The sequence below is a fragment of the Erpetoichthys calabaricus genome, chromosome 10, assembly GCF_900747795.2.
Source record: "Erpetoichthys calabaricus chromosome 10, fErpCal1.3, whole genome shotgun sequence".
NCBI classification, from domain to species: domain Eukaryota; kingdom Metazoa; phylum Chordata; class Cladistia; order Polypteriformes; family Polypteridae; genus Erpetoichthys; species Erpetoichthys calabaricus.
Window position 1 is genome coordinate 161,113,947 of NC_041403.2, and position 121,896 is coordinate 161,235,842.

A 121,896-nucleotide genomic window follows, 5' to 3' on the forward strand; every position below is an offset into this window, starting at 1 on the left:
CGCAGCTCAGAGAAAGCGCCCAGCGCTGGCACTTCCCAACTGTACACCATAAACACACCGGGCTGCCATGAAGGAGTCGTCATTCTCTCGAGTGAACCCTAACGCTTCTTTAAAAGGCCTAGAGATTCTTTTGTGATTTGGACATGTGGCTAATATTCTTTTTCACCTTAAAGGCACATTTTTTAGTTGGACTTCTTACAATTAAAAACGGCAAATTAAGTCCACTGTGTTTCAACTTTGCATAATAATAAAACATAAAAACTTCCAACAGGGTGAATACTTTTTCTAGGCACAATACATCTGACATTTGGAAATGCGTGTAAACTTGGTGTCATCACAGATATGGAATCCACCTTGATAAAAGGATAAGTGTCTATGTATTTGTGTGTGTCTAGCTGCTATGTCTCTATCATTCCGATAGTGGGCACATCACAAACATTCATTGTTTAAAAAATGTAGAAACAAAAAGCATTAAATTTGTTATTTCAACACATGGTGCATCACAAACATTAACACTGCTTTTCCTGAACCCATACCAAATGGCATATAACAGAGTAACAAAATACTATGTATTTGTAATACCAACCGATGGCACTTCACAAACATTAACACTGCTTTTACAAATCCCACAAAATGGCATATAACAGACATATGCATTGAATTTGTCATTCCAACAGATAGCACATCACAAACATCTGTAGGAATGCATTTTATTACTAGAAATGTTTGTGATGCACCATCTGTTGGAATGACAAATGCAATGCACTTTATTACTACATGCATTACAAAATAGATTCCAATAGATGGTGTACTGCAAACGTTAACACCAAGTTCCACATTTATTACTTGGCACTAGTTGAAGATGTTTTACAGAACTAAATGATCTGAACTTACCCAGCTGTGCCCACTTACGGTCTCCTCCCTCCAGTAGGACAGAAAATCTGCAGCTTTAGGCTGATCACTGCTCTTCAGCCTGGCCTCATGTTTTACACCAACTAGCACAGCTAGTTGCTCATTCCCTTGTTCCAAATTCTGCAGTTGAACCATTAGCCTAACAGATATACCTTATAAGCATGTAAAACAATTAATCTTATCAATTTGATCCAAAAAGTAAAGGAATCAAATGTTAATACTGCTTCAGCATGCAGAAATAAACTTACAAAAGGTAAAGATAAAAGAAACAAACCGCTCTTAGCAGTTGTGATGCAATGACCTATTTTTAAAAGTGACATTCTGATACTTCCAACTATTTTTATAAGCCGACAAAAATCTGGTTAACACTCTTACAATTTACACCTAAGCACGAACTATTTAAATATAATTACGCTATTAATCTGAGAAGCTTTGCATTTCTTATATAAAAAAAAATATATCAGGTGGGGAAAAAATTATATACAAAATTTAAAGACTGAACAAAAAAAAAAAAAGAAACAAAACATAAATCGATTTTAGAAAGAAATAACTACCTGAAAAAACAAAAATAATAATTATTGGGATCCGGTTAATGTTGCAAAGACACTGTGGTAAGACCCAGCTCAGTTATGGTCTGTGTGGACTTTGCACATTGTCCTCATGTCCAGTTGGGTGTCAGCCCCAAAACCTATTGGTTCTTATTAGGGTAACTGGCGTGTCTCGTAATTGGTCTAACGGAAGAGAGTGTGAGTGTGCCCTGCACCAGATCCAAGTTTAGTTCCTACTTTGTGTGTCTTAAAATGCCAGTACAGGCTCTGGTGTGTCACAACCATTTTGGACCAATCAAGTAAGAAAATGTACACAAGATGCGTTCGGAGACTTGGTTATCAAGTTTGTAGAATTTAAAAATGTTTTAGTGACCGTTCTGTGTATTACATATTTTTCTAACAGTCATATTTAAAAGCGACATTGACAATAGAATGTAATTACATGAATTTGTAGTGAACATAAAATGTGTATCTGAAATTGCATTCATAGACAGCTGACTCCAACTCAACTGATGAAAAGACTCTTGTGCTATAGTTAAGTTGTTGGAAGTGTGGGGGGGGGAGGTCTGAGGCTAATTGCTATTCAAATCATTCAAGCATAATATTTTTCAAAGTACTCAATGGAGATTAGAAATTTACGCTGAAGTCTCAAGCTAAAATTGGCAGATCACTGTATGGCTTTACCAATAAATCACAGCGTCAAAGAAATACTGAATGACTGTCATCTTTAGATAATGGAGCTCTGAGGTTGTTTTTAGTGTAACAGAAATAGACGCTTAATGCATTAGCTAGCCATCCATCACGCATTTTTTTTTTTATATAGGCATAATTATCGTGTCGTGTCACTCGCCCGCTGAAATTTCAAGGATCAAAAGAAGTGAGCTGCTGTGACTGAGGTTTGCAGAAGATGCTACAGAGATGCAGAGACGAGCGTGGGACTGGACAGAGACAGAGGCCAGACTTGTTAGGATATAATGAGACCTACCACCACATTCTGGTACAGTAAGACAATACCATTGAATAGAATAAATGAATATGATTATTAGCAAGATGAATAATCCAGCAGTAGATGTACTTGCTTCCACCCACACAACTGCTGGTGTTTCAGTTTTGTTGTCAGGATAGACAGTTGAATGAGTAAAAGAAAAAAAAAATAATGTACAATCTGAAGCAACTGCTCTCAAGGTACAATTGACACAGTAAATTAATCTGTAATTGATGAATACACATAATTTTTGTTTTAACTGTGCATACTTGCTGATGCTTTTTAAATGGGAGATTTTCAGATTTCAAAAATGTGTACGGTGTGCTGTGTTTGTGATAGCTCAACAAAAATTTAGCAGTCCATACCGACTTCCTCGAAGAGCAAGTACATCAAATTTCAACAAAATGTGTCCATTGGTAGCGGAGTTACTTCCTACAGACAGACATAGCTATCACAAGTACATGCTTTTCGCATTATATACAAACATACCTAAAAATGATCAAACTTAAGTTTACTTTTCGGGTGTCTGTCAGTTTGACTGTGGCACATCCTTTAAAGACTTCTTTGGATTGTGCAGTCTGCTGTTTAGAGTAATCTTTACAAAAAAAAAAAAAAAAGGTATAAGTTTACTGCAAGGGCAATCATATGAAATAAATACTGTGCTCATACTGGGTAACTTCTCACAAATGATGGAAGAGGAGAAATTCTAAATTGTGTTTCTGCATTTTGAATGTGTGAAGTTGTGTAATCTCTGTTCCACTCCAAGCTCATATCACAGAAATACAGAAGTTCCCAGGCTTAAATCAGATGATAAATTCTCCAGGCTAAAGACCCAATAAGCCAATGTCCTCATGTCTCAAGACTTAACTCAGAATCTCAAGATCGAAATGTGATATCCCAACTCAGTCTTTGTATGTTTTCACGCTTGGGGTTTGTATATGTGTTATTATATTTCTGAGCTAACTAACATTATCACCGTTTTTTGCTTTGTGAAACAGTAACTTGCTACCTTTAATTATTATTAATTCCCACTGTGGGTTATACAGTAATCCCTCCTCCATCGCGGGGGTTGCGTTCCAGAGCCACCCGCGAAATAAGAAAATCCGCGAAGTAGAAACCATATGTTTATATGGTTATTTTTATATTGTCATGCTTGGGTCACAGATTTGCGCAGAAACACAGGAGGTTGTAGAGAGACAGGAACGTTATTCAAACACTGCAAACAAACATTTGTCTCTTTTTCAAAAGTTTAAACTGTGCTCCATGACAAGACAGAGATGACAGTTCTGTCTCACAATTAAAAGAATGCAAACATATCTTCCTCTTCAAAGGAGTCAGGAGCAGAGACTGTCATAAAGGCAGAGGAAAATCAATAGGGCTGTTTGGCTTTTAAGTATGCGAAGCACCGCGGCACAAAGCTGTTGAAGGCGGCAGCTCACACCCCCTCCGTCAAGAGCACAGAAAGAGAGAGAGACAGAGAAAAACAAGCAAGCAAAAATCAATACGTGCCCTTCGAGCTTTTAAGTATGCGAAGCACGGTGCAGCATGTCGTTTCAGGAAGCAGCTGCACAAAAGATAGCAACGTGAAGATAATCTTTCAGCATTTTTAGATGAGCGTCCGTATTGTCTAGGTGTGCGAACAGCCCCCCTGCTCAATCCCCCTACGTCAGGATCAGAGAAAGTCAGCGCAAGAGAAAGAGAAATGTAAGCTGGGTAGTTTCTCAGCCATCTGCCAATAGCGTCCCTTGTATGAAATCAACTGGGCAAACCAACTGAGGAAGCATGTACCAGAAATTAAAAGACCCATTGTCCGCAGAAACCCGCGAAGAAGCGAAAAATCCGCGATACATATTTAAATATGCTTACATATAAAATCCGCGATGGAGTGAAGCCGCGAAAGGCAAAGCGCGATATAGCGAGGGATTACTGTATATTATATATGAATGGATGGTTATTTCTTAGTGGCAATTCTTAAAAGACACCTATCTAAAATATATACTTTATTAATATTTCTGTTCTTTAAAAAGCACACAGGCTCTTTTTTTCTGACCTTTGATACAAGCAAGTAAAAACTAACATGTTCTCTGTATTAACTGAATCACTTAATTGTTAAAGGGAAAAAAAGCACAGCAACAAAAACAAACATACAGTAATTGTGTGCCAACAACAAGTATATATTGCTACGTTGTCCTTGTGGTGTAAGTAAGGATGGACAATTACTAGAATATTGATGATGAGAGAAGAAAAAATGTTAAATTCAGAGGCACAGAAAGTATTAAATGTCTAAAAAAATTAAAGTTGAGGGGAAAAAAAAAAGTGAAATCTTACTTACCTCAACAGGCTTGTCAATTCTTCCCAAAACGTATCTTGTGCTATTACCGTTTCAGTTAAGCATTTGGCTTCAATTTATGCTTTTAAGTGATATCAAACAAATGGTAAATATGAGATTCTGAGTTAGATATTTTTATCTAATGTCTTTTGAACTCTGAGCCATGAGTCGGGCAATTTAGAGAAAACAAAACTACCCAAATTCTCAAAGTTGTGACGTAACTCAGACCTTTTACCTTCGTATCAAATATAACCTGGTCAGCCAGAAATGCTATTTTTGTGGTCAAACTACTTTTGAAACTGATGCACAATAAATAGGTTTAGTTTACTCTCTATTTTCATGATAAATACAGGGTTTACCTTTAATTGCTTTTTTCTTTTTTTTTTTAAAAATAGACCAAGTAACAATCAACAGCGACCTCCTATTTCCCCAAATAGTCCAACCAGACATTCCTAAGATGCAGTGAAGTTGGAGCTCAATATCCTGAATGACATGCAAACGCAGCATTAGCCTGGATTTTTTTTGCATATACACAAACCCCATTATTTAAGCCCACCATCATAATACTCATAACTCGCACGGATTTCATTGAAGTTACTTTATTAGATGGAAGTAGAATCTGTTTACAAAAATGAGTCTTAGACATCACACAATTTCAAGAGAACAACACACTGAGTAGGTTCTTCATTTCATTCAACTGGAATACAAAAAAGATGTGATAATGTGTGTCTGGGGTGGTAACTTCCTCAAGTCATGATCAAAATGATTAATTCCTAATGCAATCACATCAAATCAGAAGAGGCCAGACAGAGACAAAAGAAAACAACGTAGTCCTCTAGGTTAAACCCCTGCGTGCCATCACTTTGCTGCAAGTGAATATGTTTGAGACAAACTAACGATGTACAGCAGGCAAAATCTGTTAAGAGCCGACTCATACAGTCCAATTTAGCAGAGGCAAAAACAAATAAAAGCAACTCTTTAGATGGGAAATACAATTCAACTATTAATTTAATTGCAATTTTCACAATAAAAAAACACAGTAAAAAGAGAAGAGCCTGTAAGCTCACAGACTTAAGCTTCAAATGATGACATATTCTACAAGGCAATGATAACCATAAGTCTTGTACTATTCATACACAGAATAGCTCTAAGCCCAAATCATTGGGGAACTATAATCCTGTGCCATTTTCTAATAACTCCTTATAATATCCATTCAAAAAATGTCTAAAATAAAGTTTGTTGTGGCTCAGTTTTAAATAGCAAAAAAACGATAAAAATAAAAACACCTGTTCATAAAAAAATTGTCGCAATCCTGCATCCAAAAGCAATGTATGTTGGTCTCTAACCCACTGAGGGATGAATATTGATGTGCATATAAAATCACACAGGCTGTGCCAGAAGGTGGAAGCAAACTGAACAGAATTCAAGCACAGCCAGCGAATGAAAGCTTAAGTGTTGGCCAACTTCTGTCTGTCAGTTTCCATGGAGCAAGCCAGTTATGTCCAATGCTTGGGCTACAAGCCCAAATTCAAAAATGGGGGGAAAAACAAAAAACTGCAAAAACAACTAATTTCCTAAATGAGGAGAAAACTAAATTAAATTGTGACTTAAATGAGTGCAACTTGACAGCCACAAAAAAAAAAAAAAAAAAAAAAAAAAGGAAGGAAGGAAGGAAAGCATCCCATTTACAAACTGTAGAATTTAAGGCTACGATCCATTCCAGATGAAGTAAGAAATTGAGCATGCTGTCCAAATGCCACACCAGTGGTGATTCCGCTGTGTTCTGTGGGGGGAAAGAAAAGAACAAACATACACACATCAGTGTAGGAGAAATCACTTCTGAAATCATGAGTGTTTCCCACCCAAACATATAAAGAAACCAACTTCCAGTGCATAAAAACTGTTTTGCTTGTTCACTAAATGGATTATTGTAGATTTTATACCACACACCACATCAGATAAACTTTTACCTGCACTTTCTATATTCTTTTGTTTTTAATTTGCTGTAATATTGCAGACATTTTCCCTATATCTTCAAGCTGATGAACATTAAAGTAGGTCACAACTGAGAAAAAATGTTTTTACACAAAGACTGGAATTGATAGAGCAAACAGCAAAGCATATTTTAAAATACTTATTTCTATAAACTTAAGTAAAAAGCTCAGTGTCCTCCCAAAAAGTAAACACAGCACTGTATCCAAAAGCTGTGTCAACACTGAGCAAAAAATAGAACATTAATGTCATTTAAAAGGTGTTGAGGGATGCATCAAACTTGCAAATACACACTTTTTTTCCAACGAATGAAAGGTGGATGTATTAACACATGCTACAAGTATTTTTATTTTTGCGGTGAACTCACAATCTCTCATTTTTTCTTTCACCCTTCCAAATGTGAAACATCCAAACAAATAAATTCACCTTTTAAACTCGGCTCCATTGTAAAATAAAAAAACTGCATAAAATCATTCATTTCCTTGTTGCTATAATTAATGTAGAGTGCATTGCTGTTAAAATGACGGGTCGCATACCCTTATACCTCATTGCCATATTTTTCCTTCTTCCCTCAAAGATGGTGAATTACTGTGTTACAGCAACACCTGCCCCCAACCACTTAGGCTTTCTTAGACGTCATGATTGCGCTGTGCACGATTTGATGGAAAGACCATCATCTACGAAATGAGAAGAGTGTTTCAACTTTCATATGACACCACATTCCACTTTCTATATATCAGAATACATTTGTTTTTTTTTTTTTTTGGTAAATGTTTTTAAATCTTGCAAATACTGAAATTGCAATTTGGATATCTACTCTATATATACAAAATCCTAAGCTTAAAAGTGCAACAATTTTATGTGACTTTTTATGTCACGGTTTAAATCGGGCTTATTTTAAAACCTACATATACATGTTTGGTATCATGCTTTTCAGAATTTATCGAACTTTAATGTGATGTTGTTAGATTTTCAGATTCTTATTCCATTTTTAAATTATAAACTAAAAAATATCAAGAACTCACGTCCCGCAAGACGAGAATTTGTGACAACAGATTAATCCACGCCTGAGGCTGGAAATAAAAGACAAAAAGTAGGACAGTTGCTGTACAGGCTTTTAATTGTTCGAAGCGCCGCATGAGATGCAGATCACACAGCACGGCAGCAGCAGCAACTGATCGAGCAAAGTGGAGGTTAAAAAAAAAACAAAAAAAACAAAACAAAACTATTTCCCATTGTATCACCATTTAAGATGGGGTTTCAGAGGAGCGACCACTTCTCCTTGGGGTGCATTCAGCCCCCCTCTTCACAACGCGAGTGGCAGAGACGTGAAGTGGCAGGTGCACAACACAGGCAAGGGGAGTTGGCGAGCGAAGACGAGCGGGGGTAAGCCCCCTAGTACAGTATAACTTCCTTACCAGCTTTTATGTGTTTTCTAACAGTGCAAGATCTGCCCTTTCAAACGGTATCATGGGTATTCAATAATGGATCTTTATGTTATGGATACTTATTTGATAACAGTAAAAGCAAAGTATCCTGTTTTTTTTTGTACTGCTTCTAAACAGTAAAACTAGAAATATTACTTGTAGATATTTCATAACCTTTTTTTTCTGGGTGTTCCTGACACATTCACTGATGCTTTTATTATGTTTGGAACCTTATTTTCCAACACCTACATAAATAGGATTAACATTCAAAGTGTGTTTGGACCCTTAACCCAACATCTATGGAAATAAGATTAACATTCAAAGTGCATGTTTTGGTAAAAACATTACTAAATTTTGCAGCTTATTTTGCTGCAATATATGTTTACAACATAGAAATTCTCCAGGTGTGAAAGTTCTGAAAGAGAAATGTCTGACATTTATTTTGAGGGGTAGAACATACATACAGAGTAAAGGATGATGAAGTTATAGCCAGTGAAATCAAAGCAGCAGAAAACAGACATAAATGAGGCAAAGGTTAAAGAAACCTGCACTTGCTTAACAACACAAACAAGGACAAAAGTCTAAATGCAAAACATTCACAAACACAGATCAGCATTCACTTTCATGTTTTTCTTAGATCCCAAATACCATTTCTACATACTATTGAAAATCTGTAAAACTACCATTTAAGCAAACAAAATGAAATCATATTGCCAAGTAAAGGCCTTATCACACCAGTCATAGACTTGATTTATGTAATCTTCTTGCGTCGGAGGCAGTGAGCTCCCGTGGCTGCCAGTTGTATCGTGTGCCATACCCAGACACTCAGTCCAACTAGTCTATGAATCTCCCTGACAAAATCAAAAGGGGTGAGCTCTGTGTGCAAGAAAGTTCACAACTAATGAGTGTTCGCCCTGAAGTAGAATACAGCAACAAAGGAGAAGGAATGTGGGTGTTTTGGACCTCACAAGTTGAAGAGACACTTGTCTTTCTGTTGTCTTGTTTTACGCATCATGACAGGATGGAAAAAAAAATAAGGGCAGAGATTGAGGCTGACTGTGCCATACCTGTAAAACCCTTTGCAAGGTCATCATCATAGTTTCACATGTCCAGAGTATCGAGAGTTTAGCCCCCCCCCCCCCTTTTCTTATAGACAATAGCATACGATGGAGGGAGTATGCTATTGTCTATTAGAAAAGGGGGGGGGGGGGGGCAAACTCTCGATACTCTGGACATGTGAAACTGTGCTGGAAAATTATTACACCATCATTTGAAATCACAATGAGTTCTAATCATGTAAGCACATCAGTAATCCAATGGTCAAGTCTGACATCCCCTTTTACTAGACGTTGTGTAATGTGACATCATCTTAAAAGAATCAACCAGTCTTTACCTTAAATTGCCTTTTATTTTTGTGATACCTCTTTTGCTAATCACAGAAACATCTATGGTTTCTTAAACTGACTGTGACTTTATAGATACAGTGGGGCAAAAAAGTATTTAGTCAGCCACCAATTGTGCAAGTTCTCCCACTTAAAAAGATGAGAGAGGCCTGTAATTTTCATCATAGGTACAGTGGTGTGAAAAACTATTTGCTCCCTTCCTGATTTCTTATTCTTTTGCATGTTTGTCACACAAAATGTTTCTGATCATCAAACACATTTAACCATTAGTCAAATATAACACAAGTAAACACAAAATGCAGTTTGTAAATGGTGTTTTTTATTATTTAGGGAGAAAAAAAATCCAAACCTACATGGCCCTGTGTGAAAAAGTAATTGCCCCCTGAATCTAATAACTGGTTGGGCCACCCTTAGCAGCAATAACTGCAATCAAGCGTTTGCGATAACTTGCAATGAGTCTTTTACAGCGCTCTGGAGGAATTTTGGCCCACTCATCTTTGCAAAATTGTTGTAATTCAGCTTTATTTGAGGGTTTTCTAGCATGAACCACCTTTTTAAGGTCATGCCATAGCATCTCAATTGGATTCAGGTCAGGACTTTGACTAGGTCACTCCAAAGTCTTCATTTTGTTTTTCTTCAGCCATTCAGAGGTGGATTTGCTGGTGTGTTTTGGGTCATTGTCCTGTTGCAGCACCCAAGATCGCTTCAGCTTGAGTTGACGAACAGATGGCCGGACATTCTCGTTCAGGATTTTTTGGTAGACAGTAGAATTCATGGTTCCATCTATCACAGCAAGCCTTCCAGGTCCTGAAGCAGCAAAACAACCCCACACCATCACACTACCACCACCATATTTTACTGTTGGTATGATGTTCTTTTTCTGAAATGCTGTGTTCCTTTTACGCCAGATGTGACTGGACATTTGCCTTTCAAAAAGTTCAACTTTTGACTCATCAGTCCACAAGGTATTTTCCCAAAAGTCTTGGCAATCATTGAGATGTTTCTTAGCAAAATTGAGACAAGCCCTAATGTTCTTTTTGCTTAACAGTGGTTTGCGTCTTGGAAATCTGCCATGCAGGCCGTTTTTGCCCAGTCTCTTTCTTATGGTGGAGTCGTGAACACTGACCTTAATTGAGGCAAGTGAGGCCTGCAGTTCTTTAGACGTTGTCTTGGGGTCTTTTGTGACCTCTCGGATGAGTCGTCTCTGCGCTCTTGGGGTAATTTTGGTCGGCCGGCCACTCCTGGGGAGGTTCACCACTGTTCCATGTTTTTGCCATTTGTGGATAATGGCTCTCACTGTGGTTCGCTGGAGTCCCAAAGCTTTAGAAATGGCTTTATAACCTTTACCAGACTGATAGATCTCAATTACTTCTGTTCTCATTTGTTCCTGAATTTCTTTGGATCTTGGCATGATGTCTAGCTTTTGAGGTGCTTTTGGTCTACTTCTCTGTGTCAGGCAGCTCCTATTTAAGTGATTTCTTGATTGAAACAGGTGTGGCAGTAATCAGGCCTGGGGGTGGCTACGGAAATTGAACTCAGGTGTGATACACCACAGTTAGGTTATTTTTTAACAAGGGGGCAATTATTTTTTCACACAGGGCCATGTAGGTTTGGATTTTTTTTCTCCCTAAATAATAAACACCATCATTTAAAAACTGCATTTTGTGTTTACTTGTGTTATATTTGACTAATGGTTAAATGTGTTTGATGATCAGAAACATTTTGTGTGACAAACATGCAAAAGAATAAGAAATCAGGAAGGGGGCAAATAGTTTTTCACACCACTGTATACCTCAACTATGAGAGAAAATGAGAAAAAAAAAATCCAGAAAATCACATTGTCTGATTTTTAAAGAATTTATTTGCAAATTATGGTGGAAAATAAGTATTTGGTCACCTACAAACAAGCAAGATTTCTGGCTCTCACAGACCTATAACTTCTTCTGTAAGAGGCTCCTCTGTCCTCCACTCGTTACCTGTATTAATGGCACCTGTTTGAACTCGTTATCAATATAAAAGACACCTGTCCACAACCTCAAACAGTCACACTCCAAACTCCACTATGGCCAAGACCAAAGAGCTGTCAAAGGACACCAGAAACAAAATTGTAGACCTGCACCGGGCTGGGAAGCCTGAATCTGCAATAGGTAAGCAGCTTGGTGTGAAGAAATCAATGGTGGGAGCAATTATTAGAAAATGGAAGACATACAAGACCACTGATAATCTCCCTCGATCTGGGGCTCCACGCAAGATCTCACCCCGTGGGGTCAAAATGATCACAAGAACGGTGAGCAAAAATCCCAGAACCACACGGGGGGACTTAGTGAATGACCTGCAGAGAGCTGGGACCAAAGTAACAAAGGCTACCATCAGTAACACACTACGCCGCCAGGGACTCAAATCCTGCAGTGCCAGACGTGTCCCCCTGCTTAAGCCAGTACATGTTAAGGTCCCGTTTGAAGTTTGCTAGAGAGCATTTGGATGATCCAGAAGAGGACTGGGAGAATGTCATATGGTCAGATGAAACCAAAATAGAACTTTTTGGTAAAAACTCTACTCGTCGTGTTTGGAGGAGAAAGAATACTGAGTTGCATCCAAAGAACACCATACCTACTGTAAAGCATGGGGGTGGAAACATCATGCTTTGGGGCTGTTTTTCTGCAAAGGGACCAGGACGACTGATCCGTGTAAAGGAAAGAATGAATGGGGCCGTGTATCGTCAGATTTTGAGTGAAAACCTCCTTCCATCAGCAAGGGCATTGAAGATGAAACGTGGCTGGGTCTTTCAGCATGACAATGATCCCAAACACACCGCCCGGGTAATGAAGGAGTGGCTTCGTAAGAAGCATTTCAAGGTCCTGGAGTGGCCTAGCCAGTCTCCAGATCTCAACCCCATAGAAAATCTTTGGAGGGAGTTGAAAGTCCGTGTTGCCCAGCGACAGCCCCAAAACATCACTGCTCTAGAGGAGATCTGCATGGAGGAATGGGCCAAAATACCAGCAACAGTGTGTGAAAACCTTGTGAAGACTTATAGAAAACGTTTGACCTCTGTCATTGCCAACAAAGGGTTTATAACAAAGTATTGAGATGAACTTTTGTTATTGACCAAATACTTTTTTTCCACCATAATTTGCAAATAAATTCTTCAAAAATCAGACAATGTGATTTTCTGGATTTTTTTTTTCTCATTTTGTCTCTCATAATTGAGGTGTACCTATGATGAAAATTACAGGCCTCTCTCATCTTTTTAAGTGGGAGAACTTGCACAATTGGTGGCTGACTAAATACTTTTTTGCCCCACTGTATGTAAACAGTGTTGCGCTGAATACTTTCTGTTCATATCGAGCATCATACCCTGTACATACTGCATTGTCTGTTGTGAAGGTTTACAGCTTAACCTGAAACTTACATGTAAAGCAAATTTGTCAGTATTTACAGGAGAAAAAAAAACTTAACATTTTCGTAAACATAAGTAACTTAACAGAAAACATTGTACAACTCATCTGTATTTATTGCATATATACTCAAATTATACCATTTGGGGGAAACAGAAGATATTGGTATTCTAAATGTATTATGAGAATGTATTTTTGTATGTATTACAGCTTGCTTTTATAAGTCTCCTTGATTAAAGAGTCGGCTAAATAATCAATATTAATAACAATGAGAAGCATTTGCACCAGCTGTTAATGGTCTTGAGATTTGGTCATGCTATGTGATGACATTCCGACCGATAACGCCGAGAATCAAGTGGAATTAAGTTTTTAAAATTGATAATGCAAGAATTTTGTTGTAAATTCACTTCATAAATGAGGTCCTGTTTTTGTAACCCAGACACCGCAGTATTTCAATATAAACCTCAAATTTAGACTTTCAACAGGAACCTATTTTTAGTATTACAGAATAGGGCTTGGCTATTTTTAAAACTCAACAGTCCCCCAAAGACCACTAGACATATTGGTATTGTTCCTGAGATTAGCCAAAATGATTCTAAGAACTGAACTCAAGAGGTTTAATTAATCTACTGTGTGGCACTCAAAGGAGAACCATTTCCTGCTTTATAAGGATTATAGGGCCGATATTAAAATAACAAAACACAAAAGCACTGGACTATGAAGTTTAAATAGGAACAATAAGGGAAAGAAATCTTTGTGTTTAATACTGTGCACCCACTTCCAACTAGAATAATACACTCTTTATACCAACTTGTTTAACATTAATTTAGAATAGACTTCATTATGTTAAGCCTAAAAAAAGAAATCATGACTAATAATCAGACAGAAATCTTTTTTACATCATGCACATGAGTATTTGCTATGATGGCACTGGCACCATTTCACACCGCCCCTTCTATCACAACTTCTGATACTTAAGAACAACATCTTCACGCTTTTATTTTATTTTAAAAAAACATCAGCTACTTAAATTTTATGTTTAGTGAGCAAACTCTTTTTTCAACACCCATACGTTGAGATGCTGATGTGAATTAAAGTGATTTGAACTAATTAGTGGTAGCCAATATAATGTATTTCTAATTTTGTTACTTAATGTAGTTGTGCCAACGATGTCCTATAATTATAGTGCAATTTTCACATTATTGTCAGTTACTTCCTTAACCCCTAAAACCAACTGACAACAGCAACCAGAGTTAGACCAGAACTTACCTGTGAAGTTCAGTACTTCCGACCATTGCTTGCAGACATAAATTCTAATATCTGAGCCTGCAACTGCCAGGTATGTGCCACTTTGATCAAAGACAAGAGATTTCACCTAAAAGACAAGACCAGCACAAGTGTTAAGTACTGCCTTTTAATAAAGCGGGTGCTTACAGCTTTAAATAAAAAAGGCTAACAACCCTACCTCATAATTGTCATCCAGCTGGATAGTTTTAAAGTTCTTGAGTTTGCGCAGATCCCACAGTTTGACAGAAGAGTCATCTGCAGATGTGGCCAGGTAATAACCATTCTCGGAGAAAGCAATACTTGTGATTGGTCCAGAATGCCCAGGGAAGTTGGCTACATTTGTTCTTTCCTAGAAATGCGTAGAAAAGCAGAGTTATTTTGAGAATGGACAAGAAAACATTGATAGCTGTGTATTCGGGTGGCATTTAAGTAAAGTGAGAGTTTGAGTAGTTCTATTCAACACATCTGCCTGTATTAAAGATAAAATCTGTGCTATAGATAAGACCCCCACCTTCCCTCCTATTCCAAAAGCAGGCCGAGAATGAGTGCTCACCTTTAGATCCCAAATCTTTATCTGAGAATCCACTGTTCCAGTCCCAAAAATCAGCCCATCAGGATGGAACTGGGCACAGGTTAGAGCTGCCAGGAAGACAAAGTGAGGAAAAAATTAACTGCACAGTTTTGTTTTTCAATTTTTACATTTTATTGTTGTTTTGGCAACTGCATTTAGTGGAGGAGATCGAGAATGTCTGGATTTTGTTCATAAGTAATAGAAGGGGGACTTGGGTAGGAGACTGACCACATATACACACATACATATACACTAATACATATACATATATATATACACATATATACACACACATATACGTACATATATATTATATACGTACATATATATTATATACATATACACACACACACACACATATATACACATATACACACACACACACACATATATACAGTGGTGTGAAAAACTATTTGCCCCCTTCCTGATTTCTTATTCTTTTGCATGTTTGTCACACAAAATGTTTCTGATCATCAAACACATTTAACCATTAGTCAAATATAACACAAGTAAACACAAAATGCAGTTTGTAAATGGTGGTTTTTATTATTTAGGGAGAAAAAAAAAATCCAAACCTACATGGCCCTGTGTGAAAAAGTAATTGCCCCCTGAACCTAATAACTGGTTGGGCCACCCTTAGCAGCAATAACTGCAATCAAGCGTTTGCGATAACTTGCAATGAGTCTTTTACAGCACTCTGGAGGAATTTTGGCCCACTCATCTTTGCAAAATTGTTGTAATTCAGCTTTTTTTGAGGGTTTTCTAGCATGAACCGCCTTTTTAAGGTCATGCCATAGCATCTCAATTGGATTCAGGTCAGGACTTTGACTAGGCCACTCCAAAGTCTTCATTTTGTTTTTCTTCAGCCATTCAGAGGTGGATTTGCTGGTGTGTTTTGGGTCATTGTCCTGTTGCAGCACCCAAGATCGCTTCAGCTTGAGTTGACGAACAGATGGCCGGACATTCTCCTTCAGGATTTTTTGGTAGACAGTAGAATTCATGGTTCCATCTATCACAGCAAGCCTTCCAGGTCCTGAAGCAGCAAAACAACCCCACACCATCACACTACCACCACCATATTTTACTGTTGGTATGATGTTCTTTTTCTGAAATGCTGTGTTCCTTTTACGCCAGATGTGACTGGACATTTGCCTTTCAAAAAGTTCAACTTTTGACTCATCAGTCCACAAGGTATTTTCCCAAAAGTCTTGGCAATCATTGAGATGTTTCTTAGCAAAATTGAGACGAGCCCTAATGTTCTTTTTGCTTAACAGTGGTTTGCGTCTTGGAAATCTGCCATGCAGGCCGTTTTTGCCCAGTCTCTTTCTTATGGTGGAGTCGTGAACACTGACCTTAATTGAGGCAAGTGAGGCCTGCAGTTCCCCAGGACAACGTCTAAAGTCTTTTGTGACCTCTCGGATGAGTCGTCTCTGCGCTCTTGGGGTAATTTTGGTCGGCCGGCCACTCCTGGGAAGGTTCACCACTGTTCCATGTTTTTGCCATTTGTGGATAATGGCTATCACTGTGGTTCGCTGGAGTCCCAAAGCTTTAGAAATGGCTTTATAACCTTTACCAGACTGATAGATCTCAATTACTTCTGTTCTCATTTGTTCCTGAATTTCTTTGGATCTTGGCATGATGTCTAGCTTTTGAGGTGCTTTTGGTCTACTTCTCTGTGTCAGGCAGCTCCTATTTACGTGATATCTTGATTGAAACAGGTGTGGCAGTAATCAGGCCTGGGGGTGGCTACGGAAATTGAACTCAGGTGTGATACACCACAGTTAGGTTATTTTTTAACAAGGGGGCAATTACTTTTTCACACAGGGCCATGTAGGTTTGGATTTTTTTTCTCCCTAAATAATAAAAACCATCATTTAAAAACTGCATTTTGTGTTTACTTGTGTTATATTTGACTAATGGTTAAATGTGTTTGATGATCAGAAACATTTTGTGTGACAAACATACAAAAGAATAAGAAATCAGGAAGGAGCAAATAGTTTTTCACACCACTGTATATATATATATATATATTACAGTGGGGCAAAAAAGTATTTAGTCAGCCACCAATTGTGCAAGTTCTCCCACTTAAAAAGATGAGAGAGGCCTGTAATTTTCATCATAAGTATATCTCAACTATGAGAGACAAAATGAGAAAAAAAAATCCAGAAAATCACATTGTCTGATTTTTTAAGAATTTATTTACAAATTATGGTGAAAAAAAAGTATTTGGTCAATAACAAAAGTTCATCTCAATACTTTGTTATATAACTTTTGTTGGCAATGACAGGTCAAACGTTTTCTGTAAGTCTTCACAAGGTTTTCACACACTGTTGCTGGTATTTTGGCCCATTCCTCCATGCAGATCTCTTCTAGACCAGTGATGTTTTGGGGCTGTCGCTGGGCAACACGGACTTTCAACTCCCTCCAAAGATTTTCAATGGGGTTGAGATCTGGAGACTGGCTAGGCCACTCCAGGACCTTGAAATGCTTCTTACGAAGCCACTCCTTCGTTACCCGGGATCATTATCATGCTGAAAGACCCAGCCACGTTTCATCTTCAATGCCCTTGCTGATGGAAGGAGGTTTTCACTCAAAATCTGACGATACATGGCCCCATTCATTCTTTCCTTTACACGGATCAGTCGTCCTGGTCCCTTTGCAGAAAAACAGCCCCAAAGCATGATGTTTCCACCCCCATGCTTTACAGTAGGTATGGTGTTCTTTGGATGCAACTCGGCATTCTTTCTCCTCCAAACACGATGAGTAGAGTTTTTTCATCTGACCATATGACATTCTCCGAATCCTCTTCTGGATCATCCAAATGTTCTCTAGCAAACTTCAGACGGGCCTGCACATGTACTGGCTTAAGCAGGGGGACACATCTGGCACTGCAGGATTTGAGTCCCTGGCGGCGTAGTGTGTTACTGATGGTAGCCTTTGTTACTTTGGTCCCAGCTCTCTGCAGGTCATTCACAAGGTCCCCCCGTGTGGTTCTGGGATTTATGTTCACCGTTCTTGTGATCATTTTGAACCCACGGGGTGAGAGCTTGCGTGGAGCACCAGATCGACGGAGATTATAAGTGGTCTTGTATGTCTTCCATTTTCTAATAATTGCTCCCACCATTGATTTCTTCACACCAAGCTGCTTACCTGTTGCAGATTCAGTCTTCCCAGCCTATTGCAGGTCTACAATTTTGTTTCTGGTGTCCTTTGACAGCTCTTTGGTCTTGGCCATATTGGTGTTTGGAGTGTGACTGTTTGAGGTTGTGGACAGGTGTCTTTTATATTGATAACAAGTTCAAACAGGTGCCATTAATACAGGTAACGAGTGGAGGACAGAGGAGCCTCTTACAGAAGAAGTTACAGGTCTGTGAGAGCCAGAAATCTTGCTTGTTTGTAGGTGACCAAATACTTATTTTCCACCATAATTTGCAAATAAATTCTTTAAAAATCAGACACTGATTTTCTGGATTTTTTTTCTCATTTTGTCTCTCATAGTTGAGGTATACAGTAATCCCTCGCTATATCGCGCTTCGCCTTTCGCGGCTTCACTCCATCCCGGATTTTATATGTAAGCATATTTAAATATATATCGCAGATTTTTTGCTGGTTCGCGGATTTCTGCGGACAATGGATCTTTTAATTTCTGGTACATGCTTCCTCAGTTGGTTTGCCCAGTTGATTTCATACAAGGGACGCAGATGGCTGAGAAGCTACCCAACTTACTTTTCTCCGTCTCTCTCTTGCGCCGACTTTCTCTGATCCTGACGTAGGGGGATTGAGCAGGGGGCTGTTCGCAAACCTAGACGATACGGACGCTCGTCTAAAAATGCTGAAAGATTATCTTTACGTTGCTACCGTCTGTGCAAGCTGCTTCCTGAAGCGACATGCTGCACGGTGCTTCGCATACTTAAAAGCTCGAAGGGCACGTATTGATTTGTGCTTGTTTGTTTTTCTCTGTCTCTCTATCTCTCTGCTCCTGACGGAGGGGGTGTGAGCTGCCGCCTTCAACAGCTTTGTGCCGCGGTGCTTCGCATACTTAAAAGCCAAAAAGCCCTATTGATTTGTTTGCTTTTCTCTATCTCTCCGACATCTCCTCCTGACGAGCACTCCTTTGAAGAGGAAGATATGTTTGCATTCTTTTACTTGTGAGACGGAACTGTCATCTCTGTCTTGTCATGAAGCACAGTTTAAACTTTTGAAAAAGAGACAAATGTTTGTTTGCAGTGTTTGAATAACGTCCCTGTCTCTCTACAACCTCCTGTGTTTCTGCGCAAATCTGTGACCCAAGCATGACAATATAAAAATAACCATATAAACATATGGTTTCTACTTCGCGGATTTTCTTATTTCGCGGGTGGCTCTGGAACGCAACCCCCGCGATAGAGGAGGGATTACTGTACCTATGATGAAAATTACAGGCCCCTCTCATCTTTTTAAGTGGGAGAACTTGCACAATTGGTGGCTGACTAAATACTTTTTTGCCCCACTGTGTGTGTGTGTATATATATATATATATATATATATATATATATATATATATATATATACACATACATACACATACATACACACACACACACACACACACACATTTGTGAAAGAGGCTAACTGATTTTCCTTTTTTCAAAGAGACAGTCCTGTGGCAATTAATATCTGAAGAAGGACCCTACAATAAGTTTGGGATTTTCAGTAACACACCCTAAATAAAGCAAATGGTATGTAACTGCAGTGCAACACAAGAAAAGCACAATCAGATTCACATAAACTTGCAAAAATGTTATCAATGCTTCTACTAATAAATATTATGTGACTTTTTCTTTAACACTTAACCTTTGTCCCCAATGCCCATCCACACCAGTCTTAATGCATGTGATAAAACTTACCACAAGCAGAACTTTCATCTGCCACCTTGGTCAAAATACGGCCAGTCTGAATATCTGAGAATGCCCAGTACTGAAAATGAATACAGAAAGGCAATAATTAGCCGGTAAGCAACATTAACATGCACACATTATCAGACACACTTAATTAAGATTGGGACCACAGTGCAGCTGGAGTCTCTTGACTATAGCAGAGGCAAGGCAGGAATTCATCCTGGAAGTGACACCAGTCCATCACGGGTCCCAGTTTCACTCACTCACTCACTCACTCACACCTACCTAACCTAAATTAAAACGAAGCCTAACTGGATTTGCCAGTTAACCAAAAAGGCAAGTCTAGAACAACGTAGAAGGAAAACACACAGATACAGTAATTTAAAAAATAAAACAGTGTGCTCGTCACCTGATCCTCTGAAGCACTCAACAGGTAGTCTCCAGTAGCATGCAGACTGAGCCCAGTAACTGGACCCTCATGGGCTCGAACCACTTGAATGCAAGAAGAGTTGGGTACAGACCAAATACGAATAGTTGAGTCTGGGGATGCCGAGAAGACAACAGTCTGAAACATAAAAAGGCAGCTAATTAGAAATAAGAAATGAAAACTAAATGAAAAAAATTACAAAATAATCAGGTGGACATAACCATTGCTTCCCAAAGTCCAATACGTATTTTCTTAATTTAGTAGTTCTCTGATAAAAGAATTCCAGCAATCCAGAGATACCAAAATTAATATTAAAAACAATAACATTACCAAAGACTGCTTTGAGATTTAAACTTCACTAGATTTATTTTTCATGATTAATACATATTAATTTTACAGCTGTTGAAAGCAAAACTGCACAGAATTTTTAGACCTAGAAATACCTTTATTGTACATACTCAAAAGACAGAATTCATCATCTTTAAATTATTTATCATATAAAAACTTTTCATTACCTGAGATGGATGGTACACCACACTGGTGACTTTCTTGGTGTGGCCCTTGAGTGTCGCAATAATGTGTTCAGCATTTTTGTCAAAGACAACAACATTTTTATCAGCACCACCTGGTGTCAAAACAAAGAAGTGTTACTTATGTACAGACTAAAATAAAACTAAACAGAGTAATAATGAAATAGAATTTCACGTTTTCTACTCTTGCATTTTGCAAGCCGTATAAAAGGGGTACCAAATACCTACCAGTGAGCACTTTGCTGGTGTCTGATGGGCAGAGGTCAAGAGCAAGAATTCCTGGGATACTGGCACTATGCAGACCCTAAAAATAAAGTCAAGTATAAAATTATGCTCTCCCGTGATACTTGAATCTTATTGAAGAAAACCAGCAACGTAAATGTCACAAAACTTACTGCATGAGAAGCAACTTGGCGATATTTACTGAGATCCTCTGCACGAACCAGTTCCTCAGGAACAGTCTTTCCTCTCTGTTGATAGAAAAAAAGTTATTGGGCATTTATTTTAGTTTTTAACAAACTATCATGGGTAAACTAATGTATTGTGGGGAGCTAGAGCCTGTGCACGGTTTCTCTCATGAAAGCTTTTTAAATGCATTTCTGTATTTAGTTTGCAAGACCTTTTTTTAATAAAAGTGCTCTTTATTCAATTTAACATAAATACATGCCTTTAAAACCTAGAGAATCCAAGGTACAGTAAAATTAAGAACCTTTCCAAAGCTAATACAATTTTTATGAATCAGACATTAAAGAAATGGGAGGAGGCACAACTATCCAATCCCTTGTCCCACATGTCTGATGCCATAGAGTGGTAAAAATAAATAAATAAATAAATAAAATGTCAACAGCTATTTTTGTGCTTCTGTCACTTCTGGAAAATTACATCCTTCAGCAGAACCTCTTCTTATGACTAGTTAAAAGATTTTAAAATGCCCAAATATCCTCAAGTCAAGACATATAGTACATTGGGTATTCATTTGACCAATACCAGTTTAATTCAGTTCATCGTCATATAGCACTCTTCACAGAGTTATCAGTTGACATAAGCTTCATAAGCTTTTCTAATTATAACCAACACTGTCCCTTTCCTGGCAACAGTAGTCCCTCTACCATAATGTGTTATTTTTTTTTTAATTCTCAGATGGCAGACTGAATGTTGATTCCATCAAGCAGATAAAGTACACCAAAAAAAAAATTCTTCACAACTATTACCATCAAGACCTTATTCCTACACTACTGGTCAAACCCTTCACACAAAAAAAGGCTAAGTGTGCAATGCTATACATGAAATATATTATGTTCTTATTACCTTCTTACGCTCAGTGGTGAGCACAGTAGCTTTGTCTTGAAGCTGCAAAACAAGCAAAAAAAAAAAACTTTAATACAAAAACGACTATCAAGTCACCATGAACTTGTAATTCATTAATGAAAAACACCACCTGGTTTAGTTTAGCTTTGAGATCACTTTAGAAAACATTGAAACTTATGTACATTTATACAGCATTTTATAAACTTTGTACTCAATGTAAATCTTAGTTAGTACCTCTGATTTATTTATTTAAATAAGGACTTGCCTTCTGAATGATGTCAGGAGTCATTCCGACCTGTTCACCCACTTCCATAGATTCTCCAGCACCCTGCCAACAAGAACAAAAATGACCTTTGACAAATAGTACACTCTGTTTAAAAGCTAACATTTGACCAGACATAAAACTTAATACAATTGATTCTCAAGAGTATAAAAAAAAAAGAGAACAGTTACTATTAATCTTTACACATGAATATGTTAGTACTGCTCTAGAATTTGGTGGGGGAAAAAACATAATCAAGGTTACTACTGTACTCCTTTATCACGATTCCAAACTTAGCATTACATTTTTTTTTAACCCCTTCACCGCCCTCTGCCGGATATATCCGGCACCGCTGTTTTAATGCTAACGCCATACTGCCGGAATTATCCGGCACATTTGCCTGTTGTTATATGAATGCCTGGCAAGTAGTATAACTGACAGTTTGGCGTGGGTATTATTACTACGTTGTATTTCGACAAGTCTGTGGTTGTTTTGGCCGGTCATGTGACGTGATTCGCATGTAACAGCTGTGAATATGGCGAAACGTAAACTGACTTCAAGTGAGGCTTTGCAGGCGATTTTGGACAGTTCTGATCATGATTGTAGCAGTTCTGAAGAAGATTTTAGTGACAGTGATGAGCAGCAACGTGCGCTGCATGATATTGTGAATGAAGACGCATCGGATGACGGTGCTGAGTGGGTGTATCCCCAGCATCTCAGCTGGGCTGCTGCCCGAGGTGAACTACCTTTTCTGCATTCGTTTGAGGGAACGTGTGGCTTTATTGTTGATGTAAACAATTACACCGCTGAGCAGTTTTATGAGCTGTTTGTGTCACCTGATTTGATTAGACATTTTGTTCATCAGACAAATCTGTATGCAGCACAGTTTATTGAGAAAAATCCCAATTTACCTCCACATTCCCGTGTTCGTGCTTGGTTTGACACTGATGAAAACGAAATGAAAAAATTCATTGGGATTTTGATGTTGATGGGAATAATCAGAAAACCAGATATTGAGATGTACTGGTCTACAGATCCTATGTATGCAACACATATTTTTGCAGCTGTCATGACACGTAACCGATTCTCTTTGCTGCTGAAATTCTTTCATTTGAATGACAACAGAAACGAGCCAGATAAGAAAGATCCAAACCGCGACCGCTTGTTCAAGCTACGTCCTTTGATTGATCATTTATTTGAAGCATTTCAGTTGCCCTACATGCCAGGACCGTCAGTTGCAGTTGATGAAAGTTTATTGTCGTGGAAGGGCCGCTTACAGTTTCGACAGTATCTACCATTGAAAAGGGCACGGTTTGGTATCAAGATGTTTTGCTTAGCTGAGAATTCAGGTTACATTTATAGATTTCGTGTATACACTGGCAACTTGCACAACATTTAGTGGTCAATACTGCATGAATAAATGTAAAAAATGTAAAAAAAATGTAAAAAAGTAAAAAAACAAAAATTGTTCAGATTTCGCCTGGCTTGGGGAATATTTAGGGAGTTGGCGGTTAAAGGGTTAAACATATGAGATGATCCAACCTGTTAAACTACAGAGAAAAACATCACTTAATTGCTCATTATATTTCAAATAATGTCGCCAGAGTTAACAGAACTGTAGCTAAACCTATTACAGAATCATTCTTGGGGTATATAGGAGTGTGTTACAATTAGCATGCTAATAAGCAGTGATGAAAATCATTACAAGATGGCTGTTCATTTTGGCCTAGTCCAGGCGCTACAACACAAGGCAACCCATCAGATGTTTGATGCCCCCACATGCTGCAAATATGCTGGATATAATGAACGCTTATGTAAGCTATTGTATCAAATTAATCTTTTCATGTTACATTCAAATAAATTCATGGGAAATAGTTAACAGTGTTATACAAAGACTGATCAAACAGTTTATAAAATTTAACTGAGAAGCCAATATAAATTAATAGCAAATACACAATACAATAATTTACCACTGTCATGGGCTGAGAAGCTGGCACTGCTTGAGGAACAGCCAGTCCAGCCTGGGGCTTCAGAGTGGCCAAGGCTGGAGAGAAAAAAAAAAAAAAGTAAACATTAGTAAGAAGGAAACAGCTTTTATATATAGCTTAGATATATGAGTGATTATCTGGCACAGCTTCAGCTGCACAGTCCATCAGTACTAAGTTATACCTTCTCTGGCAGCAGTTACTTCTTTGGTCAGCCTAGCAATGACTCTGCAGGCAGCATCATGCTGATACAGGGCGTGGGAGAGCTCCTGCCGGGTGGTTTGTAGCTGCTGTCTAAGAGTGAAGCTGTGCAACATAACAGCATCCTATAAAAAGAGATAATTGTCTTTAAAGTCAGATTTAAGAAAAATAATTATTGGGGAAATTAAACTAGAAAAATTACAAAAGAAAAAAAGAATGATCACCATACCAACAGCTGTAAGCACAGACACTGTGAGATCTCATTGTGCTCAACAGTAGAATTGTGCACCTTTTACAACTTAACACAAGTACTTGACCCTATAAAAGGCCTTGCTTTTCTGAGAAAGCTCAGGCATAAGCTCTCCAGGGGTAACAACAGGAGCTGTAAAGCAGAGCTCCAAATGACCCAAGGTATGCAACTTCATAACAAAAAGAATATCATTCTGCATACTAATTGAATCTATTGAAGGGAAAGGGTGAAGAGCAAACTATAAAGTGATCTAATTCTCTACTCACTTCCCTGCCCTGCCCTGCCCCTTGAGCATTCTGTTGTTCTTAAATTGCCAAGTTTCCAAGACATATTCCCAGTTGGCCATTACCTTGGAGAGTCAGAGAGACTGTGCCATTAGCAGATGGATGCCGAGTACCATCCACCTTCCAGACTACCCTCTACTCATTTTCCAAGACATATTCGGTCATCCCTTGGAGGGATAACATTGCACTGTGACTTGCCATTGTATGACCTTAGTAAAGCAGTACCAACCACCGAGACACTGGCCATGTGGTGCTGCCTATCTCTCATATGGTCTTGCATCCTTTGCCATCCCTAGCTTCTCTATGAAGCTTCACAAAATGGTCAATCTCTATCACCTGCTGGATTACTTTGCCTATTTGCACCTGCAGAACCTCTCCTTTTGCTATAGTAGATTTCACACTGTACATCTTGGATAATGTTCATTAGAGTCATGTTTTATTCAAAATATTTTCTGTTTACATAAATGTATATTCTCAAAATAGGATTAAAATAAAGTCTGTGCTTCATATACGCAAAGAAAAAAAAAACTACGCAGTAGCAGAAATACTTTTGAAGAGTTAAAAGAATGTACACCGCTGTAATGACTTAGCTGTTAAAGAAAGGGGAAAAAACACTAGAAAACTAAAACAAATGAGCATGTTCTTAACATTCTAACATATATACTGCCATCAATATCCCTATCATTGCCCCATAACAGATAATAGTTATTCTTTTAGCACGAAAGATTCAAGATAGTGTCTCAAGTCTAGTCCAAGGAAGTGCCCGATATTCCATATTTCAATTGTGACCCCATATATGATGTGTGATTTTTGTATTAGTACTTAGAAGCTTGAAATGTATCTAAAGAAACTTTTCTGATATGTACATACTTATTGCTCTAGGGATTTTTTTTTATTTAGTGAGTATAAACTAACAATCTGCACACTGTACTTACTTACCCAAAAGTGGGTAAAGTCAGTCCTACAGGACCACAACAGCTGGAGGTTTTTGTTCCAACCCAGTATCTTTATGAGAACTCATTTATTGCAGTTGAAGTCCTTACTGCTCAAGCAAAATTTTTATGCTCCACTTTAGCTGTTTTTAATGGCTCTTTAAGGAGCAGGAGTAGTTCTCAGTCTGACTTGTTTCCATTTAAATCAACGTTTATTTATTGCAAACTATCTGGTTTAATAAAATACTTGAAAGGAAACTGAACAAAAAAAGGATTGACAATTATTCATTTCAGGCCACAAATCATCTGGATGATATCCATTCAAAGAAAAAAATCAATGATTTAAGAATAACTTAAATGGCTTGACATGGCAGAATGAAAACGCTAACAAGCCATAAAATTAAATAAGATGTTATTGGTTTAGAACAAAACCTTCAGCTTCCACAGCCCTCCAGGTCCAATTTTGTTTACCCTTGCACTAATGAAATACTATTTTAGTATTATACTTATTGCTAAAACATGTAGAAAACTGGTAAAATAAATCCAGATTCAAAAAGAAAAATAGGAGGCTGAGGAAACTTGATTTGAATAACTGCAATGTGTGACACATCAGCCAACAATATAAATACCAAAGCAAATCTGACAGAACTAAGATTTGCAATGTTCCTAACATATTTCAACATGATACTAAGGGTGTGCTCTACTTACCCATTCATCTTGTAGGGCTTTAAGAATTGCAGGGATACTTGTGGATGAAGGTGGTTTTGGACGAATAGGATGTGATACTAGCAGAAGAGAAAAAAAACAAAAAATTAAACAATGTCTTGTCTGTCTCCACTATACTAACTGGGGGAAGTCAAAAATATTAAGAACAGATAAGTCTTTGCAAGGTTAAATTGCTTGATCATGAAAAAATATTTTCATTACAGCAAAGTACAACATGATAGGCAAATACTACTTAATTTCAAGTTGATTTACAAGCTTAACAGTCACTGTAATGTACTGGGCAATGACTAATGCAAAGGTCATATATTCTCAAACCCGTTTATGCCAGTTCAGTGTCACAATATCTAGAGCCTAACCAATCTGCACTGGGAGCAAGACAAGAAATAAAGGCAACAGCCCAACACATGGCACACTCTCACACACACACACACAACTTAGAATCACAAATTAACCTAGATGTACAATATTTGGGATGTGGGAGGAAAATCCTTGAAGGCATGTTGAGAACATAAGAAAATAAGAAATCTGACAAACAAGAGGTGACCACTCTGTCCATCAAGATTGTTTCTTTAGCTAATAGTTAAACTGTCCTAATTTCTCTTAAAGGTTGTCAAGGTTTCATCTTCAACTACATGCGTCAGTAGGTTGTTCCAGATTCCCACAACTCTTTGAGCAGAGGAGTGCTTCTTAGCTTCTTCAACTTCACATGGTTGTGAAGCTTGTCCAATTCTTTTTGAGTTGTTTTTGCTGCCTCTTCAGTATCTGCCATTCTTCAATTTTACTGTGATCTGTGAATTTCACACGTTTACTAACTATACCAAAATCAACATCATCAATATAAATCAGAAAAAGTAACAGTCCCAGGACAGATCCCTAAAAAAACTCTGCTGATGACCTCACTCCTTGTGGAGCATTCTCTTACCTGTACTCTTTTGTCTGCAGCCAGTTAACCAACTTGAGATCCAAGTTGAGAAATTTTAACGTCCACACGGATAGCAACCAATTAAAGACCTTGACCTGGAATACTACATCTATCAGGCAGCAGCACTAACCTAAATATTACTTCAAATGTAAAGATGTTTAATTAAAACAATAATAAACACCTGTTCTACTGATCCATCTATCTCCAAGTGCAATGTGTTCCATTCCTGATACCACCCTATGTCCAAACAATTCCTTATGTCTATTAAAATGGCATTTTTGTATTGATGTATTTTTTTCCCTTGGTGTAAAAATGTGATATGATGTGGTAAATGAATTTAAACTCTGTAAAGGTACCTATAAAATAAAGACTAAAATTATTAACATTGTTGCCCAGAACAACAACAGGTGTCAGGCAGCGAGTTAATTTCTCTGTATTAATTAGCACACCATTTGGTTTGCCCTCTCCCCCCCGAGGGCATTCCTGAATTTTTCCAAAGGACATTTAAGGTAATATAACTATATTTCATTTTTTTTTTTTATTCTTGTGCAGCTTTGTGTTTTGACAATATGTGGAAGACACAAAAAGTAATGTCTGCTGAAAAATCAAACATATTAGAAACATACCTTTAATATCAATTAGCTGCTCCTCGGAGAGCGGCTGTCCATTAACAGGGTCGGTCCCATTTTCTGCAATGTACTTCTCGATCAGCCTTCGCTCAAACACCTGATTAGACACAGGAGATACACAGGGGTGCTCAGGCACCTCATTAGAAACTATGAAAGGAGAGAAAAAGAATACAAAAATAAATACATACATACATACATAAATACAAAACCAATAAATTAATTAAAACACCAAGAAACCTGTCTTCAATACAAAGTTTTCCTTATCTTTTTTCCTCATTATTATTTGAGGTCTTTCATTAGTACTAGGGTGTTGTACCGTGTTAGCCATTATGAATGTAGAGAAAAGCCAAGCAAAATGACACCTTTTATTGGCTAACTAGAAAGATTACAATATGCAAGCTTTCGAGGCAACTCAGGCCCCTTCTTCAGGCAAGATTCAGGTCTTTCATTTAAATTCACAGGTATGTATACATTGAAAAAATTGTTTTGATCACTTCATGTGATTTTTATATATTTTTTGGCGCTGAATTCAAAAATGAAAACCATTTTTCTCCATCAAATATCATTTTTCTCACAAAACACATTTTTAGCTGCCACAGTTTTTAAAATTGTTTTCACACTATAATTAACGATAATTTTAACGGTAACTTGTTTGATTTTAACATTTTCTAATATTAAAATCTATGTTCAAAGTAAAACAGTTACTCTATGTCAGGGGTGTCGAACTCCAGTCCTGGAGGGCTGCAATGGCTGCAGGTTTTCATTCTAACCATCTCCTTAATTAGTGATCAGTTTTTTCTGCTAATTAACTTCTTTTGCCTTTGTTTTGATTGACGTGACTTACACCCCTTTGTTGTTTCTTTTTCCTTAATTAGCAGCCAAACAATAATGAGACACAAAACAAGCCGCCACATGACCAGCTAACCTGTCCCCATCACACCATAGCTGAAAATAAAGAAGGTTGAAGGTCTCAGTAAAACAGAAAATCAACAGTTTTGGAAATGTCTGCTGTGGCAGAAAGAAAGCAGCAACAAGCCATGGAATTAAATGATGGTCTAATTAACAGCAAGAATCAGCATCTCATTAAGAAACTGGTTGGAGTGAAATTGGCTGGAGTTTGAATCCCCAGTTTAATTGGTCATCTGTTAGCTCGTTTCACATCTCATTTCTGTTTGGCTGTCACTTAATGAAGACAAGAATCAATTCAGGGGACTGAATTCTTAAAAACAGAGCCAAAGAAAAGAAGTTAATTAGCAGTGAAAACTAGTCACTTATTACGAAAAGGGTTATAATGAAAACCTGCAGCAACTGCGGCCCTCCAGGCCTGGAGTTTGACACCCCTGATCTATGTGATAAGGTTCATATATAGGGACCTGAACACTCTGTGTATTTTACTGGGTCAGCACAGTCAAGGCATGCAAAACTCCCCCATTTTCTCAGCAAGAAAAGAATTGACATTGTGTTAAGATTTAATAGCCAGTTAGGAAAATAATAAATAAAATCTACAGCTCGGTGCCAAAACATCATCAGACCTCATTCGGTGGATCCAGATAAAGCACTGCTACCACCGCCTCACATTAAGCTTGGTTTAATGAAGCAGTTTGCCAAAGCTGTATCAAAAGATGTAGCCTGTTTTATGTACTTGTGCTGAATGCTTCCGGATTTGTCCGAGGCTATACTAAATGACCTAATATCAGTAAACAGATTTTGGGTGCAGAATTTGATGGTGCGATTAAAAACTTGGAATGAGAGACTTGGGTATCATTCCAAGAAATTACTTTTAAGTTTAAGGTAACAGTAAAGATACAAGCCAGAAAGAAATTGTGAAACTGGGTTGAAACATTACTTCATTTTTTGGATTCACATTTGGAATTTCCCCTGAAAAGTGGTTAGTGAAGACCAAGGTGAGAGATTCCATCAGAATATCAAGAATATGGAAATAAGATGCCCAGAATGTTGTATTGTCAGTATATTGGCAGACAACTGCAGGACAATGCATGGCGGTGCACCAAAAAAGTGGACAAACATCATGCAATGAAGTAAAAACAAAAAACCTAAGTAGTGATTAAAAATCAGAGAAATTATATGCAAATCAATTAATATGTATTGTTGTTTTCTTTAAATACATAAAGTGACTAAATATAATTGCATTTAGAATAATATTTTATACAATACATGAATAGTTTGTATATCTTCTTAAAGTTTAAGTGTCTTTACAGCTTTGTCCTTAAATGTGATGTAAAGGAAACATTCCAATTTAATTTTATATTGTGTTCATGAAAACAAACTTCACAAAACATTTTTATGAGCTTAAGTTTTCAGTTATATGTTATTAGTATGCAAACAATCGTGACATTCACTGGCTTGACTACAGCAGTTTTTTTTATAGTAAGTTTAATTTTAATTAATGAAACAAACAACACTTTATAGAAAAAAATAACACAAGCATCTGACAGCAGCAGACTATCAGTTGAAAGGTTAAAAAAGCGTTGTAAATGTAAACACAGTAATGCAAAATTTGAAGTCAAAAGAGGACAGCATGCAAATGATGGCATATTAAAAAGGGATACATGTTTATAATCAGATAGAATCTTTATTGATTCCGAAGGAAACTACAGACTTACAGCAGCAGAAAAAACGGGTACAAATATACGTGTAAATAATACGAAATTTACACCGGTTTGAAAAGTGAAAATCTCCTAAGCGTGGATAAACAGAAAATCAATTTTTCATTGGGCTTGTGTCGATCCGTGAAACGAGAAGCACACATTGATTCATCAAAAAGAAAACATTTTTCAAGGATCGGAGACATAAAATGCTGCATACTCGGTCTGTCCGGGGAAGCAGTTTTATAATATATTTCCCTATACATCCCAGATGTTCCTCTAGATCCTTCTGACTTGCTCTGCTTAGACTGCATCTTTACAATAAATAACCACGTAACAAAAAATGTATCTAGAATCCATTTCTGCAATACCCATCATCAACCCGGCAATCAACGACAATTCAGACTCGGCATGCTCTGAAATACAGGGGTCTCAGCATGACGAGATCTTTTGCTTTGAGGTGACAAGGGCCGCAAGCTTGCAATTTTTTCTGTTTGCTTGAATGGCTGTCTATTACAAGAAGACGATGCGCCTTTAGTAAGCATTCCGGTCGAAAAACAAGGGATGCAAATAAATCAGACACACGGGCATGGAGGTGCAGTAAGAGTCAGGTAAAAGTGAGCACGAGTTTCTGAGTTCAGTCCCGCCAGCCTGAACGAATTCCACCGATAAGCATTCCATTCATATATAAAACGCAAACTACGCATGAAAATATCAGCAAAATAGAAAACATAAAAAAAAACTTACTTGAGCAAATTAACGACATTTCGATGCGACCAGCCGTTTACTTTCTCCTAACTTTACAGGTACCGTATGTATTTCAACTTGTGTGTTGCCACTGGCGAGTTAATGCGCGGAAATACCGTCTATGATCCTCAGTGGACTCCACGCCGTGGCGTAAGGCCTGCTGGGACAACCAAACAGGCTGCAGTCCTCCTGCTCCACCCATTGGGCGTACGAGAAGCCACTCAACAGTGAAACGCCAATCCCCTAGAGCGTTCTGCTCCCGCCTACTGGCTCCGTGTACACCAATCACAAGGCGCAATGTCCATGCCGGTATGAATTTGGAAGCTTCCGGGCTTCAGAGTGCGTAAAAGGAACGTGTGAAAAGGCAGGTCTGATCAGTCTCTTAAGTAATAATGAACACGATTTTATTTCAGTCATGTCTTTGCACTCTTGTCTTTACTTCTGCCACACTGCAGGCGTTAAGTCGCTTGCATAAAACGAATAGAAACACAACGAGACATTAAACTTATAACGTTATACCATGTCATCATTTAACATGTATTTAGAAGTCGTCTATCAAATTTATGGAAATGTTAACATTTCTCAATTTATTCTATATGCATCATTTAATGCCCGAAAGAGACACAGCCTGATGCAAAGATTTCACAAGACGGTCATTACTCGTGCATGGATACAATGGCCTGTACAAGATTAAAAGTCACACATGCAAAATATACAACTTATAAAATGTTGACAGTAAATACCTTCGAGAAAAGTTGCGTAATTTTGGTCTGCGCATGCGTAGTATCAGTGAGTAGATCATTTCGATGGGTAGGATGTTTCGTTAGAACACCTGGTTTGTTATATTATGCAATGCATTATATTTTGAATAAATTCACAATTTGTGAACTTCCCCTTGGGATTAATAAAGTATCTATCTATCTATCTATCTATCTATCTATCTATCTATCTATCTATCTATCTATCTATCTATTATATAGTGCCTTTCACATCTATCTATCTATCTATCTATCTATCTATCTATCTATCTATCTATCTATCTATCTATCTATCTATCTATCTATTAAAACCAAGTGATGACTCCTTGAGGCCATGGTGATGTTCTCCTTTTAATGTGAGGCAGCCACTGCGCCACTTGTGTGGATTCGGTGTTTTGGACAGTTGCAGTAAATGGAGTGGCTGAGTTGGCACCCCAACTTTTCATTAGTACTCCTTTGCCTCATTTTGCACACTGAATAGGGTACACGCATATAATGGTATATTCACTCCTGTGAGATACCGTCATAAGGATTGTTGGCCATTTGAGTGAAAGGAACATTCCCTCAACTAGTGCACTTATAGGGGCTGTTGTGGTTATGTACGGTTTGCCAGTGCCATTTTAAGACAGTCTGTGTACAGTAGGTGCTCTCTGAATGTGGTCAGCTATTTTCTGTTATGTTTTGCTAAAACTAGAATCAATCAGTGATACATGTCTTGTGATCAAGAACTGTAAAATGGGGACTGAAAATTGGAAATGAATAAATGAAGCAGCAGAATGAGGTTTCTTCAAAGGGTTACTTGGTTTAAACCCCCACACAGAGTAAGGAAATTAACAATGCAGCAGGAACTCAGTGTACTGTTACTTCTTGACTAGATCGATAGCTGAGAAGATGAGGCTCTCTCCGTGAAGTACCTTCATATGAATGTTTGTCAGGTACACCTCACTTGGAAGATAGCCAGGGGAATACGAGGGCTTTTTATCTGGCAGTTGGCCTGGAAACACCTGGCAATCCCACAGGAACAACCTAATAAAAAGTTGTTCAGAGTGAAACTTTCATCCTTGCATTGCTCATTAATTCAGTTTGTCATAATGTGCCTAAAATATTATTATTCTGTACTTTAAAAATCCTTCTTGCTGTCACTTATGCTTTATACTAAAATCAGAATCTCCCGGTGTAAAGACATCCTTCCTGACATTTGTGTGAAATGTCCTCTTGACTTGCTGATGCCTGTGCATGTCAGTGGACTGATTTTAATTGAATTGCTGTCGTTCTCTTTACATGCATCCATTTTCCTAACCCCTGCGGTGGGCTGGCACCCTGCAGACCCCTGTGACCCTGTATTAGGATATAGCGGGTTGGACGATGACTGACTGCCTGACATTTTCATAACCCGCTTATCCAGGGCTGACTACTGGGATAGACTCCAGCTGCCCCCTTCCTTTACATATTTCCATCTTAATTTTAGACATACCTGTCAAGTTTTTTTCATTTTCTTAGATTGGGAAGAATGAACTTCTTCATTCTTATAGTACCTTAACACATGACTCTGGATTCTGGCTATTAACTCACTTCTGAATTTCCCCTAAATCTCTTGTGTTGAGACACTAAAGATAACACCTCTTGACTTGCACGCCACACAGAGCAGTCAAAATGCCCTTTAAAACTTTTTGCAGTCCATAACGAATTGGACAGAACTACAAGGTGGTGTTGTGGTTACAGCCGATGCCTCAGGTGTAGCATTTTGATTTTGAATCCTTTCCCAAGGTAATGTCTGTTGGGACCACATGAGCCCCAAACATGATCATTTATTCAACAAAATACCTTTGATAGATTCTGTAACTCCTAAATGACACAACACGGCAAATAATTGTTTATTCTTCTCTTGCACCTCCACTCCTCCCGGGTTACTTTTGCCCTACTCCACTCCCGACTCAGACTCTCCGTGTGAAGTTGAGGGCCTCTTTTTCAACCAGACCCAGAAGTGCGTCCAGTGTAAAAAAAAAACTCATCTTCAGAAAGCACTTCTTTGTTAGGCAGAAATTCACCCTCACCTTCTGCTTACTCTCTCAAAGAACCCAACAGGGCGGCTCTAGGAGGCCACAACTCCCAAGCTGCCCTGTGGGCGACCATACTAGGGCTCGCCATAAGAGATGCTGCCACCGAACATATGGAGGAGCAGCCAGCATATGGGAGGCAGTTCCATGTGTATGGCTTCCAGACCGGGAAAGGGACTAATATTTATACTAAATTCATTTTGTCCATCCTGTGAGTTGGCATCCCAACTGCATCTGCAACTCCTGCCAACTGTTTCTGGGATGTCTAACCTGGTGTGCCACTCTTCTGCATGTCTCGTGATGTTGGCTTTCTGACTAGATAAGGGACAGGAATCCATTCTAGCCGAGTTGCTGGTCTGACTATTGCAATGTGTGAAGGTTGTGTGTTTTCTACATATCTGCAATATGTACCTAAAATCACATTGGATTAAGCAGATTTAAGAATGTTATGTTCTGGATTAATTTCATATACCCTTATCTGTGCTTTGTGTTACTCTGTTGTCTTACAGAAAGTGGAAAAGTTGAACATTGCAGACTCAAACAATTATTTGGGCATAAAAATACTTTTATGTGGATACTTCAAACGTGTAGTTTATGCTGCTACACTATTGGCAAATGCAGTGACTATTGTAATACTAAAACGACCTTGCAATCACAGAAATGCTCTTTTTTTCCCGATATATCCATTCTGTGCTGCATTTTATGTACTGTCATGTTTCTGCAACACATTAATGGCTGAAATGGCATGAGGCCTCCAAGAGGGCTGCAAAGAGTTCTACAACATCCCAAAAATGCCCACTAGAGGAGGTAAAGACCTTCAAAAATCCTCATCTGGTAACAAGGGCAACAAAAAATCCTTATAAATAAAAATATTTAGTTTTATGCTCTGTTACAGAAACCTCCACTGAGCAAAAAAGGCAAATGGCTTCTCAAAAGGCAATCTAAAAGCAATCAAATTCCTTGTACAAAAAGGAATCTAGCAAAAAGCCAAAATCCAGTAAATCGGTAATAAGTAAAGCACCTCAGAACAAAAGAACTTACCACTCCTAAGCACATTCGAAATAAACCACCAGGAACTGGGGGAGACCCTTTGGGATTTATAGAGTGGTGGGCAGTTACGAGGAATGACTGGCCTCTTGAGGGACCACCGACAAAACACATGGAGCATAACACATGCATTGAAAAATGCTTATAAACAGAAATAAAATGAATACAAGCAAAAGAATCAAAAAAGAACAAAATGATTTGAACCCCATCCAGGGAAGGAAGCCAGGCTGAAACATCCATCCATCCATTTTCCAACTCACTGAGTCCAAACACAGGGTCACGGGGGTCTGCTGGAGCTAATCCCAGCCAACACAGGGCAGGAACCAATCCCGGGCAGGGTGCCAACCCACCGCAGGACACATACAAACACACCCACACACCAAGCACACACTAGGTCCAATTTAGAATAGCCAATCCACCTAACCTGCATGTCTTTGGACTGTGGGAGGAAACCGGAGCGCCCGGAGGAAACCCATGCAGACACGGGGAGAACATGCAAACTCCACGCAGGGAGGACCTGGGAAGCGAACCCGGGTCTCCTAACTGCGAGGCAGCAGCGCTACCACTGCATTTGTAATAATTAGGGCCTCACTATTATATTGTGTGCCTCAGGGATCTGTCCTTGATCCCCTTCTTATTTTTGCTTTACATTTTACCCTTAGCTCATATTATTAGGTCATTTAATGAAGTCTCCCATCACTTTTATGATGATGACATTTAGCTTTACTGCTCTTTCAAGCCTCAGCAGTTACACAAGCTAGCAGCCCTGGTTGATTGTCTGCTGGAAGTTAATAATTGGTTAGCTGACATTTACTTACAGTTAAATCCACAGAAGACTGAGGTCTTGATCTTTGCTCCTCTTGAATTGCATCCTGTCATTAGTTAAAGAATTGTGAGGATATTCACTTCCCACTCAAACATGTCTTCCTAACCTGGAAGCCATTTTGGATCAGTCTCTCACCTTTGATGCCGACATCAGGTCTCTCAGTCGTCGTTATTTCTTCCAGCTGAGAAAACTTTCTAGGCTTAGAACCATGGTCACTAAGACAGAGATAAAATGCTTGTCCATGGTTTTATCTCATTCTGCCTGGGTTATTGTAATTCATTGTTTACATGTTTGGGTAAATTTGCCTTGAACCGTCTGCACACTATACAAAATACTGCTGTCAAGCTTTTAATTAGATCCAATATGGGGTCTCATATTGCACCTATTTTATCACCCCTCCATTGAATGCTAGTAGAATTTAGAATTCAAATTTAAGATCCTTGTTGCCACTTATAGAAGCCTCCATGCCCAAGCCCCCAGTATATTACTGACCTTGTGCATCGTTATATTGTTGATCCAGAAAAACAGGGTTTGCTTTATGTTACCAGGCACCATACTGAAGCTACATTGTGATCGTGCTTTTCAAACAGTTGGCGCTGAGGTTAAGGAATAGTGCTACTACTTGTTTAAACCACACTTCATGTGACCTCTAATGACAAAATGCCTGTAAACACAGCATTCTTATTTAGCCTGCTAGTGGTCCCCCTCCCAAACCTCCAGGTCTGTTTTATTAGACTGTATTGTATTGTTGATGACGTTCATCTGGTCACTAAACCAAAACATTTTATGGATGAGCAAAGTTTTTTTTTTCAATTTGATGACAAGATCATTTCCACTCTGCTCCAGGTGAAAACAAACAACTTTAATTTGAATTAGTTAGTCAGTCAGTCATTTTCCAACCCGCTATATCCTAACACAGGGTCACAGGGGTCTGCTGGAGCCAATCCCAGCCAGCACAGCGTGCAAGGCAGGAACAAATCCCAGGCAGGGCGCTAGCCCATCACAGGGCACACACACCCACACACCAAACACACACTAGGGACAATTTAGTATCGCCAATGCACCTAACCTGCATGTCTTTGGACTGTGGGAGGAAACCAGCAGCACCCGGAGGAAACCCACGCAGACACGGGGAGAACATGCAAACTCCTTACAAATTACATTTTTTTTATTATATACTGGCAATGGATCAGATGTAGTCCCTTATCAAATCAAATCAAATTGTATTTGTCACATACAATTATACACATAGTGCAAATTGTAGTGGAATGCTTTGTCACAAAAAGCAGACACAAGAGTCATAAAAAGTTTGGGGCAGCCACCCATATAATATTTTCTGGCTGCAAATGTTTAAATTGCTAGCACTGATGTGCTCAGAACAGAGTTCAAAACAGAACTGACGATGTTAGTCCAATATGGCGACTTTAAAGGCTAGAAAAGGAAATGAAGTCATTGAGGGCAGAAGCGGAAGGGTCCTCTTCCATATGTTCAGACCCGGACATGGTGTCATCAAAAGGGCCGGAACAGGATGTCTCTTCAGTCATGGGTTCTTCGCCGGAAGTGACATCACTAGGGCCAGGTGGAATTTCCCATGAACAGTCTGCAGGAAAGTGAGAATAAAGGTCATTGCACTCCTCCACCCACTGGTCTGCCATGGAATTACTCTCATTTAGACCCTTTAGCTGCCTCCCATTCGCATGTGTGTGACAGCTTAGTTACAGACTTTCAAGAAACATGGGAGGGAAAATCTAAACGTGAAAGCAACTTACCCTTTAATACTGGTAATTGTGGACAGATAAACATAACAGTTCAATCACTTCTCTACATATTCTCACTACAGGTTGATACACTTCTTGTATCGTTTCACTAACTTTTCCATTCCTTGGGAGAAAAAGCTTTTTGGCAGCTCCTGAATCTATGTCTGCACTGCTTCATTAACCTCATCATCTATTAAGGGGTTCGCTCAGAGATACGCAGGTGGATGAGCCTGCGGCGTCTTGGATCATGTCCCATAGTTTGTGAGGCTCAAGGACTGTGTGAGCAACACTGGAGCACCACAAGGAACAGGCCTGTCTGCTTTTCTCTACACTCTGCACACCTCAGGCTATAAATATAACACCAGCTCATGTCACTTGCAGAAATTCTCAGATGACTTTGCCCTTATGTATGAAATTGTGAAACAGCGGAGAAGAGTCAGGTGGAGAACTTTGTTTTTGGTTCAACGAGAATTGTCTGCAACTTAACAACAGTAAAACCAAGGAACTGCTTATTGACTTTCACTGCACCAACAAGCCTCTGTGTCCAGCCATACCTCACTTCTTCTTAAACTTTTTTCCTTTATAGTCGTTCTGGTATGTGTTCAGAGCATGTATTTGTGTATATATACCTGTACGTATTTATTTATCAATCTATTATTGTATTTATTTATTTAATGAGCTTTTGTAAAAAGTCAAATATATCCCTTTGGGTAAATCTATCTGTTTTTCTATCATGGAATTTTTAGTTAATAAATAATAATCTTTTACAGCTTCCATCCATCCATCCATCCATTTTCCAACCCGCTGAATCCGAACACAGGGTCACGGGGGTCTGCTGGAGCCAATCCCAGCCAACACAGGGCACAAGGCAGGAACCAATCCTGGGCAGGGTGCCAACCTACCGCAGGACACACACAAACACCAAGCACGCACTAGGGCCAATTTAGAATCGCCAATCCACCTAACCTGCATGTCTTTGGACTGTGGGAGGAAACCGGAGCGTCCGGAGGAAACCCATGCAGATACGGGGAGAACATGCAAACTCCACGCAGGGAGGACCCGGGAAGCGAACCCAGGTCCCCAGATCACCCAACTGCGAGGCAGCAGCGCTACCCACTGCGCCACTGTGCCGCCCCTTTTACAGCTTATTACAAGTATTTTAATTTAATTATTACTGGTCAAAAGTTTAAGAACACCTTAGTTTTTCCAGTTTTCTTAAGATTTAATCAGTTGAAATGGAATGAATGACCAAAAATAGTGAAATGGTAAGCAGTAAACTTGTTTCAATTTAAAGTTTAGGTTTGCAAAAACTGAAAAAAGGAAATATCAGAATGTTACAAATGGGCCTTCTGCAGGGAACAACTAATAGGTTACAACCTACAGATGTTCTGTACCATTTAAAGTAAATTAAGCCTTGCAAGTTGAAGCAAACAATTTGCACAGGTGTCCGAACTTCTGTTGGTTACTTTAAAAAACCCCCTTGTGTGTCTTAAAGCAGAGTTGGAACAGACTGTATTACTATACCCTTTGAAGTACTGCTTAGACATAATTCCAGTGATAATGGCAAGAAAATGGCAATTAACAAATGAAATGAGAGAGTATTTTTACATTTAGAAGTTTATGCCTTTCATTTAGAGTAAATGCAAAAAAAAATCAAAGTGTCAGTGAGTACAGTGGTGTCCTACACAATCCAAAATCAAATGGAAACTGGAAGAAACTCTGATAGGACGAGATTTGGCAGAACCAAAGCCACAACCCAATCAAAAGTCACGTTTCTGAGGGTAATCAGCTTATGTGATGAGGTGCCTCACTGCTCCCCACTCTCCATGTAAAGTGCTTTGAGTAGTGAGAAAAGTGCTATATAAATGCAATGTCTAAATCTACCCTGTGCCGCAAAGGATGGACATGACATTCAAAGTGAGAGCCTAGTGGTGTAGCGAAAGGATAAAAATAAAGAAAGACAAGCAAAACATGATGTTCTACCAAAAGCTTAACCTAACAAGACAACCTAAATGATGACCTGAAGAAGCTGTAATACTGCAGTTGAGACTAATGAGCCTGACCTTAAAAGCTTCTAGTAGCTTTAGTGTGATGCTCAGTCCAATCACACCAACACAGATGTCAACAACAAGGTGGAAGATAACGACACCACGATAGCAGATAAAGTGTGCCAGACACAAATAAAGGAATCCCCATATACCATCTCTTTTTTTATTTTAGTGTAATGCACAAACCCAAAATGCACAGCTATATTTGACCTTTTTGGCACAAAGTGTCATAAGCCTGTGTTAACTGTTGTAAGTGCCGGGGAGGAAGAACAGGCTTCCAGCTGGGATGGAGGATGATTTCTTGCTCAGCTAGGAGATCATAGTGGAAGTACGGCCAGAGTCGAGACTTGACCTGGCCAGAATGCCTTACAGCCTTCATTTTGGCAGGGAGAGAATTATGATGGCTTGACTGGGCAAACATGCGTGCTGGGAGCAGTTCATTTCCCCACACTGCAGGTGGCAGTGTTCCTCGAGGCTGAACCCAGTTAAGTCACCTGCAAGGTCTCATGGGAATTGGAGTCCAGGATTGCAACTCTATCGGAGTCCAAAGGTGGGTTGCTGGGGGAGTACTGCCCAAGTTTCCACCTGACCCAGTTGACCAAGTCCTGGGTCCAATGTAAAGGGAAGCCAGCAGCCTCACCTCGATAAGTCAGTGCTGGGTGGAAGAGGACAAAGCTCACTGTGGAGGAGTGGGAAGAGACAGAGGGAAGGAAGAAGAATTTTGCTTGTAATTAAGAACATATGAAATTTGACAAACAAGAGGAGACCATTCAGTTCATCAAGCCTGTTTGCTTAGCTAATAGCCAAGCTTTCCAAATATCTCATCCAGATTCTTCTTAAAGGTTGTCAAGGTTTCTTCTTCAAAAAAAATGTGGTTGTGCAATCTTTGGAGAAGCCTGTGAGTATTTGTGAATAATAAAATCTGTATTTGAAAGTGGTGGTGAGGTTGTGTCTGGGGTTTGGAGTACTGCAACGCCCCTTACAGGTAACACTGTGCTATCAGAACGAAGTTGGTTTCCTTTTCTTGTTTCCTGTAGATGAGATGTTGCACTCATCGTTGGCTGAAAATCAACATTGAAAAAATGAAAGTACAGTAATGATGTCCAACAGGTCTCCTCCTTCAATCTACCTTAAAGGCATTCAGCTTGATCAAGTAGTGGATTTGAAATATCTTGGGTCAATCATACAGGAGAAGAAAATAGCCGCTACCTCTGAGGTTCTCAGCTGAATCGGCCAAGCCACTGCTGCCTTTGGGTCGCTAAACTGGTTTCCTTTGGCAAAAAAACAAAAGCCTATAGCAATCAAGATTAAGATGCAACTTTTCTGAGCACTCGTCATTCCAGTCCTCCTCTATGACTCAGAGACCTGGACACTTTTGCAGACAGACCTCAACAGGCTAGAAACACCCCTGATGCGATGCTTGCAGAAAATGCTCGGAATCTCACTCAAAGACCGCCTACGAAATGAAACGATAAGGATCAGATGCCTCTAACAACCCAGTATAGCTGAGGAAATTTGGAAAAGAAGACTACATGGTTTGGCTATGTGTACAGAATGGACAAAAATCGACTCTCTTACCGATTGCTGTGGTGAAACCACCCAGCAACTTTAAAGGTACAATGAAAAGAAAACTTGGGCACGTCAAGTTGATAATGACCTCAAACAACATTGACTCAACCTAATGGAGGCCAAGGCGACAGCACAAAATCGAACTGGCTGAAGCAAATCGTGTGGGATGTCCAAACTCCATCTGCATCTACATTAGCATACTGGCTCCAAGGGCATCCTGGTCCAGTTCCCTGGTAAAGGATTGACAACAAGTTACAGGTGTTGTAATACATTAATAAATGAAAAAGGAAGGTGAAGTTGACCATATATAAAGCTTTGGAGTTTACGTCAGTGGCCGATTTACATGATTTATTATTGACAAATGTAATATTCATAATATGTAAGTATATATGTATGCTTAATTGGGGGTAGTGAGGTGAAGGGAATGCCTTTAGAGTTTCAACATCCTGTGGTCTGTGGGGTCTTCATCTGGTCTTCAGATCCTTCTGATGTTTCTTGCTCTGTGAGAACTTTCAAGTTCACAGCTCATCCAGATGGTAATTGAGATGCTCTGACTGCTTGGGTCTGTGCCTGTGATGTCAGCAGCATACTGTATGTTCGATTTAAAAATTAATTTAAATTTGGTAGTGACAAGCCAGAGGTCATATCTTAATATTGATAAATAAATAAATACATTTATATAACCTTTTCCTTACTGAATGTTTGGTGTATGCAAAGTCGGTGAAAGTTGGTGACTTTACTCAGTGATTAACACCATTATGAGAACATTATTGATGATGAGTTTTTGGTTTTCCTTGATTCTACTTTAATATTTGAATATATTATTTGTATTGTTATATTTATTTCAAAATACTCTGTATAATCCATCCATTATCCAACCCTCTATATCCTAACTACAGGGTTAGGGGGGTCTGCTGGAGCCAATCCCAGCCAACACAGAGTGCAAGGCAGGAAATAAACCCAGGGCAGGGTGCCAGCCCACCGCAGGGCACACACACACATACAACCACACACTAGGGACAATTTAGAATCGTCAATGCACCTAACCTGCATGTTTTTGGACTGTGGGAAGAAACCGGAGTACCCCCACGCAGACACAGGGAGAATATGCAAACTCCACACAGGGAGAACCCAGGAAGCGAACCCAGGTCTCCTAACTGCGAGGCAGCAGCGCTACCCACTGCGCCACTGCTCACTCTGTATAATGTTGTATGTAATATGTAATATACAACATTATGTGGGTCCATCAGTTAAAGCCCAAATTGGTCTTGGACTTCTCGGCTCTTTCTCTGTCTTTTCCAAACCTCAAGTCTGCAATCTTGGTGTTACCTTTGATAGTAACCTCTCTTTTGAGAAACAAGTAAATTCTGTAGTCAAGAGTTGCTTTTTCCAACTTCGTCTTTTAGGTAAGATAAAGCCTTTTTTAACTTCTAGGTATCTTGAGATAGCTACTCATGCGTTTATTTTTTCTCGCCTCGATTTCTGCAACTCGCTGTATTCTGGGATTAACAAATCCCGAATACAAAGGTTACACTTGGTCCAAAATGCTTGCGCTCGCTTTCTGGTTGGGGCAAGAAAGTATGACTCTGTTTCTCCTATTTTAGCTTCTTTACACTGGCTGCCTGTCAGTTTTCGAATTGATTTTAAAATCCTGTGGCTAGTTTTTAAATCTTTACATGGGCTTGCTCCTGCCTATTTATCTGAACTGTGTGTTTTATATCAGCCATCTAGACTGCTTAGATCTTCTGGTCAGCTGTCTCTGGTTGTCCCTCGTACCAAGTGTAAAACTAAGGGGGACAGGGCTTTTGCAGCTGCTGCGCCTCACTTGTGGAATTCTTTACCTCATCAAATAAAGGAGTCATCTACAATTGAACTGTTTAAAACAAGACTAAAAACTCATTTCTACTCACTTGCATTCCGTGACCTTCAGTAATACTGATGGTTTCCTCTTTGTGATTATATAACATTACTTCTATTTTTTATGTATATAACATTACTTCTATTTATTATGTATTTTATTTTATGTTCATATATTTTAATTCTATTTCTGTTTTATGTTGTTTTGTTTTTCTTTTATTCTATTATTGTAAAGCACTTTGGCCACAGCATTACTATGTTGTTTTAAATGTGCTATATAAATAAATTGACATTGACATTTTGTTTTCTAATTTTAAAGTTTCCTAATGTAGAGAAAAGTCAAGCAAAATGACACTTTTTATTGGCTAACTAAAAAGATTACAATATGCAGGCTTTCAAGGCAACTCAAGGTCATTTTGCTTGACTTTTCTCTACATTCATAATGGCTAACATGGTACAACACCCTAGTACAGTACTAAAGTTTTCTAATAAATTCAAATAATTTATTTTTGCTTTGGAGTGAAGTAGGATTTGCTTTGCAATTCAATATTGAAAAAAAAAACTGTCAGCGATATATAAATAACTAGACTGGAAACTTCTGAAGTTATCCAGGGCTTCCTACATTATTGCCTGCGTCATGTTCATTCTTCAAAACTTCGGTGACTTCCCTACAGGAGCCATTTTGGCTTGGCAGGCACTGGAATGGGCGGGGCAATGAGGCAATATGGCGAATGTAGGCGTGGTTTCACGACAACTGTCCCAATCACGCTAAGTGGTCGGTCTAGTCGCGTGTGTCTGCTTGACCGCACGAAGAGTTGTTCTTATCTTTCGTAAGTTTCACATTTTATTTCTTCTCTTGAAGTTATCGTGGTTGGAATGCTCTTTTCTTTTTTGCGTTACTGATTATTCAAACTTTAACGACTCAGAATATCCCGGGGTGGGGCAGGGAGGGACGCCTGTGACGTACAAGTCGGTATTATGTCGGGACGCGCATGGCTTGTCCCGTTTGAAATTCTGGATGTTCCTTCATTTCGGATATCACTCTAGTGTTTTTGTAAGGATTTGGGCCATTGTTTGTTTCATCAAAGTAAAAGCGACATGCTACTTCTTAGCCATCCGCGTTACAGGACGGTGCGGGAGCCGAGCCGATCACCTGTGCGACAAAGTTGGGAGAAAAAACCGTTCGATTTATTTAACGCCACTGTCGGTAGAAAATCCTGTTTATCTTTTGAAAAATTTAACAAAAGACCGCTTTAGCCATATAGTAGCTTCGGGAGATGCGCCAAAATTAGACCGGCAGCTTAAACCTGTTATGGTCTTGGGAAAAACTTCCTGTTTCTTCAATTAGGGGGTGATCAACACTTCACCCGTGGCCTGGAATTTCCGGACAATTCTTTGAGTTAACAGCCGGGCCGAGCAGATGACTGGCACTAAACCTCAATGTTACGGGCCCTCGTTCTTAACTGTGTCAAGAATAAATCCAGCAGGTTAAAGCTTTCTGACAAGGTAGCAGTCCCAAATTTGCTTTCTAAACGTTGTTACAGCCAGACATCAGAAAGTCCTCACTATGTGGAAGTTTGCATGTTCTCCCTGTGTCTGCATGGGTTTCCTACTGCAGTATAAAAGCATGCCGGTTAGATGAATTGGTGTCACTGAATTAATCTGTGTGTATATGCTTACCATGCAATGGACTACAGTCCAGGGTTTGTTCCTGCCATGTGCCCTGTGCTAGCTCCAACCCCCCCTGCGACCCCGGTCTGGAATAAAAAAGGTTAATAAAATGACATGAAAATATTACAAAATAATATTTTTGTGGTGGGCGTTGAGTGTGGCTTAAAACTTCAAAATCCTTATTTTTGAATCCAGGTCTAGTTGTTGTTGGTGTAAAATTTGCACTTTTTATTTTCTCTCATATGTAGGTTTTTCTTCTGGTGCTCAGATTTCTGAAACCTATCCAAAATCATGAGAGTTAGGTTCTCTTCCAGTCAAATGTCTGAACACACCCAGAAAATGTCATGTTTTTGCTGCAATTTGATACCTTTTTGTTTATCGTGATACCAAAATACAGGCAACATCTTAAACAAACCTCTCCCTTTAATTTCACTGTGGTCTACTGATCTCTCTCCTCTGGCATATATTCAGGAAAGTCAGATTTTTTTCTTTTTATTGCTTCATGAATACCAATTATCAATTTATACAATCTAAAATACTGTACCCCTGCACCTCAGAAATGTTTTTTATTGGATCAACGTTGTCACCTCTGTTCACTTCTTTTGCAAACGCTCCGGCACTGGCTCCCCTGTCATTTCTGTTTGGACACAAGTCTGTCACTTTCTGTTTTCATTTCTTTTTGTGACTGTTAACCCCGATGCCACTTTTATTATCCCTCTCTACTCTCACTTCTCACCAGCGTGATTTGTTCTGTCTTGCCACTTTCAGTTGCCAATTTACTGCCTGCCTCTTGATGGAAAACCCCAGAGCTTTTCACTTTTAACAACTGACGTTCCTCATTTTTTAACTGAATCATCCTTGAACAGTTCTCTTGCTAATGCTTCAGTTAAGTCGATTTAGAACTGATCTGCCTTGACTAGGCCTGAGTAAAAAAAATGATTTTTCATTATTTTTCTTGGAAACGATTCAATATCGGTTCTTAAAGTGTCAAGATTGATCTCATGAATCTCTATCCTGCTCAATTACTATATGCAGATTTTTGCTTATTTAGTTTTTGGTGTCTGATCAAAGCACTTTACAACTTTCGCTTAAAATAGTGCATTCTCTTTAACTGAAATCAGCATCTTCGAAACTTAAATCGGATGTGTGGACTTACTACGGATTCAAGCAGTGGGTTTGTAAAGAACAACTGGATAAAAGCGAGGCCATATGCAAGTTGTGCAGCTTAGGAGTTAATTATTGTTGTAACACCACACATTTCAGAAATCTCTTATCTCGATGTTGCCCAGAAATGTCTTAGTCGACATTCACACAATTAGAACCTAAACAATCTGCACTGGAGTCTGCACTTAGTTCCAAGAGTTTAAGTTTCCTTGTGCCAAAAAATAACAGAATTTATAGCAGTTTTTATATCTTTATAGATAATACGCTACCCTGGCTATTTGTGTTATTTGTTATTGTGGCTATTTTTGTTTGTCTGTTCAGGATTTTAAATCACCTGTAGCTCGCAAACCGTTTGACCTATTGACCTGAAATTTGGTACACATATACCACGTGATGTCTACTATCTGCTTTCGTGGTGATGATTGACCTCCAACATTATTCCTCTTTTTATTTTTATTTTATTTTATTGTAGAAGCAACTCTCGGCAGCGGCCATGTGGCGCATGCGTATGGGCGCTGTTCTCATTCCCTACCACCTTCACCGTCACTTCCTCTACCTCTTCATATCTTAAATCATTCTTAAGGCAGATTGAAGACTTAAGTGCCAGCTTAAGTGAAAAATGAAAGAAAACATACTAAGAATTGCAACACAAACACTGACTTAATCAGTATAAAACGCGAAAAGAATTTTCAGAGCAGCCTACGATATAAAAGTGAGTGTGTGCTCACAGCAGCCGACTTGAAGTAGCTCCATAATAGCGGCATTATCAGTCACGCTGGTCGGTTCTTTTTCTTTTATGTTCGATTCATTCAATGCCGCTGTCAACAGGCATCAGCTCTACATCCTCATGGATCCTCTTATGCAGTTGTACACCTAGACCTTCCCCATCTTCTTTTTTTCTATCCTGGTTAGATGTAGTTTGTACTCTTCTCTCAAGGTAGTAATGGAATTTTTTCCCTGAAATCCTTAGTTTCTTGGTAATCTGTCACATGGAATAGGCTTCATTCTGCAATTAAAAAAAATGAAAAATTCAGACTTGAGCATCAGTAGGCTTTGAGGCCTAGGAACTAAGTTACCTGAACTATTTTATAACATTTCAGTAATTTTTACCACTCTGATGCTGATCTTTCTGATCATAAAATAGGTCATAATGATAGGAATTGATGAGAAGAATTCATAATTAATTGCAGAATTATAGTATTTGCCATAATTCTCGAGATATTATAAAAAAATAATTTGAGGGTTCCTCTAGAGTGCCTTTTTCTCTTGAATGATTTGGCTTGAAAACTAATCGGCACCTTGTCATCTCATAACAGACTTAAGTTTCAAGTTTGGTATTTTCCTGTCCAGCTGTTTTTTAGCTTTAGACCATCCACAAGAAACTGTGACACACAGACACACACCCATCATCGAGGTATGAGTGTTTTAAGTATCCGGGGACGCTAAAACGTCGAGATCCGTCGAAAACTGGAGATCGAAATTTTTGACAACTCTAAAGCTTTTGCTCTCCCACCCCAAAAAACCCCCAAGGTAGATGATAGGTTATCGTGGGGAAAGGTGCAAAGCAAAAAAATCTGACTTGCTTTTTGAGAAAGCTGTATCGTTTTGGCAATTTTTGAACCCAGAGCTAAAATTTATGAATGCCAGTACCTAGCAACCCAAGTGATCAAAATAACAGGTATCAGTGGTGCCAGTGTAGTTACAAAGGTTTCTCTAATAACCAGTTAGCATTTGTATATCTCTCCATTATAATAAAAAAAATCTTGGGTCGAGACGTGATTTTCTCGGAGACACTTTAATGTCCCTTGAGACAAAAGGACAGCTGCTGTACAGGCTTTTAAATGTTTGAAGCGCTGCAAGACATGCAGATCACGCAGCACGGCACAAGCAGCAGCAGCAGCAAGCCAGCTGATCGAGCATAGAGGAGGTAAAAAACAAATGTATTTGTTTCCCATGGTATCACTGTTTAAGGGGGGGTTTTGGAGGAGCGACCGCATCTCCTTAGCGTGCGTTCTGCCCTCCTCTTCACAACGCGAGAGACAGAGACGTGAAGTGGCTGGTGTGTAACGTGCCCCGGGGATGGGGGGTGGGAATCAAGCAGGGGGCAAAGCCCCCTAGTGACTAATTAAGGATAAGCTAAGGGAGTTTACCATGAGGACACTGAAGAAATGGTCGCTGAAAATGGAACATTGCTGTCATACGCGAATAATAAGTTAAAAATCAGTCATTTCCAGAAGTAATATTCATTAGCAACACTAGTAATTTAATGGTATCTTGATTAAAAATAAGGCATAAAGTTCTGTCAAAAACAGGAACATTTATGAGTGTGTCCAGGCTTTTGACATGTAGTGTATATTGTGGATGCTGAATTTCCTTAGTTTAAGTAATTGTGTGTGTGTGTGTGTGTGTGTGTATGAAAAAATGTCTCCTTTAATGACCTAGCATCTTATCCAGGGCTCCAAACTTTGGTAATCCTACTCTGGATAAGATGTATAGGTGGTTGGTTGGCTATAATGCAGATTGCTTGGAATGAGTGTATTTCCTGAATCTACTTTAGGGTTATGGAGAGTATCCTGGTCATATTAGACACAAACCTATTACAGGGCAAATCCATGTGTATACTCACACCAGGCTTCATTAGGATCACCCTTTAAACTATTCTGTACATCTTTTGAGACGTGGGAGTAAAATTGGAATAGGATGAGAAAAACTTGCAAAGACACGAGAAGAATGTGCAGGCTTCACAGACTCGGCGATCAAGCTAGGATATGACCTCAGTCTGATGGAAAGGGCAGGCAAGAAGCTCAGACCGCTGCTTTTAAAATATCTGGTTAGAATGGAGTCAGCTGTTCTCCTTTGGTCTTTGGGGAGGGGCGCAGGTTCTTACTCTGCACCTGTTAGCTTGTTGAAAGGTTCACTCAGAGGGAGAGTTGGTACTGGTGTGTTATAAACCCGCCACTCAACCCAGATAGCGCTTCTCCATTCACTCATGCGATGAGCCTTTCAATGTTATACTTAATGGCATTAGAAACTTTGTGACAGAAGTAATTAAAAATCGAATTTTACGTATTTTTGTTTTGTAAAAAACAATGAAGTTTTTCTCTTGCCTGTGCCTGTGGCAGGGTTATAACACAGCAGTACCGGATAGTTTCACTTCTTGCCAGATTTGATTGTTAATTTTCCTGTTTCTGCTCTCTGTTGACCTACAGTGTGAAACCAGGCAAAACTCTGTGTGTGACAGTTGTGTTCAGTCTAAGACTGGTTTACTTAATAGAGTAACAATTCAAATATCTGATGCTCAGTCTTCAAAAAAACTCTGTTAAGCAACGTATTGTGGGATGGGTAATTTCACAACTATTTTTAATTCCCTGGAATTACTGTTTTACATATCTTTGAATATAATATGCTACCGTGACTGTCCGTATGTCTGTCCAGGATTTTAAATCACCTGTACCTTGAGGTGCAGAGTGGAGGCAGAACCTCTGCGTTTTTCCCAGTTGATTCTGGGGTTTATCAGGGGTGTGTTCTGCTCTTACTCTGTTCAATGCTTGTATGGACTGGGTGTTGGGCAGGGTTGTGTGGTCCAGTGGCTGTGGGACATCTGTTGGTGAAGAAAGGTTCATGGATCTTGACGATGCTGTGATCTTCGCGGAGTCAATGGAGGCTCTGATTGGGGCGTTCAAGAGCTGAGCTAGGAGTCTGAGTGTCAGGGCTTGCGAGTGTCCTGGATAAAAACCAAAGATCCAGGAGTCCTGATGCTCCCAGTCTTGCTATATGGTTGCGCAACATGGACGCTATCCAGTGACCTGAGATGAAGACTGGACTCCTTTGGTACTGTGTCTCTCCGGAAAATAGTTGGGCACTGTTGGTTTGACTTTGTGTTGAATGAGCGGTTGCTCACGGAGTTCCAAATGAGGTACATTACCTGCATTGTGAGGGAGTGTCAGTTACGGCACTACGGCCATATGGTGCGTTTCCCCGAGGGTGATCCAGCTTGTAAGGTCCTCATTGTTGGGGACCCGAGTGGCTGGACCAGGCCAAGGGGTCGATCATGTAACACCTGGCTGCAGCAAATAGAGGGTCATTTCTGGAGGGTGGGACTGGACCGCGTGTTTGCCTGGGGGGGTTGCCAACCGGGATCCCGATTTGTTTCGTTGTGTAGTTGGTGCGGCAACGCACTGTACCAGTGCATGCTCCCCAACTTGACTTGTACCTCGCAAACTATTTCACCTATTGACCTGAAATTTGATACACATATTTTACATGGCATCTACTATCCGCTTTCGGGGTGATGATTGACCTCCAAGGTTATTCCTGTTTTTAATAGCAAAATCTGGAGACGAAAAGGAACAGCTCAAGATCCAAAGAAGACTACCTCATCTGTTAAACATGGCGGTGCTGGGGGTGTTATGGCTTGGACATGAATGGCTGCCACAGGTCCTGGCACACTTTTCTTCATTGATGATGGAACTGCTGATGGCACTGGCACAATGAATTCTGAGGTGCATAGATACTTATCATCTGCTCAAGTTCCAGAAGATGCCTCCAAACTCCTTGGATGGTGCTTCATCCCACAAACATACTGCTGAATCAACACTGGAGTTCTTAAAAGCTAAAAAATGGAAAATTTGGTCTAGATTGATCAGCCAATTTCAGTCCAATTGAGCAGGCCTTCCATACGCTGAAGAAAAAATTTAAGGGGACAAGGCCCCTCAAAACAAGCAAGAGCTGAAGATGGCTGCATTAGAGGCTTGGCAGAGCATCACCAGAGAAGATCCTCCGCACCTGCTGATGTCGATGAATCGCAGACTTCAAGCGGTCATTGCATTCAAGGGGTACAGACAAAGTCCTAAATATGACAGCTTTAATATGACCTGCCATTGCTGTGTCCCAAACATTATGGTGCCCTAAAATTGGGGACCGTTGTAGAAAATGTGGTGTGTGACCAAAATGTGTGCAAATCTCCTTATGTTAATGTCTGCAATGTGCATTTTAATCATGTCTGAATTGTTTGATTTGTAATTATAAACTGGTGGAGAGGGTAGTGACTTAAGCATCTCTGTATATCACTACCTGAATCAGAGATGCATATGTAAAAACGGCCCATTCACTATGGCAGCACTCTGGCTCTCTGCCAGGATTCTAAATGTTGTCTTTAGTTTACCATCTGTTGTAGGTTATGTTCATAGCCCATTTCACCAGTAGTGCTTCCTGTTCATGGAGCTGGAGTGTGGTGACTTGTTGCACATTACTCATACGTGTTAAGGGAGAATTTCATCGTACTCTACATGTAACAAATACGTGCTTGAACTTGAAAACATAATAGCCATTGTTTTAATGTACAGTATCACGTTAGTGCTTCACATGGCAATTAGATTTGCATATGCAGAGAATGGTGGGACATCTATTCACCCGCACAGTTCTACTAAAATATTTATGAGCTTCAGACCTTATTGGGATGTTAATTACTGTGTTTTTGTATTTCTTATTTGTTCATGTCTAAGGGGAGCGGTTTGGATGGTGTAGTTTAACTGAATGAGCACCGTCCCATTATGGAGACTCTTCAGACACAAGGGACTGGCCCTTTAAGTGAAAGAGTTTAGTTATGACTTGAGCTGGTAACCAGAGTGCAGTAAGTGGTATTGAAATGTGAATGTTGGTGTATACAGTACTGTATAATTTATAAATATTAAAGCGATGAAGATTGCAATGTTGAAACATTCAGATATTATGAATGTGCTTGTATGTACATAATGTAGTAAGGATCAATGTCCTAGAGGCGAAGGTCATGTTAGTGAAAGCAGATTTTCACAGCAGATGTATCCTGTTATACCAACTTTATTTCAGTAATATGTTTAGTTATGTTTGTGTCAGTAGTTTAACGGTTAAATGTAAGATGCTAATGAAAAGCTTTATTAGTGGGCTGACTGGTTAAACTTCTTTTGTTACTTTGTAATTCTTATATTGTTAGCGCATTAGATATATGGTAAGAGTTTATTAGTGGATTCTGTATCTTCCTTTACTTTTTGAATTTGAGATGAAAAAAAAAAAAAAGAAGACCTAGAATTTATTTAGCTCTTTGCAAGACCCTCAAACCGCTTAGCATGTGGGGTTTGAGTCACTTTAACCACCACCAATGTGTAGCACCCAACTGAATAATGTGACGGCAGCATAATACAAATATAGCATATATATATATATGTGTGTGTGTGTGTGTGTGTGTGTGTGTATACACACATATACATACATACATATATACATATATATATATATATATTTTTTTTTTCTCCCATACACACACAGGGGTGGGCAAAAGTAGGCTTACAGTTACTCCATGGAAAAAGACATGCAGGCTATGACTGCTACACTCAAGTACACTTTAATAATAACAACAGATGACTAAGCTCTGTTTTGCATACTTACAACTGTAAACCTAATTTTGCCCACCCTTGTGTGTGTGTGTGTGTGTGTGTATACTGTAAAAAAAAAAATATATATATATAATCTATATATCTTCTTACATAATACGCTACTGTGGCGGTTTGTTTGTCTGTCCAGGATTTCCAATCACCTGTAGCTCGCAAACTACTATTGACCTGAAATTTGGTACACATATACTATGTGGCGTCTACTGTCCGCTTTTGGGGTGATGATTGACCTCCAAGGTTATTCCTCTTTTTATTTTTATTTTATTGTAGAATCAACTCTCAACAGCGGCTAGTAGAACGGCCTTGCGGCACATGTGTACCAGCGCCATTCTCATTCCCTACCACCTTCGCCGTCACTTCCCCTACCTCTTCATATCTTAAATCATTCTTAAGTCTTCAATCTGCCTCAAGTGCCAGCTTAAGTGAAAAATTTAAGAAAACATACTAAGTAATTGCAACACAAACACTGACTTGGAACAGTTTTAACGCGGAAAGACGCTGACGAAAGAAGAGAAGAAGTGGGCCGCTAAGGTAAAGAAAAGAATGCTAAACGTACAGAGAAAGAGGATGAATACTATGAATGCTCAAGTCAAGTGTATTCACTGCACATTATCATGCAGTGTGCTGTTACTGGTGTATATACAGTGGTGTGAAAAACTATTTGCCCCCTTCCTGATTTCTTATTCTTTTGCATGTTTGTCACACAAAATGTTTCTGATCATCAAACACATTTAACCATTAGTCAAATATAACACAAGTAAACACAAAATGCAGTTTGTAAATGGTGGTTTTTATTATTTAGGGAGAAAAAAAAATCCAAACCTACATGGCCCTGTGTGAAAAAGTAATTGCCCTCTGAACCTAATAACTGGTTGGGCCACCCTTAGCAGCAATAACTGCAATCAAGCGTTTGTGATAACTTGCAATGAGTCTTTCACAGCGCTCTGGAGGAATTTTGGCCCACTCATCTTTGCAAAATTGTTGTAATTCAGCTTTATTTGAGGGTTTTCTAGCATGAACCGCCTTTTTAAGGTCATGCCATAGCATCTCAATTAGATTCAGGTCAGGACTTTGACTAGGCCACTCCAAAGTCTTCATTTTGTTTTTCTTCAGCCATTCAGAGGTGGATTTGCTGGTGTGTTTTGGGTCATTGTCCTGTTGCAGCACCCAAGATCGCTTCAGCTTGAGTTGACGAACAGATGGCCGGACATTCTCCTTCAGGATTTTTTGGTAGACAGTAGAATTCATGGTTCCATCTATCACAGCAAGCCTTCCAGGTCCTGAAGCAGCTAAACAACCCCAGACCATCACACTACCACCACCATATTTTACTGTTGGTATGATGTTCTTTTTCTGAAATGCTGTGTTCCTTTTACGCCAGATGTAATGGGACATTTGCCTTCCAAAAAGTTCAACTTTTGACTCATCAGTCCACAAGGTATTTTCCCAAAAGTCTTGGCAATCATTGAGATGTTTCTTAGCAAAATTGAGACGAGCCCTAATGTTCGTTTTGCTTAACAGTGGTTTGCGTCATGGAAATCTGCCATGCAGGCCATTTTTGCCCAGTCTCTTTCTTATGGTGGAGTCGTGAACACTGACCTTAATTGAGGCAAGTGAGGCCTGCAGTTCTTTAGACGTTGTCCTGGGGTCTTTTGTGACCTCTCGGATGAGTCGTCTCTGCGCTCTTGGGGTAATTTTGGTCGGTCGGCCACTCCTGGGAAGGTTCACCACTGTTCCATGTTTTTGCCATTTGTGGATAATGGCTCTCACTGTGGTTCACTGGAGTCCCAAAGCTTTAGAAATGGCTTTATAACCTTTACCAGACTGATAGATCTCAATCACTTCTGTTCTCATTTGTTCCTGAATTTCTTTGGATCTTGGCATGATGTCTAGCTTTTGAGGTGCTTTTGGTCTACTTCTCTGTGTCAGGCAGCTCCTATTTAAGTGATTTCTTGATTGAAACAGGTGTGGCAGTAATCAGGCCTGGGGGTGGCTATGGAAATTGAACTCAGGTGTGATACACCACAGTTAGGTTATTTTTTAACAAGGGGGCAATTACTTTTTCACACAGGGCCATGTAGGTTTGGATTTTTTTTCTCCCTAAATAATAAACACCATCATTTAAAAACTGCATTTTGTGTTTACTTGTGTTATATTTGACTAATGGTTAAATGTGTTTGATGATCAGAAACATTTTGTGTGACAAACATGCAAAAGAATAAGAAATCAGGAAGGAGGCAAATAGTTTTTCACACCACTGTATATATATATATATATATATATATATATATATATATATATATACCTGGTAAGTAACCACCCATACAATCAGATTGTGATTCAGACTACGAATGCCGTGAATGTAATTACCGATCTACATGCTGTCAAATAAACGAACCACACGCCGTGGCGCAACGTTAGGGGCTTCGCCTCTAGCGCTGACGTCCGAGGTTCGATTCCCGAGAGGGAGTGCAGTGAGAGTGTACGCCTGATGAGCCCAGAATTAGGGTGAAACACGTGTCGCGTACTCGTTGCATTATTTGACAGTAAACTATTTCAACCATATATATAAATATATATAAAAAAAAGAATATTCTATTTGTCTTTTCCCTAAACATTTTCAATACCCTTTGATCAATGTAGACCTCATTTTGCATAGTTGGTCTTTAGGATCATACACCAAGATAGAGTACTCTGGAATAAAAAATTTTGACCCTGGGGGGTCCCATTATGTTTATTTATTTATTGATTGAATGATTGTGTGCTACAGTTTGTACACCAGTGCCACCTGCTGGCTTAGAGCAAATGAAACATCCGAAGAGACTGAAACCAGACCAGCAGACAAAATGACCAGAGGTTAACATCACTTATCCGCTGCATGCTGCTTCTATCTACTGTCTTATAAAAAGGAGTATGGTGCGCTTTTGTATGGAGGGGTGGTGTTGGGTGAGGCTTGATCAAGAGTGGAAGCGTAGCGTAACACAAAGGAGGGGTTGTTTAGCTCCTGAAAGAGGGCTTTTAAGTAATCAAAAGAAGTTGGGACACCTGTGCAAATTGTTTGCTTCAACTTGCAAGGCTTCATTTATTTTAATCACTGCAAAACATCTGTATGTTGTAACCTATTAATTGTTCCCTGAAGAAGGCTCATTTGTAATATTCTGAAATCTCCTTTTTTTCAGTTTTTTGCTAACCTAAACTTTAAATTTAAACATCTGGCAGTTTTCTATTTAGCTTTTCACCATTTTAGGTCATACATTACATTTCAGCTGATTAAATTTGAAGAAATACTGGAAAACTAAGGTGTTCTAATACTTTTGACCAGTAGAGTGTATGTGTGTGTGTGTGTATATGTGTGTGTATATATATGTATGTATGTATGTATGTATGTATGTATACACACAGCTAGTCCAGCTTATTGTGTTCACAAAAGGGACATGCCACTAGATGTTTGTGCAGAATGACTCCTCTCTAGAGTTGATATCAGAGTGAATCATTTCTGTTGCCAGCTTTAAAAATAAATATCAACAGGATTATGCTACATCCTCCTAGGCAGTAATGTGGACACATCCATTTCATGGTCTGGATCAAATGTATCGAATTTAATTGTAATGTATGTCCATTTTGTATTTCTTTTTCACATACATCTCCAGACCTTCTCTGGCTTTTCCACTCTGTCTGGTCATATCGTATGACACCTGTCAAGCAGCAAATCATTTCTGAAACAGGAGGTTTAAGCTGGTTCGCTGCAAAAACAAAAATGCCACAATACCCAAACTTCCTGTAACTCACCATAAGATGTTTGATTGCTTTTTAACCTGTAAGAATGGTCACATTCTTTATTTTAACTGAGGTTGGACAATTCTGAAGCCTTTCCACCTTATTTTTACCCTTGCTCTTATTTATGGTTAAAATATGTTAAAACATTTTTACTTACTGACGGTTGTACACCTGAAATGACATGGAAATATCTCCTCTTTTACAGGCGCTGAAGCTTTCCAGCCTGCTTCATTGCTGCCGAAACAAGCTGCTGTCATGAACCAACGGCACTGGCTCCTTTACCTGCTGCAGCTGTTCTTACTGCCGGCCTCACTAGCCCAACAGTACACATCCGAAACAAAGAAGACCACGACATTTCCATGGTTCCGGGAGTTTATCGGCGATGTCCTGGAGAAGGGCCGCAATGGTCTGGAATCGTTGTTGGGCCGTGAAGTTGTGGACACGTGCTTGGAGGTGATGAATCTCAAGTTTTTATCTTCAGCATCTTTAACAGTAATCGCCAGATCTGCTACTGCTTGGACCTTCCAACAGTGCATGTACAGTAGTCTGGTTTGGGGTAGGTGGGGTGATTATTACAGTGTTGCCTTTGCAGTTTTAATTTTGGTGTGGGGATGTCCCTGCTACTCCAGCAGTACAGGTTGGCTGCACTATTAGAACATTAGAACACTCTAGACAAGAACAGGCCATTCAGTCCAACAAAGCTTGCCAGTCCTATCCATTATTTCTTCCGAACAAACATCAAGTTGAGCTTTGAAAGTCCCTAAAGTCTTACTGTCTACCACACTACTTGGTCGCTTATTCCAAGTGTCTGTCGTTTTTTGTGTAAAGAAAAACTTCCTAATATTTGTGCGAAATTTACCCTTCACAAGTTTCCAACTGTGTCCCCGTGTTCTTGATGAACTCATTTTAAAATAACAGTCTCGATCCACTGGACTAATTCCCTTCATAATTTTAAACACTTCAATCATGTCACCTCTTAATCTTCTTTTGCTTAAACTGTAAAGGCTCAGCTCTTTTAATCGTTCCTCATAATTCAACCCCTGTGGCCCTGGAATCAGCCTAGTCGCTCTTCTGTGGACCTTTTCTAGTGCTTCTATGTCCTTTTTGTAGCCTGGAGACCAAAACTGCAGATGAGGCCTCACCAGTCTGTTATAAAGCTTGAGCAGAACCTCCTGTGACTTGTACTCCACACATCAAGGCGCTATATAACCTGACATTCTGTTTGCCTTCTTAATGGCTTCTGAACATTGTCGGGAAGTCGATAGCTTAGAGTCCACAACAACTCCTAAATCCTTCTCATAAGGTGTACTCTCAATTTTCCGACCCTATTGTGTATTCAAATCTAACATTTTTACTTCCTATGTGTAACTCTTTACATTTGCTGACATTAAATTTCATCTGCCACAAATCTGCCCAAGCCAGTATGCTGTCCAAGTCCATCTGTGATGATATAACGGATTCCGAATTATCTGCTAATCCACCTATATTGGTATCATCTGCAAACTTCACCAGCGTGTTACTTATATTCCTATCTAAATCATGTATATATTTTAAAAATAGCAATGACTCTATCATTGACCCCTATGGGACACCACTCTTAAATCACCCAGTTCTGATGAGGTTCCTCAAACCATCACCCTCTGCTTCCTGTGTCTGAGCCAATTCTGCACCCATCTAAAAACATCACCCTGAACTCACACTTCTTTTAGTTTGATGCCCAACTTTTCATGTGGCACCTTATCCAATGCTTTCTGAAAATCAAGATAAATAATATCATATTACACGGATGCTACTTCTTGATCCCTGAAGCGAAATTCACTTGCTCCAGCATTAACCTAGAGTGGTGAAAAATTGTCAAAAAAAAAATTGCAAACTATTTCATAAGTAATAAGCATTAGTATAAGTACAACAAAAATTATGTAATTTAAAGAAATGTAGGTTACAATAATGATTATTAATTACATTTATATAGTGCTTTTTTGACCAACTCGAAGTACTTTACATAAACGTAATAATATTAATAATTCTTTACATTTATATGGCAGTTTTCTTACTTCTCAAAGTGCTGCCATGAACAGGGAGCCACTTCAGCCACCACCAATGTATATCATGTAACTGGATTGTACGACAGCAGCTATTATTGCACCATTGTGGTTACCACACATTAGCTATTAGGCTATGAAAGGGTGAGAGAGATATTTGTCCACTAAGAGACAGGGGATGGGAGCCAAAATGAAAAGAATGTGATGGACAGTTTAGCCAGGACATTGGGAAACTAAAGATGCCCAGAGATCTTTTATGACCGTGTAGAATTAGGACTTTGGTTTTACATCTGTTCCTTAGGAGTGTGCCAGTTTTTATAGCATAGTGTTCCCATCACTGCAATGGGACATTGGAATTTCACACACAAACCACTGGGTAAGACCAGCAGCAACCCAAACTTTTCCTTGGTGATCATCCTGGAGGAACATTAAAGGATTACTTCATCCAAAAATTACATTTTTTATGTTACTTACTTCACAAGATTACAAATGAGGACATTAGAGGGTCAGCTCAGGTTGAACAGTTGGGAGACAAAGTCAGAGAGGTGAGATTGCATTGGTTTGGACATGTGCAGAGGAGAGATGAGGGGTATATTGGGAGAAGGATGCTAAGGATAGAGCTGCCAGGGAAGAAGAAGACCTAAGAGAAGATTTATGGATGTGGTGAAAGAAGACATGCAGGTGATGGGTGTAACAGAGCGAGATGACGAGGATAGAAAAATATGGTAAAAGATGATCCGCTGTGGCAACCCCTAATGGGAGCAGCCGAAAGAAGAAGACAACAACTCCATGTAGTTTACAGATACATGGAACTTTATTTTTTTTAAATTGCACAATACCAGCATTATGCCAAACTCTGTACTGGTAGTTAATCGTTGTTATGTACTGGCTCCTCACGCTGTAAACCCAGAGGGAACACCCCCCAAATCTGCTCCATATTATACATGTCTGAACATTCTCGATACTCTGAGGAGTGAAATGTCGATTAATAAATTATGAGCCTTGGAAGGACCCTGATGGAACCGTGTGGCAGTTGGGCTGCATCTGATAAAGCAGCAAGTTTCCAGGTGAGGGAGTTCCCCGTTTTTCACTTCGGTATCATTTTGGTACCGGTATTGAGGGGTGAAAACTGGTATCGGAGCTAAAGTCCAAATTTTAATATCGATCCAGCACTAGTCCAGCGTTGGTCTCTAAATGGCCTTGTCTTTTCTCCTTGAAAACAAGATGGGAAAATTCTTTTTGGCCCTCACTAAAAACCACACAGATTAAGTAATATTAAAGAAGTTAGTTTTTGGGTGGGTAATTCCTTTAAAGTAGAAGTAAAGATTGTGGTAACATTTAACCTTATTTACTGTAGCAGATTTAGAAATATGAACTAAAGGGAAACACTTATTAATAAACATAAGTAGTTTATTCACTGATTAAATTAGATGATTTCAGGGACGACCTACAATTTTGGTTATAAATTATTTTATATTATTGTAGATTTTTCTCTTTGCTTCTGATCCAGTTTTGACTCCCCCTCTCCCTCCATTCCAATAAGCCTCCCTTATCATCTTGTTAGAGGCAGCGCCGTAGCGTAGAGCTAGCACGGCTGTGCCGGGCAGATGGAATTGGGCTGGACATAAGACGTGCTTTGTTAGGCAGGATTTGTGTTGGTAATACATCCTTGTACTCCATTCCCTGCTGTTGCATGTTTGCTTCAATAAGCTTCTCAGTCATTAATCAGTTTGCTACATGTTGCTCATTACATAACAAACTGTTTTAGCATTGAAAAATGAATAAAGTGTCATTGTAAAAGTCCCCGTTCAGTGTTAAGTCACACTTTTAAATGTTACAAGAAAAGTTCCTTTCTTATACACCTTTACAGGCCGTAAAGTTATGTTCCCTTATACTAGTATATCTTTGTGTAAAAATACAGACAATAGTTTACGTTTTCCCCTTTTGTCCTCTCTGCCCTGGTATTTTTTACACACTGAAAGCGGAGACTTTTGAAAATGTTTTCCAGCACTGGATTTTTATGAAAATTCCACTTGCAGCACTGGAGTGTGAGTGGGTGAAAACTGAGTTTTTAAAAACGCAAAGACTAAATCATGCTCTGATTGGTTTGTGCTGCTTATGTAGCAATTCCCTGATTGGATCCTGCTCATGGCATCTGCTTGTGTGTATTTTATTCTTACAGCATTAAGTTTTGTTGTAATTATTACCTGAGAAATTTCATCTGTAGGTTGTCCTTTCCCAATTATTTACACCACTTCAGGTAATAGATTATGCTTCTTTTTATGCTATAAAATGTGACTGTGCTTGCACGGGCATGACTCACGGAGTTGGTATTTTCCAAACAATCCCATGGAGAAATTCAGAAGCATGCAGCAGCGGCAACATCAACAACAACAGTGCAGACTCACAGGGCAGTTAAACCAACCAACCAACCAACCAATCAATTGATCAATTAAATAAATAAAATTAAACTTAACAAGTACATCGGGTAGAAGCATTGAATTGCCTAGTAGCAAATGACAAAGAAAAGACCTTCAGTGGGGCGCTTCTTACCACACCATCGTGGAATGAGCCTGTAGCTAAGAGTGCTCCAAGAGAGCTGCACCCTGGAGGGGATTTTTCATGATGCATCCCCTTTTCCACAACAGTTTCCAGTGTGTCCAGTCTTTGCTCTGTGTTGGAGCAGGCTTTCCCGATACCTTTGTTGAGGCATTGTGCTAGTGATGAATCAACTTACCTTCGTTAAATTTCAAATCATAACACTGGGTAGAAGTGTTGCAATATTTAAGTTCTGCCTTTTTGATACACAAGGTTATTTAGCAATAATAGTGCCATGTCATAACTATTTTTATGCATCTTGCATGTTCAAAAAGATATACCCCCACCCACCCCGCTCAGCACTGAAACATTTTTAACTTCAAAGCATATCCTGCATATGCTATAAAAATGAGATGTGTTTAACTGCAGACCGCAATACCTATGATGGAGGTCAGGTAATGCCTGCAACGTCAGCCATGAAACACCCTTTGAATCAGATACCCTCCCACAACCCTAATGTTAACCATTCCATTGAGTAACGGGGCCCTAATGTTAACCATTGAGTAACGGGCCCTAATGTTAACCATTGTGTAATACATGTGATACATGGCGTTTCATGATGTTGTGGCATTATGTTACTGACATCATAGGTACTACAGTCTGCAATTACACTCTTGATAAAAATGCTTGTTCTTTCCTTTGGGCATAGTAGCCCTTGCAAAATGGGCGTCGACAGGATTTTATAACTGATAACTCAGTCAGTCATTTGTTTTATTTTGTAAAAACTATCTGTCCCTGCAACAACTAGTATTTTTCTATTGGGTAACATTTTCATATGTAGGAAGTAGAAAGCTTGCTGGTGCATCCAGTGTTGGTTCCAGCCATGTCTTTGATACTGCTGGCCCTTGCAAATTTAAAATGGTTTAAGAGTGAGATAAAGCATGGAAAGAAGTCACAAAGTGTCAGTGTATGACTCTCAGCATAGCCTTCTTATCTGCGGTTAGTCAAACTGTTTGGTATGCAGTCTTTGTGTTTGATGGCACTTCGCTCTTTCTCAAGTGTGAAAGTAAATGGCATAAGTAAATGGCTTAAGAAGTACTTCTTAAAAAAACGTTGGCATTATTAAGAAAAAAACGGAATGACTTTATCTATTGTTACTTGTATGTTGTAATTAAAAGCTTTGTAATGAACTTTACAAGACTTTAAAGATCATCAGTTTGGCAGATAAATATAAATTAGAATATTCTGAATCAGTGCTTAATCTAGTTGAGGGTTGCTTTGGGCCAAGGCCTATCCTGGTAGAATCCAGCAGAAACAACTCTGAATGGAGTACCTGAAATTAGATTTGATCAGATAACACTTTATTAATCCTTTGAGGAAATTCAAATGCAAAAAGCAAGATAAACATAAAAAAACAAGAATACAGGACAGATGATGCAGCCAATCAATAAGTAAGTAAATAAAAATAAACGTGACAAGTACATCGTGTGGAAGCATTGCATTGCTGGATAGCAATGGGCAAAAAAAGGCCACTCAAAGGTGCTTTTCAGCACATCATGGTATTCCAAGAGGGGATGGATGGGCTATTCAAGATGGCATCCAATTTTGCCATCATGTTCTTTTCCACAACAGTTTCCCGTGTATCCAGGGTTCATAGGCTTTTCTTATAAGCTTGTTCAGCAAAGATCTTTGGCTTTGCTGCCAGCAACGTTTTCTTTAGATGTTTTCACATATTGCTATTTCTGTCTAAAACAGATGCTAATTCTAGTGTGATTTTTTTTTTCCCCCCTCCTTTAGGTTATCCACAATGGCATTGTGCTGGTCTCAGGGACAGTGGCGACTGGTCTGAATTTGCTAGTCGTGCTGATAAAGGACCTGCTGCTGGCCATGGGCCTGGATGGTGAGTTGAACTAGATAGTCCATTTAGATTTTTGTGCAATGATATCAGGATAGTTAGCTGTAAACTGATCCGTGTGTCTAAAAGATCATCATCCTCGTTTAGCAAAGAAAAATTTAGAATACAAAAATGGTATGTAAGATTGTATGTTGTATGTACAGGTGTGCTTTGGGTTATTAAAGGGTTCCGTTCCTAAAAACATTCACTACTCAATTTTGTATGTATGTCGGAAATTGTTCTGAAAATGTTGTACTAGTCACAAAACCAGCAAAAATATGTTTTATTGGTTAGTTCACAAAAACTAAAAACTTGGGGTAACGCTATGCACATTTTCAGGGTAGCCTCAGACCATGCATATGCACGTTACTACGTGGTTTTGTAAATGAGTGGCGTCAAAGCAGTGGTACTGTTTCTATGGGGTTTCTTGTTTCTTTTTTAGATTCGCGTTGATGACGCAGGCTTTATCAAATAAACCAAAATTAATTACATGTCATTTACAAATTTAAGGCACTTCATTGTAATCAATCTAGCAATCAAACAATATCATGGTGCATGGAATGGCCACATTATTCCAACTGTCATGACTGGTTTAGCGTTGTTAGGAGACATTGCAAATGGAAGAATTAGAAGAGAGTGCATATTTAGACATCATACTGATTTCTTGTGCCATGATGATGGCTGGCTTCTAAGTCAGTTTCAATTTTCAAGAGCTATCCTCTTGGCGCTGTGTGCTGAACTGGCGCCTGCTTTACAAGGGCAGACTTTGAGGAATTGTGCTGTACCTGCTCCTTTGCAAGTTCTGTCCAGCCTCAGGTTTTTAGTCATAGGATCTATCTATCTATCTATCTATCTGTTATAGATAGATAGATATATATATATATATATATAGATAGATAGATAGATAGATAGATAGATAGATATATATAAATATAGACAGATATAATCTATCTATATATATATATATATATATATATATACACACACACACACATATATATCTCTCTATTATATAAAAAAATCTTGGGACAAGATGAGACTTTTCAGCCTGGGGCGTGACTTTTTCCAGAGAGATACTTTCACATCCCGCGAGATGAGACTTTGTGCAAAGAGATTTAACCACGCCCGGGGCTGGAAATAAAAGACAAAAAGAGTAGATGACAAAGTAGAACATCGTAAAGAGGTTCCAAAATGCAAGATACACATGCAGAGCAGGTTAGAGATAATGAAAGTACTAAAATTCGAAAGTCTCAAAAAATGATAGTAAAGATCACATTAGTGCAAACAAACAGAAATTATTACTCGGTGAAATAACAGAACAGCGAAAAGAGATCGAATATATTGTTTGGATTTAGATCGTCTAATTTGTGTTACCATCAGGGAAAAGTAGTGTTTCTTCCCAATGAAGAGGCGTATTTGAAAAGATTTGTTGTTTGGTGAAAGTGAAATTCACATACTCGAGTGGCAGAGACCGAAAACTGGCTGCCGCCTATGCGCAAGTCAGGGGGTTGGCGAGCGAAACCCCCTATTATGTATACGATATAAATAATGTGTGTGTGTGTATATATATATATATATATATATATATATATATATATATATATATATATATACTGTATGTATGTGGATATTCTAAGAATCTAAAGGTTTAGAGATCACTTTCAAAAATGTTACATATAATTTTAGATCCGTTTTAGTACACAGGGAGATTATTGTTGATGCAGATGGTTTAGGGCAAGAGTCCCCAAAGTGGTCGATATTGACCCCCTGGGGTCAACATGAACTTTCTAGGGGTCGATAGTTTCAATAAAAAAATTTGGGGGTCGACGACAGCAAAAATAGACCCCCTTACTACTGCTATTTGTTTGTTACTTCAAAATATCTATGATTCCAATAGGTACCTAATTAAGAAGTAAAATAATTCAAAAAAGCACTTTTTTGATAAAAACACATTACATGCCAAACTTGCGAACGAAAAGGTAAAACGTGTCATTAAAAGAGTAACACGTAAGAATGCATGAAAATACATGTAGCACAAACATGTCTGTGCATTGCGTTGTCGAACGTATCAAAGCAAGTGCGGACATGAAAAACCATTGCATGTGACTAGGGGGTCGACGGTTTTAAAAGTTTTTGGTAAAGGGGTCTGCGGCCGAAAAAAGTTTGGGAACTCTTGGTTTAGGGGATATTTTGATAATTACATGTTTTACTTTTTCATTAATCTCATCAGATTTATGTTATTGACTTTTCTTTTTTTTTTTTTTTTTTTTGCAAAATTTGTTTTTAAATATTTACCTTTTCAGTACTTGGTTGTGAAAGTAAAAACAAAATCTATCCAATCCTACAAAGGGTGGATCTACACATTCTGTCTATCACATCTGCTTGCTCTTGTCCACTTAAAGATGGATCCAATTTCTAAACAAAATCTTTTCCTCTCTTCTTCAGTCCAGTCCATCTTACCAAGTTCCCAGCCCTTCACCCAGCACGAAGTAGCCACAATAATGGCCTGGGCCCTGATGGCTCTGATTATCTACTACTTCCTGGCAGCAGTCCTACGTAGAGTCCTGTGGCTCCTTCAAATGGCAGCTTTCTGCCTGGCGTTCTTCTTCATTCTGCAGAGAGTGGAAGATCCCTACAACAAGGCTGCACTCCTACTGGTGCTGGTCACTTTGGCAGTCCTGCTTGGAGGGGCAGCAACCAGCTCCTCTCAGATAAACACTGCTAAATTGCAACGTGAGATTGAAAAACTGGAACATAAAGTGGGCAACCTAAGCAGTAAACTGAAAAGCTATTAAGAGTCGGATTCACTGTGACTGCTTAGTGTGGCAGCACAAAGAATGGCACATGGCTATCAGTCCTTCACCCAGAAGCTGTCTGACAGTGTTTTGTATTCCCTGTGGGACAAGTTGTTACTAAAGCCACGGCAAATGCATAAATGGACAAATTTATTTTAAGTAATTGGCCATCTGTGTGTGCTATAAAACTCCTTTTATGTCTTTGAAACAAGGGGCCCAAAAGCATCAAATTGCTTCATCATGATGCTTCTGAGACAGCAGTGCTGTCTGAACTTCAGCAAGGTGCTTGGGCCAGAGTGGCTTGTTTTTAATAAGTGTTACATTTAAGCTTTCTTGGGTTTTTATATAAGGTAATTAGGTGTGTAGGACCATGACAGTCATGTGGAAAATGTGTTACAAGAAAGAAAACCTTCTATATTTATGCTGTTTTATCTACATTTTAAGAATGAAACCTAAGTGTGAATTTGAAAATAAATAATTTACATAATACTGCAGGTTTGCTTTGTCTTTTATGATGTTTAGTATTTTTTAATTTTACCTGAAATGCCCGTAACCATTAATCAAACTCATTCTCCTTAATTGTCTGCAATGGTAAGTTGATAAAATTATGCAGTGTTCCAATCTAAGTTTTTCAAAACTATTTGCAAAACTGCTTACTCTTCTGATGCCCAATATGATGCGAGTTCACCTTCTAACATAAAACCGCTAGGTGCCCAATTAGCCAGTAGATGGTGCTGAGGCCATTGAAGTTTTATGCTGCATTTGCACAAGAATTTTCCCAGAGTTAACTTTTTGTGACTGCACACTTTACCAAATTTGTTTTCTTCACATGCAAACCTGGTTTGGGAGAGACACAAGGTTGCTGTTGACTTGCTGCTCAATCTGAAGCATTGAAATTAGTTCAAATTTCTTTCAATAAAAAAATAAAAAGCAAAGGAAATGCATAGAGCAGAAATTTTCACTCAACATCGAGACTGGAGTGATAATTAACATTTTTTCATTTCATTCTGTACATCCGGCGCCGCCGAGCATGGCAGCCTTTTCAGCATCTCCGTGTATGACTGTATGTGTATGTGAATTTCCCATTGGGATTAATAAAGCATCTATCTATCTATTTTATGTATTTAAGTGAGCCGAGAGGTCAACCTCATGTTACAGCTTGGCTCATCCTGATTACTTGTACAGTGATCCCTCGGTATATCGCGCTTCGCCTTTCGCGGCTTCACTCCATCGTGGATTTTATATGTAAGCATATTTAAATATATATCGCGGATTTTTTGCTGGTTCGCGGATTTTTGCGGACAATGGGTATTTTAATTTCTGGTACATGCTTCCTCAGTTGGTTTGCCCAGTTGATTTCATACAAGGGACGCTATTGGCAGATAGATAGATAGATAGATAGATACTTTATTAATCCCAGGGGGATTATTTAATTAATTAATTAATTAGCTAGATTGCTTACTTTTCTCTCTCTCTTGCGCTGACTTTCTCTGATCCTGACGTATGGGGATTGAGCAGGGGGGCTGTTCGCACACCTAGACGATACGGACGCTCGTCTAAAAATTCTGAAAGATTATCTTCATGTTGCTATCTTTTGTGCAGCTGCTTCCTGAAACGGGTGCTTCGCATACTTAAAAGCTCGAAGGGCACGTATTGATTTTTGACTGAAAAACAAACTCTGTGTCTCTCTCTCTCTCTCTCTCTCCCTGCTCCTGACGGAGGGGGTGTGAGCTGCCGCCTTCAACAGCTTTGTGCCGCGGTGCTTCGCATACTTAAAAGCCAAACAGCACTATTGATTTGTTTGCTAGAGATTGTTTTCTCTATGTGACATTCTGTGCTCCTGACACGCACTCCTTTGAAGAGGAAGATATGTTTGCATTCTTTTAATTGTGAGACAGAACTGTCATCTCTGTCTTGTCATGGAGCACAGTTTAAACTTTTGAAAAAGAGACAAATGTTTGTTTGCAGTGTTTGAATAACGTTCCTGTCTCTCTACAACCTCCTGTGTTTCTGCGCAAATCTGTGACCCAAGCATGACAATATAAAAATAACCATATAAACATATGGTTTCTACTTCGCGGATTTTCTTATTTCGTGGGTGGCTCTGGAACGCAACCCCCGCGATGGAGGAGGGATTACTGTACAGCGTTCACCTTCTGTCTGAGAGACGATAGTTGTGAGTTTCTGAGCTGGAATTTCCACTTGAATGTCCTACAACCTCTGAGGTTGGAGAAAACAAAGTTACCTGAATTCTCTCGAGTTATAAATCTGACTTTTCACTTAAGTCAGTTACATAAAATAAAAATAAACAGTTATGAAGGATTTTTACATATTTTTCTGTATACAATAAAACCTTGGATTGCGAGTAACTTGGTCTGCGAGTGTTTTGCAAGACGAGCAAAAATTTGTAATAAATTTTAACTTGATAAGCGAACGAGGTCTTGCAATACGAGAAGTACGTATACACTTTGTCTGCCGAGTGTCACGTGATCACAGCTGAGCCGACGGTGGTTCTGTCTCTGCGGGATTGTGGGTAATAGGCTCCCATGCTCTGTCTCAGTTGGTGTGCCTTACTCATATAGTCAACATCCTGTACGAGCAGATACTGTTCACTATAGCATTGTGACCACAGGTGTGCGTAAAACATTTTTTTATTTTGTGTGCGAGTGATGAATCTGTTTAACGACAATTCAATGTCACATTTCCATGAACTCCACAAAAGCAGGTAAAAGGAACTGTCATTGGATAGGTTCCTTGATAAAAGTCGCCAAAAAAGAAAAAGATTCCAGTGTGACAACAGACAGCAGTGATTCCATTAATTACAGTGAAAGTCGTCCTACACGATTACCCTCCTCCTCCTCCTCTTCTCTCTCTCCTCTCTGTCGTCTCCATCACACCAGCCACAATTCTTTTCAAAGGTAAAGTGCCTGTTAATTTGTTTCATGTATTTTTACTTTATATTTTGTGTTAATCATTTTTATATGAATATTTTTGGGTTGTGGAATGGATCTCAGTTTCCATTATTTCTTTTGGGGAAATTCGCTTTCACATACGACTGCTTTGGATTACAAGCACGATTCCGGAATTAATTATGCTCACAAACCAAGGAACCCCTGTGTGTATGTATATTATATATAAAAATAATACGGCCGTTCGTTTGTCTGTCCAGGATTTTAAATCACCTGTAGCTCACAAACCGTTTTGTCCTATTGATCTGAAATTTGTTACACATATACAACGTGACATCTACTATCCGCTTTTGGGGTCATGATTGACCTCCAAGGTTATTCATCTTTTTATTTTATTGTAGAATCAACTCTTGGCAGCGGCCAGCAGGGTGGCTGTGCAGCACGTGTGTACAGGCGCCGTTCTCATCCCTACCACCTTCGCCGTCACTTCCCCCACCTCTTCATATCTCAAATAATTTCTGAGGCAGATTGCAGTGAAAAATTAATGAAAACGTACTAAGTAATTGCAATACAAACATTGACTTAATCAGTTTTAACGCAAAAATTTGCTGACAAAAGAAGAGAAGAAGCAGGTCACTAGGGTGGAGACAAGAAGAGCTGCTCAGGAAGCAGCAAGCGCATCAACCTCTGAGCAAATGAATGGTAAATGTACAGAGAAAGAGGATGAAAACTAGGAATGCTCAAGTCAAGTGTATTTGCAGTGCGCCGTTACTGATATTTATACAGTGGGTACGGAAAGTATTCAGACCCCCTTCAATTTTTCACTCTGTTATATTGCAGCCATTTGCTAAAATATCATTTAAATTAATTTTTTTCCTCATTAATGTACACACAGCACCCCATATTGACAGACAAAAGAATTTTTGAAATTGTTGCAGATTTATTAAAAAAGAAAAACTGAAATATCACATGGTCCTAAATATTCAGACCCTTTGCTCAGTATTTAGTAAAAGCACCCTTTTGAGCTAATACAGCCATGAGTCTTCTTGGGAAAGAGGCAACAAGTTTTTCACACCTGGATTTGGGGATCCTCTGCCATTCCTCCGTGCAGATCCTCTCCAGTTCTGTCAGGTTGGATGGTAAACGTTGGTGGACAGCCATTTTTAGGTCTCTCCAGAGATGCTCAATTGGGTTTAAGTCAGGGCTCTGGCTGGGCCATTCAAGAACAGTCACAGAGTTGTTGTGAAGCCACTCCTTCGTTATTTTAGCTGTGTGCTTAGGGTCATTGTCTTGTTGGAAGGTAAACCTTCGGCCCAGTCTGAGTTCCTTAGCACTCTGGAGAAGGTTTTTGTCCAGGATATCCCTGTACTTGGCCGCATTCATCTTTCCCTCGATTGCAACCAGTCGTCCTGTCCCTGTAGCTGAAAAACACCCCACAGCATGATGCTGCCACCGCCATGCTTCACTGTGGGGACTGTATTGGAGAAGTGATGAGCAGTGCCTGGTTGTCTCCACACATACCGCTTAGAATTAAGGCCAAAAAGTTCTATCTTGGTCTCATCAGACCAGAGAATCTTATTTCTCACCATCTCAGAGACCTTCAGGTGTCTTTTAGCAAACTCCATGTGGGCTGTCATGTGTCTTGCACTGAGGAGAGGCTTCCGACAGGCCACTCTGCCATAAAGCCCTGACTGGTGGAGGGCTGCAGTGATGGTTGACTTTCTACAACTTTCTCCCATCTCCTGACTGCATCTCTGGAGCTCAACCAAAGTGATCTTTGGGTTCTTCTTTACCTCTCTCACCAAGGCTCTTCTCCCCCAGTAGCTCAGCTTGTCCAGACGGCCAGCTCTAGGAAGGGTTCTGGTCGTCCCAAACGTCTTCCATTTAAGGATTATGGAGGCCACTGTGCTCTTGGGAACCTTAAGTGCAGCAGAAATTTTTTTGTAACCTTGGCCAGATCTGTGCCTTGCCACAATTCTGTCTCTGAGCTCTTCAGGCAGTTCCTTTGACCTCATGATTCTCATTTGCTGTGACATGCTTTCCTAATCAAGTCCAGTCAGTATAATCAAACACAGCTGGACTCAAATGAAGGTGATCTCAAGGATGATCAGAAGAAATGGAAAGCACCGGAGTTAAATATATGAGTGTCACAGCAAAGGGTCTGAATACTTAGGACCATGTGATATTTCCGTTTTTCTTTTTTAATAAATCCGCAACAATTTCAAAAATTCTTTTTTTTGTCTGTCAATATGGGGTGCTGTGTGTACATTAATGAGGAAAAAAATTAATTTAAATGATTTTAGCAAATGGCTGCAATATAACAAAGAGTGACAAATTGAAGGGAGTCTGAATACTTTCCGTACCCACTGTATATAAAATCCAACATCAGTCAGTCTGTTAAGTATTTCTCTCGTGAAAAGCGGACAGATTTATATCAGGTTTTTTTCTATAATTTGCTTGAACATTCCGGTTGATTTTGCGACTTCTGTCATCGCACTATCATGGTTTGGCTGCAGCACGGATTTATTCACGCGAATGCAAGAGACAGGCTGCGGGCCGAGAGTAGGGGGAAGCCTAACGTCAGGAATGGATAGCCGGATCGGGCCATCCTCACTCACGTGCCAGTCTCCATTCGTGTCGCTGTACCTCTTGCCACGTGTTGGAGCCCACCTTGCCTCTTCTTAGCTTGCGATACCTGTTTGTTCAGCAGACATTATTATCTAGAGAATGTTAAAGAGTAATGTTTGACGTTTTTGAGAGAGAGATCTCGGGTACATGTGTTTAAGAGAGTAGCTGCTCATTGGCAGAGATATTACGTCCATGTGTTCTTCTCCCCACAAGGGGGATGCTCTCCCCTCAGAACTGAACACGATCAAATACAATGGAAATGTTTGACGCTGGAGTGTGCCTACCTTTCACTTGGCCAGAGATAACTTGCCAACTTTTTACACTTTTGGCAAAGAGATCTGTGCTACATTCTCGCTGCTGATATATAATATTTTTGGTTTTGCTATCAAGAGGCCCTCAGATACGAAAGCTATCAATATAAATTCTTCTCAATACAAATTATTACATTTCTTTTTAATTTTTTTGATTTTTAAAGTTTGTCCTGTTTCACTACTACGTGGGCAGAGCTGCGAGGGACAGCTAGTATTGTATAAATGGATCCATCATCCGGAAGTGGAAGGTTCATACCTGCACTCAGTTTCTTACTAGAATAGACCGTCCCTCAAAACGAAACATCAGGGCAAGATGTCGACTGGTGAGAGAGGCGACTGCAAATCCAACCATCACTCTTTGAAGTCTATAATACGTTTTGGCTGAAACAGGAGTGAAGGTGAATGGGTCCACAGTTTCAAGAGCTCTTGAGAAAACAGGGCTCTACAGCAGAGTAGCAAGAAAGAAGCCATTCCTCAAGAAGGTCCACATAAAAGTACATACAGCATTTGCTACAAAGCACGAGAAAGACCCAGTTAAGATGTGAGAGAAGGTTTTATGGTCAGATGAGACCAAAATAGAACTTTATGTCCAGACTTCAAAGAGGTACGTATGGTTTAAAGCAACGCTGCCCAGACCTCAAGAAACACCATAAATATTATGGTGGTAGCATCATGCTATGGGGATGCTTTTCATATGCTGGGACTGGGAATCTTGATAGAGTTGACAGGGACAGTGGATGGACACAAATACTGCACAATATTGCAGACTAACTTGTTCCAGTCTGCTATGAACCTACAGCTCGGGAGAAGATTCATCTTTCAACACGACACTGACCCAAAGCGATACTGGAATGGCTCAAAATCAGAAAGGTGAATGTTTTGGAATGGCCAAGTCAAAGCCCTGGGGAGTATTTTTCGTACGTGGATTACTCGTTTAACCGGATGTAATTGTTGACGGTTTGGTCTGATCCTGGATCTGTCGGTTTTTCGAAACTCTTACTGGAAGTGTTGTCATAGCAACACATCCTAATCCTCAAACCTGCTCAGAGCAGGTTTGTTCCATGTAAACAAGGATTAGCTCACACACTTAAATCAGTGTCCGTGTGTGGAATTCATTTAGTCATGGGCGGCACGGTGGCGCAGTGGTAGCGCTGCTGCCTCGCAGTTAGGAGACCTGGGTTCGCTTCCCGGGTCCACCCTGCGTGGAGTTTGCATGTTCTCCCCGTGTCTGCGTGAGTTTCCTCCGGGCGCTCCGGTTTCCTCCCACAGTCCAAAGACATGCAGGTTAGGTAGATTGGCAATTCTAAATTGGCCCTAGTGTGTGCTTGGTGTGTGGGTGGGTTTGTGTGTGTCCTGCGGTGGGTTGGCACCCTGCCCGGGATTGTTTCCTGTCTTGTACCCTGTGTTGGCTGGGATTGGCTCCAGCAGACCCCCCGTGACCCTGTGTTCGGATTCAGCGGGTTAGGAAATGGATGGATGGATGGATGATTTCACCATTCATGAATGAGCGACCAATTGATATATCGGTACGCAAATTACAAGAAGAGAATTTCATATAGAGAGGGTTTTGTGCGATCGGCAAGATCCTTTATTGCTCCCGGAGGAAATTCTTTTCGAAAGATACCGCTTTAGCCGAGGGGGAATATTGTACCTCAAAAATTTATTAGGACCTTATATTCGAAGTCAAACTTGGTGAAGTCGGGCTCTCACAACCACACAGACGGTATGCATTGCTTTGAGGTTTTTTGCAAGCGGCACTTTTTTTATATACTGTACGCGATGCGGAAAATCTATCCAAAAGTGCAGTTTGCCAGGCATTTCGTAAAGTCTGTTTGGCTCTGAAATATTTCCTTAGGGTTTTCATTGTGTTTCCTGGACCACCTGCGTGTGCAGACAAAAGAGGCGTATCATGCCATTGCAGGTAGGTAATACACAGGCTAAAACACGCACAGTTCCATAAAGAATCTCACAATCAGCCTAACATTCTCATTACCCAGGGTTTCCAAATGTGATTGGGGCACATGGGACTGATCACAGTGGAGTTTGATCAAACATTACTGTATTTGGAAAATGTACCTCTCCTCCTGATGAATAATCAGACAGTGTCTTCATCAAATATTTGACCTTTGTCAATATCTTGTTGGTCAGACACAGGTTCTAGGGATATGACATTCCCTGCAACTGACCCAACAAAAAAAAAAGAGGGCTATATGGAACATACCTATGGCACACATTGAGGACAAATATATGCAATGACCATCCTGTACCTGAAATGAAGTGACTGCATCCTGCCACTGGTTCTGAGGAGGAGCTGCCCGGTGGAATGCCCTCAGAAACAGGGCGATGGGTATTTTGCTGGAGAGCCAACTGTTCTGCAGGGGTTAGGTCTGGACCGCGTGGACCTCCACCTGTTTTTTGCTTGTCTGCCTCCTTATTAGCTTTAAAATTAATGTTTTTTATATTATATATGATTCTTTATGTCAACAATTCTTTAAATAGTTATATACCAATACTTACCAGTTTGAAGTATATTCTTGTACTTCACTTTAACCTGTTCCCGTGTTCTCCTTGTGCTCACGTTTGATCTGGAATTATTACATATAAAATATTAATTAATCTGACACATAGGAAATGAAACGCTGCTTTCAGTAAGTACAATGCACACGCATTTGATTTGTCGGCCACTTTTTGCCAGCCGTCTTTTCTGGTTTGGGCTGCTTTTGCAGTGTTCCCCTTTGTGCATATTAAATCTTGAAATTCTTCATGTCCTTCGAATGAAAGGTCTTGCTCCGCTTGTGTGGAAAAAAAATGCGCCCGTTCTTTCGTCATTTTGTTACAGCCTATCAAAGACTTGCTGATCATGTTTTCTAGACTCAATATATATGGGCTTTTCAATCAGCGCGGGCACGCGCATTCATCTCGGAAGACTAGATCCAGCTCGACTAATCTACTACACGGCTGCATTTGAAAAACCGACTTATCCCGGAGGAGTTTCACTGGCATTAACTCATCCAAGATGAGGCACCTGATCTCGGATAATTTAAGCGACGTACGGAAAATACCCCCCTGATCTTAACCCTGTTGAGAATCTGTGACACAATTTGAAAACTGCTGCCCAGGGGAGCCATCCCACCAACCAAGAGGATCTCTATAAAGAATGGGGACGAATCGGTCGTGAATGATGTGCAAAACTGGGACATGCTTACATACCCAAAACAATGAAGGCTCATATTGCAGCAAAAGTGTTCTTGAAAAAGTATGAATATGTAGGCCTTTACTCCTGGCCGTCTTAATGCATGGGCACGCTGGGCAGTTGCTCAGAGGCCCCATGCTAATCTATGTATATTGTGACTTGCTGTCAATAAATAAATACTAAACTATAAATATTTGTTATTGTGTTACAAATGGACATTGCCATTCACCTCTGATTTAGTATCACGGTCAACCTGTCTAACCTCCTGTGCATGTACAGTGCATCCAGATAGTATTCACAGCGCATCACTGTTTCCACATTTTGTTATGTTACAGCCTTATTCCAAAATGGATTAAATTCATTTTTTTCCTCAGAATTCTACACACAACACCCCATAATGACAACGTGAAAAGAGTTTATTTGAGGTTTTTGCAAATTTATTAAAAATAAAAAAACTGAGAAATCCCATGTACATAAGTATTTACAGCCTTTGCTCAATACTTTGTCGATGCACCTTTGGCAGCAATTACAGCCTCAAGTCTTGTTGAATATGATGCCACAAGCTTGGCACACCTATCCTTGGCCAGTTTCGCCCATTCCACTTTTCAGCACCTCTCAAGCTCCATCAGGTTGGATGGGAAGCGTCGGTGCACAGCCATTTTAAGATCTCTCCAGAGATGTTCAATCGGATTCAAGTCTGGGCTCTGGCTGGGCCACTCAAGGACATTCACAGAGTTGTCCTGAAGCCACTCCTTTGATATCTTGGCTGTGTGCTTAGGGTCGTTGTCCTGCTGAAAGATGAACCGTCGCCCCAGTCTGAGGTCAAGAGCGCTCTGGAGCAGGTTTTCATCCAGGATGTCTCTGTACATTGCTGCAGTCATCTTTTCCCTTTATCCTGACTAGTCTCCCAGTCCCTGCCGCTGAAAAACATCCCCACAGCATGATGCTGCCACCACCATGCTTCACTGTAGGGATGGTGCCAGGTTTCCTCCAAACGTGACGCCCGGCATTCACACCAGAGAGTTCAATCTTTGTCTCATCAGACCAGAGAATTTTCTCTCTCATGGTCTGAGAGTCCTTCAGGTGCCTTTTGGCAAACTCCAGGCGGGCTGCCATGTGCCTTTTACTAAGGAGTGGCTTCCGACTGGCCACTCTACCATACAGGCCTGATTGGTGGATTGCTGCAAAGATGGTTGTCCTTCTGGAATGTTCTCCTCTCTCCACAGAGGACCTCTGGTGCTCTGACAGAGTGACCATCGGGTTCTTGGTCACCTCCCTGACTAAGGCCCTTCTCCCCCGATCGCTCAGTTTAGATGGCCGGCCAGCTCTATGAAGAGTCCTGATGGTTTCGAACTTCTTCCACTTACGGATGATGGAGGCCACTGTGCTCATTGGGACCTTCAAAGCAGCAGAAATTTTTCTGTAACCTTCCCCAGATTTGTGCCTCGAGACAATCCTGACTTGCAGGTCTACAGACAATTCCTTTGACTTCATGCTTGGTTTGTGCTCTGATATGAACTGTCAACTGTGGGACCTTCTATAGACAGGTGTGTGCCTTTCCAAATCAGGTCCAATCAACTGAATTTACCACAGGTGGACTCCAATGAAGCTGCAGAAACATCTCAAGGATGATCAGGGGAAACAGGATGCACCTCAGCTCAATTTTGAGCTTCATGGCAAAGGCTGTGAATACTTATGTACATGTGCTTCCTCAGTTTTTTTATTTTTAATAAATTTGCAAAAATGTCAAGTAAATTTTTTCACGTTGTCATTATGGGGTGTTGTGTGTAGAATTCTGAGGAAAAAAATGAGTTTAATCCATTTTGGAATAAGGCTGTAAGATAACAAAATGTGGAAAAAGTGATGTGCTGTGAATACTTTCCGGATGCACTGTATGTGTACGGATCTCATGCACAACATAACGTAAAATCATAAATGTTAACGTCACTTCAACTCAGTTGTCTGCAAAGAAATTTTGCAAATGTTTGTGTTGAACACTTGATTAATAATAAATTATTCATAGTTAACCAATTGAATATCATTTATATATATTGAAATTTTTGTGTTTTTCAAGGCTCATGTTCTATTGTTCAAATGTTTGTGTTGATTAATCTTTGCTGTACAGCATGTTTTTTAATGTTTAAATACTAATTTTGTTGGAAGTACCAATACAATACATATATGTTCAATGTTATCAACCATTTATATTTTTATTCCTGTGAGTGGTTGTGTAGGTAGAGGCTCCAGTGCACTGCTTTGCCCATGTGGGGGGGCTATAATGCTGTTAAGACAGCCCTGCCTTTACTCAAACATGAACTTTGGAGTTTTTCTTCTTTGGTTAAATATACACAGAAAATGGTTTATTTGGACAATTTTGGGTACCTGGGGTCAGAGTCGGTACATTTTTGCTCCTAATAAATTCAAATTGTAATGAAAAAAAATACAGCAAGTTCAAATGTCCCATTTCACAAACAATAGCCCTGATTAAGTACTTCTCTGATGTACGAATAAAACGCAGTGCATAGTTGTGTTACTACAAGTGTGAAGTTCACCTGAGCTATTATACAACCTGACATTCACATCTTGTAATCTGGATTATGGTACATTACAAAAAGTGTTTTCATTTTATTTCAGGTATAATGTGTTTAACAAGTTCATTTGAGTGTAAACAAGTGTAATGATGTAGGTGGAGGTGTGTGCTACGGCCTGATGTGTGTTCAGGGGTTCTTGTCTTTTGTTTAAACTGGTCAATACGATAGAGAGTCAGCTTCCTAGCCAGTAGTTCTGTGGTTAAATGACGACGTGTAAGTTGCCTTCATTTTATCAACATGGAAAATATATTAGCATATTAAACACAGAGGAGTCAGAGTCAGAAGTACCGGAAACTAAGGAGTCACCCTGGCTACAAGCGTAAGAGTTCACATTAAACATACTGAATGGATAATTATGTGGACAAATCTTTTGTCATGCAGAAAAACTATGATGGCTTTCAAGGGGATTGAATACTTTTTGCATCCCACTGTAGATAGAGATAGATATACAGTAGAACCTCTGGTCACAAACGTTTCCGAACCACGTACAAATCGGGTTACGATCAAAAAGTTTGCCAAAAGTTTGCATCTGTTTACGACCACACACTCTGGTGGCAAACAAAAACACTGGCGGCCAGTTTCCGTACGCGCCATTGATTTCCCGTTCTCCGTTTCCCGTTTTCTTTTGTTTGCGTATACAGGGCCTAACACAGCAGCTGATGTCGCAAACGGAGTTACAATGTTAACCAAGCAGAGGCCTCAAGTGCTGGAAGAGATGGAAAAACTGTTTCTAGTGTGGTTGAATGAAAAGCAACTTGCAGGGCATTAGCGTAAGCGAGGTGATCATATGCGAGAAAGCCAGGAAGATTCATGGCGATATGTTGGAAAAAAAAAATCCTTCTTCGAGTGGCGAAGGTGAGGAATTTAAAGCCAGTAGAGGATGGTGTGAAAAATTTCACAATAGAAGTGGCATTTAATTTTTTTTCTCCCTGTGCTTAAAACTAATAAAAAAAGTGTTTACAGCGAGCGGTTCGTAAGGGTCTAGCGCAAACTCTTACAATGGTTTTCTCAGTGTTATTCAATGTTTTTACATTTTGTTTACTATTACACTGTGCATTCTATGGTATAATTAACTATTTTTGTCCTTAAAAAATATATATTTACATACAGTTCGTAAGGTCTGGAACGGAATAATTGTATTTACATACAATGTTATGGGGAAATTACGTTCAGGTTGCAACCAAATCGGGTCGCGTCCAGAGTTTTGGAACGAATTATGCCCGTTACCAGAAGTACCACTGTAGATAGATTCTCGAAGCCTTTTAATCTAATTCTGGGTCGTAGGATCCTATCTCTGAAATTAACTAAGTAAGAAATAAACTTTTTTTGAAAAGCTCTTTATTAAGAAAGTTTGTTTTTTCCAGTTAAGTTTATGTAATTATTTACACTACATAACAGTTACACAAATAAAATTTAAAAAAAATTTCAGTCAGGAGTTCTAGATGAATAAATCATGTAAAAGACATTTATAAAATGATCACCAGACACATAAAATGTTACTCAGAAGATGCACCTACCAGCACTCTGCTATTCAGTACAAAGGCTAAAGATACCAAGCTTGACTGACCTTTGCTAGGGGGTGCCTGTGTGTCACCACATGTCCACTCTCACACTCTGGGCAGTCCTGCTTTGGTCATTGTGAAGATGATGCCAGATTGTGCATGTGATTTGGTGGGTGGGATGCAAGGTCAAAGATGTTTGGTACTGCCTGGCCAACCTTCTATCAGTGGTCACTGCGGGATATAGGCCAAGAATTTATTCTTTTTTTTTTACCCAGTGTTATATGAAGAGAAGTTTGGGGCTGTTGGGGCTCCATCAAATCTAGGCAGGTGTGAAAGGAAGCCTGTTTCAGTCCCCAGCTTTCTCTTACCTTTTTATCTCCATTTAGGACTTTTTTTCATCCTGAACGAACTCTAAACATTTTGTCCCTAAAGGTGATCTGACCTGCAACACATTGGCCTTTTTAGTATTGCTCTTCTTGATTATACGCACACACACACAAACACACACACGCTCTGCTCTGTATGAATGGACCCCACTGACTGGAGGGCATTTGATGTTGGCTGCCATATTGAAGCTTTGGCTTTTGCCAATACAGGATAGGCCCAGTCCTCAACATCCGAGTTGTGGTTTTAGCTGCCTTTATGCATGCTAGCCAAGCTTCTCAGAGCTCAGCTTTATTTTGGCCATGTAGTTTTCCAGCTCTGCCTGCTGACTGATGCCCATGTCTTGGCACAGCCATCGAATATCCTCTTCTGAGGCTACCAAGATGGACCCCGCCTGGCGCTTGGAGTTTTCAGTGAACGGAGGGAAGTGGCTGTGCGTTACACCCTCGCAAACGTGGTCAGCCCTCGTTTCCTCCTCTGTGGCACTCTCATCGGTGGCCTTTAGGCCTAGAAGACTTGCCGTCACAGCAGAGTACTCCTCAGCGTCGCCACAAAGATGTTTCTCCGTGTTTAAGAGGCTTGGCACAATGTGAAGGCCGCCATCCTCCTCCTCTTCCTTGATTACTTCGGACTTGATCGGGGACTTGCCTTTCTTCTGATTGGCGAGGTCCGCCAGATCTGCCTGGCGACCCAGCTCTTCCCAGTCTGTACCCATCCAGACCCAGTTGTGGGGACTTTTGAGGTTTCCTTGTCCCATTGGCTGCTCTTTGACCTCAAAAGGGCCCTTTCTGTGATACCGTAGCACAAACATAATGCAATTTACAAAGAAGACTGTGATGCCCAGACAGAAGACTGCCAGTAGGGCGTACATTCCGATCTCAAAGTCAGAGAGCTTTCCCAGTCTTTGCAAATTGTCGTCCTCCCACTTGGAATTGAGCTGGCCCTCTGCATCCACCTGTTCTCCAAAGAGCTGGTCTTCCTCAGTCAGACGGAGCAGAGAGTCGTTCTCAAACTCCAAGCTGGCCTTGGAAGCAGCGGCATTGTCTTGGATGGCAGCACCTTCTTCACGGCCAAACAAAAATTCTGCCACCTCATCGTCCTTATCTTCATCATAATGCTCCTCATGGAGCTCCAAAAAGTCCATCTCCAGATCTTCCACTGTAGCCTCCTGCCTCTGGTCATTCTGCCCAGATAAATCAAAGTTGACCCTCACCCAGCCTGACCCAGCAGCCAGAGTTCCCAACTTCTTGCGACCTGATGACTTTGCTTTATGGCAGCTCATGGTTCCATCATTTAGTTCTGCTTTGATTAATGGTCCACCTCCCTCCCCACGGGCCACAGCCCGGGGCATGGCTTCCTCATCTTCCCGATTTCGTTCATCACTATACTCCAAGCTGATTACACCTTCAGCGAGTGATGAGAGCTGTAAGGAGTAACTTTCTGTGTCAAATATCTCAAGGGGCACAACTGTGTCATCGCTGAACTGAAGCCAGACTCTGAGCACTGCCTCCTGCAGGACAAAACAGAAACAGCAACTAGAAAACAGGCCAGGTACAAAACTAATTCATTGGTAATGGTGGTAGTAGTGGGATTGTCAAATCAAAAAAGTAGAGTGTAATTCTTACTTGCATGTCTGGCCAACTTTTGGCACCATGATTAACAAAAACTTATTAATACTAGAGCTGTCAAGTTAACGCTTTAATGCATGCAATTAATTTTCAAAGGTAAAATACGTTATTTTTTTCCCTTAACTATGTTAATCGACACCCTTTGCTGTCAAAGCCAGTAGTTTTCAAACTGAGGTTTGTGGCCCCAACAAGGTTGGCATATTCTAATTGAAATGTTGTCTTGGCCTAGTATTACTTTGTTTACAACTTATCATATCCTAAAGCAAAATGTCTGTCATACATTTCCCCAACTGAGTGCAACTCACCTGGCCAAACATGTGTAGGTGCTGCAGAGCACTAACTGCGGCAGTCACCACGCCATTGTGACCTGGGCTAGGCTTCACAGACAGCACCAGGCCAGAGATCAGCTGGACTGAGAGGTCACCTAAAGTCACCTTATCAGCTGTCACGGTCACCTGATGCTGAGCTATGACCGTGTCCCAGAGGGAGGAGACAACCTGTGGAGCGAGTAAGAGGGAGAGATAAGTACACTTGCATTATCGTAGCCAACAAGCTGAAACAATTCATTTTACTCTACACTGCAAGCTATTCTCCATGGATCTTCATATTTCCACCCATCCACCTGATAATACCAGCATAGGTAAGAGTTTCCCCCCACCCACAATTACAGCAGCCCAGGTAAGCAGAGAGCCGAGGAGACTTTGTGCCAGCAAAGCAGCGGGTCCAGATGGAGTATCGCCATGACTGCTGAAGGCCTGTGTGTTGGAGCTGGGGAGTCCTCTACAGCGCATCTTCAACCTGAGCCTGGAACAGGGGAGAGTCCCGAGGTTTTGGAAAACATCTTGCATCACCCCCGTCCCAAAGGTATCATGTCCAGGTGAGCCGAATCTCTTCCGGCCTGTCGCTCTGACGTCACATGTGATGAAGACCATGGAGCGGCTGCTGCTTCACCACCTGAGGCCACAGGTCCGCCATGCCCTCGACCCTCTGCAGTTCGCATACCAGGAGAAGGTGGGAGTGGAGGATGCCATCATCTACATGCTACACCGATCCCTCTCCCACTTGGACAGAGGCAGTGGTGCAGTAAGAATTATGTTTCTAGACTTTTCTAGCGCCTTCAACACCATCCAACCTCTGCTCCTTAGGGTCAAGCTGACAGAGATGGGAGTAGATTCATACCTGGTAGCATGGATCGTAGACTATCTTAAAGACAGACCTCAGTATGTGCGTCTCGGGAACTGCAGGTCTGACATTGTGGTCAGCAGCACAGGAGCGCCACAGGGGACTGTATTTTCTCTGGTCCTGTTCAGCCTATATACAAATCGGACTTTCAATACAACTTGGAGTCCTGCCACGTGCAAAAGTTCGCGGATGACACTGCTATAGTGGGCTGCATCAGGAGTGGGCAGGAGGAGGAGTACAGGAACCTAATCAAGGACTTTGTTAAATGGTGCGATTCAAACAACCTACAACTGAACACCAGCAAAACCAAAGAGCTGGTGGTGAATTTTAGGAGGCCCAGGCCCCTCATGGACCCTGTGATCATCAGAGGTGACTGTGTGCAGAGAGTGCAGACGTATAAATACCTGGGAGTGCAGCTGGATGATAAACTGGACTGGACTGCCAATACTGATGGTCTGTGTAAAAATGACAGAGCCGACTATACTTCCTTAGAAGGCTGGCATCCTTCAACATCTGCAATAAGATGCTGCAGATATTCTACCAGACGTTTGTGGCGAGCGCCCTCTTCTGCGCGGTGGTGTGCTGGGAAGGCAGCATAAAGAAGAGAGACGCCTCACGCCTGGACAAACTGGTGAGGAAGTCAGGCTCTATTGTAGGCACGGAGCTGGACAGTTTGACATCTGTGCGGAGCGACGGGCGCTGAGCAGACTCCTGTCAATCATGGAGAATCCACTGCATCCACTGAACAGGATCATCTCCAGACACAGCAGCAGCTTCAGCGACAGACAGTTGTCACCGTCCTGCTCACTGACAGACTGAGGAGATCGTTCCTCCCCCACACTATGCGACTCTTCAATTCCACCCGGGGGGATAAACGTTAACATTATACAAAGATACTGTGTTGTACCTGCATTGTTATCACTCTTTAATCTCTATATATAATCTTCATTTGGATCTTGATTTTTGTTTGTCCGCGAATGAATTAGAAGAAGCACTAGATGGCAGTAGAGAGACAGCTAAAACATAGGCATTGCATTAAGAATCTCCTCCAGGCTTATACTACTGAAGACTGTAGTACTCCAGTCACACCTCAAAACACAGACATTCAAACTAAACAAATTGTTGTGCTTTAAATTAACTAATCTTCTTTATATATAATTTTCATTTGGATCTTGATCTTTGTTTGTCCGCGAATTCCACGCATGCGTAGACCACCTTCCAGTTTAGTACGTTGTTGTTACTCACGGATGTCAACAATGTACCGGAATAACAAAAGGGGTGGTGGACAGTGTTAACGCTGGTTAGCTCCTGAGGCCTGGTTAGAGAATGAGATTGCCGAAGATAAAAGGTACGTGCCTACGTAACATATAAATGAAAAAAAGACAGTGGGTAAAATGAATAACAACGTAACAGCACGTTCCGGAAATTATTATTGTTACGTTGTAGTCGGCGAGTGCTGCGCGTCTCACAGTTGTACCGTGGCTTGCTCACATGTCAGTGAAGTGATCCTGATTTATGCTTTAAAGAGCCTGGATACCTATGTGTCCCCCTGTTATAACCATTGCTCCGTGTATATTGTCTTACTCTTTGGATTGCCACAAAGCAACCTGCGAGATTGGAGAAAGGTTGAGAAGAGATCGTGAGAGGAAACGACAGCGTCGTGAAAACGAGACAGACTGAGCGGAGAGAAGCAGAAATGCTCCTCCACCACCACATAATTACTATTCGGACAGTGATTCTGAGTAGGCCGTTCCTATCGAATCAATGTCCAAGGGTTTTCTTTTGTAATTTTGTTTCCCTTATAAAAAATCATAATGCTGTGCGACGAAGGGCCCAGTTCACTACTGGCAGCCGCGTTTAAACAGGGAGCTCTTCACAGACAACTTTAACACGCGCAACGTAGTTAGGCGCACATGGCTAGTTTAATATTGTCTTTATCAGTATGCTGCTGCTGGAGTATATGAATTTCCCCTTGGGATTAATAAAGTATCTATCTATCTATTTTTCAGGTGGGTCGAAGTATTGGGATAAAATAAACCTCAGAGGTCACGAACAGACTCCAGTGTGGCCAACCAATGCAAAGAAAAATGACTAAACATGATGTTCATGAGCCCACTTAATTTTGAAAGTAAAAGGTTTGGATGAGTAAATAGGAGTACAACCCCTTTGAAAGTTAAAATTTCTAATAATTTCACAGTGAACACTAGAACATTTAGCAGAAATTTGACAAACCTGACTTTTAGTAAACATTTGTTTCATTAACCACATCAAAGATTGGTTACCAACATCATTTGGATAAGAAAATAATTTTCTTATTACTTGAATATGCCTTACAACAAATTCCACTAACTCTAATCATTTGTATGGCCTCCATGATTTGTTAATAACGAGTTGGCGACATACTGTCACATCTATCTTTTTCCATTCTTGGAGAATGGACTCTTTGTTCAGGTTGATGCCCCACCTGTCTTTTCAGAACTCCCCACAGGGTGGTCTAAATTGTTGAAGGATGGTTGACATGCCTGACCACTCATCACTTTTGTACTCTTCTTCCTCAGAAATACAACAGCGGCCTTGGATGGATGTTTGTTTTTGTGTCTTCATCATGTTGAGACTTTGCCCTGTGACCAAAGGTATGGAGAGATGGTAGCATCTTCTCCTGCAGTAATACATGGTACATCTGCGAATTCATGATGCCATCAATGACGCCTGCAGCTCTTATCCAACCCCACAGAAGAACACTGCCACCACCATGTTGTACTATGCACATTGTGAATTTATCATTGTACTCTTTCGCCCTTGCGATTCCATACATTTTGGATTCTATCAGTTCAAAATTGATTTACCTTTGTCTCATTGCTCCAGAGTCCCATCGGGGAAAAAAAAAGTCAAATGTAGTTTTCAAACACCTCATTGTCTGTCGTTTATAAGCGTGATCAGAACTCCAACGGGGATGCAATTTTCCCTTCTCTTTGAACATATATTAATATTAACTTGCTGGATAGTCCAAAAATGGATGCTTCTCTTATCGATGTATAGAGGGAGGCACATGATTGTGCAGCAGAAAACAAGGACTGCAAGTATGTGAGAGTGAAGAACGGTGCAGCTGTGAGAACACTGAAGTGAGCATTCTGTTATTCGTTTCTGAACCATTTTGGTACCGGTATTGAGGTCCAACTGCTGGTATCGATATTAAAGTCTAAATTTTAGTACCGATCCAGTGCTACTACAAACCAAAAAAGTGCATGTATGGGTGGCATAAGGCATTGTTATTTTTATACTTTTTCAGGAAGAATGGTGCACTGTTGGAATAAAATGCAAGGGCACCAGTGTTTTCAGCTACGTTCGTATTACCAAATATTAGAGTTTTTATAGGATATTAAAGGACCATAACATGTACAGCTAGTTCAGACCAATACATCTTTTAATTATTTCTTACTTCTCTGTCACCACCGTCTTGTATGTCACATTTTATACACGTAGAGCCCCAGGGCTTCTGGGTACAACTATTTATTTTTTGTTGTTTGTGTGTGTGTCTCTCTCTCTTTATTGCTATTGTATTACTGTCAGTAAGAATGTCATTGTTCTGTGTATGAATGACAAACTTGAACAGTTATGTGAATGACCAATTTCTTATGCTATTGTGTGTTCTCAGGGTGCATCACTAGAATTCCTCTCCTTGTGCACTCAAAGATTGTCCAAGCCTGTATGAAATACCGTATATACTCGTGTATAAGTCGGGTTTTGAAACCCAAAAAATCAATCATAAAAATCAGACCACGACTTATACGCCCGTTCAAAAACGTGACACTTAAATATATATATATTTTTTTTACTTCTTCTTGCCTCCTCCAATCTCGCACCAGTTTCTCAGACACATTGAATTTTGTTGCAGCCGTGCAGTTACCAATTTCTTTCACCACTTCAACAACTTTTAATTTAAAACCAGCTTCATATTTTCTTCTGATTCAACACTCCATCGTCGATAAGGGATGCTCTTACAATAAAGGTGTATGAGATACAAAAAACACAAATTAGTGCAAACGTCGCCTCGGAAATAATTTGGGTCACGCAGGCACAATATATAGAAAAAAATGGCAGTGTGCTCCGTGGTTACTCTCTCAGGTGGGCGTTAGCATATCATAATCTCTTGGACCAATAGCATGAGTTTTTCACTTTCGACTTATACGACTGACATAATAAAATACAAGAAACTATATTGTAAAATCAAGCACCAACTTATACACAGGAGAACTTAAAAACAAGGATGTACGGTATGCTCATCCTAGTCTGTAGAACCAATATTTTTCTTGTATTTCCATCTGACAAAGGTGCCAACTTGCAAACTACACTGAGCAGGAACGATGTCGCTCAACATACCCCATACTCCTGCACAGCTTACCTGTATTGATGTCACTCCAGGCTCTTGTCCAATCAGGATCCCAGCCTTGTTTATCTTTGCTATCCTAGGGTTCTCGGTTTTCAGCCAGTCCCTCACCATCTCGGTAACATCCACAAACCAGTCATCGGCATCCAACATGAAAGCTAACTGGCCGCCTTCCTCTTCTGGAAGAATAGCAGCAAACTGGGCCAGAACTTGAACAGAAGAGCGCTGGTACTGCAGGGAGCATCTGAAAGAGTAGCGTTTAAAAATGACAGGTCAGTTAGGACTGCTGAATTTAGGTTTGAGAAATCCTTTTTTATATTGAAGCTCATTTCACTTTGTTTAGAATTTCTAATTTGGGGCTTAATAAATAAGTGTTATATATCCAGTGGCAGTACCTGTAATAGACTCATTATGGTCAGCTAACGTATCTCTCTAACTAAAACATTGCAAGTTTTATTATTATTTATTGTTTAAACACATGTGAAATGGAAATCTGGGGGATTGAAACAACTGCGAGTGGAAGAATGAATTTTCCCCCTTGGTGAAATAACTGCAATTAGAGATATGGGGAAATATTGAGCCACACTGTCAAGTGTGATACGGCATTTTATTTTATTTTTTTTCCCCTTGTGTGCAGCGAAGGCCACATCGACAAAGATCTCACAGTAAGCTTGCACGAAAGTTCTGCACATGGCGATTGTGATGTTGTGTTGGCCTTGCAAAGCATCATGGAGCGCTTGGAAAAAAATGTTTGCCTAAAGGCCGATTTATACTTTGGCATCAAGCCTGTGTAAAGCAATTTACATTTCTGAATGCTAGTTTTTAGCACGTAAGAAATGTGAATAATCCATTAAAATGCAGGTTACTTTTGTTCTCCAGGATCACCTCTCTTCTTGCCACACATTTTCTTCAGTTGGCAAAATGAATTTGTCCCTCACATCTTTTCACTTTTTCATAAATTCACGACCTCCAAACTGGAAGTCGAACGGAATCACGTTTCGGAAAATAAGTAGTTACCAAACTGGTCAATCGGAGATGTAGGTATTCAATATATAGTCACATTTTTTTAATATATTTTTTTAAATTCTATACAGTCAAGTCAAATTTAACAAATCAAAACAAAATTCAACCCCTACCCAAGAGAAAGAGAGAGAAGCCAGCAACTGAAGCTACTCTGTAAAAGGAGCAAGAATAGAAGGGTGTCCTTTTCCTCAAAATGGAAGCTTATTCTAAAATGTTATTGATTAGATCCTGCCATATTTTAAAGAAAGTTTTGAACAGATCCTCTAAGTGAGAATTTGATTTTTTTCGCCCAAGTAATATAGAACATCGGTTACCCACCGACTTAAGAAGGTTGGGGTGGGATTCTTCCAGTGGAGCAGGGTAAGCCTACGTGCTAGTAGCTTAGTATATGAAATTACAGTTTGTCTTTCTCCACTTTAAGCCCCTCTGTGAGCTCACCAAACACAGCTGTTAATGGGTTTGTGACGCCAAGGCTGTCTGATAAGCATGCTAAGATTTTTGCCCAAAATGTCGTTAACTTGGTACACGCCCAAAACAGGTGGCTGGAGTTAGACTGTAACGTTCACAGGTTGAATTTTTGCCCTGGAAATATTTTGGACAATTGTAAACGAGATGCAATCACATTTTTGAGGAGGTGCACATCAGGCTACACCTTAGTTATGCCATCGGCTAAGTGGGCAACAGTGTACCTACTAGGGAATCCATTCCCAGATGGGTTTATCCATTCCCAGGAACTCTGGAATCCCGCATGTCATTCCCGGGAATGACACAGTGCACGGGCATCTCACATGTGAATGGTTTTAGAACAACTGACACTTATGTTTAATAAAACTACTGCAATATGTTGACACAAATAAAAGACTAACCTTATCTACAAGCAGTTCATGCTGTCATAGAAGTACATGTATCTTTAGTTGTGGTAATAAGAACGGAGAAAACACAACGGGTCCAGCATGCAGTCGTCCATGCGAGAGCGCACCTTTGTGCAGAGTACACCAGCCGCTGAGAAAGCACGCTCTGCCTCCACTGAACTAGGCGGCACAGTCATCAGATACTGATAGACTTGTTCTAAACAATGCCCACGCTTGTCGTTGCTCTGAAACGCCGCCATTTCAGCTTTTACTGATGCATCCAGTTTCTTGTCATCATTCTGTGATGGCAAGTTTCTTGGCACAGATAATGCGGATGCAACAGACTGACGCATTGCAATTTCAAGTTGCTGTTCAAAGCTGTTGTCTGATGTAGTGCAAGCTGCAGCGATGGCCCCACCTTAATTATTTTCAACTATGTTATTTCTTGATCGATTTTTACACTTTTACACGCTATATATGCGAGCTTGGCCATTCCTGTTTTCCCAGGAATTACAGCTGTTACATTCCTGGGAATGAAAAATGTCCGGGAATGGATTCCCTAGTACCTACGGCCCAAGCTCGATATGGCAGTATACAACAACAACAACATTTATTTATATAGCACATTTTCATACAAAAAGTAGCTCAAAGTGCTTTACATAATGAAGAAAAGAAAAATAAAAGACAAAATACAAAATTAAAATAAGACAACATTAGTTAACATAGAAAGGAGTAAGGTCCGATGGCCAGGGTGGACAGAAAAAACAAAAAAAAAACTCCAGACGGCTGGAGAAAAAAAAAATCTGTAGGGGTTCCAGGCCACGAGACTGCCCAGTCCCCCCTGGGCATTCTTCATCCATCCATCCATCCATTTTTCAACCCGCTGAATCCGAACACAGGGTCACGGGGGTCTGCTGGAGCCAATCCCAGCCAACACAGGGCACAAGGCAGGAACCAATCCCGGGCAGGGTGCCAACCCACTGCAGGACACACACAAACACACCCACACACCAAGCACACACTAGGGCCAATTTAGAATCGCCAATCCACCTAACCTGCATGTCTTTGGACTGTGGGAGGAAACCGGAGCGCCCGGAGGAAACTCACGCAGACACGGGGAGAACATGCAAACTCCACGCAGGGAGGACCCGGGAAGCGAACCAAATAGTCCTTTTTGTAGTTAGGGTTAGGGTTCACTGACCGCACAGTGAACTCTCAGGACAACATTCATCAAACAAGGTCACTGGCGAACACAGCATATTTGCTGTGAAAATACACTTTGCCGAATTTCACCTATCAACACTACTGACCAGGATTTATTATTTTATACAACTGACTAAAGTAAAAGTTCAGTGTAAATTTACAACTTGGAGAATTCGCATAGCATTGTTTCTTCCAAATTGCTTGACTTGTATCTCAGAGTTCAAAGTTTTTGGTACTTGCTGTCTGTCCGATAGCACTTGAACGCAGTATATATCAATAATACTTGTTTAAATTTAAACAACAATTTCAGGATCTCGGCGGCCATGCGTAGAGTGGGATACTGGACAGGAACCAACACTGAATTAGAGGTCAGTCTCACACAAAGCTAAAACACTTGGTTAATTTACAGTTGTCAATTAGCACAAACTTCTTCTTTGTTGTGGGAGAAAAATTTTACTATGCAACGGTTACATGTACAGATACATAGACTGTCCCAACTCCATGCTGAGAGCAATATGGACACACTGAGTCCAACTACAATCTTGGGGCTGATTCAGAGTGACCCTTTAACCTAAAACATATTTTTGGGATAAGCTAACAGAAACATAAGTAGAAGCCATCCCAGTATGGAGAAATGATGTGATCACAAGTCTGTATTTTTTCTATTAACCCAACAGTTACTTCTAATGCATATTTTGCAGTTCAGTTTCATGAACAGAGCTGCAAGTTCTTTCAGGCTCCCATTGACTACTACATGGTCATCATAACACAGAGCACACACAGTGCCTGTGACAACGTATCGTTCACGTTTACCCCTCATTCATTGATGCCGCTGAATGCCACAGGTGGCAGAGTGGTAGTGCTGCTGCGTTGCAGTAAGGAGACTGTGGAAGATTGGGGGTTCGCTTCCCGGTTCCTCCCTGTGTGGATAGCGCTTTGAGTACTGAGAAAAGTGCTATATAAATGTAATGAATTATTATTATTATTATTATTAATTTAAAACCCCAGTTTGTGTAACATCCACTTGCATGATACGACGGCTGATGTTTCGTTTTGTGCGGATACGCTCACCACACACGAGCTAATGAAGTGAAATGATGAGAGAGATAGCTAATAAGAAACAGGGGGATGTTTAGGGGGCCAGAATGAATAGGCTGTGGTAGGCAATTTAGCCAGGACATCGGGATACCCCCTATACTTTACAAAGGATGCCCAGGGATCTTTATTGACCCAGAGAGTCAGGACCTTGATTTTATGTCTCATCTGAAGGACAGTGCCATTTTTACAGCATAGTGTCACTGTCACTGCACTGTGGTATTGCGATCCACATTCAGACCATGGGGTAAGTGCACTCTACTGGACTCAGCAACACCTCTTCCAGCAGCAACCCAGACTTTTCCTAGATAAAACGTGCAATTTTATATATCTAGGGTTTTTTTTAGGAGACTTTGACTGTTCTTCCTAATCAGAAGCTTGCCATTTGTCAGAGCAGCTTAACGACAGCACCTGTGATCTTTGCATTTCCAAATCACCGCCCCCTACTTTAAGCACCGCCTTCACGAGGTATTGGATTGCTTTAGAAAAGCGACACTCAGTGAGCCGTCCAATCGTTCCCGCCCACTTTTAAGCAAAATTCACTCATGGCTGTCTCCAGACGTTTATGTTGTATGTTTGGCTTCTTTTTCTAGAGAAAGGGAACCCAAGTGAACACACAATTACAGGGGTTGCAGCCCCCTTTAGCAGCAATAGTTGCAGCTTAACACTGATATCAGTCTTTCACTTTGAGGAATTTGATTGCACCTTTCTTTGCAGGACTGCTTGTTTTCAGACATTGTTCAGTTTGCAGGTATGAGCTGATTATTTTAGCACCAGACAAAGTGGTATAGCAGCATTTTCATAACCGGTGGTTGAGGCGAAAGAATGTGTAGAGGTAATCATAAAAATGAGCTGTGTTGGTCATATGGTATATACAGTATCGCATCACCAGAGATGGTTAAAAAATAAAATAAAAAGAAAGGACTCACCCTCGGTCTAGGTGATGGACCTTCCACGGCTTTATCTGACTGAGATGAGGGTCCGATAGCTGAATGGTAAGAGGGATCCTTGGTACCCACACTGAAAGGGTCAGGGTATTGCGAAGGCTCTCCAGGTAAAACTCTACCACCGCTGCTGTAGCACCCTGGGCTGACTCCTCTCCATTCACATAAATGGAAGCACAGTTCCCCGAAACCTGTGTGACCAGATGAAGAGGTTAGACCTCTCTCATTTTGTCTCGTCTCTCAAATACATCCACATTTTTAAGCGCTATTTAGTAGCCCAGATTACCTTTAGGACATCCTCGTTGGCTGAACGACAGTTGACAGAGTGAGTGATGTCAGATACCGTCCCATCCTGTTCAACCGCAAGAACGGTAACTGGAACTGAAACAGCCTGGCCAGTAAGCACTGCGGTGTTCACCAGTGAAAGGCTCTGGAAGAAGAGAGATCCTCATCATTGAAGGTATGGAGGCATTTATTCAGGTGCCATGCTTGTTTTCAGTTTCATGGTGGCCAATGGTGACGTTTAACTCTTTATTGCACATGTAAAATGTGGATTTTTAAGAAAAGGGGTTTCTGCCTTGTTGTGATGTAAGATTTTGCATATAACTTGATAAATATTTTGCATGTCTTTATTTGTAATTTAGGCAAAGCAATGTAATTCAGTGTTACATTAGTGAGAAGCATTCATGTTTACAACTCCTTCCCCCTTTTAGGAATGGGTCTCTTTGAATTTTACGACAGAGTAGGGGGTGGGGGGTGGTGGGGATTGTGCTTTAAACCAGTTTGGCGAGTGTTTCTCTGCGAAAGTCTTTCAACCCCCACAAAGAAGCCAGGTTACTTTACCATATGGTTTGGGGGCAGGTGTTAAGATGTTCTATTTCCCCATTGGTCTGAGGTATGGCCGTTTGGAATTGGCTTGTCTCAGAGGCCTTTAAGTACTATGATGCCCTATTGGCTCTAGGGGTTGGACTGAACATTTATAAATTTACTTGCTTAACCTCACACTGTCTCTCTTACTAACCAACATATGATGAAGAAGCATATCTCTCTTACTAACCTCTAATCATGAAGACCAAACTGATGAACTGAAAGGACAACACAATGGAGACCACAGCTTGGCAGCCATATTGGAATAGGCCAACGGCCTGTTCTGAAGAAAGCTGAGCACCAATGATGCCTTAACTAGAGACATATTAAATAACTACAAGTCTGTGTGCCGCCTGAAACTACACATCACCATTTAAATCAAGTTGTATGGTTGCCAATATTCAAATGTACTTTTCATATTGTTATTATTTATGAATATCATCAATAATACATTGTTTTATGTGTAACTTAACTCCTGCTTGTCTTTTTACTACACCTAATTGGCTGAGGTCATAGATATAGAAGGGAAGGTGGGGTAAGTTATATACTGTAATACCTTATAAACAGTGGTAAGTCTGTGGGATTAGGCATTCTGACAAAGGCTACTTATTAATAATACAATAGGGGAAAGTAGAGCAATATATTACTCTACCAAGATAAAACATGCCTTAACCAGGTTACCCACCTTATCCCAGTTACCTGTGTGCATGGAAACACACTGAATATCTCACTGGGCTACAGCTTTTGTCCGAGTGTGTCTTTTAGTCTCATTGTGGGTTGTGTTTAGTCATGTTGAATTATCTAAAGAAAGTTTCCTCTAATACTAGCAACACTGGATACTTTACACAGCTCCATGTAAAGAAAATTGGATTTATTCTAGTTTTGGTCAGAGCCTCTGTAGAATTTGGCAAGAATTCATTCATGTGAAGGGACAAACTAGCATTCCAGCCAGTGTCAACCCCACTCCATTTCCTGGCCTTGATAATGGAAGGAATGACAATATCTCCTTTCCATGCCAGAACCAGTTTGTGTAAGGACATTACAGCGGCTACAGCGGGGCTGGCACCCCAACAGCCACTGAGCGACACCCGGGACAGACAGCACAGTGGGTGAATGCCTGCTATAGGAAGAGCATCCTCTGTACACTGGCTGGAAGTATCCTGTCTGGCCAGCTCCATTATGGATGCCTGCAGGGAATCATGGAACTTGTGGTCAAATGAAGTCAAGTTCTGGTGGGAGGCCACCATGGGGGACTCTTGGATAGTGACAGCACAAAGACTGCTGTAGTCCTGCCTGACCTAGAAGTAGTGCTTCCTGGAGAAAATTAATTAAGCACCAGAACAACCCTTTGGTCTGATGTTAAAAGAGAGACCTCCATGTGGCTTTGGGAGTCAAGAGTCGGGAGAGGAGCTGGGCAACACTTCGCTGGAAGGAGCAAATGGAGCAACTCATTGTATTTTTGAGCTTTACTGTGTTCTGTGAGAGCTGCTTCAACACTGAAGGAAGCCTGAAAAAAGCACACGAAACTGCTAGATTTGAACCTAGGACTCTGTGTGTGTGTGTGTGTGTCTAGGGTTTGGGTTGCTTTTATGACCCCCTAGTGGCCGCACCACCTTAATAAAAGGATGAGTGTCTGTGTGACGGTCAGGGTTAGCTCCACACTCCAGAGTTGTTTCTTGCAGCCTCTTAAACCCGGAACTGCTGATAATGTACCCAAGGATGAGCTGGGCAAATGAAGACACACACACACAGTTAGGAACCAAATACTTTGCACGACCCATTGCTATCATTTCAGATAACATACAGTGTTCAAAAGTACAGAAAATAAATAATCCATTAAAAATCAAGTGCAAGTGGAGGTTAAAAAGGTCCAATAAATAATCCCAAATAATCTTCAAATCGGAGACCATGGTCCTCAGCCGAAAAAGGGTGGAGTGCCCTCTCAGGGTTGGGAGCGAGATCCTGCCCCAAGTGGAGGAGTTCAAGTATCTCAGGATCTTGTTCACAAGTGAGGGAAGAATAGAGCGGGAGATCGACAGACGGATCGGTGCGGCGTCCGCAGTGATGAGCGCTCTGCATCGGTCTGTCGTGGTGAAAAAGGAGCTGAGCCGGATGGCAAAGCTCTCAATTTACCAGTCAATCTACACTCCTACCCTCACCTATGGTCATGAGCTATGGGTAGTGACTGAAAGAACGAGATCGTGAATACAAGCGGCTGAAATGAGTTTCCTCCGCAGGGTGTCTGGGCTCTCCCTTAAAGATATGGTGAGAAGCTCAGTCTTCCGGGAGGGGCTCAGAGTAGAGCCGCTGCTCCTCCGCATTGAGAGGAGTCAGATGAGGTGGCTCAGGCATCTGATCAGGATGCCTCCTGGACGCCTCCCTGGTGAGGTGTTCCGGGCACATCCAACTGGGAGGAGTCCCCGGGGAAGACCCAGGACACGCTGAAGGGACTGTGTCTCTCGGCTGGCCTGGGAACGCCTTGGGATTCTCCCAGAAGAGGTTGAAGAAGTGGCAGGAGAGAGGGAAATCTGGGCATCTCTACTCAAGCTGCTGCCCCCGCTACCCGATCTCGGATAAGCGGAAGAGGATGGATGGATGGATGAATAAATAATCCCATTAAAACGAGGTTATAACACATGGCAGGAAACCGTTCTAAAAACTCGACGGGGAGACGTCCCTCTGACAGGCACAGCCAACTTTTTAACTGGGCTCGGACCCTTGCTGCCGTCACAGGCTCCTGGTAGGGCGCTGTGCTGAGCCTTGTTCCTCCAACTCCCGCTGCCACTCACAGGCCTTACATGAGGGCCCTGAGCAACAGGTCACTCCAGCTACCCCAAGATGCTCAGCCCAAGTGACCCTCTTTAGTCCCCTTGAGTGTCAGCCATATGCTCCTTTCTCAGGGCTCTCTATGATGCTTGCCTGTATGCCTTCTCCCTCATGCTGGCATCTCCTGATCCTGCCATCTCTGTCAAGTTTTTCTCTAACCTCCGGCTCTTTCTCTGCGTTTCTTGTTCCATTCCCGATTTCGCTGAGCAGGCTTATTTTTATAGAGCCAACTGGGTGCAGGTTACTGTCCTCCACCTGTTACCAAGGTGTGAATGAAGCACTTGACTTACCCACTCACATCTGCACACGAATGCGTGATCAGCAAAGCACCCCAGTCAACCTCGGAGCGGAACCTCTGCTTATTTATTTCAAATTTGGAACACCACAAACCTTTCTTATCACAGTCCACCCGATTACTACGTCTCTCTCATTCCAATAAATGATGCATCACAGCCATCAACACTGCTTTTACAAATCCCATAACAAATAACAGAGACCTATATATTTGCATTCGTCATTCCAACAGATGGCACATTATGATTATTTGTAGCAATGTGTGTTTCTCTAACTGGAAAAAAGGCATTTTAGAAACCAGGTTTCTGTGAATAACCATGTTATTAAATCGTATGTAAAATACACTTGACAAACTGTTGTCCAGATTAGTTGAAAAGACGACGCTGCACTGCAAATGATAATGTGGAGGTCTACGTTGATTACTTAGACTTCAGCCTGTCTGAAAAATAAGTCCACTGGGCTTCTGCTACTCTTTTGCTTTAACTACTTTGGTTTTATTCAAGCTTTCTGTGACTAGCGGACTCTTTTGTCTTGGGTTAGGGTGTCATTTTAATGTTTTTTTAAATCAATCAGTCAGTCGATTATACAGTAACTTGTTCTTTGGATCGAATGAATTTCTTAAAAATGTTTGCTCATAACAATGCATGTCTGAGGAGTTTATTACAAATCTATTGCAATGCATCTGGAAACCAAAATGTGAATAAGCTTCTTCTAACAAGACATTTTTTTCAGCTTCTAGGTAGCTATCAGCACATGCTCCCAACCTTAAGTACCTCGGCTATGGGGACAATGGCCAGCACTTCCTTGTGAGTGAGCGTGATCTGAGTCAGTGCTCCACCTTCCATGTTGCCAAGTGGGTTTCTGCCTGGGTACTCCACCTGCCATGATATCCGCCGGGTCACAGCTATGCCGGTAAAATTTTCCGAGTGTAGAGACAGCTGAGCTACCTCCATTAAGGACGTGGAGCTAGAGGGAGGGAAAAAGGTACCAAACAATAAAATGAGTGCTTTTTATTTTAAAGAACGGAAAAAGACCTTTCTTGCCAACAAAAAAAGGCAACACAAGCAATGGAATGGTTACCTGTGCTCATCTTTGAGCTGAGCACCCTGTGCCCTGCGACAAATCACAGACGTAGTGTGATGTTTGGAGCCCATCATTTTCTCCACACTGATTGACCACGTGTGAGGACTGATGGGTGGGCTCACGGATACTACGCTGAGCCCCTTCTTCAGCTTTGCCCTGTGAACCAATCAAGAGAAGTTGAGCACTTGGTGACAATGGAAAAAAAATATGTAAGTGAGATGGAATACTATTTGGAAAAAGTGACCTTTTTATTTTGCATTTGTTAAAACATTTTATGGACATGTACACTGTCACCTGTAGCCATAAAGTGGAGTCCAGTCCAAGAGTAGATTCACATTGCTTTCAATACAACAGGTTGATATGCAGAAGAGTCACACTGGAAATCTATAAGCTGTGGTGTAAAGAAGGATATCTATCTATTCTATAGTGCCTTTCACATCTATCTATAAATCCATCCATCCATCCATCCAAACAGAAGGTGATACGCTCAATGTGTGAAATACTGAGAGTTGCTGAGGAAGGGACAGTGTGTTGACCCCTTAAATTAAAGCTCTGAACCTCCCAAAAGCTCCCCATCATCCTTGTGTTTATCAATAAATTGTATTATCCCGTTTCTTAAAACAAGTGGGACTTCAGTTACCTTGATCCACCTCCTACAACAGAAAAAGGCGAGGTGAATAAAGTAGGAGCCTTACCGAATTATTCAATTATCTACCAGCATTACAGCTGAAAGGTGAACCATCATCCCAGTCTGAGATGCCGTACACCCTGGATCAGATTTTCTTCATGGACCTCACTGGATTTACCACTCCCTTAATCCTGATCAGTTCTCCTTGTCCCTGCCACTGAGAAGCACCCAGAAATCAGGATGCTGCCGCTGCAGTGATGAGCAGTGCCTGGTCTTCGCCAGACGTAGTGCTTAGAGTTCAATTTTTGTCTCCTCAGATGCGAGAATGTTCTTCCTCATGCTCTCAGAGCCCTTTAAATGCCTTTGACTCAAGTATGGCTTCTGTCTAGGCACTCTACCATAAACCCCCTGATTGATGGAGTGATGCTGAGACACTCATCCTTTTGATAGGTTCTCCTATCTCAGCCAAAGAATTCTGAAGCTCTGTTAGAGTGGCCATTGGGTTCTTAGTCACCTCGCTGACCAAGGCCCTTCTTGTCCAGTTACTCAGTTTGGCCGGACAGCAAACTCTGGAAAGAGTTCCAGTGGTACGTCTTCCATTTCACAATTATCTAGGAAATTGTTTTATCCCCTTGGCCTGATCTATGCCTCACCACAATTTGATCACAGCGGTCTACAGAGTGTTGGTTGGACTTTATGGCTTGTTTTGTTTTTTGTTTTTGTCCTGTCATACAGTGTGGATTGTGGGACCACTCAGGTACACATGTGCCTTTCTAAATGATGCCCAATCAGTTTGTCTCAGGTGGACTCTAGTCAAGTTCTGGAAACCTCCAAAGGAGAATTAAAGCAAATAGGAGGCATCTGAGTGCCCCTTTGAGATCCAAAAGGGCTGAATGCTTTTCTGAAAACAGGCTTTCACTTTGTCATTATGAGTTACGGAGTGTAGGTGGATGAGCAAAAACAGTATATTTATCCATTTAAAATGAAATCTACAACAAAATTAAGCGTGCAGAAAGCCACCTACACTCCGTAACTCATAATGACAAAGTGAAAGCCTGTTTTCAGAAAAGTTTCCACAATTTTATTTAAAACCAAAAACTAAAATCTTTCATTCCAATAAGCATTCAGCCCTTTTGGATCTCCAAAAGGGGCACCCAGATGCCTCCTATTTGCTCTAATTCTCCTTTTGGAGGTTTCCAGAACTTGACTAGAGTCCACCGGAGAGTCCACCCAGGTCTCAGTTCTTTCTGAATACACTGTAGGTGCGCATATGTAAAAGAAAAATGGCCATCCTTGCATGATGCTTGGCAGAAGTACAAGCTGGCATGTCTCTTGTTTGCAGGTTGCCTTTGTGTAGGATGCGATTCTTCTACCGATGATATGCACATGCTACAATGATGACAATATACAGTACATATTTTAAATGATGACATTCTCCATAGTGTAAGCCCACCCTGAATTTACAGTTGCAGTGGATCTCAAGAGTGAATTAGTCAACAATGAGACTCGTTTTACTCTCATTACTGGATTAAAAGCACTCAGATATAAAAGATAATCCTCAATCCAGGATGTGGCTCTTCACAAATGAAATTATATTACATTTTATATTACATATAGCAATTGGGGATTAGTTAGGCCAGACATCTGTATTCAGTCAGTAGCGCCGTTTCCCATTGCAACTGCCCCAACATGTCTGCTCATCTCCACACCCTTTTGGTTTTTGTAAAAATTTCCGATTTCAGGCTCAACATCAATAACCCAAAGCATTTCTAGTGTTGGGGTGCATCGATGTCCAAACTGCACTTCTCCTCAATATTTGGCCCATTATGAGCCCTGTTGTATTGAAAGCTACACTGCCCTCCGTAATGTTTGGGACAAAGACACATTTTTATTCGATTTCCCCCTCTGCTCCACTGTTTTAAAATATAAGTCAAACAGTTCAGATGTGATTAAAGTGCACGTTGCAGACTTTCATTTAAGGAGATTTACAGAAATTTCGGTCACACAACACATTTTCTACATGCCCCCCCCCCCCCCCCATCCATTTCAGGGCACTATAATGTTTGGGACACATTACAGGTGTTTGTGATAAAAGAGCTGGTCAGAGAAACCATTACGAGGGTGAAAACCAAGAATAAAACCCATTCAAGACATCAGTAAAACCTTAGGATGACTGAAATCAACTGTCTGGAATATCATGAAGAAGAAAAAACACACTGGTGAGCTCAGCAATCACAAAGGGAGTGGTAGGCCAAGGAAGACCTCCACTGCGGACAACAGAAGAATCCTCACTATGGTCAAGAAAAAGCCCCCAACGCCTGTCTGACAGATCAGAAACAGTCTTCAGAGACGACTATCAGCATCAGCTTCATGAACACAAATACAGAGGCCACACTGCAGGATGCAAACCACAAAAACAGGATGGCCAGATTACAATTTGTGATAAAGGACTTCAAAGAGCGTACAGAACTCTGCAAAAAGGTCTTGCGGACAGATGAGGCAAAGATGAACCTCATCAGAGTGATGGGAAGGGCAAAGTGTGGAGATGACAAGGAACTGCCCGAGATCCAAAGCAGACCATCTCATCTGTTAAACATGGTGGTGGCTGGGGGGTGTTATGGCTTGGGTATGAATGGCTGTCACAGGTCCTGGCACACTTCTCTTCATTGATGATGTGACTGCAGATGGCACAATGAATTCTGAGGTGTGGAGAAACATCTGATCTGCTCAAGTTCCAGTAGATGCCTCCAGACTCCTTGGATGGCTCCTCATCCTACAACAAGGTAATGATCCAAGCATACTGCTGAAGCAACACAGGATTTTATCAAAACTAAAAAATGGAAAACTCTTAAATGGCCAAGCCACTCACCCGATTTCAATTCAATTGAGCAGGCCTTCCATATGAGGAAGAGAAAACTTAGAGAGACAAGCCAACCCAAAACAAGCAGGAGCTGAAGATGACGGCATTAGAGGCTTGGCAGAACATCTCCAGAAATCCTCAGCACCTGGTGAGGTCTATGAATCGCAGACTTCAAGCAGTCATTGCATGCAAGATATACAAGATAAAGTTCTAAGCATGACAGCTTTAATAGACTTGCCATTACTATGTCCCAAAGATTGTGGTGCCCTGAAACGTGGGGACCATGTAGAAAAAGTGTTGTGTGACCGAAATTCATGCAAATCTCCTTAAATGAAATCTGCAATGCAATGTGCATTTTAATCATGATATCTGAATTGTTTGATTTGTAATTTTAAACTGCAGAGGGGAAAATCAAGAACAAAATCTCTGTGTCGCACACATTATGGAGGGTATTGTATGTAAAAATAACCAATGGGTTTTACATTTTGATGGCAACATCTAGATGACAGAACTCCCCCAAAAACATTTACCTGATAACCACTAAGTCTGCTGTAAAGTTCCCACGGAGGAGAATGGAAACCGTAATAGGTCGTCCCAGCTTGAGCGGCCCTTGTGGAGAACGGATCACAACGTTGGTATCCACTGCCAGCTCCTCCTTTTCTCCTCCCCACCTTTTCAGCCTGCCAGCGTCTGCCTGTCGTGTGTCCGGAGTTGCAGTGGGCTCCTTCCTCTGCAGCTTGACATATCCGACATAGAACAACTCACTTTGGGAAGGGTGCAAGGCAGCATCAACACAAGTTGGGGAAGTCATGGCTAACTTGGTGGCTCTGTAGTACAGCTCGACTTTTTGTCCTGTGGCCACACTGGCACCATCTGGAAGGAACCAAGAGTCTGGAAGGGTGAGAGATGACACACAGGCTCCCAAAGGATGCTGAAAAGGAAGGCGGGGATAGGCTAGTCAGTTTATTAAGTGGAGGAGCAAATCACATGACATACAAAAATTGCATATGATTAAAAAAAATGATAATAATCCCATCATCATAAACAGATAAGGTGGGCACAATGATTGAATCAAACAAAGTTTAGTCGGAAAAAATAGATATGGTTGGCGCAGTGGTGGGAGGTTCTGCCTCACAGATCTTGAGAAATAATAAATCTTTACATTTCTATAGTACTTTTCTCGCTTCTCAAAGTGCTTTTCATAGTAGTGTGGGGAGCCACTTCAACCACTGCGAATAGCTTCCACCTGGACGATGCAATGGCAGCCATTTTTGTACCACATTAGGTGGTGAAAGAGAGAGAGAGAGAGAGAGAATTAGAGATAGGGGATAATTAGGGGGTCCCAAATGACTAGATTATGGTGGGAAATTTAGCTTGACCATTGGGATACACCCTGCTTTTTACGAAGGACGCCCAGGGAACTTTTATGACCACAGAGAGCCTGGACCCAAAGCTTTACGTCGCATCTGAAGGACATTTTTTTCAGCACAGTGTCCCCATCATTGCAGTGGGGCATTGGGATCTACATTCAGGCCACAAGGTAAGCATCCCCTACTGGTCTCGACAACAGCTCTTCCAGCAAAAACCCAAGCTTTTTCTAGATGGTCTTCCAACCAAGTCCTGTCCAGGCCAGAACATCTTATCTAAAGCACATTTGGTTTGGGAAAAGAGAAGATGACGGTGGGCAATAATGTAATATTTGTCATCACTGGTTTAACAGCCAGGTTGCCCCTCAGGTCTTGTTTCCTCCACTTTCCGCATTCCAGGTCATTCTTTGTGGAGCAAGGCTGCCTTTTCACATCATCTGACACCACCTCCAACCATGTCTGCTTTGGACTTCCTCTGTGCCCTACATGTTCACCTAGGTACATCTTTTTCTCCCATTCATCCTCTGCCTTTTGGTCTGCTTGCTCAAATCATCTATCAACCTCTCATTCTGCGATACTCAACACATCCATCTGATCATTCTCATCCCATCCAAATACTGTCTGGGCCCAAACATACTTAGCTTCAGGTGGATGACCTGTTCTGAAGCTCATGTGGTATGGCTGCTGGCAGACATTTTTGCAAGTAAGCTAGAAATAAAAAACAAAACTGAAATATAACATTGAAGAAAGTATTCAGACCCTTTGCTATAACTTGAAAATTTGGTGCATCCCATTCTATTGATTCTCATTGAGATGTTTCTACACCTTGTTTGGAATCCATCTGAAATCACTTTAATTGACTTGACTGATTAGGAAAGACCACCCATCTGTCTATAGAAGGCCCCACAGTTGAGGAAGAACCAAGCCATGAGGTTGAAGGAATTTCCTGCAGAGCTTAGAGACATAGTTGTGATGAGGCAAAGGTCTGAGGAAGGCTACCAAAAAAGTTCTGCAGCACTGAAGGTTCTCAAGAGCACAGGGGCCTCCATAATTTTTAAACCAAAGAAGTTTGGAGCCACCACGACTCTTCCTAACTGAGCAATCGGAGGAGAAGGACCTTGCTAAGAGAGATGACCAAGAACCTAATGGTCACTCTGGCTGAGCTTTAGAAAATCTGTGTGGAGAGAGGAGAAACTTCCAGAAGGAGAACCATCATAGCAACACTCTACTGATCTTGAATTTTTTGGCAGAATGGGTGAGATGGAAGCTTCTTCTTAGTAAAAGGCACACAGAATATTTGTTCAGGGTCATGTTGTTGTACGGTTAAAATAATAGGCTGGTTGAGAAGGCTGAGAAGTTTCATTGGTATCTTAAAATGACAAAATGCGAGAGATGGGGAGGAAATCAGCCATCTTCTTCCTCCAGCAGGCTCTCTCATGTTCAATAGTCTCTGAGCATGTTGACAATGATTGAGTGCCACCACGTGGGAGGGGAGGAGCTGAGGAACACCAAAAAGGTCCCAAGTGTTGTGAAATCGAGTGAGACCAAAAAGTGAGATCGACAGGCGGATCGGTGCGGCATCCGCAGTAATGCAGGCTCTGCATCGGTCTGTCGTGGTGAAAAAGGAGCTGAGCCACAAGGCGAAGCTCTCAATTTACCAGTCAATCTATGTTCCTACCCTCACCTATGGTCATGAGCTATGGGTAGTGACCGAACGAACGAGATTGCGAATACAAGCGGCTGAAATGAGTTTCCTCCGTAGGGTGTCTGGGCTTTCCCTTAAAGATAGGGTGAGAAGCTCAGTCATCCAGGAGGGGCTCAGAGTAAAGCCGCTGCTCCTCCGCATTGAGAGTAGTCAGATGAGGTGGCTCGGGCATCTGATCAGGATGCCTCCTGGACGCCTCCCTGGTGAGGTGTTCCGGGCATGTCTAACCGGGAGGAGGCCCAGGGGAAGACCCAGGACACGCTGGAGGGACTATGTCTCTCGGCTGGCCTGGGAACACCTCGGGATTCCCCCAGGAAGAGCTAGAAGTAGTGGCCGGGGAGAGGGAAATCTGGGCATCTCTGCTCAAGCTGCTGCCCCCGCGACCCAACCTCGGATAAGCGGAAGAGAATGGATGGATGGATGGATGTTGTGAAAGGCTGTTTTTCACTTCTTTCACTTCTCACTTCTTGTTTCAGGGCATTCAGCAGCATTTCTGTCACCAACCACTCCCAGAATTAATTTGTCCCATTGGCTGCAGTCATGCAGACTATGACACTTCAGGAAGCTCACTTGTATAAAAGGCTCAGCGGATTAGTAAGACTGTCTTGATGTTTGCATTGTAAATACCACCTTATAAAACATAAAAGCAAGTTGAACCCACCACTTTGTTGCCTATAAAAAGTTGTATAATTTCAGGCAAACTCCACTTCGGACAGATTGAATGATATTTTTAAAGCCTCCTTTCCACTCTTAACTACAAATTATGGCTCATTCCTCACCTGGAGATGACATGTGGCCCTCAGTTCACGGGTCTCTTTGAAGGCGTGCAGGGTGACGCATGGCATTCCCTGCTCTCTCGACTCATTTCTCCACTCCCTGATCCCACTCCAGTGGAATAAAACGCGAACCCAGGGGTGAATCTCCGTCACCACCATCTCAGGTCCTCCCAAAATAGATGCATGCAAGAAAGGAGCTGAAGGAAACAGGGATGGATTCAGTTCCTAAATTAAGAAAGAAAACACATACACACATTTTATAATGTCAAGTGTAACGCAACGTAAATATAACTGACACACACACACGCACAGAGTGCACCTTACTTAATTTGCACACAGCAGAAATGGACTTCCTAAATTAGATCACCATAGTATAGGGTCAATATTTCCTGAAATCAAGGTCATTAAAATAAATTGGAAAAAGTAACAGAACTGATACCCATACACCATAGGTGGCATCCACCGCTCTTCTCTTCGGCTATGTCTACATGGCGATGTTCTTGTTTAAAAATGAACCAATATTCCTCACGATCTTAAACCGCACTGCTTGTGTCCGTCTGGCAGCAAGACACACAACAATACGTTTGAACCTCGGGACTCCAGCTGGGTACTGCAAGTGGGAGCCATGCAACAGGATCACAAGCACCTCATGTAGCGAACTGCGGAGCCAGAACATGTGGCTAGTATGGATTTCAGCTCCTTTTCATGGCTGTTTTATGGCCCACCAGTGATGGGCGATTTGAGAACGATTCGTTCTTTTTTGAGCAGCTCTTTTCAGTGAATGACATGAATATGCGACTCTTTAATTCCACCCGGGGGAGTAAACGTTAACATTATAAAAAGTTATTGTCTGTTTTTACCTGCATTATTATCAATCTTTAATTTAATATTGTTTTTTTGTATCAGTATGCTGCTGCTGCTGGAGAATGTGAATTTCCCCTTGGGATTAATAAAGTATCTATCTATCTAAAAATGGTAGAGTTGGCCTCGACTACAGCCACCTGACTAAAACAAAAACACAGAAGGATCGAACAGCTACTGTAGGAAGTAAGATACTAACCTTCTTTACAGTGAAAGGACCAAAGGCAGCCTGGACAACAGGAAGTCTGGAAGAACCAGATGGTTGCTGAAGTAGCATGTGCTCGGAGCGACTGCGGAGGCTGGAGTTTCCCTGTGCATCTTGGCCAAGCTGTACCACTGACAAGAAATCCCAGGGCTTTGAAACGGACATGCGAGCGGGGAAGGCGAGGATCAACTCAGTGGGACCTGCTAAAGGAAGCAAAGTGACAGGTGGACATGACAATAAGAAATGGAGACTAGGGTTAGAAATAGGCGTGCATCCACAAAGCTGAATTATGTCCATATCAGACTTCCAGATGTATTTATTTATAAAGCACTTTAAAAACAACATCAAGGCTGACCAAACTGCTGTACAATAAAACCCAACATATTAGACACACAATAACCAAAGGGTAAAAGAAACAGAAACACATAAGAGCTGAAGAAATTCATAATAAAAAGTTCAGATAATTCAGTAATTATTTACCACTCTGATGCTGATCTTTCGGATCATAAAATAGGTCATTACAATAGCAACTGACAAGAAGAATTCATAATTAATTACAGAATTACGGTATTTGAGGGTTCTTCTAGAGTGCCTCTTGCTCTTGCACGATTTGGCTCAAAAACTAATTGGCACGTCATCTCATAACAGGCTTAAGTTACGAGTTTGGTATTTTTCCGTCCAGCTGTTTAAGCTCTAGACCTTCCTTAAGAAACTGTGACACACAGACAAACGCACACTCATCATCAAGATATCGATGTTTTCAGTATCAGGGGACCCTAAAATGTGCAGATCCATGGGAAACCGGAGATTTAAATTATTGATAAATCTAAAGCTTTGGTCTCCACCAAAAACCCCCAAACCCCCATGTATGGTTATGGTAGGGGAGGCACAAAGCAAAAAAAAGAAATCAAAACTTGCAGTATTTTCATTTGATGGGTACATTTGTGGGCCATATTATGAGTACTGCTCCAGATAAGAGTGCAGCACCACATGGCTAATTATGCATGCAAAGAACAAGTCAAAACAAGCCTTAAAGCAGCACTCCCACTCTCCATTTCCTCATCAGAAACCACAGGAGACCCCTTGAAATAATCATAACAAAAGATTTATTACTATTTACAAGGCATTTCTTTTTTCTTGATCACACATTAATTATGCCAAAACTGAATGGCCAATCAGCTTTAAAACGTGGAGCAAGGAGTGTCAACATTTGGGTTAAGAGACTTTCCAATCATAAGTGTGTTCACCCACCACTAAAGACTGGGAAGGGGGAGTTGATAAGGCAGGAGATTCACCATCTCAATGAACAGGTGGAAGCCCCTCTTGCCCTTCTTAGTGTATTCAAGACTCATTCCTTGGAAAATTCATGCAGATTATCAGAGCTGTAGGATGTTCCGCCTTGGCAGATCACTGCCTATCATCGAAGCTTGTTGGCGTCTAGCTCAAGGAAGAACAACGGTGATTGCTTAATCCGCAGCGACCCACCATGATGCATTTCACAAACCATGCCAACCCAATCACATTAAATACAAGAGTGACTCGCAACCCTCTGGTGGCAACCCACAACCCATAATTTAAGATGCTCCAACATAGGTGGGGCAGCTCACTTGGAAACCTGGAAAGATGGAAGGCTAATGCGAGTGGTGGAGACTTGGCCAGAGTTGGCCTTCTACATCTGGTTGGTGGACCCATTCACATTATATATGATAGTGACTCATGACCCACCATTGGAAACCCACGACCCATAGTTTAAGATAATCTTAACTGGGGTGGACTGGCTCACTAGGAACACTGGAAAGAAGGATGGCTGGTGGAGACTTGGGCAGCAATTGGTCTTCTACATCCAATGGGCAGATGACTACGATATACAGTAGCAAATGGCCAGACAAGTGACATAGAGGTTAAGACACATGGTGCATCTAAGGTAAAGCACTCCTTGCGGTGAGATGGAAAGATGTGGATACCTACCATCTTAATCACCCCAGATAATGAACTCAAACTGCATAACTCATATTAGATAAAGCTTAAAAAATCGGTCAGTCTGTGAGAAGTTTGGAATGAGGTACTCCATCATAAGTGACCCATCTCACCCATTTATCCAGTTCAATATTTCAGGGAGCTGGCGCCAGTCCCAGTAGGGGGTTTAAACTCAATCCTGGACATGGTGCTAGGCTTTCTGGGGGCACACATAGCCTGTTCACTGTCACCATTTAACTGAACATTCGTGAAAACGAGATGTGGGAAGGAAAACTGAACTATCAGGAGTGAAACTCCACACAGATATGGGGAGAATGTCTAAACTCCACATGGGCTGGGATCTGCACCCAAACTCCAGGAGCTGTGAGAACATAGCAATAACCACTCCACCAGAGTGGCACTTCCAAAGTTAACAAAAGGCCAAAAATGACTGGTTTAAATACATCATTAGCCTACTGCTATAGAAAAGGGTTTTAAATGGGAAGCCTAATTCCTGTGCCAATTTAATCCACAAAGATACATTTATGCTCCAGCGGACAAAGGCGTAATACTGATCCACGATTAGGTAACAGATGCGCCATCTTCAATTAAAAAATCATTACTGCCGCTCTCCCTGCCGGCAGCTTCACTGCATGACAGCTGTCATCTTGGCCAAAGAAAGAAAATGAATAGACTGACCTCTTACCAATTAGTGACCCCAAGCTCCACACTTCCAGACCTCTGGGGACAATGGGCAGGTGCCACTACAAGTAATTCTGTCTCCCCTGATGCTTTCTAATTAATACAAGTGCTGTCCTACATGCTGTCTGGGAGAAAAAGCATTCATTACAAGCTGTTCTTCTCCAAAATTGGAAAGCGGCTGGCCTTAAGTGCAAAGTTCCTGTACAGATGGCAGGTGGGTCCTACTCATCTTAAGGATGGGAGGGATGAATTAGAACCTGTTTCTAGCAAAATAAGTAGAAGTTAAAGACATTAGTGACAGTACACAATTAGATTAAAAGCTACAGCCTGGGGTGAGGTCATTAGTGGAGTTCCTCTGGGTTTTGTAGGAGAACTGTTGCTCATCCTAATTTGTATTAATGGTGGGTATTGAGAGATGGAAGACCAGTGTCGTAATGAGTCGGTGGAGATGAAGTCGGGCTTATCTGGCAAAATCTGAGTGAATGTTTCTTGTTTTACTTTATTTGTCTTCCAATATTACCCTGCTATATTACCCTGCTAAATAAATAAATAAATAAATAAATAAAATTGTTCATTTGTTTGTCACAAGCTTCTTTGTTCTCTCTGTAGGAGTAACTTAATATATAAATAACTAATAATGTGGTAGCTAGTATACATGATCAAAGATTTTTCCGACTATTCCATGCATTTCCCTAAATTTTGATCCTTCCGACTATACCATGCAGTTCCCCAAATTTGGATCCTTCCGACTATGCCATGCAGTTCTCTAAATGTTGATCCTTCCGACTATGCCATGCAGTTCTCTAAATGTTGATCCTTCCGACTATGCCATGCAGTTCTCTAAATTTTAATCCTTCCGACTATGCCATGCAGTTCAATAAACTTTGATCCTTCCGACTATGCCATGCAGTTCTCTAAATTTGAATCCTTCCGACTATGCCATGCAGTTCAATAAACTTTGATCCTTCCGACTATGCCATGCAGTTCTCTAAATTTGAATCCTTCCGACTATGCCATGCAGTTCTCTAAATGTTGATCCTTCCGACTATGCCATGCAGTACCCTAAATTTGGATCCTTCCGACTATGCCATGCAGTTCCCTAAATTTTGATCCTTCTGACTATGCCATGCAGTTCTCTAAATGTTGATCCTTCCGACTATGCCATGCAGTACCCTAAATTTGGATCCTTCCGACTATGCCATGCAGTTCTCTAAATGTTGATCCTTCTGACTATGCCATGCAGTATCCTAAATTTGGATCCTTCCGACTATGCCATGCAGTATCCTAAATTTGGATCCTTCCGACTATGCCATGCAGTACCCTAAATTTGGATCCTTCCGACTATGCCATGCAGTACCCTAAATTTGGATCCTTCCGACTATGCCATGCAGTTCCCTAAATGCTGATCCTTACGACTATGCCATGCAGTTCCCTAAATGCTGATCCTTACGACTATGCCATGCAGTTCCCTAAATGCTGATCCTTACGACTATGCCATGCAGTTCCCTAAATGCTGATCCTTACGACTATGCCATGCAGTTCCCTAAATTTGGATCCTTCCGACTCTGCCATGCAGTACCCTAAAGGGACCACTTTCAGGGAATTAATGCAGAAGCTTTAGAATTTGTATGGATTAGAGGATGTTGGTGCACCTCCAAGTTCAAAAAGCATGTGCCATTATGAAAAAAGCACATAAAAAGATGAGGGCTGTTACCACATGTACGAAGTACAATTTACATAATGAAATGCTTAATTGCGTATGTTAATCAAAATGCAACACGTGGCAACTCTCTGGCATGACCTCTAGTGAGGAAAACTACCTGACCTCGAAACTGATGTCTTCTCTAGCTGAAAATTTATCATAATGTGCCAGAATAAAAGATAAGTCTCAAGCACTGAGAATATTTTATACATTATATACATACATACATACTCTATCACACAAGAAACGTACAAGCTCAATTTGGAAAAAACAGCATTCATAATCAAGTTCAAGTTACTTAAACAACACTAAAGTATGAACATCATACAGAACTTTGCTGCAACAATTTAAAAACTGAAGTCCGTTTAATGTGTTAACTAGAAGTTAATTATGTTTGTTCAATCATATTTAAAGGCTTGCTCTAAAAATTGGAGCGAGGACATTTCGAACTCTAAGTAAAAATGTAAAATTTAAGAATATCGGCACAGAGATGCAGTTTAAAACTAAGCTAGCACTGGCACTTTGAAAGGCATGATCTTCCCTGGGTCCAGCGGAAACATTTAACTGTCAATTAGTTATGAGACTGGCAACATGCTGTATGGCGGTCACACATACGAATAAGAACATCACTGCATGTGTGACAGAACAGTTGTAGCCAAAATTGTAAAGCTAGAAATTCGAAACCAGAGAAGCAAACATTAACACATGAAGCAGAAATGTGTTTTTAGTCAGAGGACATTCAAATCAAGGATGGTGAAAGGAATGTGTGCAGGTATTTAATACTTCGCGTTAGTGACATCACGAAACCACACCCCCAGCAACTGGGAAACAGACTGCACAAAATGGCGGCACCCATTAAAATGATCAGAATGGTGTTGCAGAATTAAAAAAAAATAAATAAAAAAATTGTTGCAGCACAACTTCATGATCATCTCAAACTGAATAACCTGTTTGAAAAGTTTCAGTCTGGTTTTCGCCCTGGCCATAGCACCAAAACAGCCCTGGTCAGGGTCACCAATGATCTTCTGATGACGGCAGATACTGGTTCTCCACTACTTGTCCTCCTTGACCTGACAGCTGCTTTTGACACAATAGACCATAACATCCTTCTTCACCACCTGCAATACACTATTGGACTCTCAGGAAATGTTCTAAATTGGTTTACATCATACCTGACTGGTAGAACTGAGCATGTCGCCCTTGGCAGCGCAAAGTCCCACACCCACAACGTCACCTGTGGTGTTCCACAGGGCTCTGTGCTGGGCGCTATCCTTTTTACCATCTACATGCTCCCCCTTGGAATTGTCATTGGCAGACATGGTTTATCTTTCCATCGATATGCCGATGACACTCAGCTTTACCTCAGGACTACTCCCACCTCCTCTACTGCTCCTCTGCCAACATCTACATTGACTACCTGCCTGGAGGAGATAGAGGCATGGATGAGGCTCAGTTTTCTTCAGTTGAATAGATCCAAAACAGAAGCCATCTTAGTTGGTACATCACATCATCTCCGCTCTTCTACCATCACCAGTATTACTTTCTCTGGCCAAAATATTCCTCTTTCCACATCTGTTACTAATTTGGGTGTTAGAATGGACTCCCAACTTACTTTTGACACCCACATATCTCTGTAAGTCATCTTTTTACCATCTCAAGAACATCGCCAAACTCCGCCCATTACTCACCCTGGCAGATACAAAGAAGCTCGTCCATGCCTTTGTTTCTTCCAGGCTGGATTACTGTAATGCGCTCCTCATTGGGATTCCTGGCAAGAGTATCCAGAGACTCTAGTATATTCAGAACAGCGCTGCCAGGATCCTGATGAGGGTGCGAAAGCATAATCACATCACCCCAATCCTGAAAACCCTTCACTGGCTCCCCGTTTCATTCAGAATAGAGTACAAGGTGTCCCTTCTTACCCATCAGTGCATTTATGGACATGCCCCTCTTTACTTACAGGAACTCCTTACCCCTCATACCTCCTTACGTTCCCTCCGCTCTGTACACACTAACACCCTTCAAGTCCCCAGAACTAAGCTCAGCAGCATGGGTGACAGGGCATTTTAATCTGTGGCGCTGAGGCTGTGGAATGCCCTCCCTGATTACCTGAGAGCCCCACAGTCGACTGAGGCCTTTAAGCGAAACCTAAAAGCTCATCTTTATAGAAAGACATTTTTTTAAAGCATTTTATAGATTCTTCTGTTTTTTATTATTGTATTTTTACTCTGTAGCACTTTGGGATTGCTAAAATATAAAGTGCAATATAAATAAAATTTATTATTATTATTATTAATAGCAAACATAATCCATTTCCCAGGAAATAACAATTACAATATTATAAATATATATTGTCATGCACGAGCGCTTAGGAAGAAGCCATCAAGCCCAAAGGTGAGCGATACTACAAGGGATAGGGGATCGATTGTGGTTTCTAATGCCTCTCTTTCTCTATCAGCAGAACCAAAGACGACAAACAATAACCCACCTCCTGCATTTTCGTTTATTCGCAAAAACGATCCTGAATCACTCCCGTCTCCGCTTCCCATTGACAACGTCAACCCCAGCACTCCAAGACGACATCCAGCCCGGTGCCCCAAGATGATATCACCACTGGTCCTCCTTTGATGACGTCTCTTCCATACTCCAGCAGCTGATGTCATTTCCTGCCTCCACTTTTTCTATAAAAACGCCATGTTTGCCACGATCACCTTATTGTTCTCTTTTTTCCCCAAACGCATGGACATTATACGGGGCTCATTCCCAAACCTTTATCAAGTATTCTTAGATTTATTTATATATCACAATATATATAAAAAAACTAAACCTAACTAGAAACATTCCTCAAGACATTAAACCAACATTCCCACACAAAGTTTCCACTATGAACATTGTAATATCAAAAAAAATAATTTTCAATTTACAATGGGGTAGAACAACCACCTGAGGTTAATAGTTACACAGCAGGTTGAGTAGCTAGAAACTGTGCTGTGCCCCGAAATGCCTGAATGACCCCAATTCCTTACTGGCATCAATCCATTTAGCCCGTGTTGTCTCTTCTGCGTTGCCCTCCATTATTTCCATAGCTGCAGAATGCCAGTAATCTGCAGCACAACTGTAAAAGCAATTATAGTCAGTGGCCCCTGTTCCACTTACTGTGGTGGAGCACGGTGTATTTTTATACCTGACCTACTCAACTGCCAGCACTTCTACCACAGAGATGGCTTCTATGTTCCTGCACAATAAAGCTTCCATATGTTCCTCTATTCGAGGAAATTAGCGCAGTCTGTCCAAAGAACTCAAGAGTAAGAGAGGAGGAAGCCCTGGTAGAATATAAAATTAGGTGGGAAGTTAGCACGGTTGCCTTATGGAGTTTTTGGGAGTGAGAAGGTGGATGTTAGGCCTGACAAGCAAACCCCGGTTTGGTGGTTTTTTAACTTCATTCCCTGGAGACACACCATGGCTGCTGGTTTTCACTCTATCCACCTCCAGTTATGAAGGTAATGGAACATCAAATAAAACAGAGTGGTTTGTTTCTGGTCTCCATCCAAAGTTTTGGTAGCATCCACTGGTAGACGCTTCTACGTGAAAATGAGAAAGTGTCTTCTTTATAAGATGGCCGATGATCAGAGCATGCCGATATTTAATTAATGACATAAAACTAATCAGACATATGGTGCCATGTTTGACGTTACTGGCATTTCATTTAAGCAGCACACAAGGTGTTTTCTTTGGAGAGGAGCCCAATCAGCTTTAAATAATGCAACATGCAATTCGATTCTGTGTGCGGGTGTGTAATTGTTTTTAAATAACAGTAAGTGAACACAAAACCAGAAGGTGATGGTGATGTAGCAGAAGTGGCCATAACTGGCAGGGACATTTAACAAGTTGCCTCAGAGGGAACCGGTCACTTCTATGATGAGCCTCGGCAGGGTGGGACTTTGTTTGTTTGTTTGTTTTGTATATGATGGGTAAATCAAAAAGTAATGACAATTGAAAATTACACAGTAACTGCAAAGAATGGAAGCTGACACAATATAACATGTTCTCGTGGCTTAAGGGTAGTCTGAACACGCACAGCACTGCCTTCTGCCATTAGGCTAATGGAAGCCAAAGTCAGATGAATATCAATGCTCCGTTGCGGGATGGTTGAACACCACGTTGGGGTGACATTTCTTTCTGCATTTCCTACCATTTTTTAATATTTTTATTAATTGTGTGTAGACACTCCATTGCTTCATTTAAGTGAGGAGCTCCCTCTTGGTGATTTCAGCACATGGACACTCAATAAATTCACCCAGCGCTTCCCCCTTGATGATTAATTCCGCTATAACAAACTGCACAAAAATTTTATAGCCAATCATTTGGGTGTCACACTCTCTGATGTTGTCACCTGATGCAGTCCACACTCCCCTCACCCGGCGAAGTGACGCCAGCGATGCGGATGTAGGCATAGTCTGTATTCCATTTACCTAAGAAGTCAGATGTCCGAGCTGAAACCCAAGTTGACTGCGTTCCAGTAAAACATTCAGAAAAGCAACATGAACACGTCCAGGAAAGCCTTTGTCGTGCTTGCTCCACTGGAATAAATAGCACTTGATAACTCATTATGCAGTATTTTGCCTATCCAGACACCATAGCAGCATTTCCACGGACAGACCAGCACTGTGTGTATGACTAAATTAACGAGACACTAATAGACAGAAGTGCTAATAAACTTTATAATACTGCAACTTTTACTTAGATTCAAGGTGTATGTCGCCATTTTGGATCGGCATCATGACGTGAAGTCGGACAAACGTAGACTTACAGACCAGCCCCGTGTTTTAGAGTTGAAAATTCAAATTAAGTGGGCGCTCCAGATGAAAATTCCAACTAGGAACTTGGAAATTCCGACTCCTCGCGTCAAATGGAATGCAGCATTGGTCGCTCATTACACAGTACAGTTGGCTCAATCTCTCTTAACCCTTTGGCCCCTGCCCACCCTAACCCTAGCCCTAGCCCTATAACCACAGCCTCACCAGCAATTTTGAACAATTTTGAAAACCAAAGTAAAATAATACGATAAGCCATAATGTTACAGCAAAAAATTAATACTATAGAACAGGCCAAATCATCTAGTCTCACAGTTTTTGCATTTTCTACAGTTCGTTATAAGGACCCAACACCAAAACTGGACCTTTGAGTGACTCACTTCAAAACAGTTTTTAGTGCCAGAAGCAATGCACAAAAACACTTCACGTAATTTACACCGCCTCCCAATCAATTGCCCGATGTCTCCCCTTTCCTGCTGGGCTCTTGCTTCCAGCGTCAACTCCTGTGGCCGCAGTGCAGTCTGTTTCAGGGACGGTGGTGGGAGGGAAGTTTGCATTGATAGGTGAACACCCCCCCAGTCAGATACTCTAAGGTGAGCTCAGGGAGGAAAGAAACCTTCTGTGCAGCAGAACGGCAAAAGCTATCTTTGCCTGCTTGTACGTCTCTCCGCACACTAAACATTGATTGTTTTTAGTTGTTTCCATGCTAAAGTACCACGGAAATTATTTTTGGTTCTCCTGAAAACCAATAAGAAAAAAAATAAAAGACCAGTGTAGGTGGCGTAACCAGACAGCGGTATATTATGTACATAGTCTAACACAGTGAAAGTCGGCATTCCGGCCAGCCAGGTTATGATGGCAGGGAGGTGTAGTGGCCTTTTGGGAATATGCTCACCGGCAGCAGACAGAAAGATTTAGAGAGTAGAGTAGCAAAATGGTAGCACAGCATAACAGACTTGCATAAGCCTTTATTCAGGCCAGCAGGGTTATGACAGTACATGGGTGGGCCATTATACCAGCCTTTCAGGTATGCATCGCTTTGGACATGAATCAAAAATAGGCTTGGAAGGTTTAATAATCCTGGTTTCTTTTGTATCCCAAAAACATGCTGTATATTAACTCTTTCAGGGCGGATGTTGACTTTTGTCAACAGGAGGGTTGAGAACAGTCAGCAACTGCAAACAGTGACAAAACCCGCCATTACGTTTTAGTTCGACTCTCTTTGCTAGAAGGAAAGTTAGCTTTGTTGGTAAGACCGAGATTTCCATGTGCTTGCGGGAGTAGTGAGGAGCAAACAACAACAAAAATGGCATCACCATCTGGTGAGAGATTGAAGCGAATGCACAAAGCAAACTACTCCGTGGACGACGTTTTGTATATTATCACTGAATTGGACTCTGACCTGTCGGACTCTGATTCTGATGCAAGTGATCTGCAGATCGAGATCGAAAACGAAAGATCGACCTCCAGCTAATCATTCTGATGCAAGTGATCTGGAGATCGAGATAGAAAACGAAAGATCGACCTCCAGCTAATCGTGGTGCCGAACACGTTTGTGTAGATGAAGACCGCCACTCATAATGACACAAGGTACAAACCAGATTGCGTTGCATTGTGACCGCTGCTGCTGTCCCCACTCCTGTCATGCGAAGACAGCCTGCCAGCTGTTATGCTGCCTGTGAGCATCTCAAGCTACAAGAGACTTTGAACCGGCGGCCACAGCATCCAGTAACTGATTTTTTAGGTTGATTTATGTGTGAGATCCTTGCTTTGGGTGCTTTTCAGAAAACTGCATGTTTTGGAAAAAATATTCAGCCCTCAAAGAGTTAATCTGAAAATCGAAACTAGCCCTGGTGTTGCTCAGTGGCTCTATGAGAAGGATTTAGGAGTCGCAGTGGACATCTTCACCATCAACTGCCAGATAGCCTTCTTAATGGTGTCTGAACACTAACAGAATGTCAGGTTGTATAGCGCCTTGATGTGTGGAGTACAAGACCAAGGAGGTTCTGCTCAAGCTTTATAACACACTGGTGAGGCCTCATCTGGTGTCTTGTGTGCAGTTTTGGTCCCCAGGCTACAAAAATGACAGAGCAGCACTAGAAAAGGTCTAGAGAAGAGCAACTAGGCGGATACCAGGACTACGGTAGATGAGTTACAAGAAAAGATTAAAAGAGCCGAGCCTTTACAGTTTAAGTAGATGGAGATCAAGACATGATTGAAATGTGTAAAATTATGAAGGGAATTAGTCCAAAAGGATTGAGACTGTGATTTTAAAATGAGGTCATCAAGAATACGGGGACACGGTTGGAAACTTAAGGGTGAAATTCACAAAAAAATTACATCTTGCCTGAAGAAGGGGCCTGAGTTGCCTCGAAAGCTTGCATATTGTAATCTTTTTAGTTAGCCAATAAAAGGTGTCATTTTGCTTGGCTTTTCTCTACAAAAAAATTACAAAGTTTTTCTTCACACAGGGAACCACAGACAAGTCCATCCATCCATCCATTTTCCAACCCGCTGAATCCAAACACAGGGTCACGGGGGTCTGCTGGAGCCAATCCCAGCTAACACAGGGCACAAGGCAGGAACCAATCCCGGGCAGGGTGCCAACCCACCGCAGGGCACACACAAACACACCAAGCACACACTAGGGCCAATTTAGAATCGCCAATCCACCTAACCTGCATGTCTTTGGACTGTGGGAGGAAACCGGAGCGCCCGGAGGAAACCCACGCAGACACAGGGAGAACATGCAAACTCCACGCAGGGAGGACCCGGGAAGCGAACCCGGATCTCCTAACTGTGAGGCAGCAGCGCTACCCACTGTGCCACCGTGCTGCCCACCACAGACAAGTCAAAGAATCAAATTGTTCTTTCTCAAGCAATGGTTTTATGAGTCACCACAGCACCAGTGCCATGACAAAAAAAACAAACTGGTTCTAAGTGCACACCAGTACCCTGAACACTTTGTATTCAATGCACCCTGCCCACCACAATCAGAATTTAATGAAATATGTTCCATAAAAGATGGATGTTCAGGATGTCCCAATGGATATCACGGCTATCTCCCACTTTCTGGGTCCTGGGTTCAATTCTAATTCAGCCACTGTCTGTGCTTTCAAGTCTACCTACGATTTTTTTTTGGGTACTAGCTGTGCTACCCATCTAAGACAGGCTGAAATCTAAGTGATCAACACAGACCTCAGTTTTAATGCTTGCAGTGCACCATCTACTCAAATGTATTTTTAAATGCATGCAGTAGTAAAATGCATAGCAATTGTCATTCCAAACCATTCTGCATCGCAAACATTTGAAGTAATACATTTTCAATGCATTTGTTAATCCAACAGGTGGTGCATCCCAAACATCTGAAACAATAAAATGCATTGCGTGTCATTTCAACAGATGGCACATCTCAAACACTTGTAATAATAAAATGTATTGCATCTGTTGTTCCAACAGATGGCATATCTCAGACATTTAAAGTAATAAATTGCATTGCATTTGTCATTCCAACAGATCACAAACATTAACATGGATTTTTTACAAATCACATTCCAAATCATTATAACAGAGACTTATGCATTCAATTTGTCATTCCAACAGATGCTGCAACACAAATGCATTTTATTACTTCAAATGTCTGTGAAGCACAATTCATGCGTCTCTGTTATATGCCACTTGGAGTGAGATTGGTGAAAGCAGTTTAACTGCTTCTGAAGTGCCATCTGTTGGAATGACAAATGCAAAACCATCTGTTGGAAGGGGGGCATGCTGGTTCAGTGATAGCGCTGCTGGATAGCAGAAAGGAGATCAGGTTCACATCTTAGGTCCTCCCTGCATGGAGTCTGCATGTTCTCACCTGGGTGCGCTCATTTCCGCCCATCATCCAAAGACATGCAGGTTAATTGAATTAGTGGGTGTGTTTGTTTGTATTCGCCTTGTAAAGGACTGGTGGTTTGCCCAGGGTTAGTTCCTGCCTGGCACCCTATGCCATCTGGGATTGGCTCCGGCCAACTGCGACCCTGGTCTGGTTTAAGCAGGCTAGAAAATGACATCTGTTGGAATAACAAATGGGCCTTTTATTACTACAGACGCTTGTGATACACCATCTGTTGGAATGACACATAGCAATTGGACAGGCACTTATCCTTTTGATAAGGTGGATATAACCCCTGCTGTGGGCTGGCGCCCTGCCCGGGGTTTGTTTCCTGCCATGTTGGCTCGGATTGGCTCCAGAAGACCCCTGTGACCCTGTAGTTAGGATATAGCGGGTTGGATAATGGATGGATGGATATAACCCTAACTCCTATACTCAAAACTGTGCATGTTTGTCTAATTGGAGAGTCTAACCTGGCCTCCAGCATCTCAGTAAGTGCCAGTGCACCTCAAGACAGACATTTAATCCATGCGGTTACTTCCATGTGCCCACTGCTGTGCCCTCCACCAGTGTGACGAGCTTTCCAGTGTTACGGGTAAATGGGCAAAGGGGATTTGAAAAACGGACATCTCGGGGAGGGTTGATGGCGTAGAGGTACAGGACCGGTGGGGTTTCACGACTCGGGTGCTCTCTGCAGGTTGTTCCTGTGTCTACATGAGCTTCCTCCACGTCCAAAAGGGACACAAGATAGGTGGACTGGCGATGCTCTGTGCGCTGGTCGTTGTATTCACCCTGCGATGGACTGGCGCCCTGTCCAGAGGCTGTTCCTGCCTTGACCCCGGTGCTTACTGAGATAAGCTCTGACTCGATGTCAGTTTGGACAATCTATTCTTAAAAATGTTAGTTCTGTAATGGCACTTCATCGGATTGTGTGGTTCCTCGCTCCATCGCCTGATGAACAACCTTTTAATTCTGTGAAGGGTTCTGTGCACAAGAAGTTGGTTCTTTGGACTTTGAAACGGTTCCTAATATGTGGACAAAACTATTTTTTTAAGAACTACCATTAGTTACCCAGCAGCATACTAACAGATCAAGAAAACCCGAACTGAACCCGTGCTACTGTATGCAGCGAGAGTCCGTTTAAAATCAAGAACCCATTGGTATTTCACAAGTTTTACCATCTATTTATGGATATTTATGGAACCCGTTATGGTTCGTAACGAAATGTCCTTTGTAGGACGGGGACGGCACAGGCAGGCTGCAGGTTCCCAAATAATATCGGGACCGAAACGCGGATTTTAAAAATAGAATATGATGAAGTTTAAGCATTGTCGCCAACGTCTACCTCGACAAAGGCGCTATACATAATTTAATTGGACACCAGCACCGAGACTTGACTTAAAGTAAAACGGCGCATACGGCCTGGAGTTATGACCCAAACACTTTTCCGATCAATCGGCTAAAATCTGACCCGAACCGCCGACACTTTTCTCATTCCCTAAGAAGGTCTAGCGGCGTTGAGAGTCGCAGCTCTCTTTGAACACAAAACACGAAAAAAAAATGTTCACAGAGAAATGAAATTAGGCACAGCCTTACTTACCTCCCAGAATACTGCCGCACAGAAAACCGAAAGCCAAAACGTTTCGGACGAGCCAACGGGCCGGCGGCTCAGCGAACTCCATTTCCATAAGGAGAGTGCCGAACGGGACAAGCGCCCCGGCGGGTTTGGGTGGGGTGCGGTGAGATGGGCACGAGATGCAATCCACTCGGTCAGTCAGCACAATCGATGCGATTCCAAGCTCTTCCAAATGCTATTCAAAGTTAGCCACTGGCTCATCTCAAACTTTTCCTGGACACACAACGAGTCCGCTGTCGATTTAATCGCGGCTGCTGCGCCGTCGGGCCAATTTCTAATCACGGCTTTCCTTTACCGGGGCCGGACGCGACGTCAGCCGCATGATCTTCACTCTGTGCGATCGGATTGGCTTTTCTTTATTTTTCCGGCATTCCACTTTCTCTCTCTGTCTCTCCCGCTTTCTTTTTTTTTTAACCCAACAGCTGATCTTAAAACAGACTCAACAAGCGATAACCACCAAAGTCAGACAAGACTTTTTTTTAGCGAAGCCTTTTCCATAGACACTCGTCAAGCTTGGCTGGGCAACTGAGACTTTTTAACAATAGAGCCACGAGTGCCGCTGAGGACCTCGAGCCGCGAATCCTTTAATAACCACTCAGTGGCGCTAGACCTGATGACAAGATAATACGAACGAGATGGGCAGAAGCGGAGATCGACACGTCCTCCCTCGGGAGTGGCAGCTTCTACTGACGGATCAAAGGCTCCAAAAAAAGCGTGGTAAAATCTCAATGGGCGTAATTTAAGGGGAAAGCCAAGTTGGCGGAAAACCTCCGTCACCTCACTTCACTCAGTTGGAAATGAAAAAAGATACGATCGGCAGGGCGAGTTATTAATTAATCATCTTCCGAATCCGCTTACTGTGAGACAGGAGGGTTGTTAATTAACTTTGATTATGCTGTCTATTTATTATTTGCAATACAAAGCTAAGAAGTCTGAGTTAGCGTAAACCGCTATAACTCATATATACAAAACGTAATGATTTACAGTACTTCATAAAGTGTATAATAAACAACACTCTAATAATCGAATAATACTGATCCTTTAATGGCAGCTTATAGTTCTTTACAGGGTTGTGTGGATCCTCGTAGAACTTTTACTTTTTATTAAAGCCGTCCAGTTTCACGACTTGAAATGACGCGATCAGTATTGCCCCGCCCCTTTGCACGCGGCCAAACTCATTTGCATGTCAATAACTTCAGAACAATCAGGGCAGCAGGACGCGCTTCTCCAGGGAACAACGCGCAGTCGTCCAGTTCTCGGGCTGTGTGGAGCTGGCAAAACTTTAAATGCTGGACTCCTCAGCCTCGTCTTTTCAGCGGAGACGACGTTAAGTGGAAGGTTTAACTTAATGTCCTTAACTTCTTTGTAAGGTACAAGGTTAGCAAACGTTTTCTAATTAATTTTAGTAAGAAACACTCATATCGTGTTACAGAATACACAGTACAGAAAGACCTCCTTATGGCGGCTGATTCTGGTTTAACTCCTATTCTCATCCTCCTTGATCTGAGTGCAGCCTTTGACACTATTTGTCACACTACTCTTCTCAATAGATTATTTTCGATTGGCATTACCTACACTCCACTAGACTGGTTCAGATCCTACCTCTCAGGCCGCACTCAGTTTGTTCAGCTTAAAACTTTCACATCCCAACCCACCGCTGCTGCTTCAGGTGGGCTCTGTTCTGGGGCCCCTCCTTTTCATTATTTATCTCCTTCCCCTTGGAAATATCTTTGATAAATATAACATTAGCTTCCACTGTTATGCTGATGACACCCAGCTCTATCTCACTAGCAAGCCTACTGTTTCCTTTCCACCCTCCTTGCTTATTGATTGCATAGCAGAAATCAAATCCTGGTTTTCTTCAGATTTTCTTAAATTAAATCGCAAGTGACAAAACTGAGGTTCTCCTCATTGGTACAAAATCAACATTATCCAAAACTGATCACTTTTCATTTGTTATTGATAATTCCTCTGTCTCCCCTTCCCCACAGGTGTCATCCTTGACAGTACTTTACCCTTTCAGTCCCACATCAATAACATCTCCCGGTCTGCATATTTCCACTTGCGTAACTTTAATCGTATTCTCCCCTCCCTCACTCCCCACACCACTGCTATCCTTGTTCATAGCCTTGTCACTTCTCGT

General features: G+C 41.0%; 3 protein-coding genes across 4 annotated transcripts; 1 reads left to right on the forward strand and 2 right to left on the reverse strand.

Moving 5' to 3' along the window:
• Positions 1 to 5,357: 5,357 nt before the first annotated feature.
• prpf19 (pre-mRNA processing factor 19) lies at positions 5,358 to 31,711 on the reverse strand. Its single transcript, XM_028812291.2, has 16 exons — positions 31,536 to 31,711; positions 28,180 to 28,329; positions 26,614 to 26,690; positions 24,423 to 24,564; positions 24,224 to 24,297; positions 22,257 to 22,319; positions 21,992 to 22,033; positions 21,079 to 21,153; positions 20,912 to 20,987; positions 20,669 to 20,778; positions 20,136 to 20,291; positions 19,736 to 19,805; positions 14,832 to 14,917; positions 14,457 to 14,627; positions 14,261 to 14,366; positions 5,358 to 6,557 (listed from the first exon to the last, which is right to left on the reverse strand). Exons 1-16 carry the CDS (start codon positions 31,552 to 31,554, stop codon positions 6,460 to 6,462), a joined length of 1,515 nt encoding a protein of 504 aa, XP_028668124.2. The 5' UTR covers positions 31,555 to 31,711; the 3' UTR covers positions 5,358 to 6,459.
• Positions 31,712 to 44,157: 12,446 nt separating this feature from the next.
• Positions 44,158 to 66,252, forward strand: LOC114659686 (transmembrane protein 109-like). Its single transcript, XM_028812292.2, has 4 exons — positions 44,158 to 44,284; positions 56,700 to 56,947; positions 62,872 to 62,974; positions 65,414 to 66,252. Exons 2-4 carry the CDS (start codon positions 56,750 to 56,752, stop codon positions 65,761 to 65,763), a joined length of 651 nt encoding a protein of 216 aa, XP_028668125.2. The 5' UTR covers positions 44,158 to 44,284; positions 56,700 to 56,749; the 3' UTR covers positions 65,764 to 66,252.
• A 12,464-nt stretch (positions 66,253 to 78,716) lies between these two features.
• tmem132a (transmembrane protein 132A) lies at positions 78,717 to 120,351 on the reverse strand. 2 transcript variants are annotated; one of them, XM_051932637.1, is made up of 11 exons: positions 119,718 to 120,351; positions 105,061 to 105,266; positions 104,004 to 104,225; positions 100,683 to 101,083; positions 96,662 to 96,820; positions 96,355 to 96,547; positions 91,881 to 92,024; positions 91,580 to 91,785; positions 86,494 to 86,722; positions 81,215 to 81,406; positions 78,717 to 80,791 (listed from the first exon to the last, which is right to left on the reverse strand). In XM_051932637.1, the coding sequence occupies exons 1-11, from the start codon at positions 119,803 to 119,805 to the stop codon at positions 79,547 to 79,549; spliced, it is 3,285 nt and encodes a 1,094-aa protein (XP_051788597.1). In that variant the 5' UTR covers positions 119,806 to 120,351; the 3' UTR covers positions 78,717 to 79,546. The 2 variants fall into 2 exon arrangements, with proteins under 2 accessions (XP_051788597.1, XP_028668126.2); XM_028812293.2 differs by having other exon boundaries at positions 105,061 to 105,269; positions 119,718 to 120,350.
• Positions 120,352 to 121,896: the final 1,545 nt, after the last annotated feature.

Bases quoted from the DNA above. Each gene is read 5' to 3' on its own strand.
- prpf19 (XM_028812291.2), bottom strand. The intron at 24,565-26,613 runs GTAAGTAGAGCA...CTCTTTTTATAG, and splicing joins AAGCCCTACAAGATGAATGG to GATGCTGTTATGTTGCACAG. The intron at 19,806-20,135 runs GTGACGAGCACA...ATTCATTTTCAG, and splicing joins TGAGTGCTTCAGAGGATCAG to TACTGGGCATTCTCAGATAT.
- LOC114659686 (XM_028812292.2), top strand. From the start codon at position 56,750: ATGAACCAACGGCACTGGCTCCTTTACCTGCTGCAGCTGTTCTTACTG. The intron at 56,948-62,871 runs GTGATGAATCTC...CCCCTCCTTTAG, and splicing joins TTGTGGACACGTGCTTGGAG to GTTATCCACAATGGCATTGT. The intron at 62,975-65,413 runs GTGAGTTGAACT...TCTCTTCTTCAG, and splicing joins GCTGGCCATGGGCCTGGATG to TCCAGTCCATCTTACCAAGT.
- tmem132a (XM_028812293.2), bottom strand. From the start codon at position 119,805: ATGGAAATGGAGTTCGCTGAGCCGCCGGCCCGTTGGCTCGTCCGAAAC. The intron at 104,226-105,060 runs GTTAGTATCTTA...TTCTTAATTTAG, and splicing joins GTCCTTTCACTGTAAAGAAG to GAACTGAATCCATCCCTGTT. The intron at 96,548-96,661 runs GTAACCATTCCA...CCCTCCCTCTAG, and splicing joins CAGCTCAAAGATGAGCACAG to CTCCACGTCCTTAATGGAGG.